Source organism: Lolium perenne, chromosome 3 (assembly GCF_019359855.2).
Source record: "Lolium perenne isolate Kyuss_39 chromosome 3, Kyuss_2.0, whole genome shotgun sequence".
NCBI classification, from domain to species: domain Eukaryota; kingdom Viridiplantae; phylum Streptophyta; class Magnoliopsida; order Poales; family Poaceae; genus Lolium; species Lolium perenne.
In genome coordinates, this window is record NC_067246.2 from 330996192 (window position 1) to 331108165 (window position 111974).

Genomic DNA, 111974 nt, shown 5'->3' on the forward strand with positions numbered 1-111974 from the left:
TCTTGCGCCCATTCGGCCCCAACTTAAGCCATCCCATGGCATCTGCTCATTCGCCACGATGACACCAGTGGAGTTAGGTCGACCGACCCACCTGGTCCGGCTCGACCACCTCACTCCTCTTCCTCTCTCTCTCGCGCGCGTCCGAACCCTAACCCTAATCCCTCTCTGGCGATTCGCGTCGCCACCGCTGTCGCCGCTCGATTCCGGTGAGCTTCGCCGGAACTGGCCCCCGCCATGATGCGCAATCGACGCGCCTCGCGACGGCGGTCATCCTCATCCGCGTCGAACTGGAGCAAGTGCTGCTCCAGTTCGTCCTCGACCTCCTACGCGGCGGCTAGGGTTACGGGATCTGGGCGATCCCGCCGCTCCTGGCGCCCTGGTGCTGTGGCGCCACCGTGGCTTCGCCATCGTGGTGCACGTGGTGCTGTGGTGCCGCCATGGCCTGGCTTGGCCTGGCGCCGCCGCGCTCCGGCGTGTGCCGCCGTGGCCACCATGGCTGCGCCGTCCTGCTCGTCTTCGGGTAAGTGCGCCTCCTTTTCTTTTCCCACCTGTGCCTGACCTTCTTCCTCCTCTAGCTCTACTGCTGTGCTTTGCTTGCCTGCGCAAGAGCTGTTGTGCTCTTCTGCAGCGCCATGTTTGCCTGCTCCTGCTGTGCTATGCTGATGTGCCATGCGTGTGCTACTGTTGCTGTGCTATACGTGTGCTTCTGCTGCTGTGTCATGCGTGTGCTTCTGCTAGGTGTAGCCCTGCCATGCCTTTGTGCAAGAATTTCTAGCCTAAGCACTTGCTGTGCTAGCATTTCTTGTCTAATTCCATCCCTGTGCCTCTGTTCTTGTTGATAAGCTTGCCAGATCCTCAAGTGTATTCATTTCAATTGCTATGACTTGATTACAGTGTGTAATTCTTGTATATTTGCAAGTGCCAGAGCAATTGTGGCTAATTCTTGTGTTCAATTTATGATTATGCTCAATTGAGTATCACTGTGGCTTATCTGTGTTATACAGTGATGAATTTATATGTTTGGTTGGTGTATTGTGATCCAGTGATTCATCAAGCATTTGATGTGCTTCTGGATACAATCATAATTATTTATGTGATTAGCTGTGAAGCAACTGTTGATGAATTGGTGTTGTGTTAGCCAAATTATTCATGATTTGTTGCTAGGTTGGCTCTAGCATGTACTGGCATGCTCGAGCAAGCTTCTGATGATCACATGATCATTAGTTGCTTGTAAATGTTGATGTTTCATATCTGTGCCTCACTATTGCTCTCTCTGTGTGGTGTGTGCATTTAATAGGCTTGGCCTGGTGTGTGCTGGTGCTTGCTTAAGCACCAGTTGATGCTTGCAATGATCCAGTGGATCATCTGCAAAGCTCTGGTTAATCTATTGCTTGTGTATTCGTTTATCTGTGTTGTCTTGCTTGGCTAAGTGGATAAATGATGTGAACTGGTTGCAGTTATGATCATCTTTTTAATTGTGAAAGGCTAGCTGGATGCCAACCCTTGGTTGTGTACCCTAGTCCATTATTTGAACCCTTCTGGTGATGATAAGTGTGCAAGGCTTGTGATTTGGGACTGTTGCAGTGGTTGAGGTGGCCTCAATAGCAGTTCTTGCTGTTCAGGAAGCTCCCACCCCTGTTGGCTGGTTGTGGCTTGATGAATGCATCACTGGACAGTCTCTTATTGGATTTTCAGTGATTTTTGCTGTTGACAAACAGAATGGACATCATTTAGTCTATCTGTCTGATGGTTTAGCTAGCTATGGTTGTGTCTTGTAAATCTGGCTGACTAGACAGGATCCATCAATGATGGATTCCTTTGGTTATACCACTGTATTGATATGACCAATGTTCCCTTGATGAATTCCTTCTAGCTAGGTCACTGGTTTGCTGGCACCAAATGGCTTGGCAGCCATATGATGATACAAACAGGGTTTTCCACCCACTTTGCTTCTGTGATGCAAGTGTATGCTTATTTATGAGCAAATCAGTGTTTTGCTCAGGTTGATTTGCTTTATACCTCACTCCAGCTCCTAGAAAAGTTGTTGGTGTAGAGGTTTAGCTGCTGGTTGATTTCTGGGCTTGCCCTTCTCTTCCTTGTAAGCTTGATGCTTGGTTTATTTCTGGTGATTATGGGATAGGTGAGACAGCTCTGGCTGTTCACCTGTTCTTGCTGTTCTTGGTGTGCTTACCCTTGTGGAGCTGCTGCCGATGAACAACTAGGGTTTGGCTCTGAAAAGTTTATATATGGTTCTCCCCTTGCTCTCCCTGGTCGACAGCACTGGTAATTGCAGTTGGTGACTCCTCTCCGTGCTTGTGTGTTGTTCAGCATGCACACATGCAGTGTGAGCTGCCTGTGTGTATGTGTGTACCTGGTGCCTTGAACTTGGCTGTGAGAGGATCAGCTCGGCAGCTGTTGGTCATATCCTCTCCAATTCCATTTTCCTTCTAACCTGCCAAGTGGCAATGCCACTTGGCATAACTTGTGATTTGCTATGTTGTATGCAGGGATCAAGATGATGATCAAAGTGAAGATCAAGTGGAGTTTAGCTTGTAATTTTAGGATAGATCAACACATTGTACTTTTTTTTCTTTTCTTTTTCTATTTTTCCAATTCTTGTAATGTGTTGTATTATTCCTTTATTTTAATTGTGAATAATGTAAAGACAATGTATATTGTGTGATAATCAATAAAGCTCAAGGTTTTCTCTAATGAGCTTTACTTATTATTTGTATTGTTCATATTGTGTATTATTATAATTCCTTTATTGAATTTCCTCACAATTGAATTATGAGACATTTATTTAATGTTTGAATTTGAAATTCAAATTCAACTTAGGTTTGAATTCAATCATGCAACTTAAATTTGAATTCAATCATGCAACTTAAGTTTGTGATGCAATATCCCTTCTCTCTTCTCCAAAACCCTAGTTTAGTTGAATAAGAGCAAGTTTGTCGCACTCTCGAAACCCTAACCCTGTAAGGTGTCGAGAGCGAAACTTGTCCCCCTTCGATGCAGTTTTGTTTTAAAAGCGCGAAATTTCCCCAGAATTTAAGATGCAATGCACATCCTTTCTAAAATCTACCCCTCGATCGTCTCTAAACCTGGGATATTACAAAAACTTAGAACATCAGAGTGATACATGGTAAGTTTTGCTACATGGTATAATTTTATTTTCTCATTTTCGTGAATTTCAGCAGATGATCATACTCTGTAATGAAAAATTATAAGCATATGTTTGAACTCAATTATATGTGTAGGCATTTTTTTTGGAATTTTAGAAACCTTACCCATACAATTTCTTACTAAGTTTTAGAAGTGATTGTGTCAGATCCTAGATTCATTCGTTTCTTGACCAAAGTCCCTCAAAGGCATTTCATCTAAAAAGCGATGATGTTGTAATGTCGTATCCAAGAGTTAAAATATTGACAATATTTTCATTGCGGTAGGATCACAATAAAGCGTGCAAACAAACGAGCTTGGGTCTGCTGGTTTCAATTTTTAGACTTGACATAGATATTTGCATTAACTGGATTTATTTTAAGATTTAACCGGCGCTATTCTTTCAGTGGTGACGTGTCCGGACGTCTGTGGTGACTTCGTCAACCTCTTGATCTATCGGCTCAGTTCCTCGGAGGTGCTCATAGGGGTAGGGTGTACGTGTGTGCGTTCATAGGGGTGAGTGTACATGCGTGTTTGTGCGCGTCTGCATTGTACCGTGTTCTCAGAGAAGAAACTAAAGCGTGGAAATTGAATTTTGTCCAAAACTTATACTATATCCATTTCCGCACGACGGGCCTATTAGGATGTTGCTGATGCCAAGTTTTGAAGAGCTTTCTTCGAAACCATAAATGAAACGGTTATCAACCATACCTGGGTATTTCTCGGGCCAGACCAGACTTCGAGCTAAGCAAAATAGCCTAACACTAAATACCCAGGCCTGAGCCCAACCTGGCTGTTGGACCTAAGTCTGCGCCCAAGCTCGGCCCGAGCATACCAAATCCCATCGGGGCTTGGGCTAGGCCTCTTCATTAAGTGATCAAAATGTTAAGTCTGGATCGGCTGTCGGGCCTAAGTCTGTGCCCCAAGCTCAGTCCGAGCATACAAAAACCCATCGTCCCTCGGGCCTTTCCTCTTCCTTAAATGACCAAATGTAGAGCTCGACCCAACTATTCGGCTCAAATCTACGACCCAAGCCCAACCTAAACATACAAAAACACATCACCCCACGGACCGGGCCTCTTTCCTTAAATGGCCAAAATGAAAGCCTAGCCCGCCCTAGCTCGGCCATCAAGTCTAAATTTCCAGCCTATGCCCGACCCATGGGTGTTTATCAGGCTGGATTGGGCTGACCGTGCCCAGCTATATTATCAACATATCAGTTAAATAAATATTATTTGGTAAGTAATAAAGTATTTTTGATAAAATTCTCCTCTTAGCGGATCTTTTTCTTCTGAACCGTCATTGGATCCTAATATGCGCCGCATTACTACAAAGATACTTAAACGAAAAGAACTGCCAAAGCTGCACTGAAACTGTCATACGATTATAACTTAGCAGCAAAAAGTGGCCTATTTTGTTTTAGGGTACTAGGGAGTCCTTCTGCTATTCAAGGAATTTAGGGAATCTTCACCCAGTGATTTAAACGATCATGTCGTGTTTGAACTGGTCCGCCTGGATAGGAGGACCGGGCGCGGACGTTCCAGCGACACGTCCTAAACAAACTGACCTATTGATGACGCGTGAATCACACGTCCGTTGGGAACCCCAAGAGAAAGGTGTGATGCGTACAGCAGCAAGTTTTCCCCCAGTAAGAAACCAATGTTATCGAACCAGTAGGAGATGAAGGCCACGTGAAGGTAGTTGGTGAAGGAGTGTAGTGCGGCGCAACACCAGGAATTCCGGCACCAATGTGGAACCTGCACAATACAATCAAAATACTTTGCCCCAACTTAACAGTGAGGTTGTCAATCTCACCGGCTTGTTGTAAACAAAGGATTAAACGTATGGTGTGGAGAATGATGTTTGCTTGCAAAGAACAACAGAGAACAATGATTGCAGTAGGTTGTATTTCAGATGTAAAAGAATGGACCGGGGTCCACAGTTCACTAGTGGTGTCTCTCCAATAAGATAAATAACATGTTCGGTGAACAAATTACAGTTGGGCAATTGACAAATAGAGAGAGCATAGCAATGCACATACATATCATGATGACTAATATGAGATTTACTTAGGGCATTACGACAAAGAACATAGACCGCTATCCAGTATGCATCTATGCCTAAAAAGTCCACCTTCGGGTTAGCATCCGCACCCCTTCCAGTATTAAGTTGCAAACAACAGACAATTGCATTAAGTACTGTGCGTAATGTAAACAATACAAATATCCTTAGACAAAGCATTGATGTTTTATCCCTAGTGGCAAGAGCACATCCACAACCTTAGGGGTTGCTATAACTCCCCCAGATTCAATGGAGACATGAACCCACTATTGAGCATAAATACTCCCTCTTGGAGTTACAAGTATCAACTTGGCTAGAGCCTCTACTAGCAACGGAGAGCATGCAAGATCATAAACTACACATATATGATAGATCGATAATCAACTTGATATAGTATTCCATATTCATCGGATCCTAACAAACACAACATGTAGCATTACAAATAGATGATCTTGATCATGATAGGCAGCTCACAAGATCTAAACATGATAGCACAAGAGGAGAAGACAACCATCTAGCTACTGCTATGGACCCATAGTCCAAGGATGAACTACTCACGCATCAGTCCGGAGGCGGACATAGTGATGTAGAGCCCTCCGGTGATGATTCCCCTCTCCGGCAGGGTGCCGGAGGCGATCTTCAGAACCCCCCGAGATGGGGTTGACGGCGGCGGCGCCTCAGTAACTTTTCTCGTATCGTGGCTCTCGGTACTAGGTTTTTCGCGACGGAAGGATTATATAGGCGAAGGGGCAGAGTCGGAGGACTCCCGAGGGGCCCACCCCATATGGCGGCGCGACCAGGGATGGGGCCGCGCCCCCCTATGGTGTGGCCGCCTCGTGGCCCCTCTTCGTCTCCTCTTCGGTGTTCTGGAAGACTCCGTGGAAAATAAGACCGTGGGCTTTTGTTTCGCCAATTTTGAGAATATTTCCTGTGTAGGATTTCTGAAACCAAAAACAGCAGAAAACAGGAACTGGCGCTTCGGCATCTTGTTAATAGATTAGTGCCAGAAAATGCATAAAAATGATATAAAGTGTATATAAAACATGTGAGTATTGTCATAAAACTATCATGGAACATAAGAAATTATAGATACGTTTGAGACGTATCACCTATCTGATGTGACATATCCGTTCACCAACTTTGGGGAACAGATGTCTGCGTGAACAATGCATGGACCGCGAGAGTGTCCGTCCGTCGGCCGCCGGGCCCTTTTGCAATTGGCACATTGTACCAGATAATTCCATAATTAAGTTCACATGACTAATTACAAAAAGGTCCACATCAAATCGAAAGTAAATAAAGGCCGCCTCTACTTTTGGTTGGCCTATGTCTACTCCTCACTATCACCGAGGCCGCCATTGTTCACGGGTTCGTTCCCATCGATCGCAGCCCATGCAGCCCAAATGGTACGATGCTGGCGGCGTTGCACAACGGCAGAGTGGCGGTAGTCGATCGCCTCGATCTCGGCCGCCCAATGCTTCCTCTCGCCTCCTTCACGACCTACCCCGGGCCGCTAGGCGCACTCTGCAACCGCGACCCATTATTTATCCGTGGGCTACATTTATATTAAAATAGACGGTTTGGGTCATTGTTTTGGGTCACGCTAGTGCGCACATCCTACCCTTATGAGCATGTCTGAGAGACCGAGTCTAAGAAACTGACCTCACCTCCCACTAAAAAATATTCGGCATTTTAACGAGACACCAAAGTGTCAAATTTAAGATTTAAATTCTGATGAGTTGGGAGTGTCACTGCCCTTTTAACCATCCAACCATCATCCAACCATAAGTTGATTCTCAAGGCTGACCAGACTCGATAACTACGATTAACTTTTCACCTCCGTGTACGGCAGGATCTTTCGATCGAAGAGGTCCGTAGGGAGTCCGACGGAAAGGTGAATGCGTCCGGAGGAGATGGAGCAGCGATCGAGGTGTTGGGGAGGCAGGAGACCGCGAGATCACCACACAATCACACGGCCGGGAGAGGTAGACGGGAACGAGAGATTTGTTGTACTGTACTACTGTTCCTGAGGTCAAAGAAAAAAAGTTGATGAGAGGTGTCACCTGTCTGATGACAAGAGATTTGTTTGTTTTACTTTAGAGTTGCAGGAGTACCTTGTATGTGCTGCTCAGTCGCTGACGAACACTGTTGCTGGCCGGTAATCGACAACTATTGTAATCTGCGTGCGTGGAGGTAGTTCTCTTTGCCTCTTGGGTTCTCGACACTTTTGCTTTCCTTCACATGCAAATGATCGAGAGGAGACCTGGCAGTGGAGTGATCTGCTCTCCTCCGTGAGGGCATCTCCAGCGGCACGACGCAAACGGTCGATGAGCGACCGTTTTTGTCCGCCGTGACCGGAAATGCGTCTGGGGCCTGTTCCAGCGGGGCAACGCAAAGTGACCGGACCGTCCGCGGAGACGCAAATCTGGCCCAAATATGCGCCAGGTTTGCGTCTCCGCGGACACTCGGCGGTCGCTCCGAGCATCCTCCATTTCTTACCCGGTCCTGCATGTCAGGGACAGCGAAATCGACCGCTTCGATTTGCTTCTTGTTCCCCTTCTTTCCTGCCCTAGTGCGACGGCACCACCCCCACCCCTAGCGCCGCCGTACGGCCGTAGCGCCGCAGTAGTCGGCGTCGGCTCCGTTCTTGCCGCGCGGGAGAGCAGGAGCGTGCTCCGCCGCGTACGTGCCGGCTGTTTTCGGCCGAAACGCTCCCGGTTGCGCCGCCCTTCCGCGCCGCCCACGACCTGTTCGGTCAATTGCGCCGGTAGGTTTCTACTCGTGTTTTCGGCGCTATTGTGCGCGGCCATTGATCCGCAGTTTGTACCCATGCAGATGGACATGTGGCAGATGTTGGACAAGTTCCGCGCGGAGGTTGTCGACTCCTCTTCCGACGAGGAGTCCGATGAGTCCACGCAGACATTGGCTACTACTGCGGCCTCCATGATCCACGAGTTCACCTCTAACCCGGGGCCGCAACACCGGGGCTCTGTGAAGGGACGCTCCAAAAACCTGCCGCGCAACAGAGTGGAAGGGCAGGCCCGCCTCCACAAGGACTACTTCCACCTCACCAATCCGATCTTCCCGGAAAAAATGTTCCGGCGCCGATACAGGATGTCAAGGGACCTGTTGTTGGTCATTCTACGGGGCGTCAGAAACTACGACCCCTACTTTCAATGCAGGCGCGATGCAACAGGTGCGTTAGGCTTCACCTCGTACCAAAAATGCTCCGCGGCTATTCGCATGCTCTCATATGTAATGGCTGCGGATATATTCGATGAGTATCTTCGAATGGGTGAGAGCACCTGTCTTGAGGCTGTACAGGTTTTGCCGAGCCGTGATTGCCGTGTTCGGAGAGTATTACTGTAGGGAGCCAACTGTTGAGGATACAAGGCGCCTCCTGTCTATCAACGAGTCTAGAGGCTTCCCAGGAATGATTGGCAGCATAGATTGCATGCACTGGCAGTGGAAAAACTGTCCATTTAGATGGCAGGGTGCGTACAGCGGGCATGCGGGGGGAACAACTGTCATTCTTGAAGCTGTCATATCTCAAGATTTATGGATTTGGCATTCATTCTTTGGCATGGCCGGTTCCAACAATGACATCAATGTGTTGCACCGATCACCGGTTTTCAACCGGCTCATGCAAGGCAAAGCTCTCCGGGTGAGCTATGAGATCAATGGAAATGCATATGACAAGCCATATTATCTTGCTGATGGCATCTACCCTGACTGGGCCACATTGGTGAAGACTGTCTGTAATCCAAACTCCAAGAAGACGAGAAGGTTTGCGAAGATGCAAGAGGCTTGCAGGAAAGATGTGGAGCGCGGGTTTGGTGTGCTCCAAGCTCGGTGGGCAATTGTCCGTCACCCGGCAAGAACATGGTCGCTGAAGACCATGCATGAGGTGATGACATGCTGCGTGATCATGCACAACATGATCGTTGAGAACGAGCGTCCTGATGGCCGCAATGAGAACCAATGGGATTTCTAAGGTGAGCTGGTTGCGCCACTTCCTGGAGCTTCATCTTGGCAGGACTATCTACATAGGAATGTAGAAGTCACTGACGAGAACGTCTCCAAATAGCTGCAAACGGATCTGCTTGAGCATCAATGGACATTGGCTGGCCATGCAGATCATGCCTAGAGGAGTACTATCTTATTTGCATGCAGACTTTTTAAAATTTAAATGTAATAACTATGACTCGTTGAATATTATTTTGTTGTTTCGGAACTTCATATTTCATGCAAACGCGGAAATGCGTCGCGCCGCTGGAGCCACCCCAAGATGCAAACGGACGCGCGAACAAAAACGGTCAGTCTCGCGTCCGCCGCGCGACGCAAACGAACATTTCGGACGTCCGTGCGTCGCACCGCTGGAAATGCCCCAAAAAAGCCAAATCAACTCAAAACTTGATAAGGATCAATGCAGAAACAGACAGGTGCATGAACGACGGTTACATTGAATGTGAATCCACGAAACATCCTATAGATTGATTCATATTCGCCCATGTGGAGTGCAATCGCCAGAGGCAAAAAAAAAGAGAGTAGTATTTACGACTATGAGTGACAAACGACTATATTTCGGAAACCGGGTAAGAGTTTGCCCAAATCCGAAAATTCAATTTGGCTCTCAGCTACGTACGTATGCCCCCTCTACAAAAAATTATATTTTGAAGTGTCAAAAGTTTTTGACAAAAAAAATTACATGTACATCTCTATAATATTTGTGCGTTCGCCAGTTTCATGAAAAACTAATATCTTTTTTAGTCTATGGAAAAAAGAGAAAATTTATCTTGTAAAACACATTATTTCTAGCACTGAGTTTTTTGTCTTTTTACACACGTCACATGACAAGTCGATTTTTTATGAAACAACTTTGTGAGCGTGTAGCACGTGAAGATGTACATGCAAAAATTTTGTTTAAATTTTTTAAAATTCAAAATATGTGTAAGATGCAATTCAAAATAGAGGGAGCATATGATTGCATGTTCCAAAACACCACTCCCACCCAAATCATTTTAGTACTATTAAAAATGATCTTTAGCTTTCAATGTAACAGGACAACTCTTCCTTATGATTTCAGCTAAGCACTTCGCTCGTGCAATAACCCAATGTTTTGCCTCCTTTTTGATCTTCAAAAGAATACTATATGCGGTGTGGCATGCTTGCTACCGAAAACCTAGATGTTTCATTCATTTCAAATTCCCCAAATCGTGAGGTGGGTGAGGGAAGACACTGCTTTGTGGTTGTGCGTAGCATCATAGGACATGTTAAACCACCATTTCTTGATTGACTGAGTGTTCGACCAATGATGGAGATTAAGCCCGCGAAAGCTGAGCTAAGCATTCCAAATTTTCCAAAGGCGGGTTGTGAAGCGACAATTCATTAGAAGATGGGTCACCGAGTCGCAACACTTCTTGCAAAGAGGACAAAAACCACACTTTAGCTAACCTTTTTTTACAAAGGGTCCGCCATCCACAACCTAGCCTGGATGGGATGAGATGGGTGTGGTGGTGAACTACATTTGGTTTCCCAATTTGCGTGGGACCCAAATGCAAACAAAGTATAGACTAGTTTTTTTTGTTGAGGAATTGTAGTAGAGACTAGTTTGTTTATTTGAGAATGTGTAGTAGAAACTAGTGGTATCAGAGAAAAAAAAAGTCTGCCATACACACCACTGAGCCGTTTATACATACAGCTGGACCGCTGAGGATGAAGTTCTGATGGGCTTGGAACGCATCTTTACTCGAGAACGGCTCATGGCTTGCTGCTCCTGTCCGGATCAGACAGAATCTTCTGAGCCGGAGCGGATACGTACTGCTACCACTCGATGTTTCACAGACAGGTGGGCCCAAGCTCCACATGTCAGTGACGGTACACGTAGGCAGATCCTCAAGCTCACCACTATGTATGTGGCGGTAATTAATCAGTTTTTTTTTTTTTTTCTGTTCATCGTCGAGAAGACTTTGTCCCCAAACTTGTCACTCCCCTCGACGGCGACGGTGAGCGGCCTACTGCCGCCGGCGTGCTCGATCTCCTCCTCCCTTCGCTCGCCGGTCAGCTTCGTCTGACGGATCGTTCCGTGCTTCGATCAGGCTCTCCTTCTTCCTCCTCCTCGGCGCGCGAGATCGATGACCAGTTCGAATTGAGTACAGACAGAGCGATTCGGATACCTCCGCAATGGCGGTGGCTTCCGCGAGCGGCGCGATGTTCCCTCCCACCAACTCCCCGCACAAGCCCTGGGAGGACCCGTCCTTCTTCCGCTGGAGGAAGCGGGACGCGCACGTGCCGCTGCGCACCCACGACACCCTCCAAGGTAAATCCAAGTCGCTGCATCCCTCGACCAGATCAGGAGGACGCAATCGCTGCGAGAGTAATTCCACACGGTGATTCGTTTGCTGAATCTCTGCTCTCCGTGTTCTGAACTCTTAAACAGGGGCGCTCAAGTACTGGAGTGACCGGAGGAACGTGAGCTACCTGGACGCCGAGCCCGCCGTCTGGAACGACGACGCGGTCCGCGGCGCGCTGGAGAGCGCGGCGTTCTGGTCCCAGGGGCTGCCGTACGCGCGGTCACTGAGCGGGTACTGGAAGTTCCGGCTGGCTCAGTCGCCGGAGAGCGTCCCGGAGAAATTCTACGATGCGCAGTTTAATGACTCAGATTGGGAGGCTCTGCCAGGCACGCTGCTACTCGCTTTTCCAATGAGCTGTTTTTTTTTTTTTAGATGAGAAGTTCTATGATACTCATTGCGTTGGAATGCTGACATGAACGGACATTTGGTTGCAGTTCCTTCCAATTGGCAGATGCATGGGTTTGACCGCCCGATCTACACGAATGTCACTTATCCTTTCCCGATGAACCCGCCGTTCGTGCCGTCTGAAAATCCCACTGGCTGTTACAGGAAGGTTTTTCACATCCCAAAAGAGTGGAAAGGTATGCTATATATATTCTTTCTGCGAAAGCAAAATCTTGCTTATGGAACCAGATCTTCCTCTTCTTTGTGAATGAGTTGGTTGCATTGCATGTAGCATCGATAGCCTTATAATACTAAAGACAATTCTTGATAATAGTGATGATACCTCCAAGGAAGTTAGTTACTTTGTTTGTTCATGCCAATTGTGATGAGAATTACATGGTTAAATGGCTCATGGAATGAAAATGTGTTTCTTCAACAACAAACAACACCTATCGTCTAGCTTCCAAGGTTTTTGTCGTCGTCTAGGATTGTCTTTATTTGACTGTGCAGTTCTTCAAGAGTTTGTCTGGATTATAGTTATTGCCTATCGTCTAGGCGGTTAAATTGGCAGCCCTGGTTTATTGAACTACCTAATAAAATCTTGTGGCAAATCTTGCTGTCATTTTTTGTGTGGTTGTCTAGGATTTGCCAAAGTTGACTGCAGTTCTTCAAGAGTTCTCCTATCTCGTTAATCATACAATCTAATTTGCTTATGGTTTACATGTTTTTCTTGTTCTTACTATGGTAGGCCCGTGCTGTCTCCTGTAATGGTAATTATGACATGTTTGTTCTTTCTCCACATGCATAACACTGTTGTCCCTAATGCTTACATGAATACACCAGTTATTGTGATCACATAGTATGGCCATTCAATTTAAATAATTTTGAACTGATTGTGATAGGTCGGAGGATCTTGTTGCATTTCGAAGCTGTTGATTCAGCGTTTATTGCTTGGGTAAATGGCGTACCGATTGGGTATAGGTATGAGACAAATATTTCCGCTGCTTGGATTTTTTTATCTCCAAAAATGTATGGTGAATTATCAAGTGAATATAGTTCATGTATTTACTTCCCAAGGATCTTGTGAAGCATCGTACTTGAGTTTCCAACTCGTAAGTTTACATGTGCTCCTTAGTAGATAACAACGTGGAGTGTTTGTGGCAGCATTGATTGCTTGAATGCATGATCCACAAAGCATGATTTTTTTTGCATATGACCTTTCACATTAGCAAATATTTTTAGTTGCAAGATGTCTAGATTCCCCATGTTCTTCTAATTAATTAAGATATGCCGTTGTGAAGCGTTATCTATTTGCTCATATGTATGAAACATCTGTTATAACAATCTGTCTGTTGATTTTTATTAAAATGAGCTGGCATTGAACCAATATCTGGCTTTATGTCACTTTGCAAAGATAGCTTATATATAGACTACAGAGTGCTGATCTTCTAGGTAATGGATTGTTCTATGTATTATACTCGTTGTGACCTGTGAGATATCCTTGCAGTATTTAAGTTCTGCATCCTATCTAGCTATTTAACAATTTCCACATGAAGATTTGTTTTTTGGTCATCTATTGAAGTTTGTTATTTGTTGCCCAGAAAATGAACTACATGCTTTTTGTGTTTTTGTAGCCAGGACAGCAGGCTCCCTGCCGAGTTTGAAATCACTGATTGCTGCCATCATTCTGATCCAGACAAGGAAAATGTTCTTGCTGTTCAAGTCATGAGGTGGAGTGATGGTTCTTATCTTGAAGATCAGGACCATTGGTGGTTGTCTGGTATTCACAGGGATGTGCTACTACTGTCAAAACCACAGGTTACTTCTTGAGTTCTGCTCACAAATGGTCCTGCTGCCAGCTATGTCCAGATAGTCAATATAGGAGTACAACTTGGTTATCTTATCTCTTTATACTCACACATGAAATGTCAACTGTAAACTTTTTTCTTATCAACCTGTCCTGTGCACTTTCTTCACTATAGGAAGATTACACGAAAGAAAAATTTGGAGGATGTGATGAAGGAATAGAAAAATATGCGATACTTTCAACCCGAAACTTTATGCTAGTATTATTATTTTTTTCATGTCAACTGCCCTGGCAATTTTGGTTTGTCTTATCTGTCTCCCCGATCAGGGAAAATCAATGGTTAGTGAGTGGTATTCCTTTTCCTTGCAGATCTTTATCACGGATTACTTTTTCAAAGCAACCTTGGACGAGAACTTCCGTGTAGCTGATATTGAGGTAATTGTGCTTGCCATCTGTGCGATGTTAGAAACTTATGCTATATTATGGAGCAAATGCTGCGAGTAAATAGTGAACAGTGGCATATATGGGAATGCCAATAAACTTGAAACATAGTATCATTCATCACTGTAGCAACTATTATCCACAACCACTTGTTCATATTATAGTTGAACTGAACCCAGTAATTTTATTTGAAAGTTGATCCTATATTATGAAGTAAAAAAGACAAAAAAGTTATGTCTTTATAGTCGACTCTGCTTGGATCCCACAATTTGGATTAATAGGGTTTTCCCTTTTAACCCTATAGTGGACAAATCATTTCTACAGTCCAGATGTTATAGCTTCTAAGTTCTGCATTAATTGGATCCCACAATTTAGATTACTATGTTTTTCCCTTTTAACCCCATAGAGGGCAAATCCTTTTCTACAGTCCAGATGTTATAGCCTCTAACTTCTGCATTAATCAAGGGAACACTTATTCTGATGCTGTTCTGTAATTATACTCACTTATAACGTTGTTCTGTATGTTAGGTTGAGGTGGAAATCGATTCAAACAAGCAAGACCGGGAGCATGTCCCAACTTTTTCTATTGAAGCAACAATATTCGATAATTCTGGACCATCTGATGGTTTAAATTCAGATATGTCAGCTGCTAATGTGGTCAATTTGAAGTCAAAGCCGAATCCTAAAGGAGGCCCTTGTCATGGTTTTCATGGTTATGTTCTTGGTGGGAAAATGGAAAATCCAAAGCTTTGGTCTGGTGAAAAAGTAAGAGATCTAATCCTAGGGAAATTTCCATAAAAGGTTACTATTACAATTGAACTGCTATATCTTATAACTATATTTCCTTTCCCAACAGCCGAACTTATACACTCTTGTTGTTCTCCTTAAAGATGCCAATGGGATGCTTATTGAGTGCGAATCATGCCAAGTAGGCATTCGTAAGGTAGTCCTGGCACACAAGCAGATGCTTGTCAATGGATGCCCTGTTGTAATGAGAGGCGTCAATAGACATGAGCATCATCCACGTGTCGGGAAGACCAATATAGAAGCATGCATGATCAAGGTCACTCATTTTCTTTGCAGGTTTTTTTTTTTTGTATTTGATGTCGTTTTTAGCATGCCATTTCTTCAGTTTGATGTTTCTAGTCATTGGCCTCAGGTATTTACTATCTGCTTTTTACAGGATCTAGTTTTGATGAGACAAAACAACATCAATGCTGTTAGAAACTGCCATTACCCCCAACATCCTAGGTGGTACGAGTTATGTGACATTTTTGGTCTTTATGTAATTGATGAAGCCAATATGGAGACACATGGCTTTGATGAATCTAGCCATTTCAAACATCCTACACTAGAACCCATTTGGGCAAATTGTATGCTGGATCGTTTCGTTAGCATGGTGGAGAGGGACAAAAATCATGCGTGCATAATTATTTGGTCCTTGGGAAATGAATCCTCACATGGGCCAAATCACTCTGCTATGTCTGGTAAGCGTTAAATCATTTTCTCCCATCACGGTCCAACTCTTGGTATTTTTTACGATGTTGTGGATCACAATATTGTAGGGTGGATTCGTGGAAGAGACCCGACAAGGCTCATCCATTATGAAGGGGGTGGCTCCAGAACATCGTCCACAGATATTGTATGCCCCATGTACATGCGTGTCTGGGATATTCTTAAGATTGCGAAAGATCCATCTGAAAATAGGCCCCTCATTCTCTGCGAGTATGTTATCTGTGGCGCCACACCTTACTTGATTCTCTTTGTCTTCATCGAAATACCAGAAAGGTTAAATAAACAATATACCTTTTGTTTTCAAGATATTCACATGCTATGGGGAACAGTAATGGTAATATTGATGCATACTGGAAGGCGATAGACAGCACTCTGGGACTCCAAGGAGGTTTTATTTGGGACTGGGTCGATCAGGTTATGAGCGTTTTACTGTCATCTTATCTGGAACGTTCTATTTGCTGAGCATGCCATGCCAAAATTCTGTTTGCGTAGTTATATGTGAGTTCTATGATTATAGTGTACATGGCGGTTATATCGGATCACTGTTTGTCCTTTTTTTTCAAAAATAATATTGACTCACAAAACCATGTTAGGCTAATATAGAATAAAATTGAATGCCAAATTTGGATAACTGACTTTGTTTCTTACAACAAATATAATGTTGGTAAATTTGTTTCTCAACTACTTTTTTTTAAAACTCCTTTTCAGGGTTTAACGAAGGAGGACGCTGATGGATCTAAAGCTTGGGCATATGGGGGTGACTTTGGAGACACTCCAAATGACTTAAATTTTTGCATTAATGGCATTGTGTGGCCTGATCGGACGATTCACCCAGCTGTTAATGGTAAGCAGAAATTTGTGGCTGCTCCTGCTCCATGTGTACTTTAAATCCTATTGTCTTTTTATTCACTAAGTTGTTGCACATAAGATCTTCATCTCCCTAGACACTAGATGTTAAGCTTACAGGATCATTAAATTCTGTTTGCAGAAGTTAAATATCTTTACCAGCCTATCAAAATATCATTGGTGGATAACATTCTTAAGGTAACCTCTGGTCAATATTCATCAAGCTGTTTCGTCATATGGCTAATGGATCTAATAGGTCCATGATTATTATCGTGCAGATTGAAAATTTACATTTTGAGGAGACAACAGCGGCTTTGGACTTCAATTGGGTTCTTCTCGGGGATGGTTGCGTTTTGGGCTCTGGTTCACTCGACGTTGCAAACCTAGCACCACAAAGTAGCCATCTTATCAAGGCAGAATCATCACCTTGGTATCCTCTTTGGACCGCATGTGCAGTAAAAGAAGTTTTTTTGTCTATAAATGTGAAACAGAGGTACCAAACACGATGGGCTAAAGAAGGTCATATCTTGGCTTCAGCACAAGTTTGTTTGCCTCAGACAAATGGCTTTGCCCCTCATGTATGTTTCCTCAGCCTGATCCTGTTTGCTCCTGTATCTTCTTGAATTATCTTACTGCTCACTAGACACTGCCATCTTCAGGTGATAGCATTGACCAAGAGCCCTTTGATCTCTGAACGGGTTGGTGATAGTGTAATTATTGGCAAGAGCAGCGAATGGCAAATCAAAATAAACAGTCGATTGGGAACAATTGACAGTTGGAAGGTATGTTGTGGTCGACTAAAAAGGAAGTTTCATTTGCTTTATCATTTTGGTTAGCATGTTTGAGTATGCGTTCTAAATTCAGGAGGCAACAACCAAATAACCTCATAAGATTGTACACCAGTGATGGCCCAAAATCTTAAAAGGAGTATTTTTTTAGGTTTATTTTAAACAGATAACAGCAAGTCTAGGGCCTCTTTAGTCACAGTTACAGTAGCAGCTGTCGATATTGCAAAATGCAGTTCTGTATGTCTTTAATAGTTGTGATACCTATGTGCTCCTTGTTGGTTCCAAGACCTCTCTATGGCCCTGAATAACATCTGGCTTTGCACAGTGCAAGTTGCGATTTGTGAACAGCGTTCACATGCTACAGATTTTACTATTCCCTCCGATCCATAATAAGCGTCGTTAACTTAGTACAAAAGCTTACTACTAAATCCCCAACACTTATTATGGATCAGAGGGAGTACATCGTATAGATACATAGTCATGATTTGTGACTAGCTCATTGTGTCATGCTTTTTTATGTCTATGCGAATAACTGATCTATCTATCACAGTGTCACTACATATTTGTCCTCTAAATTGGCGGGCTGTCACTTTATTTCTCTTAATGCTTTGATTGTTTGATTTACTGTGCAATGCCTAGAGTTATCTAGAGCTCTTAAAGGTATTCATTTTCCATGCGGTCTGCCTGAGCGCAGATGAGCTCTTCCATCTTTAGTTCCTACAGTTATCTTAGTCTGTGAAACTGAGAACATACTTTTTTGTTCAGCATCACTACTTATTCGTTTATGAAAATCTGGAACTCATGATATTTCTCCGAACAACAGATCAACAACGTCGAGCTTCTGAGCAAGGGTATACTTCCTTGCTTCTGGCGTGCACCAACTGACAATGACAACGGAGGCTTCTACACCAAGTCCTATGGTACAAGATGGAGAGAAGCCTTCCTGGACAACATTTCCTTCCACAGCAGTCAGTTCTCAGTGAAGGAGCTGCCAGACAACACCGTCGAGGTTTCCACCGTATATCACGGTCTACCTGGACACCTGGCAAAACCCGCCGATGACGCCGCTCTTTCAGAAGCTTATGAGTCTGCACTCTTCCGAGTCAACATGCGATGCCGGATCTACGAGTCGGGCGATGTGGTCCTCAAATACGAGGTAAGCCCCAAGAGTGACCTGCCCCCTATCCCCCGGGTGGGCATCGTGTTCAATGCCGAGAAATCCTTGGACCATGTCACGTGGTACGGGCGGGGGCCGTTTGAGTGCTACCCCGACCGCAAGGCCGCCGCACACGTTGGCGTGTACGAGAGCAATGTAGAGGACCTCCATGTGCCCTACATTGTCCCGGGGGAATGCGGTGGCCGCGCGGATGTCAGATGGATGGCGCTCCGGAACGCCGGCGGGTACGGCATCTTCGCTTCGATGCACAGCGAGGAGTCCCCGCTGATGCAGGTGAGCGCCAGCTACTACGGCGCCACGGAGCTCAACCGGGCAACACATAACCACAAGCTGGTCAAGGGAGACGACATCGAGGTTTGTTCTGTTTGCAGCTCAGATTAATTGATGTTCAGAAACTGCTGAGACTGTGATGACGGAGTGATGCTAAAATTGGTTTTGGATTGTGTTGCGCTGCAGGTGCATCTTGATCACAGGCACATGGGGGTGGGCGGGGACGACAGCTGGACGCCGTGCGTGCACGAGCAGTACCTGCTGCCGCCGGTGAGCTACGCCTTCTCGGTGAGGCTGCGGCCCGTGCTGCCATCATCATCGTACCACGACATCTACCGCTCCCAGCTCCCCTGTTGATAGTATCTTTCATCTGCTCTGATGTGCCGCGTCCGAGGCACGTCTCTGGAAGAGAAAAACATTTGGGAGATTGTAAGAATAATAATGCTGTGTCGCTCTCGCTCGTGTAGAAGTAAGACTGAAATTGGACATGTAAACGTCAATAAAGAAGTGATCGTGACGTGCAGCTCTTCAATTAAAATGACGTCGACTTGTGGACCTGTTTGGTTGTTTGTGTGGTACATTACAAAGCATGAAGTCTCCGGCTCTAAATACTTGCCAGTCATTGAATCTGGGACACGTATTTAGGGCCGAAGGAAGTAGTACATATGCATATGACGGCGGCCCTAGCTAGCGGTTGACCGCCAGGGGCTTAGGGAGCGATCTGTTTCTGACAACCCGATTTTGGAAAAACGCGTTTTCCCTTTCCTCGTAAGTTACGTGCGGGAATTCATTAGCATGTACATGTTGTGGACCACACGCAGGTTACGTGTCTAAATAAGAATCTTTTCAAATTTGAAAATTCAAAACGTTTTATCTCACAGACGACAACTCTGATTTAAAATCTGTTTTCATCTATGAGTCGGTTTTGACGAGATCTTTAAAACTAGCACCCATGTTAATATGTTTCGATGATTTTTTTTTCAGGCTAAAATTATCAACCTCTCCATTTGAATAATCAACCCTCCATACTTGAGTGATCAACGGTAAATATATAAAATTATCAACCCTAAAGTTAAATTTTATTTGAAATATTTTGACGGATTTTTTTAGCTTATATGTTATTAGCTTATATTTCCCTTTCTAACAGATGGTTGACAAATTTTTCTATTTATGGAAAAATGTTGCATGCATTTGATACAAGACAAAAAGAATGATGTCAGCGCGAACCTTTCTTAATTCTAAAATTTAAAATATTTTATCTCCTAACTGACAACTTCAATTTAAGATACGTCTTCACTAATGAACTCGTCTCGACGAGATCTTCAAAACTAGCAACCATATTAACATGTTTTGACAACTTTTTTTTCGGGCTAAAAGTTATCAACCCCGAAATACGTGATTTATCAACCGTAAAATTTAAAACTTACCAACCCAAAAAGCTAATTTCATTTCGAATATTTTAGCGACTATTTTTTTAGTTTACAAGCTATCAACCCGGTGCCTCGTTATTTATCAACGGTAAATATAAATAACTACCAAGCTATCAACCCTAAAAATAAATAACTATCAATCCGGTGTCCAGTTATTTATCAACAATAAAAATAAATAACTACCAACTCTGGAAAATATTTCATTTAGCATATTTTAGCCACTATTTTTTAGTTTACAAGCTATCAACCCGGTGCCCCAATATTTATCAGCGGTAATTATAAATAACTATCAACCCTAAAAAATTAATTTTATTTAGAATATTTTAGCGACCATTTTTTACTTTACAAAGCTATCAACCCGGCGTCCCGTTATTTATCAACGGTAAAAATAAATAATTACCAAACCTAAAAAGTATTTCATTTAGAATATTTTAGCGACTTTTTTTTTGTTTACAAGTTATCAACCCGGTGCCCCGTGATTTATGAACATTAAAAATAAATAACTATCAACCCGGTGTCCAGATATTTATCAACAGTAAAAATAAATAACTACCAACCCTGAAAAATATTTCATTTAGCATATTTTAGCCACTCTTTTTTAGTTTACAAGCTATCAACCTGGTGCCCCAATATTTATCAACGGTAATTATAAATACCTATCAACCCTAAAAAGTTAATTTCATTTAAAATATTTTAGCGACCATTTTTTACTTTACAAAGCTATCAACCCGGGTCCTGTTATTTATCAACGGTAAAAATAAATAATTACCAAACCTAAAAAGTATTTCATTTAGAATATTTTAGCGACTCTTTTTTTTAGTTTACATCAACCCGGTGACCTATTATTTATCAATGGTAAATATCAACCCGAAAAATTTAATTTCATTTAGAATATTTTAGCGACTTTTTTGTTTACAAGTTATTAATCCGGTGCCCTGTTATTTATCAATGGTAAATATAAATACCTAGCAACCCTAAAAAGTAAAATTTCATTTACAATTTTTTTAGTAACTTTTGTTAACTTACAACTTAAAACAATACTTAATTTGAGTAGCAAGTGGTAGTTCATTTGAGTTGCAAGTGGATCTCCCCACCCGTTATTTCCCCCCTTAAAAACCACTAGCCCGGAAAAGGGAATTATAAACATGAATTACCGTATGAAAATAAAATCCAAAAGGGAATTGTAAAAAGAGAATTGTCAAAAGGAAATTATTAAAAGTAAGCCCAAAATAATAAAAAATCATCGAAAAGAACATTAATTAGCGTATCAAAATAACCAACTAAAAAGGGAATTGCATAAAAAGAGAAATGAGAGCCTGCCTCGTGCTGAAAAAAAAGTGAGATGCTTTGTGTATGCATGCAACAACTTGTGAGAGCGTGCTGAAAAGTAGGCTAATTAAATGCAAATCCATAAGATGCTCTGTGCATGTGCATGCATGCAGTGTGAACGTTCTTGGCTGCATGCAACTTGTAAAGTAGGAGCACGAGGTGTTAGTTTGAACACGCAAATGCATGCGAACGCAATTAAACACTACGCGATAAAAAGGGAATTGACTCGCTCCGCGAGCGCTTCCGCGCCATGGAAAGTGATTGCTCGAGCGGTCGAATGCTAGGGAGGGAATTCGGCATATGACAGTCGTACTGTATACGCATGAGACCTACTGACAGAGAAATAACATTGTTGAAGTGTCTCAAGTTGGGTGGGTCCAACGTCATGTTTCCCAAGTCGTATGTGCTCACATAATTTGTTTGGACATGTCTACGTCTTTTCTTTTGCGGGGAACAATATATGCCCTTGACATATGAAACATGATAATCAAGTGACTAATTCTCACGTAATTTTTTTACTATTTGAATCATTATTTCTCACTCACAACTAAAAAATCTCAGTTGCAACCTCACCTGCAACACAAAGAAAAATATGAGATGCAATCCTACTTGCAACTCATAGTATGCACTAATCACAATGTAAATCTGATGGTTCTAAGTTGAATGAGCCCTAACTTAATTCAACGAGAATTAGCAAAACCCATTATTCATTCGTGTTCTCACACCAAATTTGAATAATCATTTAGTATAATACCGAGTTTCAAAAACAAGTATAACATACTTACTAATCAAACTCGTCCCACTCAGGGCTCCTCAAACATATCCAACATGAGAGGTAGCCAACATCGAAGCGGGAGTTACCATGGAAACCCGCCTGTTTCACACCTTTGACAGCAACCAACGTCGAAGCGGGAGTTACCCCGAAACTCATGTCCGCAAGGCTACCGCCTTCTTGGAGATCGGCGGCGGCGCTGACGGGCTAGCAAAGGACGCGGAGTTGAAAGTTCACTCCCATCAACTATTGCGCATCAATGGGGGCTATGGGAAATATGAGCCTCCAACTTGGCTATATCCAGATTTCAGAGCTGAATACCTAGCAACCCGGCAAAATTGTCTGGGACCCTTTTTTCAGTTTCTCGAAAAACCAAAAAACTGGCGGTTACTTTTCTAGCTGGGCGGATATCCGGAATTTGCTAGAGTTGCTCTTAGGAAATGAGACACTCCATACATTGTAGCCGTTTATCGCAACAGACACTACCTCACGTACCGGTATTGCCGGCACTTTTCTGGGCGGCACTTTAGAAATATGCCGCTAATGATAGTGATTAGGGGCACTTTCTAATCCATGCCTTAAATTACCATCTAATTTGTGGCATTTTTAGAAAGTGCCATTAATGTTAGATTATTATCGGTATTTTACCATAGTGCCGGTATTTTTTTCTAGGCAGTTTTTCAAAATATGCCTGTAATGTTGCTTATTACCGGCATTTTACCAAGTGCTGCTATTTTTCGTGGCAGTTTTCCAAAAAAATCCATCAATGTTAATGTATACTGGCGTTTGGTAAAAGTGCCGGTAATCCCAGCATTCCCACCCCTCCCAAAAAACTGAAGGGCTTAAATGTACTAGTAAAAGGTACGTGCTTTGCACGTATACAAAAGAGTATGCTATGGCATGCATGTATAGAATAGATACATACCTCTGTTTCTACGTACGAAACTTTTTTTGTTGTTGAGATTTACGTATAAAACATTGATAGGAACATATGGAATAACTTGTAACACCTGCAAAATGTGAGGGAGTAGCTTACTTTATATGGATACATAGAGAAAATTTCAAACTAAGATAAATGAAGGCGATGGTAAACAAAAGGGTACTAACAAAGCTTGAGCAAGAGGGAGGTTGAACCGTTGCTTCTTGTCCTGTTCATGAAGCAGTTGAAATTTAGACAGATAGCAAACCACATGGTATTCAGTGAGAAGCTATGTTTGTTCATCGAACCTTCTCGAGACCAGCAATATCATGCTGGGGGACAGCTCTCCGACCATCCATATCTTGGCCATGGAATTGGGGTTGGAATAATTCGAAATGCAAACTGTACATCTTATTGAGCATTTAGACAGTATTTATTATCCTTATGAAATACTACACCTTGCTACAACTTGTACATAAGTAATAAATAAAAAAGAAATAAGATTACACATAAAACAATCATTGACTATATGTTTTCTTGATGATATGATCAGTTGACAGGAACAGTAGAATATTCAGGTTTACATTCAAGAACTATTTACATTATACTGCTGAATTCTCGCTGATCTTGAGTCATTTGCAGATATCTTTCGCGATCAAGATAACGCTTGCGTTGAGAAGAACCCATATGCACAACACTATTTTCTTCCGCTGGAGAAAAATTCAGCTTTCCTGAGATGACTACTAAACACAAGAACAAGGAAACAAAATTACATCATTTTTATACAGATTGTTATAAACATCTATTATGCATCTTGTTTCCCTAGTGATGATGACAAAGACAGGAATCAACCTTCAAGACATATGTAATATCCATGTAAGGAACTCCGCCATCCATTATATAGGACTTTTTTGCTATATAATTTTTCAGTTTTATATTTTCAGTCATAGATACTTGGTTATGTAACATATAAAAAAAAGAAATGCATAAGCAATCTGCTAATGAAGAATGGCTTTCCATATATATATATTACCAAATGACCTTGTCGGTTAGCACTTAGCACAGGCATCATCTTTCAATCCCCGAACATGCAGCCAATGGCACGTGAAGCTGCGCTATTAAGCAATCAGCTACTGCATTGCTTGTTCTCTTTCAAGAAGGATATTAAGGTGCGTTCTTGACATCATACACATGTTAGCTTTAATCTTGACATTATTGTACACATGCAGGTGTGCATGGTGAGTGTGTTGCATGTCACGTCTGCACTAGTAGTAAGTGTTAGTGTGCATTAGTATTAAGCATGTTAGTTGTGTCATTAGGCCGAGTGATTTGGTCTGCATGCACGATTGAGTGTGCATGTGTGAGTTTGTTAGTTAGTTCCTTGAGAAAAGGTCCTAGAGTTAGATAGATGGCCAGGTCGTGTCCTGCATAGAGTGTTTCTAGGAGGAAGAAGTGGTCAGCTTAGCTAGTGTGCGTGAGTGCAGGGGTTAGTTGAGTTAGTGGCCGGTGTGGTGTAGATGCATGTGTTAGTGGGTGCGTGTGTGAGGCTGCTATATATATGTATATCCAGCATGTTTATTTGAATGAATGAGAAAAGGAGAAAAGATGTAGCAACGCTGGTACCAAGGGAGAGAGAGTCTGAGCAAAGCCTCTTGTTCTTCTTCCTTGGCTGTGTTCGTGAGAGTTCTTGTGAGAGAGAAAATATTGCGAGGAGTAGAGGTAGAAGAAGAGGGAGCTGCGTGTTGCAGCCCCAACATTTGGTATCAGAGCCTCAAGATCCGAGGAGGTGGCGTCGGCTCGGTGGGCTTCAAGCGAGGTGGAGGCCGAGGGCGCAAGAAGGAGGCTGTTGGCGGTGCGATGCCGCTAGCAGCTGGCCGCGGCGTGATGCCGCTAGGAGGTGAAGGTCGCTGGCGGTGTGATGCCGCTAGCAGCCCAGCGCGGTGCGATGCTGCGAGAAGGAGCCGAGGTGTGATGCCTCCACGAGACGATGGCGGCGGCGCGACGCTGCCGTGTGTCACCGGCGGCGGTGTGATGCTGCCACGAGGAGACGACGGTGTGATGCCGTCACGAGGCGGCGGTGGCGCGATGCCACCGGTGCCGGCGGCGACGGTGCGATGCCGTTGCGCTGTGACGACGGTGCGATGCCGTCATTCGAAGGAGAGAGTCGGCGTGATGCCAGCAGCGGTGGCGCGATGCCATCATCACCATGGAGACTTGGTGTGAAGCTTGTGAAGTTGTTGCAAGGTGGTGGTGATCTGTGTTGTGAAGGTGTCGAGCACAACCTGGTGAAGATGCTGCATGTTCGTGGAGTCCATGTCAAGATTAGGAGGGAAAATGTTAGCTTTAATCTTGACATTATTGTACACATGCAGGTGTGCATGGTGAGTGTGTTGCATGTCACGTCTGCACTAGTAGTAAGTGTTAGTGTGCATTAGTATTAAGCATGTTAGTTGTGTCATTAGGCCGAGTGATTTGGTCTGCATGCACGATTGAGTGTGCATGTGTGAGTTTGTTAGTTAGTTCCTTGAGAAAAGGTCCTAGAGTTAGATAGATGGCCAGGTCGTGTCCTGCATAGAGTGTTTCTAGGAGGAAGAAGTGGTCAGCTTAGCTAGTGCGTGAGTGCAGGGGTTAGTTGAGTTAGTGGCCGGTGTGGTGTAGATGCATGTGTTAGTGGGTGCGTGTGTGAGGCTGCTATATATATGTATATCCAGCATGTTTATTTGAATGAATGAGAAAAGGAGAAAAGATGTAGCAACGCTGGTACCAAGGGAGAGAGAGTCTGAGCAAAGCCTCTTGTTCTTCTTCCTTGGCTGTGTTCGTGAGAGTTCTTGTGAGAGAGAAAATATTGCGAGGAGTAGAGGTAGAAGAAGAGGGAGCTGCGTGTTGCAGCCCCAACAACACATATTGACTCGGACAAAAATACAAACACTTGGACTTGGCGTGCAGCAATAGAAATATGCTCCCAGAAACAACAATCAATGCCTATTGTAGGCAAAACAAAATCCGCAATCATCAAAAGCGAAAAGAGACTCACTGGTTGTAGGCTGTAGCAGTGCGGCAGTGCCGATCAGTTAACCCGTGCAAGGAAGCCAAGCACCAAGGCTGCCTAGCTCCAGCGGAAAGGGGGCGGCAAACTCACACAAGATCGACCCTTCAGCCAGGCGGGCGTTAAGGACTCGGAGTCGGGGATAGGGCCAAGCTCCAAGACCAGCTAGCTCTAGCCGGGAGGGGGCGACAGATTCGCACCAGATTTGACCCAGCAGCAATGGGCGTTTTCCTCAGGGTTCAACGCGGTGATGGGGATGTACGGTTGCACAGCAGGACGCAAGTGACTAATATATACAGCTGTGAGAGAACACTGTGACCTGTCGAGAATAATCGCGAAGCGCCTAGCGGAATCCAATCTCGGTCGCGCGCATCCAGCGGACCCTGCGCGCGGGAACACTGTAGAAGCGAATCCCACATACATGGACCGTCAGATCACCACCAATCAACGGCTGGAGCGTGTTTTATAGAAAGAGATTGTGTCGATTCAAAATTTCAAAAAGAGCTCCATTTATATTATATATAGAGTAGTATAGAAAATTTGAATCAACCAACTGTGTCATTCTCCTCTCCCGCACCTACCGCTCTCTCTCGCGCATCCTCGGTTCCCCAATGCGCCGCCACCGCTCGCCGACGTGCAGTCCAACGCCGGCCGCCTCCGCCGCCTCCACGCAAACTTCTTCTTGGTCCCCTCCACCGTATCCCTACCCGCACCCCGCCTTTCCGCCCCTGAGCGCGACGCCGCGCCTAACCCTAGCCGTCGGGTTCGTCACTGTCGCCGCCGCCGCTCCTCCGAGCCCCCGCGGGGGAGGGGGGGTACTAAGCGTGCAGATCGGGGGCGCGGCGGCCGCGGTGCTGCGAGGTGTCATCTCTCCTGAACAACAGCCGAGGATGCCTGGGGCCGGCGCCGGCGTGCAGGCGCCCGAGGCCTCGCCGGGCCGCTACGTGCGCCGCCACGACGAGGTGACGCCAGACGACGACGGCTGCGACGACGTGTTCCGGGTCGCCGTGCGGGGGCCCGGGGACGACCCCTTCGACATCCCAGCCAAGCGGGCGCCCGTCGAGCGGCTGCGCCGATGGAGGGTGAGTACGACGCTTTCCCTACTACTACCCAACTTGCTCGCCTGCTGCGTTCAGCGCTCGCTCCACTACTACGGGGGTTGCAGGGTGCTTTGCTTGCCTGCTTGGTTTCGGGCTACGCTTGGCGGCGCAATGTGTGGTTTAATTTCGCCTAGAATGCCTTTACTTTATTTTAGACGGGTGTTGGTTCTCGATTTTCTGTTGTTGTTACCTTACCATCCGAATATGTTGATGCCTGGTTTGCTGCTGCGTATGTTGTCCAACTTATTCATTGCAGCCAGCTAGTTTCACTTGATTATGCCAAAATTGTGGCTCCAGAATGATTGGGACAAGGATCATGGACCTCACCTGTACTAGAGAGTTGGTCATATCCCTCAATGTTGGTGACCTTTGGCTTGCTGCATCTACAGTAGCGAGTGGTGGGATAAATTAGTAGTTTCAAGTCTCCGCGACCAGTGTTTTTTTGGCTACATACATGCTCATCTATAACCGCCTGGCTTAGTATGCAATTGGGTTTTCAGCGAGACACTGAATTGCAGTGAACCTAGCCATTGATATGTACGCCTGTTTGTTATCATGCTGCCATCTCTTGGTTGTGAGTTTGAAGAATCTCACTGGGGGTCAAATAAGAGCTCATGATTTTAGGTTACTTGGCCATGTACATAAGTCTGCCATGCCAAGTAATACACACACTATACGAGATAAAATTACCATCTATAAATGCATGGACAGTTGGACAGAGTGAAGGGTTAGCAGAGAGTGCCTTGCTTGAGTATGGGATCACTGCTGCTCTTGTCATGTATTTTCTACTGCATTGCTAAGAATATGTTATAACTGAACTGCCTACTAAAAGTTGCGCTGAAACAGTCCGAAAGCGATATTTGTTGATTTCAGTTACGTTTCATGATTTACATTCAGTTGCGCCCCAATACCAGGGCCTGCCTAGCCTGTTGGCGTTATTTATTCCTGTGAAGTAGAGCTTTCGTTGGGGATGGAGCATATGGTTCACATAGCATTAAAAGATGGATTGCTCTGAATTCTAGTCCCTCAAATCTTAATTGTTATTGCATTGTAAAATACTCTCTTCTTGCATAATGTAACCAATGTGATTCTGATTACCTAACTATCCAATTCATGGATGCTTGCGCGCACATCGCTCGCCTTGGAAGTAAAATGCTTTATATGTTCATGCATTGTCTAGCATGCTTCTTAGGGCATTTTGAACTTGTGTATGTATGCCAAATTGGCATCACTACTTCTGCTAGTGCTGCTGCACAGTCAATTATAACTGATAGTATAGTCAGTTCATTAATTTTACACACTGCTGTTATATGTTTGTGCATTGTTTAGAATGTTTCTTAGAGGTCGTTTGGAAGCCAGGCTTTCATTTCGTTTGTAGCATTTGAAAATGAATACATGTATTCATTTCATTTACATTGTAATTTCAGAAATATACACTTGTTTGGTTGCCACAGGAATTGCAAATGACAGCAGAATTCAATATTGAATGTGTAGAGGCTTCCATAGAGAATTGCAAATGACAGGTTTCAGCTTGGAATCATGTTTATCCATGGAGTCATTTTGCTAGAATTCCTAAATGAAATGACAGCACAATTCTGTGGCAACCAAACAGCCCACCTATGGAATTCCAAAATGAATTCCAGGATTCCAGGCCCAAATGATGGATACCAAACGACCTCTTAGGGAATTTTGAACTTGTGTACTTATGCCAAATTTGCATCGCTATTTCTACTAGTGCTGCTGCACATATAATCATAACTAATAGTATAGTCAGTTCCCTAACTTTACACATTGCTGTTATCGTTTTGTTCCATTGGCAGCAAGCTGCACTTGTGCTCAATGCTTCTCGGCGATTCAGATACTCTTGACTTGAAAAAAGAGGAAGAAAAAGAACATATAAGGAGGAAAATTAGGGCTCATGCTCAAGTCATACGAGTATACATCCAAGCTTCTGTTTCTGCAGTATATATGTTTTATCATCATACATCGTTCCTGTTTGATATTTTCGTTTTGAATTCAATCAGGCTGCGTTACTTTTCAAGGAAGCAGGAGAAAAGCAGAATGGCGATAGAGAATTACAAGGTAATTGATCCAAACTCATTTTTGTTTTTGTACACATAGGATACTGTCAGTGTCTTGGTTATATAATTATATTCTGTGTAATTTAGCCCTGTGAGGATCATCTTGTGTCAAGAAATAATTGTCTACTCAATTGAGGACCGCCCCGCACCTTGTTAATAGTTGTTCAAATATGTCTATGTTAATATGTTGTTAATAGTTTTTTGGCAGATGTCTAGTGTCCCCATATCCTAGTCTGTTTAGCTGAGTGATTTCCCATCCTATATTAAGTTATTTGGCAGCATGTTGAAAGTTTCTTGTGTTGGACCAGAGGCAGAAGAAACTTATTTTCTGAGTAAAGTCCCTGAATATGACTTGAGTTATTAATTGGATGTTTTGAACTCTTAATGATTACAAAGTGTAACTAAGGTGGTTTGTGTTCTTGTTGCCTTCGCTATTTATTATTTGTATTATTGTTTCCTTGCTTGAGCTTTGCTAAACGGGATTAAATTTCCGTTTCTGAATCACCTCTCTTTATGAATTTGAGATGATTGACTTGTGTGTGTTATTTCCACCGTGTAGCGAGAAGTTTTATCAACAAGGCCTGGAGGATTAGGCTTGCCATGGACATGGCAGCGATAGTCAACCGCAGCCTTGCATCGATGCACCGGGCTTACTTCTCCGCTTCAGGTATATACAGACAAGGAGGACTACCTAGACTAGAGTTCCTGCAGTAGACCAATTCTTATTCCTTCTTTTGCTCTTCAGATCCAAGTTTCCTTTTACCTTGTGCAATCCAATTGTCACCACTATTCCAGTCCAAAATGTTGTCTAAAATGTTCCAAAATGCTCCAGTCAGCTAACTGCTGGAACAAATGCATTTAATCATTGTTCTAAAATCAAACTGTTCCCAGTTGTAGGTGATGTCACTTTAATTCTTTAGTCCATTTTCATCATATGTTACTGTAAAATGGTTGTTGCTACCCTTGGATATTGAGCTAGTATCCGAAGTATTTGTTCTGTACTCTGTGTCTCTGTTTGCATTCTTTTGAAGGAAAATATTTAAGCAGCCCTACCTACTGGTTCCTCTGTCTTTCTTATCTTTTGAAACTTGAACAATCTGTACTTGTCATTTGAGTAGGACACTACCTATTTGACCGACGTCCACAAGTTCTGAAACAATCAAATTGATTGATTTGTTTTTTTAATTCCTAAACCAACTTATCTGTAATGTTTTCTAGATTTCACGGCACATGGGCAACAGATGACAAGCCGATAAGAATTTCAATGGGGAACCCACCTAGATTGGAACCAGCGGAATAGGTTAGTTTCGTATCAGATCTTTTGTTGATACAGTATGGGTGGGTACGGCAGTGCCAAAAGCACACAAAATATGGAGATCAATGCACGCTTCAGGTTGAGTTAATCGTGAAATTCTTTTATTTACCAGGTTACACCAGTTCTGAGGGCCACTGCTTATAACACCTATCCAGCAAAATGGGCAATGCTCGGTTTTGTTCAAGTAAGTATTTTCCTTGCTATGATCAGATATATCCTGGATGACTTTAAACATTAATGTTAATTTGATGATTTACTGTCAGTTGGCCTCCTATGAAGCCATGGGATATTGTTAGGTCAAAAACAAATATCAATAAGTTCAAAGATTAATTGTGGGCTGCAACTCAACATAAAAATAAACGGCGAACTGATCGACTTAGTAATTAATTGTGGGCTGCAACTCAGCATCAAAATAAATGATGAACTGATGGACTTAGTAATTAAATGTGTCACTGCATTTAGTCAGTGGTTACGTCTATGTTTTTATGTTCAGATTTCATCTGTACTTATATGAGAAAGGGGAAACCCCTATAGGTGAAAATAGGTGTAAGATTTAATGTAAATCAGATACATTGTTAATATATATGGATTGGTTAACATTTAGTTCATGCATATTTAGACTTTTCCCAACAAATATTTGTCTCCCATGTAATGTTAACAAAATTATATAAGGTTTATGACATTACACAAGAGCAATATAATATCCATAAGAATATCTATATCCTCAAATTTCATCATGTTGCATTAACCCGTGCGCTGAAGCTGATATAACTGAGTACTTGATACATCAGGTCAATTTTTGTATTAAGTTATCTACAGGTTAATTTTTTGTTATTGTTAGCTAAGTGTTCTTATTTGATAGGTTCAGAAACTAAGGGGAACATGGTGATTTTTTTCAAAGTAGACGGCCTATCCATGTTACAAATTCAATGTTCATCACATAATTTAAACCTCTGTAATCACCATTGATTTAATCATACTAGAAGGATTAAACGCTGCAGGTTTTCATCTACTGCATCAATAGTGCCGTGGCATTTTCTTATATGGTCTCATTAGAAATCTGATAAGAAAATTATGCCTCCACAGGTCTGATTGAGTCTCCACATACGTATTGAATTAGGTCTGAAGTTGCGTTTTGACGTCTCCTACGCCGCAGTGGTTTTGTACCCCACGTGCGGCACGTCTGCAGCCTCCTCTTTCTGCCCTACAACAACCGTCTACTTTCTGTCTTTCTAAGCCACGGTTATTTTTTTCAGTCACAGTAAGGATTTTGGAGACGGAAAGGATTAGAATTTGTGTGGTTATTTAGGGAACCCACCGTTTTTAAAGTTGTGCACACAATCACGTAAAACCACAGAGCCATTTGGCATTCGGAGAACTGAATAAAATTTCATTTTTAGTTTCTGCTGCATAAGGTTGTTGGACAGATATAGATCTACATGTGTATGGCCAATATTTCGTTAATAAGCATATATTTGACAAAACTTAGCGTATATGGGCATCAAAGCCATACACAACAAATCTCTAAATATTGTTTGCCTATGTGTCCATGAATTACTGTATGTATACTTGCATTATTGGAATCGAAGTGTGTTTGCATTAAAGTGGACTACTTGCTTTACTCTATTTTTTTGTCAGGATAAATTACTGGAACTGCTGGGATTTGGAGTAGATCTGCATCTTCTTGTAGAGGATCATTGTCTTTTCCGGGTGCTGTACAATTTAGGCAAACAATATTCCTCCTGGGCATTGGGCTGCGAGTAGGCTGTGAAGAGACACATGGGATAGAAGCCACAAGCAAATGGAAGCCAGTATGATGTGTGATTGTGTTCCAGATCTGCTTGATGAACCCTGTTGGTTAGACAAGTAAGATGGAAGCCAATTAGATGAACCATGTTAGATGAACCTTGTTGTGTATTTTATCTAATGGTTTCAAACCATGCTGTTCATGATGTGGAGATGAACACTGTTGGTCATGGAAGTTAATTAGATGCCTGGATTGTGAATCCTTGAATGTTCAAAATGTTGGTTTCAAACATTGCTTGACTTCTTGAGTGTGATGTATGCTTGATTGTAGATTACTTGAATGTTTGCAGGCAGTATAGCAACCTTAAAAATGCCTACGAAAATAATCAGCGGCACCAGAATTAAAAGCCCAAAAAAGTAATTGTAGGCATCCTTTAAAAGTGCCGGCAAAAAGTTTAGATGGTATCCCTAGAAAAGTGCCCGTAAAAACATTTCGTGACATTTTTCGAAAAGTGCCGGCAAAAAGATTCTATGGCATTTTTGGAAAGTGCCAGCAAAAAGATTCCATGGCATCTTTCAAAAGTGCCGGCAATACTAACTAGCGGCATTTTTTGAAGTGCCTTAAAATATAATTAACGGCACTTTTCTAAAAATGCCGGCAAAGACCTACCTCGACTGGAATAAACGCAGCACTTTTTTTTGTGCCTTGAAAAATCTTTGCCAGCACTTTTGGTACCTTTGCCGGCACTTTTTTGTGCCGGCAATCTGGGTACCTGGTGTAATGAGATTAGCAGAGTACCATACAAATTAGAAGCCAGATACAAATACACAAATTCAGAAATTAACTTACAGCCTTCTGCGCGTGATACTTCTAGCAATGTATGACACAACAGAATATACTACAGGAATTAGAAGCCAAATAAAGATACGCACAAATCCGGAAATTAATTTACAGCCTTATGCGCTTACAACATCAGGAGCTCATCCCCGACGAACTCCCACTTGTTATATTTCCGTCTCTCCGATATAGCTGTCCAAGCAATTTTGACCTGCAATTCGCCGCAACCCATCTTGCAAGCCTGCACTTCATCAGTCTGCCCCAGCGTGAGCACAAGGGGTTCACTTTCGTCATCCCCAACAAGAGAAAGCACCACCTTTTCATCAAGCGGAACAGCTACTACACGACGCGTTAACGGAACAGTACCACCGTCATTGATTACTATCTGAGTGCCTGCTGCTTTATTTTCATAAAGAATCATGTGATCCTCGCTGTTTTCAGTAGTCCAAGCTTCCACTCTTGAAATATTACATTGCCCCTTCAACAAATTGATTGCAATGGTAGCTTCCATGGGATCTAGAACGTGTGCACATGTCAATTCCACATCACTCAGCCAACTGGTTAGACAACTCGTCCTGGACTGTTCATCCTCACTGAGACAAACACTATTAAAAACCAGAAGTCCTTTGCTAAAATCTTTAATTGCTCCACTATCAGTCTTAATCTTTAGATTGATCTCGAAATAAATTTTATCTGACGCAACAAGCCCTCGACGCGGATCCGTCAAAGCTAACATATCATCCTGCACAACAGTTCACGAAAAAGGAATTAATTGTATGTACAACACACGCTGTATATATAGGTAACTAAAATATCATTTATTAAGGATAAGATTTAAGGAGCCGAGGAGCAAATACATACCGGCGAGGTGATGAACTGGGGATCATCTACTTCACGTCTAAACAGATAAACACATTTATAATCGACTTCATCCCTTGCAATGACAGTACCAAATAAGTTGATCGGGAAGCCTACATCCGATTCACATATCTTCAAGGAAATGACATTGATGGATTCTTCCTCAATTAACTCGTGCCATGGATGAAGGAGCTGCCCACGGCCGATCGTAGCTGTAAATAAAGGCAGAGTCAAAACCAACATATATGATTATATGAACAACCATAAGTAGTAAAGAACAAAACGATCATGAATACACTCACACTCTTCGTCGATGTCAAAGAAGGCCATGTTGAACAAGCATAATCGTGTACACATAAAATCATTGAGTTTGGGGTCATAATCAGTGAACTCTTGGCGACGAACTATGTCAAGAGCCTTTAAAGACTTTTCCTCCAATGTGAGGTCACGGTTCGCATGAGCCTCAAAATCACAATCGTTCAACATAGCCTACATCATGGTAATATATTTCATTGTTAATGTTAACAAAACAAAACATACGATATTTTATCTACATAGATCGGCACAATCATGAGAGAAGAGTGGATTTATCAAGGGACATACCATGGTAGCGCACAATCCATCAACATCTTCTTCATCCTGTTGTAGAGGGGAGCCACTCGTAATATTGAACATCGTACGAATCTCCTGGGGCGATTTCCCCTTGATCTTATTCTTAAGAGTGTGGCTGGCCAGTTCAAGGAGTCCTTGGATGCAAAGGTAGTCCGAAGCCTACAGGTAGTAATAATGCCAAGGTAGTTGGAACTTGGAACCATTCAAATTATAATATAACATTGACATACCACACAAAAAATAGCTTATGCATATGCACAGACCGGACAAAACTACAATTTGTACAATTGCAAAGTTCGTCTAATCGTGCTCAAAATGACAGGAACAAAGTAGAATAATCAATATGATTAGGAACAGGGATAGAATTTTATGGATTATATCACACTTGACATGATACCATGGTGCCACTTCTCAAAATTCAAATTAGCAAGTTTCTTTTTTAAACAATGATGCGTGTTCACAAAATGTGTGTTTATGATCTATATAGAATTTTCAGAACCAAATTCAAAACCCACGCATAGGAAAAAAAATGATATTGTAACTGTCATTTGTCATTTGGCTTGGGAAATTCAAAATTTTTTTTTGACACTATCATGTTAGATTTATCAATTGGTTCTGGAAATTCTAGGTATTGTAAACATGCAACTTTTGAACACTTAGTTATTTTCTTCTAAATTTGCAGGGACTTAATTTGATATTTGAGTAGTGGTATGGTGGTATCATATGATGTTCGGTATCATGTTAATGTTATACTTTCCCCAGAAAGATACATTTGCCAAAACAATTAAAGAACCGATCTTCCCAAACTTCAACTATTTTTTTTATTAAAAAACGTCTTATAAGTCCTAATCAGGATTACCAGAGCCGATTCTATTAAATTTGCATAAATAAAAAGGTGTATATAACTCACAATTATGAAATCGCAGAGGGTCTCGTGGTCGACATCGACGAACTTCACGCCCCAGGTGCCGCCGCCGGAGGCATCAGATTCTAAGTGCTTCTTGATGTATTCAACTGCTTTGGAAAGAATATTGCTTTTGACGCCAAGATGGATGGCCGAGTCTTTGAGGCCGTATGCCTTCTGCCTCTGGAAGACCATGCACTCGATCTGTCTGTGGATTGTCCTGGACTGACTTGCCTCAAGATCGGACACCAGGAACTCCGCTCCGTCGGAGCTCTTCAACAAGAAAGTGTTCTCCGCCTCCTCAACTCCCCCGGCCGCCATGGCTTCTCTGCTCTTGCTCGATGCAGTTTTTTTGTTTGACAATGCTCATGCTCTTACTCGATAGTTTGCTTGGCCTAAGCCTAGCGGAAGTGCGGAACCAACTTATGAGGAAACGGGCGACACCGTAGCGATATAGAATCGGACAAAGTTTGCATCTCGACTCCGTTTAGAGTTCTTCCTGGCTCTCGCGAGTCGGTTTAGACTTTTTCGTGTAAACCAACAAGTTCACTAATTTGAGAGTAAAACCACCAAGTTCACCAGGCAAACACTGGTGCCGACGGAAAGCTAAATATCGGACCGATCTGGTGCCATCCATTTCTATTCCAATTGCACGGTCCGCGTGCATCCGATTCCTAGCGCTCCTCATATTATAAATACAAATTATAGTCACCAACAAATTTAAGGGCGCCTTACATTTCTAGGACGGAGAGAGTAAAAATTGAGTTCGAATTTATCGGGACTTCACGGAGAAATCAAAGAAATCATATACACTACTACCTCCGTTGCTATGAGTAAGATGTACATGCATTTCAAAGTAAACTTTAACCAAACAAACTGGAGAACAATATCTCGATTATATAGTACATAGCCGATATTGCTAGAATTGTATTGAAAAATACCTTTTACTGACAACAATTTTTAATACTTCAAAAATAGCACGTTCTGGAGCATAATAAAGTACTAATAATGCAGTCTTTAGTCACAACCAAACACATCAGAGTATTTAAAACCGTAACATTTAGTCACAACCAAACACATCAAAGTATTTGAAATTGTGATCAACATTGTGGCTGCTGATCAATCTCTTCGATATTGGTGGACGGAAGCAAGACGGAGGCTGCAGAATCAGCGCGACAAGAATTAAAATTCCCTGATCATGCTAACCCTCTGGTCGATCTGGCGAGAAAGGAATGGTCGAGTTTTTGACAGCATCTACAGGTCGCTTCATCAAATAATTGAGCAGATTAAGGTCGACGCCCAGCAGTGGAGCAAAGAAAACAAGGGACGCCTCACCCACCTATAGTTGGGTTGCTCTTATATTATGTTGTAGGTCTGGTTTAGACTGCCCTCGTTTTCAGCCTAGTCTAGTTTGGTGGTTTCACGTTTGATGTATGTGGTCATGTACTTTGCCTATCTGAGGCTTTCTTCTTATTCTTAATCAAGCACATGCAGTCCTTCTGCATGGTTCGAAAAGAAAAAGTATTTAAAATTGTAATATTTTTTTAGAAACTTATCGTCAAAATACTTTGCTATCAAACATACCCTTATCTATTACAATCCGAAAATCAAAAAGTGCTTTTAGCTCTCGAGCTCTAGTGCTCTCGCCATAAAAAATATTTTTGTAGTTACAAAAAAATCTGAAAATAATTCTGGAGTTTGTTAGTGATACATCTCACAATCATGAAAAATCTCAACCGAATTTTTTTTATTTTGTGCTGGAAAAAAGGAAATCTGATATCTTTTAGGGATTTGAAATGTACAACTCAGATCTACAATTTGTTATTTTTTCTGTAGCTGAAAATATGAAGTATTTCAAATTGATTTTTTTCCATGTTTGCCGGATACATCATTAACTACATGCCCATTTTTCCAGAATTTTTTGAAACATAAGAATATTTTTCTGATTTATTTTAAAACGGATAGCACTGGTGCCCATCTGCACCCTCGAAAAAGGCTCTGAATAACTCATATTGTCTGTTGTTTGTTCGACAGTTCGAGATTCCGTGACCCAGCAACCCAACCATGCCCGCCCAGAGAGCTCTCCTCGCCGCCGGCGCCGCGGCGCTCGCCGCCGTCGCCGCCTTCTTCCTCCTGCCCGGCCCCGCTCCCCGCCTCCCATGTACGCGCGCCCCTCCTCCTCCCTCCCTCCCGCTAGCTGTGTTCAACTCTGCCCCTGGGGGAAGCTCAGCTCAGTTCGCTTCCTTCCCACGCAGGGACGCCGCGGGGTCGCTTCGCTGACATGATACTGGCCAACGCCACCATATACACGGCCGACCTCGCCCGCCCTTTCGGCGCCGCCATGGCCGTCCGCGGCGGCCGCGTGCTCCACGTCGGCACCTACGAGTCCGTTAAGGTTTGCTGTACTCCGACCTGCTACCCCCTTTCCCCCAGGCACCAGAGACTAGCTAGTATAATTTGTGTTGCTCGTAATTAATTGCTCGAAACCGCTTGCTGCATCACTCGCTGCAACTGCAATCACATATTTCTGCCACCTCTGTTTCGCTCAAATTTGCAGGAATTCAGGGGTAAGCACACGTTTGAGCTGAATCTTAGCGGGAATGTTGTTTTACCGGGATTTATCGACTCCCATGTGCACCTAATCGACGGTGGCCTGCAGGTAGTGCTGCCTATCTACCTCCCCTTGGAATTCCAATCCCAGTGTTACACTTGTTTTCAGCTTGTGCTGTTTTCTGAACTTTGCTGCAGTTGGCGAGGGTGCCGCTCCGAGGGGTTAGAAGCAAAGACGTCTTCATCAGCAGGGTGAAGGACGCCGTCAGAGGTTTCGATGAGCTTTGCTGTTCTTTGTCCTAGTTTATCCATGCTGCTTTTGATCATCTTGTTGCTTAGTATGAAATGCGGTGCTATGTCAATCCATGGTTTAAATAACAAGGATCGGGGGTTCACGAACCCAACAGGCTTAAAAGGATGTTGTTTTATACTAGTGTATCTGTAGAAGTGTATTTGGGTATTGAAAATTCTTGTGTAGAATGATCTCACTCGGTATTGCACACTGCTGCTGTTCTGAATTTTAATGATTTCGATAATTTTAGTTCTACTTATTACTTCCACAAATATCGTCACTTTCCATATTGTCATATATTCGATTAGTTTTTGTGTATGAAATTGGCTGGTGTTACCAATTGCCAAATCTCTACAATATTACTAGTATCTCTGAAGCTTGTTTCCTAAACAGATAAACATCCTGGTCAGTGGGTGCGAGGAGGAGGCTGGAACAATGATTTTTGGGGTGGTGATTTCCCCATTGCTGCTTGGTTAGATGATATATCTCCTGATAATCCAGTGCGTTTTCAATCTCTCCAGTTTGATCTCCTTCGCGAAGCCATTACACAGGCCAGCTAGTGACTCTTTTTAGTTGCAGGTGTGGCTCACACGCATGGATGGTCATATGGGAGTAGCTAATTCGTTGGCTATCAAGATTGCTGGGATTGACAAAAACACAAATGATCCAGTTGGTGGAACTATTGTAAGAACAACTGAAAGAGGTAAGCTTTGTAATTAAAATAGTCATTAAAATGGACCTTTACCCATTTACTGGCCTTAAAACCAAGATAGGCCTCTTTAGTAACCATGCCAAACGTCTTAGTTTAAACAATATATCCTAACAGCCAAAAAAACACAGAAGAAAACTGTCACGACCAAGGCAGTTTACGGTGAATTATGATGTTAATGTGTACATGTTCAGAAACTTCTGTACATGTTTTTTCAAATTATTCTCATGGTCCCCACACTATTCTATTTTGCGATGGATTTTCCTTCAACTATCAAATATGGATTGTTCTTTCGTGTAATATTTTATATAGTTTGAAGTGCTTGTAGCTTTTGTTAATATTAAGGCAAGGAGTAACAAAATGTCTTACCTATGTCATTGTTTGTAGAGCCCAATGGTCTTCTAGTTGATGCTGCTATGAAGCTTGTATTGGATGTGATTCCAGATGTCTCTTTAACTGAAAGAAGAGAGTCTCTCCTCAGAGCAAGTAGACACGCCCTAATGAGAGGGGTGACTACTGTTGTTGATGTTGGAAGTTACTTCCCTGGAATGTCAGAAAAGCAACCTTGGCAAGATTTTTCAGGTGCATTCTTCCTCTTTTACTTGTGATGTTGCTATTATTAGAAGCTTAAGATTTAGTTAAAGTATCCTACAAATATCTACAGTTAACAACAGAACATGTTTATTTCCAGACATATTGATTATTAGTATGGGCATGTCTGATGTTGATGTCTTGATTTTAACAATATGTGGAATTTTTGTGTCAAAATGGTTCACGCAATTCATAAAGTTCAGAATTATGTTAGTGCAGAAAGCTAATATTATCTGCCATATATGACCATGGGACATTTAGATGATTCGTGGTGAATTTAATTGCGAATATTTGTACCTTTTATTTTGAAAGATCAAGGGGCTGCCTTTGTAGTTTTTCATCTTTAACCTTATTTGTTTTCTGACATGAGTACTGCACTTACATCACAATAGATATCTATGAATGGGCTCAATCCATGGGAAAGATGATGATCAGAGTCTGCTTATTTTTCCCATTGCCCACATGGTCTCGTGTTTCTGTAAGTTATGTATCATGTAGTAGGCCAAGCTCTTCTGTGGTTTGCTTTAGTTTCTGTCAATATGTGCTACGCTTATATACATATTATCTTGTGTAGGATCTAATCCATAAAAAAGGCCGATTGATAAGCGAATGGATTCATGTAGGTGGTGTTAAAGCTTTTCTTGATGGTTCCCTGGGTTCCTCAAGCGCACTATTCTATGAGGTAATACTCATGAGTATTAAACGAGTACTCGCATAGTCACATTCATATTTTGACAGTGTAGGAATGCATTGATGTTCACCATAGCAGTGCTGTGTTTTTGTTGGAGGAACTGGCGGTTACTCTGTTTCGTCATGTAAATAGTACATGGTGGCAGTGCACTATCATGTTATGTTTAGTAAGTGTTTAATGAATGTTTACAGCCTTATAAGGATGACCTCGGCAGTTTTGGTCTCCAGTTGATAGATATGGATGTTCTACTCAACGCAACATTGGAATCGGACAAATCAGGACTTCAGGTACACATGTTCCATCTCTATGCTTGTGCTTAAAACTGTTCACAGTAATTTGTGAAAGTGATAATGTTCCTTTTCAGATTGCCATACATGCAATTGGCGATAAAGCTAACGATATGCTGTTGGATATGCTCGATGAGATTGTTAATTTGAATGGAGTGAGGGACCGCAGGTTCCGGGTATGTTTTCTGATAGCATATCAGAGTACTTTGCCATCATGTCATTTTTTAGTATTTAATAACCTGAATAGCATTTGAACTTGTTGCATGTAAAATCAGGTTGAGCATGCTCAGCATCTGGCCCCAAGTGCGGCAAAGCGCTTTGGAGAACATAATACCATTGCATCCGTGCAGGTCAACCATTCATGTCCATTTCCCTTGCCATATGTTATATAATGCTCTTGTTAATGATTTATGTTCACTACGTAACAAAGGAGTTTGAACTTTGAAGTCTGGCGATGCACTGAAGTCAAAATACTGGACTCATGATAATCCAATACTTCAGTAGTTTTCTGCATAGGTGACAGACTAGAGGATTTCATTTGGGTAATTCCGGTCACGAGTTGAAAAGAAAAAAATTATGTTAATAAATACGATCGTCAAAGTACTATAGCCTAGTTATCTTATGAAGACAACTACTTGTGGCATGGAACATAAGCACAACATGTCATATTTACATTGAAGGAGGATAAAAATAACATGTCAAGCTTTTGATTTCTTTCTCACGGGAAAGCACAATGATGGCACAATAAGTCTTACAGTAAACGAACCATTAGATATATAAATGAAAAATGCGACTTAAAAAATAACATGATAATAAAAACTGTCAATTTTTTCTTGAAACCAAAAAACTTGCCGTGCATTAAACTGGAGATGTTCTCATATGTTATTTGCCATTCATGATACAAACATTTCCTGTTACTACATTTAGTGCACTGGCTTGTTACGTTTTACATTGTATACAATTCCCAATCATTAGAGCATCTCTAGCAGAGCCTGAAAACATGCCAAAACCGAAAAATAACCGCCACTTTACGGGTTCGGTTCGAGAAATGGCGCAGAACAGAGCCTGAAAACGAGGCAAAACTGAAAAAAAAAGTTCAGTCCGAACCGAAAAACCCAACTCGGCCCCTATTTGTAGGGGGCGAAATGCCGAACTGAAGGCAAACCGAACTTTGCGCGCGCTGAAAGTTCATGGCAGTTGCTCTTCATTGTCATCCTTCCACCTGCCGGACCACTGTCAAATTCATCAAACTCCTCCAAATTTCAACTAGTTTTCGCCGGAGATGGACTGTAGCCTACTGAGAGAAGCACATCCTCGCTGGAATTGGCCGCTGGTCGCCGGAATCGGTCGTTGTTCGCGCGACGGCGGACTGCCCTGGCTGGGCATTGCGTGCAGGCGGGCACGAGCCGCCATGGCAGGGGGCGGAGGCGGGACGGGCCGGAGGTGGCCGGGCATGGGGCGGCGCTGGGAGGGCACGGGCGGAGGCGGCCGGGCACGGGGCGGCGCGGGAGGGCACGGGCGGAGGCGGCCGGGCACGGGGCGGCGCCGGGAGGGCACGGGACGGAGGCGGCCGGGCACGGGGCGGCGCGGGAGGGCACGGGCGGAGGCGGCCGGGCACGGGGCGGAGGCGGCCGAGCATGAGGCGGAGTCGGCCGGGCACGGGGCGGCGCGGGAGGGCACGGGCACGGGAAGAAGATGAGGAAAAAAGAGAAAAAAAAAGATATTCTCAGAAGATGCCTTTTTACCGTTTGGCTTTTCAGTTTCTGTTCTGCGCCAGTCATTTTTCGATCTGTAAACACGAGTTCAGTGACCTGAACTCGAGTTTTTCAGTTCCAGTTTTTACAGGCTCTGTTAGAGATGCTCTTACTCAGAATTCTCCTAGATACTCCAGTTCTATATGATAAATGTGGATTCCAAATCTCTATCTTCTGAAAGATATGCTTGTTTGCCAGCCAGATCATTTGTTGGATGATGCAGACTCTGCTGGGAAGAAGATCGGGGTAGAACGAGCTGAGCGGAGTTCTTATTTGTTTCGATCACTGTCAGCTGGTGGTGCACATCTGGCTTTTGGCTCCGACTGGCCTGTATGTATTTCCCAAAATTTATGCAGCGTCTGAAGTTTTTTTTACTATTATAGCCATTTTGTTTCATTGGAAAATTATATTGGGTGTTAACTGTATGTGTGGCTGTTTTCCAGGTTTCAGATATCAATCCATTACAAGCCATTAAAACTGCAATGTTCCGTAAGCCACCTGGATGGGAGGTACCTTGGATGTCGGCAGAATGCTTGCCCCTAGATGACTCCTTGAAAGCGTGAGTCTCTTTGAAGTTTCGTTCTGTTTAGTTGTATGCTGTTGCAAAAAGAAAATGCCACCGAATATTCTCACTGATATATCTATAGTCCATAGGCCCGGTATCAGCTCACATCTGATGTCGAGATCTCTATATTGCAGGCTTCCCAAATAGAAAATCTTGCATGACAACACTGAATGTTTAGCCTTTGTTTCGCAACATACATTTTCCTTTGTGGTTTCTGTACTAATTTTTTGACCGGAGTTTTGTGAGTAATAAGGATGGAGTTCTCTCGCATGCAGGCATACCATATCTGCTGCCCACGCCTGCTTCCTCGACCCTGTTCTGGGCAGCCTCGCCGAAGGGAAATATGCCGATTTCGTGGTCCTGCCGTCTACCTCGTGGAAGGAGTTTGCCGATGATATACCGGGGCATGTCCTGGCGACGTACGTGAACGGCAAAAAAGCATATCCGTGATCCCGTTTGAGACGACATATGGTGCTCGATCTGGGTCCAGGGCCAGGGCCCAGGGCAGATTCAGATAATATGTTGAAAAGGTCAGGAAATGCGCATGCACAGAGACATATAGAAGTAGAAAATTTATTGTTCTGGAACACTGATGGTGACAAATCTATCAGTGTCTAGTGCTGTCATTTTCATGCAAGGAATCGATTGAATAGTAGTTGTGCACGGTTAATCGAAAACTTGTGGCTAGCAGACTGGTGCGACGGTCTGATCCACGCTCGATTTATGTACCGTTGAACACTTTTTCCAGCTAATTTCAGCCAGTCCACAGCACTTTTGGCCCGGTTTGAATTGTTCTTGGTAAGAATGGTAGTTTTGGATGGACTCGGCTCGATCGAGTCGACTGTCACGACCGCCGCATGCAGCCGAAACTACCCTGCGAAACCACTCACTCTCACTTGGTTTGCAGCCTGCACGTGCTGCATGATGACATTTTACGTGTCACTGTCGGCCACTTTTTTTACTTGACCTGTTACAAAGTACGGAGTATATCCTTCTCCGCAAAATGAAATGTGCACCCATTAATTTAGTTGGCTAGTTTTGAAATCTCACGTACTCACACGTATAAACATTTCTATGAACACGCGGAAAAGATACCTGAGAACCCGGAAAGTGGACCGGATCTTGATACTGATGAACTGGCGTCTCACAATCAACATAAACTTTATCTCCCACTAAAAAAATAGAGTGTTAAATCTACTTGTAAGCTCGGGTACAACTACTACACCTAGCCATCCGTCCACGTTGATTTCTAGCCTAGAAGAATTTTATCAGTACGTGTGACGTCATGTAAAAAACATAGCCTAATAATAGTTTATAGGCGCTCAAATCAGTGAACAAGGCTGCACGCCCATAGGTTTACCTCTGCTGACAATAGGTGCCGACTGTTGAGGAAAATGGATATGTTCAAAGAGAACAGTCAGCAGCAAGATTTGTCTTCTGAGCGGCAAGTCGGTAGCAAGCTTTGACTGACGAGAAAACGGACATTGGTCAGAGTAGTTGGTCATACCAGTCCCGTGGCAGTCTATGGTGGTGGTTAACCATGCCGGCTATGTGAAACAGTGTGCGGCACGCATATTACGCATATAATTACGGACAACGCATGGAATGTTTAATTAGTCTCTAAGTTGTTTATTTTTAGCTACTACCACATGTGAGTATATACACTAATGACACCATGTGGACAACAGTAAAATCACAACATGTAATCTGTTTGTAAATCCCATCTATTGTACTATTTTTATTCTAGAAAGACTCTTACTCCATCTCATTTTTTCTTTGCTCCACATCGCCAAAGTTTCTATGCGATATTCTTACATAAAGCTGACGGCACACTGGGGGCACATGCGGTTCTGTAGTGTGCAAGTCTTCCAGCTACCTTTGTATTAGGGCATCTCCAACGTCTAAATTATCCGCACGCGTCCGTTTGCATCTGCTCGTGGATGCGAAAATATCCGTTTACACAAACTAGAAGTTGGAAAATGAGGAACCTAAATAGTGTTGGTTTCGTATGTTCGCCGCCAAGAAAGAACACTCTCGGGCACACTCAATCACCCAAACTGGAAAATCCAGCTGACAATGATAACCCTGTTGTTCCCACCAAGGAAGGACATACAAAAACCGCCACTACTGGCTTCAATTGGCTCGTGGCCATATTCGCTGCAAAGAAAGAACACTCTAACAGTTTAACATGTCGGTGTCCGACCTGGACTCGCCGGTGTAGTAGTGCCCGCGGCAGGATGTGTCGTCGAACACCTTGACGATCATCTCGCCGTCCCCCTCGTAGAGGAATGTGAGCTGGCAGCCGGGCTCGAGTGCGAGGTCGCGGGCGAACTTGTCCCACCTCGTGTGCAAGTACATCTTGCCCTGCCCGTCGAACAAGACGTCGATAGGCCACCGGCAGAAGTTACAGCTAGCGTCCCGTAGCTACAACTGGGCCGGCTCGATGACATTGACGAACTCGGTGAACTTGTCCGGGAGCAGCTTGATGCCGAGGGGGTCGTCGTCGATGCGGAGGAGGAACTCGAAGCAGCGCTCCTCCTGTGAAGACGACGACGGCTCAGGCGATGGCGACCGTGGGCCCGTAGCTGCTCCACCTCGGCGGCCCCGTCCCCGGGGGCGCCTAGGCCCGCGGCCTTGACCGCCTCGCCGGTCACCTGGACCCGCCATGGACTTCCTCGCGGGGCTGGCTGTGTCGCAGGAAGAGCTAGGCGGCGCTACGGTGGAGCTTGTGGCGGCTAGGATTTGTGTGGACGAGTGGATGAGGAAGAAGAGCGCACCCTCTTTATATAGGCCGGAGGCAGGCAACGGGCGCGGGACGGGTGGCATCACCGTTACTGCGTTGGCGAAGGTGGGCGGCGGCCGCTCGGCAGGCGAGGCATCTCCATTAACGTGGCGCATACAGCCGAAGCGATGCAGCGGAGCCAGGCGCTGGCGCGCCTGAGAAGACGCGTCGAGCCAGGGTCGCTGCCAGTCGGGCCCGACGAAACGTCCGCCAGACGCGAGCAGACACTTTGCGCGTCCACAGAGATGCATCCGAGGTGCATATTTGGGCCAGATTTGCGTCGCCGCGGACGGCGCGGTCACTTTGCGTCGCTCCGTTGGAGCAGGACCCCGACGCATTTTTCAACCCTGCAGACATAAACGGTCGCTCAGCGTCCATTTGCCTCGTCCCATTGGATATGCCCTTCTGGCTTGCTCTCAACCGATTGGGATTCCTTCTTTGCCAATTTTGGGTGGGTTCTATCAGTTGAGGTGATGCAGTGGAGTTCGTTTTTTGTACACTCTGTCGACGTGTGGCGACTTTGTTCATTCAAAGTATTTTTTAGTCCATTTTTTCTTCTGATTTTAAGTATGAAAGGGAATTACTAGTTCATGATTTCGATTAGAGAAACCAAAACTTGGTTCTGCCAAACGCACCACGCCACCGTAAGTTTTACAATTTGTGTCGCCGCAAAAGCTACTAAGGAACAATCTACATAAGCTTTGAGCTAGTTTGAGTAGATGAAACACAAAAGAAGCAGTCTTTATCCATTCGAGGAGAGAAAATATTAAACGGTCAGCCACAGGTCACTCCACCAGCCTTGGATTCCATGGTATCCATCTAGGATGTGTTCGGTTTGGGGATGGGTGGAACGGAATGGAACCGTTCCGTATCCAGAGTCCGTTCCTGCGTTCGGTTGCAAACTGGAATAGAATGAAGTGGTTCCTCCAAATAGAATATTCTCTCTAGATCCGGAATGAAGTGGTTCCTCCGATTCGGTCGGACGAGGTGGAACAGGTGACTGTCACACGCTGATTAATTAAGTTTAGCAATAATTAACCAAGTTTAGCAATAATTAATCAAGTTTAGCAAATAATTAATCGAGTTTAGAATAATTAATCGGGTGATTATCTCACCCATTCCATTCTATTCTCATCACATTCCAAAACCGAACACAAGGATGGAACCGTTCCGTGACAAAAAAAATTGTCCAAACCGAACACAGGGATGAAACGGTTCCGTGCTAGTGGAATGGACCATTCCATTCCACCCCATTCACAAACCGAACACACACCTAATTGAAAACATTCTGTAACTACTTTTGCAAGGTAAAGTAATATTCACGATTTCTACATATAGAATCCACAAGCCCTCGTGATCTTTTAGCAAATGAACTTGTTCCTAGTTTACTAAGTGGTGTTTATGTTAACGTTTATCTTCACTCCAAAGGAACTTTGACCTGATACATCCTTTTTTTTTTTCTAATTTCCACATGAATCCATAGAAATGTAAATTATACATGGTTCCTTTTGAGATAGGAAATTCTTTTCTGTAAGGTTTTTTTTTTTGAAACAAATATGGTCTCTTTTATTGCCGGAGACGCAACGCGAGCCTATGCATGCTGGATGCCGCCGACTGGATGCGGTGGCACGGGCTATATACAACCAGGATGGCTGGCGTCCTTTTAAACGACTTTCGGATGTATAAGCGAGTCTCTCTTATTTTTCTTTGGCTAGTTTTTGTGTACACGCTTTGTGATTCGTGATTTGTAAAACTAAAAATTATGTTATCTGGGTAATAAAAGAGGGCTGCGTGCATCAATTGATGCAGAGGCCGGGGTCAGCCCCCATTTCGAAAAAAAAATGATTTTCTTTTTAAGATAAGAAGAACCCAAATCTACGTCATCGTGGATTTGAACCTGGGTGGCTACATTGTACATCCACTTCTCTAACCAAACAAGTAAGGCGCACTTCTTATTTATGAGGGGTTGAAAGTGGAGATTTTTTTTAGCGTCACAACTAAACTTGTGCAGGTTGTAATTGGAATTATATATTATGCGATAAAACAGGATGGATGACTTAGCCTAGATCAACGAGCTGAAGTAGATGGATGACTTATAACATATTGTATGTTGTAATTATGTTTGTTTTGCACTTATGTTAGATAATTATTTTGCATATGATTGCACTATGTTTTATTGTTTAAAATTGTCATTTTGAAATTTGTTGCCTTTTGCTTTGCCTTAGAAATTCAGTTAGAAACCTTTCTGAGCTCTATTTGTTTGGTTAAGTTATCCATTTTTCTTCCAAATTTAAGCATTTTTATGGGTCCAAATAAATTTTCATAAAAAATAGTCCTACTCAGCTCTTCAAATTTAATCATCGGGGCTGTAATCTGTTCAATAACCTAGTCTTTTCCAATTAATAGTGTGCCACGTCAATATTCGTAGCATACCAATATGTGTGTGTTGTACTCCAACATTAGTCAACCAGCTTCCTTATGAACATAGTTAAGTACGTGTTCTAGCAAGCACAAATTCTGTGCTAATTAACCATAGAAATTCCATGTATCAACACATGTCACAATACCGAATAATAATAATAATATCAAGAAATTTGAATAAAGTTACAGGATAAATTATTTCCTTCAGTTAACTAAATCCCCCTTACAGAAAAGAATATTTTCCACATTTCCCTACCCTATGAATAAGACCATCCCTCGTTTTTGCGTATTTCCTTAAAATCGGGCAGATTTTGTTTTATCCTTCTAGAGAAATTATTATTTTGAAAATTTGTTGCCTTTTCCACTGTTACAAAAATTACAGTAGAAACCATTTAAAGATAGAAATATTTTTTTGGGTGATTTTTTATTTTTTTAAATTTAGTCATTTTTATGAGTCTAAATAAATTGTTTTAAAAACTCAGTCCTTCTTCAAACATGTTTACTTACTAAATAACGATGAGCTAGAAGTTATTTTGCATAGAGTCGGCACAAGCAATTTGTGTCCCGCATTTGAGGCTAATATAATAGTTCTCACTCATTTATATCAAACTATTTTACTATGATCTTTAATTAGTACATCTTTTTGATATTTTTTGTTTCAAAAAAAGTTGACATACAATGGTGTTGCTAAATTTATGTTCTTTTACAAATTATTGCCTAATGTTAAAAATATTGTACTAAATTATAATTGTAACAGACAAGAAAATTAAGTTCGTGTTATCCATTAAATATATAGGTAAACTAACTGGTGCACCGTAGTGTCTGGGCACCACAAATCATATATATATACTTATAGAGAGAGCGCGCTAAGCAATTTTTTTGTTGAACTAAAAATCCCTAGATGTAAGATAAAATGTAAAGACAAGATCACATTTCTTACTGGATTACTATTTACCAATTGATTGATACACTATAGTGTACACTAGTTAGCCATATGTGTCTATGTTAGTATATATAAATATTTTTGGTAGAAAGTTCTAGCGAGTAAACTATTAGTTACAATGATCCGCCTAGCAACATATAAAGTCCTACTTTGCCAGCGGTCTTTATCGTTTTCTCATGTACTAGATTCTTTTTTTTTCGAGGTTGACCGGGGGGGGGGGGGGGGGGGGGGAAACCCACCGCTTGTTGCATTCCACGAAAGTAACCTGGTAGACCCAAGTTCTTACAACCAGATTAGAGAATATACAAGGGGTTACAAGGGAGTAGAAGACAAATAAGAACAACAAAGGCAAACTAGAAGCAAGGGAACACAAAAAGGCAGAGGGATGTTAGCATCACAAGCCAACCAAACCCCCCGGGAGGCTAGCACCTCAAGTGACAACCAGCACAACCTGGAAGGGTGAGCGACGGGCGGCGACGAAGGACCTGCAGAACCGAGACCAAACACAGTCGAAGGGCGTCGGATAGCCGAGACTGGGGCGACGACACCGGTGTGCCGACCCATTGGCCGAAGGGCGATGCAGAGTCGAGTCACGCCACAAGCACGAACCGGAGCAGAGTCATAACCAGCAAGCCAACTCGAGGACCTCAAGCCGGCCGCCAGGAGGATCTCCGGTGAGAACCTCAACGCCAGAGGCAAGCAGCCCAACGAAACATGTAGCTGAATACGTGGAGACCAGACATGAGCACATCGAGAAGCGTCACTGGCACGATCGAAGGGCGTCGGATAGCCGAGACCGTGCGACGACACCGGTGTGCCGTCGGCGAACCCGAAGGGCATTGTGCCGCTGAGACCAAGCACAGACGAAAGGCGTCGGATAGCCGAGTGTGGGGCGATGTCACCTGTGTGCCACCCCCGTGGTCGAAGAGCAACGCAAGCCAAGGCCACCCCAGGACGTCCAGGCAGCAAAGTCTGGGCCACCATGACAACAACCTAGCCCTAGAAGGATACGAGCCAAGGGTCGGCGAGAAGACGAGAGGCATAGCTATCCGACACGTGCAAAGCTCCAGGGCGGTGCCTCCAAGGAGGAAGAACGACGGAGAGAGCGCCGCCACCGCCGGATCCGGCCAGGCCAGGATCGGAGATTTCTCTCGGAGCTTGACACGGAGTGTTGAGACAGGCTAACCTCTTCCACTCAGCGGAAACCACGGCCGGAGGGTGGACACGGGCCACCGGGGTAGGGAGCCGCCGAAGAGCTGAGTGGTCCAACCTGTGCGGGCAGCAGGCTGGTCCAGCCCCCGCGGTACGCTCCAGGGCCAGATCTTCCGGGCGAGATCTGGCCCAGCGTGGAGCAACACCAGCAGGGAAGGGGAGCAGCCGTCATCCACACGGCCAGGGGCGCGGGGCGTCGCACAGACCAGCGCCGGCGCGAGCAGCCGCCGCGGGGAGGAGGCCGGCGCTGCACAGAAGCAGAGCACAAAGGCGAAAGGAGTAGACCGAGGCGTTGGAGGCCGAGCAGCTCCACGCCGGCACACGGACGAGCACCGGCGCTCAAATCAGTGAACAAGGCTGCACGCCCATAGGTTTACCTCTGCTGACAATAGGTGCCGACTGTCGAGTAAATGGATATGTTCAAAGAGAACAGTCAGCAGCAAGATTTGTCTTCTGAGCGGCAAGTCGGTTGCAGGATTTGATCGACGAGAAAACGGACATTGGTCATAGTAGTTGGTCATACCAGTCCCGTGGCAGTCTATGGTGGTGGTTAACCATGTCGGCTATGTGAAACAGTGTGCGGCACGCATATTACGCATATCATTACGAACAATGAATAAAATGTTTAATTCGTCTCTAAGCTGTTTATTTTTAGCTACTACCACATGTGAGTATGTATATAGATTAATGACATCACGTGTACAATCGTAAAATCACAACATGTAACAGGTTTGTAAATCCCACCTACTGTACTATTTTTATTCTAGAAAGACTCTTACTCCATCTCATTTTTCTTTCCTCCACGTCACCAAAGTTTTCTATGCGGTTCTATAGTGCGCAATCTATGGTCCGATCCGGTGAAGAGTCTTCCAGTTACCTTTGTATTATGGCTTGCTCTCAACGGATTGGGATTCCTTCTATGCCAATTTTGGGCGGGTTCTATCAGTTGAGGTGATGTAGTGGTGTTCGTTTTATGCACACCCTGCTGACATGTGGAGACTTTGTTCACTCGAACTGCTCTCTCTGTCCATAAATAGATGGTTTATATTTATTTAAATTTAGATACATCTAAATTTTAATAAATTTTAAACATCCATGTATGAAAAAGTTAGTATTTTTTAATCCACTTTTCTTTCTTATTTTAAGTATGAAAGGGAATTAGTAGTACATGATTTCGATTAGAGAAACCAAGATTGGTTCCGCCAAACGCACCACCACTGTAAGTTTTTTCAGATAAAAGGCCAAAGGCCCAACGTTAAACTAATAACTTCCTTAACGGTGAAACAGATACAATATGCCTAACCTAGCTTACAAGGCAGAACTTCAAACACACACACAACTAGGGCCACACAGGGTAACAACCACCGGAAACATGAACAACTGGCACAACTATTACAGCCTACGGAGAGAAAGAGTAGACGAAGGGCAGGATACGTTGTCGAGCCGGTGCTCACCCTGCACAGGCAAACGACAACCACTGCAACCGACGAGACAACACCACCAACGCAGACGCCACCAGAGGCCGACCACCACTAGGAATCAACTGGCACAGCTCACAAATCGACGAGTGTCACCGAGGACAAGCCCAACAAGAAACACCGCGGGTGCAGCACACGAAGCAAGCTTTGCCGAGGAGGGGTGGGGGGGGGGGGGGTGGGGAGGGGGGGCACAAGGGGGACCTCCGCCACCTGAAGAACGGGTAGGTGCACGGCGTGGTAACTTCAAGGTGGCATCTTCAAGAAGATCAAAACCACTGTAAGTTTTACAATTAGCGAATGAAAGCACATCGAAAAGCAAAAGCTACTAAGAACAAGCTACATAAGTGTTGAGCTAGTTTGAGTAGATGAAACACAAAAGAATTAGAGTCTTTATCCATTCGAGGAGACAAATTATTACACGGCCAGCCACAGGTCACTCCACCAACCTTGGATTCAATGGTATCCTTCTAATACAAATGATTCTATAACTACTTTTGCAGGTAAAGTAATATTCACGATTTCTACATACAGAATCCACAAGCCCTTGTGACCTTTTGGCAAATGAACTTGTTCCTAGATCCCCATTCAGACGTTTTTTGTTTAAAATTGGGCAGATTTTCTTTTATTATTGAGACATATTATCCTGCTAGAGAAATTGTTATTTTGAAAATTGGTTGGCTTGTGCACTGCCTTCAATAATTATGGTAGAAATCATTCAAAGTTCTAAATATTTTTGGGTTAGTTTATCCATTTTCAAATTTAGCAATTTTTATGAGTCCAAATAAATTGTCATAAAAATAGAGTCCTTATGTGAAAACTGTTTACTTACCAAATAACGACGAGCTAGAAGTTTTTTCACAAAGATTTGGCACCCAGCCGGGTAAAAGTAATTTGTGGCCCGCATTTGAGGCTAATATAATAGTTCTCACTCATTTATATCAAACTCTTTTACTATGATCTTTAATAGCACATATCTATGTTATTTTTCCCGTTTCAATTTTTTGACATACAATGGTGTTGCTAAATTTATGTTTTTTACAAATCATTGCGTAATGTTGAAAATATTGTACTAAACTAAAATTATAATTTACAAAAATATTATGTCCATGCTATCCATTATATATATATATTGAGAGAGAGAGAGAGAGAGAGAGAGAGAGAGAGAGAGAGAGAGAGAGAGAGAGAGAGAGAGAGAGAGAGAGAGAGAGAGAGAGAGTGCGCACGCTAAGCAAACCTTTTGTTGAACTAAATATCCATAGATATAAGATAAAATGTAAAGATAAGATTGCATTTCTTGCTAGATTAATATTTACCAATCGATACACTATAGTGTATACTAATTAGCCATGTGTGTCTATGTTAGTATATATAAATATTTTTGGTACTACCTTCGATTCATATTAGTTGCCACTAATATAGAGGTATCTAGATATGTTTTAGTTCTAGCTACATCCATACTAGCTAGTGGCAAATAATATGGATCAGAGGGAGTAGAAAGTTCTAGCGAGTAAACTATTAATGACAATGATCCTTGTAGGAACATATAAAGTTCTACTTTGCAAGTGGTCAGCCTCTTTCTAGATTTATTGCCCAGTGCTATCTGGTAACTATTTTTATCCTTTTCTCATGTACTGGATTTTCAAGATATTTCATAGGTAAAGCCCCTTTTCCTGAAGTAAAAAATCTGTTTAAACCGAATAGATCTTTCCTTGGCCTGCCCTAAGCAGTAGATTTCACTTTTGTGAAAGTTAAATCTCAACGTGGGACATATATTTAAATAGACAAATTATAAAATATATAAATTTATAGCTCGCTCTACATTATTCCGCAGAAGGAAGACAGTGCCATCCTGAGAGCATCTCCAACAAATGCGCTATATAGGCCGCGCGGTATAAACACGTCCGATATAGCGCGCGCGGGAGGGAACGCGGCGCTCCAGCAGGCGCGGTAAACGGCGCGGCGCTGTAAAAAATTTAGGGCGCGCGGCGTTTTGCACAAAAGGGAGCGGCATATCTGGCGCGTCGGCTACAGCGCGCGGCAACGCTCGTCCAAGCGCGAAAAGCCAACGGCTGGAAAATTCCTCCTCCCCGCGCCCGCGCCCTCATTTCCCCACCTACCGCCGGCGCGAAATCCAGCCGCCGCCGGTCGATTCCGCGGCCGCCACGCCGTAGATCCGCGTCGCCCGCACCTCCTCCTGCCAGCAGCGGGCGCTCCGCCGCCCTGTGCCGCTCGCGCCGCCGCCAGCGACAAGTTGTGCTCGGTGCTCCTTCTCCGCGGCGCGCCGCCGTCGCGTTCTCCTCCGCGCAGGCGTCGCCATGTCGTCCTCGTCGTCCTCGAGCTTGCTAGCAACATGGCGCGCCCATGGTGCTCGTCCAATTGCTCGCAAGGTATGAACCTCCGCCGGCCGGCCGGCCTCCATTTGCTCACAATAGTTCATAGTGAAGTAATTTTATACATATGTTTGTAGAGTTCGTCATATGATTCATCGGATGACGAGTTCGACCAAGAAGAAGAGGAGAACATATCTATACTATTAGCATACCGCGCCGTTAAGAGGCCAAAATTTGGTGGATCGGTGTTCGGTAGACAGAAGTTGTGGAGAGAAAGGATTGAAGGGCATGAGAAGTTGATGCGGTCGTATTTCAATGAGAATCCGATTTTCCCCGAAAGCTATTTTCGGCGGAGTTTCCGGATGAGTCTCAACTTGTTCAAGCACATTGCAACGGAGGTCACCAAATATGATCGCTTCTTTGAGCAAAGGAGGAATGCCGCCAGAGAACTTGGTCATAGCACATATCAAAAGGTGACCGCCGCCTTGCGTATGTTGGCATATGGTATACCGGCGGATCTTATTGATGATCATTTGGCCATGGGAGAGAGCACTTCTATCTTGTGTGTGAAGCGCTTTGTCGTTGCAATTGTCAATGTCTTTGGCTCCATATACTTGAGAACCCCCAATGCTCAAGACACGGCAAGACTTTTGGAGATCAACGCCAACAGGGGGTTTCCCGGTATGCTTGGTTCTATTGATTGCATGCATTGGAGTTGGAAGAATTGTCCAGCGGCATGGCATGGACAATTCAAAGGCTACAAGAAGGATGCCACTATATTACTTGAAGCGGTGGCCGACCAAGAGACTTGGATATGGCATGCTTTCTTTGGAATGCCCGGATCTTGCAATGACCTCAATGTTCTTCAACGGTCACCACTAATGACAAGACTTGCAATGCGGGAAGGTCCGTTGGTGGAGTTTGAAGCAAATGGCCACAAGTACAACTATGGCTACTTACTCGCCGACGGCATATATCCAAGGTGGCAAACATTTGTGAAGCCAATTATTCAACCAAGAGGTAAGAAGCAAACCCAATTTCACAATGCACAAGCGGCGGCTAGGAAAGATGTAGAGAGAGCATTTGGGATTTTGCAAGCCCAATTTGCCATTGTTAGAGGACCGGCTAGATTTTGGGATCAAGAATGCCTTTGGTATATCATGACCGCGTGTGTAATCATGCACAACATGATTATAGAGGATGATCGCGGAAAAGATGTGGATCATACCCACTACGACTTGATGGGGGTTCCCGTGCAAGTGAGGAGATCCGCACATAGGATTGCCCGATTCATTGCCTCATACCATGCCATTCGGTGCAACGACACACATGATGAGCTTCAAAAAGATCTCATGGAAGAATGGTGGAATTGGAATGGACAACAATAGTTGCATATTTGTTGTATTTGTTTGTAAACTACGTGTTGTATTGTCTAAAAACCATGTTGTAGTGTTGTATTTGGTGTGAAGTATTGTTGTCAACAATGTATTGTATTTGGATGGTACAATTTATTTGTGAATTTTTATATATTGTTTGATCTTGTTGGATGCATACTTGTGGGTGTTTGTTGTTTGCGCCGCGCCCGCGCGCTGCAAAATGGCGCGTCCGGCGGAGGTGACATTTTACCGCGCCAACGCGCGCTGCAAAATGGCGCACCCGGCGGGGGAGAAATCGCTCCGGCGTGCGGCATCGGTTTACAGCGCGCATAATCGGAGGTTTAGCGCGCCGCGATATAGCGCGCCTGCTGGAGATGCTCTGATACTGCAAGATAGATGCTCATACCAGGCGAGGAGCTGTACCGGTGATCAAACCCCACCCACCGTTCTACTGACCACGACAATTTTCGTAACCTAGTCATTCCAAATAGATTCGGAGACTTTTCATCTCTAAGACTTGCAGCAGAAAGGTTTATTTGATTTTACTTTTTTTCTGACTGACTGGCCAACTCTTGTCGTCATAAAATAATTAAGACACTACTAAGACATTTATTTTTGACTTGGAGTGCGTAATAATTTGCCATATTCAGGAACTCGAGACTTTTGGAGCCAGCGTGGCTTTCTAGTTCTCTCTGGCCCACATGTCATAGTTCTATCCTTGGATGACCATGTGATGGCGCACGTCGGCGCTGGATGGCACGTCGGCGCCGGAGCAGTAGCCGACTGAATTAGTATCTGGAAGAAGAGAATTTAAAATTACTAGTAGCAGATCTGGGTGGATCCAGCCCAACAACAACGCCAAACGCCATACACGCGCACCACCGCCCCTCTGACCCGAGAACAATTCCAACCTTCCCGCCATCCGCTGCCCAATCACGTCCCGCCACGTCGACACTTCCATCTCCATCGCCTTTGACCGCTGACCCAGACGGGACCCGCCCGCCGTAAAAATGATAAACAAGCACGTGCACATGGAACGCCAGTTCAGCTCCGTTGAATCTTCCATGGTCAACCCGCTCCAACTCTGCTCGTACATATACTCCTCTTCCTCCAATACACATGCCGCAATTCTTGTGCTGACTACTAGCTCCTCCGTCTCCTCCTCCATCCGAGTCTAGAAGCTTCTGGAAGACAGTTCCCAAGTTCTCTTCTCGCGCCATGGGCAACGGCCTCTCCCCGTGCTTGACCATCCCGGCCACGCCCCCCGCGGCGGCGAGGCTGGTGTACTGGGGCGGGCGGACGCGGGTGCTGCTCGTCAACGACGAGGAGGACGACTGCCTCGATGGCGCGGGGTGCTCCACGGCGGGGGACGTGGCGGCCGAGCTGCTCCCGCCCGGCGGCCACGTCGTGTGCCCGTCCGACAGCTTCTTCGTCGGCCTCCCTATCCCGATCACGCCGCCTGGCGAGCGGCTCCTGCCGGGGCGCACCTACTTCGTGCTCCCCTCCGCGCGCTTTCCCTCCTCCGACGGCAAGGCGCCGGTGCTCACCGCCGCCACGCTCGCCTCGCTGTCGGCCACGCCGGGGAGCAAGAAGCGGGTGTCGCTCGCCGGCCCCGGCGAGTGCCCGTTCGAGTACGTCAAAGGCGGCGAGGACGGCACCGCGCCGCTCATCAGGGTCCTCCCCGAGTTCATCGAGAAGGTGATCGCCTGCGACGGTGCCGCTGACGGCGGCGCTGTCCGGCGCGGCAAGTGCGGCGTCGCGGGTGTAGCGTCGGCCACGGAGCTGTGCAGCACGCCGGAGCTCAAGAGGCACTACGCGCAGCTCGTGGGGCCGAGGGGCCGGCCGTGGTCGCCCAGGCTGGAGACCATATCGGAGCGCAGCAAGAGGCGGGTGTTCCCGTCGCCGGCCAGACTGCTGCTGTTGGCTTCGCACTAGCCGGCGATTCTTCGAGAGCCACCACTAATTAATTGACGTGCATAGATGTCCATTCAGATTAACGCTAGGTAGAGAGCTAAGAAGAGGTCAATAAATAGTTAGAAAGGATCAGGGATACATTCCAAACACAAATGTACAGAGATTTTCTGAAACTGAGGTAACTACATATAGTAATGTGGCAGTATATTCTTCAGTACGAAACGTCTGAACTTTGGTCTGCTTTTCGTGTAGATGAACAAATTCAGCTGTGAAATTCTTCCACTCAAAATCAACAAACTCAGTTCATCAATAGTAATATAACAAATGCATGGTGCTTTCTCTCTGAGTGATGTTGCAGCTCTCTGCGCGCGCTGTTTGTTTCCCCTTCTAGCTGTATCTCCGTTTGTTAATCTCTGAACTTGATGTATATGCTGATCTCTCCAACTGCACTGTCCCGCAGGAGGAAATTTTCTTCAGAGCAACACCTCATTGTCAAGCCGCTCGGGGGCTCCTATACGCCATAGGGTGCACCTATATATCGTAGAGAGCTCAGTGTATCGCATGCTGATTACAACTAGGCAGAGGAGAGAGGACTGTCTGGAGAAGCGGCCAACTTGTTCAAATACTGTGGCTGAGATTGGCCACGGGTGTTCTTGTGGAGATTGGCCCATCAATCGCTCCCAACGGGGCATGTCCCTCCCGTGGGTCTTGCCAAGATCAATGTCGATGCTGCAACGTCGATGACGGGCGCAGAAGGGGCAATAGCAGTGGTCTGCCAAAGTGATTCGGGCGCCTTCCTAGCTAGCTCTATACTAAGAGCATCTCTAACAGAGTGAAAACAGGCCAAAACCGAAAAATAACCGCCAGTTTACGGGTTCGGTGCGAAAAATGACGCAGATCAGAGCCTGAAAACGAGGCAAAACCGAAAAATAAAGTTCAGTCCGAACTGAAAAACCAAACTCGGCCCCTATTTGTAGGGGGCGAAATGCTGAACCGAAGCGAAACCGAACGTTTACACACGCTGAAAGTTCATGGCAGTTGCTCTTCATTGTCGTCCTTCCGCCCGCCAGGCCACTATCAAATTCACAAAATTCTTCCAAATTTCGACTAGTTTCCGCCGGAGATGAACTATAGGCGCTGGAGAGAAGCACATCCTCGCTGGAATTGGCTGCTGGTCGCCGGAATCGGTGGCCGCGCGCGACGGCGGACTGCCCTGGCGGGGCTCGAGCGGCCATGGCATGGGTGGCGTCGGAAGGGCACGGCGGTGCGGGTCGGGGCCAGGCGGGCGCGCAACGGCGGACTGCCTGCGGGGCTCGAGCGGCCATGGCATGGGTGGCGTCGGAAGGGCACGGCGGTGCGGGTCGGGGCGGGTGGGCGCGCGGCGGCGCATGGTCGGGAGGGCACGCGGCAGCTGGGTGCGAGGCGAGCACGTGGCGGCGCGGGCGAGCGGGCGCGGAGGCGGGGCCGTGCGGGCGCGGTACGGGCGGAGCTAGGCGGGCAGCGGCGGCGCAGGGCAGCGCAGAGCCAGGCGGGCGAGCGGCGGCGAGGGGCAGCGCAGGGCAGGGCGACGGGGCCGGCCAGGACAGCTCGGGAGGAGCTTGGGGAAGAAGAAGGAAAAATAGGGAAAAAAGAAAAAAAATAGCTGACGGGTGGGCCTTAATAGCTGTTCTACGCTAGCGATTTTTCAACCCGTAAACACGAGTTCGGTGAACTGAACTCCGAATTTTCAGTTCGAGTTTTTACAGACTCTGTTAGAGATGCTCTAACGCTAACAGGTGGTTTGAGCTCAACAACACTTGAAGCCCTGGCCTACCGCGAAACTCTAGCGCTTGCACATGATCTTGACATCAAACGCCTTTGCATTGCGTCGGATTGTCTGGAACTCTAGATGTGATCAACAACCTGAAAAGAACCTACAATGGTGAATACAATATGGTTGTCGATGAGATCAAGGAGACGCCCTCTCTCTTTGATGCGACAACTTCTAGACATGAAAAGACAGGTTCCAGGTAAGCCTCTTCTCCCGGTTTCTTTTTAGTTGAAAAAATTTCAAACTTTGAAATTTTGTTTTTACCAGAAAAATGTTCAGACTAGAAAATGTTTTAGAAAATTTGGTCAAATTTTTTTGTTCAAAAATTTGCTCAAATGTTTTGCTCAATTTTTTTTTTCAATATTTATTTTGTCAAAAAAGTTCAAAAAAGAAATTTGTTCAATTTTTTTGTTCAGAAAAATAAAATATTTATATTAAAAAATTCAAAATTTTGAAAAAAATTAAAAAATCAACCAGAGAAAGAAGAAATAATAGAAAAGGAAAAAAACTGAAAACTGAAGAAAACTGTAAGAAAACTAACCAAAATCGAAGAACCAGAAAAAACCGCACAAACAAACTGGAAACTTCTAGAAAAGTTCCTAAAACAGGAAACTTCTAGAACAATTCAAACCTTCCCGCCAGCCGCTGCCCAATAACGTCCCGCCACGTAAGCACTTCCATCTTTGCCAAGGCCATCGCCTTTGACCGCTGACCCGCCGTAAAAATGATAAACAAGCACGTGCACCCGCTGAATCTTCCATGCATGGTCACCCACCTCCAACTCTGCTCGTATATAGACTCCTCTTCCTCAAACACACATGCCGCAATCTTGTGCTGACCAGCTCTCCTCCGTCTCTTCCTCCATCCGAGTCTAGAAGCTTCTGGAAGACAGTTGGCAAGTTCTCTTCTCGCGCCATGGGCAACGGCCTCTCCCCGTGCTTGAGAATCCCGACCACGGCCCCCGCGGCGGTGAGGCTGGTGTACTGGGGCGGGCGGACGCGGGTGCTGCTCGTCAACGAGGAGGCGGACGACAGCCTCGACGGCGAGGGGTGCTCCACGGCGGGGAACGTGGCGGCCGAGCTGCTCCCGCCCGGCGGCCACGTCGTGTGCCCGTCCGACAGCTTCTTCGTCGGCCTGCCCATCCCGATCACGCCGCCAGCCGAGCGGCTCCTGCCGGGGCGCACCTACTTCGTGCTCCCCGCTGCGCGCCTCTCCCCCGGCTGCCCGTCCGACAAGGCGCCGCCGGTGCTCACCGCCGCCACGCTCGCCGCGTTGTCGGGGGGCAAGAAGCGGTTGTCCCTCGCCGGCCCCGCCGACTGCCCCTTCGAGTACGTCAAGGGCGGCGCGGCCCCGCTCATCCGGGTCCTCCCGGAGTTCATCGAGAAGGTGATCACCTGCGACGGTGCCAGTGACGGCGCTGTCCGGCGCGGCAAGTGCGGCGTCGCGGCTGCCACGGCATCGGCGACGGAGCTGTGCAGCACGCCCGAACTCAAGAGCCACTACGCGCAGCTCGTCGGGCCGAGGACCCGGTCCTGGTCGCCCAGGCTGGAGACCATATCGGAGCGCGGCAAGAGGCCGGTGTTCCCGTCGCCGGCCAGACTGCTGCTGCTGGCTTCGCAATAGCCGGCCGCCGGCGCTTCTTCGACCACCAACTGATTCAATGACGTGCGTAGATGTTCATTCAGATTAACTAGTATAGGTAGAGAGCTAAGAGGTCAATAAATAGTTAGCGAGGATCAGGGATGCATTCGAAGCACAAATGTACAGAGATTTCTGAAACTGAGATTATGATGATACAGAAATTAATGTGGCAGTCAGTACGAAACGTCTCAACTTTGGTCCGCTTTTCGTCTAGATGAACAAATTCAGCTGTGAGATTCTTCCGTTCAGAATCAACAAACTCAGTTCATCGGTAGTACTTACTATGACAAATGCATGGCGCGTTCTCTCTGAGGGATGTTGCAGCTCTCTGCGCTGTCTGTTTCCCCTTCTAGCTGTATCTCCGTTTGTTGATCTCTCCTCAACTATTTGTTTTTTTGGACCTTTTTAATCTCTGAACTTGCTGTCTGCCGATCTCTCCAACTGCACTGTCCCCCCAGGAAGAAATTTTCTCTAGAGCAACGGTTCATTGTCACTCGGCCCGGGATCCATTGGGCTGTCCTCCACAAACTGGGCGGCCACAAATTGGTCAATGCGGATTTGAAACGGCGCCAAGTCCAGCCCCTCCGTGGGCTCCTATACACCATCCGGTGGGATGCCGATCCAGCCCGACACACACTTGTTTCCATTTATGGCAGGCCAAACTATCGTAGCCGTTTTTCTGTCCGAAAGATAAACTTTTTTTGTCCGAGCATTTTTCAAAAGTTAAAAAATTGTAATTTTTTCAAAATATACATAAAAAATTTAAAATTTGAATATTTTCAAATCTAAGAAATTTTCAAAATAATTTGAATTTTGAACAATTTTGAGAATTATAATTTTTCCGAAATCTGAATTTTTTTTACATCTAAACAATTTTAAAATTTGGAAAATTTCATAAATCTATTTTTTTTCGAAAATCCGAACACTACCTAGGCCCGGCTCAAACCTGCTCGGGAGGTGTACGGTGGTTATACCTAGCCATGGGCAGCCCAGCTCGAAGCCCAGCCCGAAAATCCCGCAACTGGGCCTAGATTTGTTGGCCCGATGGTAGGGCCAGGCCTGGGTAGCTCGAAGATGCCATTTAACGAAACGACCCGACATGCTTTCCCTATTTTTGTCCGGGCCTAGCCCGACAGATGCCCAGGTATAGCGGTGGTTGGTAACCACCGACCTTGCCGACATATTAAGATTTGCTAGCCCCAACGGCTTGCTATTGACCTAGGAATGGATGATGTGTTTTTTTTTTTAAAAAATAGGAGTAGATCCGTACCTGCAGGTTATGGGCAGAGGTAAATCGACCGTACCATCTCCAATCTTACATGTCATTCGTACCTACACCTAGCTTTTTATACGCGTCCCAAGTGAGGGTAAATTGGTATCCACATGTAAAAATACCCGCATTTACAACACATCAAATTGCCAAAAAATAGTCGTAAATAAGAACATGTAACCATAATTTATAAACAACAACACATTACAAAAACATCAACACATAATTATAAACAAGAGCACGTTATAAACAATAACACATGCTCATAAACAACGACACTTGCCCGTAAACAATAACACGTCAAGATGTGATCATGTAAAGATGATATAGACCGCGAAAATCACGTGATATGATGTGAAGCAGTCTTAGCTAGGGATCTAATTCTAAGTAACCTACTAAAGACTGGAAGGTGAGAAACGTGAGATTCAGCTTAGCAACGTAAATGCGTGATTAAATGAAAAAAATAAGTATGTTAGAAATATTATGGCTTCCCACTTGGTAAATTTTAGACAGGTAAATATGTATGCGGGTATGGGTTCTACGATTCCAGTCATACCCGCTCTACCCGATGGGTATCATGTTTTTCTATTTACATATACATGGGTATTTTCTTTTAGTTTCATAACCGTACACCTAATGGATGCTCTCGCGGCGAGGACGTGCGTAATGGGTAACCATTTCCATCCCTAAGTGGACGAGTTTATCATATTCTCTACTCACTCGAACATGGTGATAGGTATCTGGAAGAGAGTACGTAGGAGAAACCTTAACTCTGCATTTCGAGATTACAACCTGGCGGCAGCATGGATGGATGCAGGATTTTAACGACCAATATTCGTAATGAAAAAAGTTCGACATATGAAGCTTCAGAAGAATTATTACATAAGGAACTCAAAATGTTCAGAAATTTCTTATCATAAGGGCGGAATGTTGATTTATAAAGATATTACAAAATAATATACAAATAACTATAGCCTAACTTTATGATTCACCGTATGTATAAGCCTGATAAGATGGCATCATCAATCAAATAAACCAATTTATTCACCAATCAATCAATAACTATCAAAGGTGTAAAACATACTGATGTTCATCTTGGAGATGGGAACAAATCGATGTCCATGCTCGCATCTTGCATTCCTGCATGGGTGCAGTCCTGTTGCAGGCGGCCAACAATGAGGTTGCCAAGGTGCACGTTTTGTAAAGAATCATGAATTCCTATTATGTCGCTCGCTGGACACTTGGAAGAGGTGGAGCTAGATGTAGCCGTGTCCGGTTCAAATGAACTATGGGTCGTTGTATGGAAGGCAAAGTGATGGGCCAAATGGGCTCTCACGCTATTGAAGGCCACTCGTGCTGGCAAATAAAAATAAAGTAATTATCGAGTAACTAACTTACAAATATATACAATATATAAAAATATTTATGCCAAAAAATTATGGGTATTATCTGAGTACCCTTGAATTAAACTAGGCGCATCCATGGGATGTAGAATTTTGCCTCCTTGTTAGTCATACATGAGGGGAGATCTTCAAATGTCCACTGCGTGTTAGCTTTAGATATAGTGGCCATCAAATATGGCCTTCAATTTCTCATCAACTAGCTATTGTTACTATGTTAGTCCATATATGCAATAGAAGTGCCAGCAAATAGACAAAGGAAACAATCAGGTACAAAACAAAGGGCCCATGTGATCACCCTAGCCACTAGAGCTTCGTTTTCTCACCTGTGTTTTCTGTTAGTTACCCTCATCTCGGATAGGCACACAACGACCAATAGGTGAGGGAACAACAGATCAACGTCGGGGTGAAGAATTTTCTTCAATTTATGTGTTCATGATAGCGGCGCCTCAAAGGTGGATGCGACATATCATGCGAAGAGAAGTCACACTCTATCCTCGTAATGGTCCTATTGTGTCTGACCTCGAACACTTCAGGAGAATTTACATAATTTCTCTTGCGAACCATCGTTCAAGGTGATGATGATGTCATATGTGATGTTGACTTATGTTTGCTCAATTGTTCTCTTTCTATTGCTAACAATCCTCTTCCTAACAATAGAAGGGCAAAGAAGCTGTTTGTCAGCCTGGCTAGGAAGGATGGTCTTGTAAGTCGCAGTGCTTCAACGATCTTAGGTTCTCAACCGTTGAGGTGAATGACCTAGCTATGTGGTTTTCCAACTGATGACTACAATCCGATTTCTGCAAATTCGACCCTATTGTAGTTTCTTCACCGGATTCTCAGAAAATAGTCGAGCTGATGCAATGCCAGAGCTAGAACCTAGAAGCAACGACTTCTTGTTGGTGAGATATAATGACCACTAGCCTGCAATGAAATTCGACAATAGCTTACCGGTAGCTATGCACCAGAAATATAAACACAAGCACATACAAAGCGACACATGAATTCACATGGAAAATCATCTCAACGCGAGGAGGGAAAATTCGAGTGTAGACCAACTGGTAAACACAAGTTTCCACTATGTGCAACCAGTACAAAGTCTTCTCTAGAGATTATAACACACTTGAGATTGTTTTCCAGCAGAAACAACAACAACCAATAGCTAGAGGCTTGATTAAAACAAAGTCGAGATATCATAGTTTCTTTCCCCTTCGATAATCAGCAGGCTGCTCTTAAACCATATGCAAACAACACAAAACTTGTTTAGAAAGATGACACATGTCTTCTCAACATACTCACAAAAAATCACCTCAACCGAACACTGTTAGCTAGTTAAAACTATTCGCCTACCAAAACATGCGGAAACTACCGAGTTCCAAACTAGCAAATCCGCTCTCAGATCTGATGATCCACTCACCCAAATCTGAAACCAGCTAACTTACTTTTTTTAAAATGGCGATTAATACCCCGGCTTCTGCATCATGATGATGCACACGACCTTTTATTAATAAGCTAAGAGTACAAAGTTTAAAACATCTCACACATCGCCCCGAATTGATACAAGAATCAACTAGCGAAAAACAGAAAATAAAGTATGACTACACATCAACGTAGCCGCCTATTATGCCGCCAGCCAGCCTGTCACAAGATATCCTGAGCGACCATCTGGAGTCGTGTGCATCCAGAAGCCATAACATCCCGCTGCTCCTCCGGTGACAGTAGAGCCCACAGCTGAACCCAATGTGACACCATATGGATGACCTGCAAAAAGTGAAAAGATTGTTTTTTGTTAAAGATAATATCATTCCTCACTTTCCATATAGACCAGCATAAGGAAGATACCCCAATACAGATAAAAGCCTTAGATTGTCTATCAACTCCATTTAACCAATTACCAAACATATTCGTAATATTGGTTGGAGGTGGAAGATCATACGTGAAATTAACCGTCCGCCATAGAAGTTTAGCTAAAGGGAAATTTTATGAAGATGTGTTCAATAGTCTCCTGCTCTCCACAAAAAACATATTTCGTACATCCATTCCATTGTCGTTTAGCTAAATTATCTTTGGTAAGAAAAACCTTATTACTCAGAAACCATATAAATATTTTAATCTTGAGAGGAACTTTAACTTTCCATAGATACTTTCTCAAAAAAGGTGTGTGGTCATTCATAAGATCCTCATACATAGATTTTACCGTAAACAGACCATTGGTTGTCAAACTCCAAACAAAACGATCTTCCTCTCCATTTAAATTAACCATCATAAGTTTTTGGCATAACTGTAACCATAAAGTCCATTTGATACCTATCAACAACCGTCTGAAACTGATATTCAGAGGTGTTTGAGCTAACACATGGGCTACCATTACATTCTTGTGATGCACAATATTATATAACAATGGATATTGCTGAGCTAACGAAATTCTGCCTAACCAATTGTCTTCCCAAAAAGGAGTAGTTGCTCCATTACCAACTTTGAAACAACCTCTAGTAAAAAATTGTCCTTAACCCCATTCAATCCCTTCCAAAAGGGAGAATCCGTAGGTTTAGCCTTGATACGTCTCCGACGTATCGATAATTTCTTATGTTCCATGCCACATTATTGATGATATCTACATGTTTTATGCATACTTTATGTCATACTTATGCATTTTCCGGCACTAACCTATTAACGAGATGTCGAAGAGCCAGTTGCTGTTTTCTGCTATTTTTGGTTTCAGAAATCCTAGTAAGGAAATATTCTTGGAATTGGACGAAATCAACGCCCAGGGGCCTATTTTCACACGAAGCTTCCAGAAGACCGAAGGGAAGACGAAGTGGAGCCACGGGGCGCCGCCACACTAGGGCAGCGCGGCCCAAGGGGGGCCCGCGCGGCCCTAGCATGTGGGGCCCCCGTGACGCCTCCTGACCTGCCCTTCCGCCTACATATAGTCTTCATCGCGAAACCCCCAGTACCGAGAGCCACGATACGGAAAACCTTCCAGAGACGCCGCCGCCGCCAATCCCATCTCGGGGGATTCAGGAGATCGCCTCCGGCACCCTGCCGGAGAGGGGAATCATCTCCCGGAGGACTCTTCACCGCCATGGTCATCTCCGGAGTGATGAGTGAGTAGTTCACCCCTGGACTATGGGTCCATAGCAGTAGCTAGATGGTTGTCTTCTCCTCATTATGCTTCATTGTCGGGTCTTGTGAGCTGCCTAACATGATCAAGATCATCTATCTGTAATGCTATATGTTGTGTTTGTTGGGATCCGATGGATATAGAATACTATGTTATGTTGATTATCAATCTATTACCTATGTGTTGTTTACGATCTTGCATGCTCTCCGTTATTAGTAGAGGCTCTGGCCAAGTTTTGGGACAGTGACAGAAAGTTCTAAGGTTGTGGATGTGCTGTTGCCACTAGGGATAAAACATCGATGCTATGTCCGAGGATGTAGTTAGTGATTACATTACGCACCATACTTAATGCAATTGTCTGTTGTTTGCAACTTAATACTGGAAGGGGTTCGGATGATAACCTGAAGGTGGACTTTTTAGGCATAGATGCATGCTGGATAGCGGTCTATGTACTTTGTCGTAATGCCCAATTAAATCTCACTATACTCATCATATCATGTATGTGCATTGTCATGCCCTCTCTATTTATCAATTGCCCAACTGTAATTTGTTCACCCAACATGCTATTTATCTTATGGGAGAGACACCACTAGTGAACTGTGGACCCCGGTCCATTCCTTTACATTGAATACAATCTACTGCAATACTTGTTCTACTGTTTTCTGCAAACAATCATCATCCACACTATACATCTAATCCTTTGTTACAGCAAGCCGGTGAGATTGACAACCTCGCTGTTACGTTGGGGCAAAGTATTTTGGTTGTGTTGTGCAGGTTCCACGTTGGCGCCGGAATCCCTGGTGTTGCGCCGCACTACATCTCGCCGCCATCAACCTTCAACGTGCTTCTTGGCTCCTACTGGTTCGATAAACCTTGGTTTCTTACTAAGGAAAAACTTACTGCTGTACGCATCACACCTTCCTCTTGGGGTTCCCAACGGACGCGTGTTGAACGGAAAGACATACGTCAATTACGCGCAGCAAGTAGATTTTCTGGCGCCGTTGCCGGGGAGATCAAGACACGCTGCAAGGGGAGTCTCCACAATCCAATCTCTTTACTTTGTTTTTGTCTTGCTTTATTTTATTTACTACTTTGTTTGCTGCACTAAATCAAAACACAAAAAAATTAGTTGCTAGTTTTACTTTACTTACTGTCTTGTTTGCATACTCTATATTAAAAACACAAAAAAATTATTTACTTGCATATTACTTTTGTTACCATGTCTAGTTCTGCACTTGTTACTTCTTCACCTGAAGAATTAGTCTTCACTTTTAAACAAGGGGATGAGGAGAGTTTTAAAGATGCTTGATCCAGAATTTTTACTTCTTATCGTAAAGCTGAACCTCAAATGACTCTAAGTTTGCTCCTTAGTAACTTTTATTTTGGTCTTATGATTCGCTATAGATATGCCTTGGATGCTTTAGTGGGAGGAGATTTCCTTCATTGCAATGGGGATCAAGCTTTTAATGCCATAAAGAAGTTGGTTGCATCACATGATTTAGCTAATAACTTTGATTCAGCCCTTATTAGCATTTATAATAGATTAAACACTCTTGAGACAAGTGCATCTCGCTTGAATGACAACTATCGCTATGTTCGTAACCGTCTTGAACAAGTTTTAGTGAACTCTGAACCTTCATTATGGGATCCTACTATTAAAATTGTTATCGGTGATCAAACTCTTCATGCCAATTGTGATATTATGTCTGAATTTTGCCTTATGCCTAAGAGTATTCATGATTACTCTATTATAATCCCTAAGGGAATAGCCGCAGGTGTGCATACAACCATTCTTGGAAGAACAATATCCATTGATTATCTTGTTATTGAATGTGTAGGAATAGGACAAATCACACTCGGAAGATCCCTGCTGAAACTATTGGGAGCAGTCATAGATATGGGAGAAGACACCCTGAAATTCACCTCTACACCGGGGGGAAGACATGTATTCCCTAAATCAAAGGGTAAGAAAAAGAACAAGAAAGGTAAGGGCAAAACCCAAGGTAATGTTGATACACCATCTCTTGATAATACTTGATACACACTTTCTGCGCCTAGCTGAAAGGCGTTAAAGAAAAGCGTTTATGGGAGACAACCCATGTTTTTACTTCTGCACCTTTATTTTATATTTGAGTCTTGGAAGTTGTTACTACTGTAGCAACCTCTCCTTATCTTAGTTTTGTTGCATTGTTGTGCCAAGTAAAGTCTTTGATAGTAAGGTTCATACTAGATTTGGATTACTGCGCAGAAACAGATTTCTTGCTGTCACGAATCTGGGCCTAATTCTCTGTAGGTAACTCAGAAAATTATGCCAATTTACGTGAGTGATCCTCAGATATGTACGCAACTTTCATTCAATTTGAGAATTTTCATTTGAGCAAGTCTGGTGCCTCAATAAAATTCGTCTTTACGAACTGTTCTGTTTTGACAGATTCTGCCTTTTATTTCGCATTGCCTGTTTTGCTAAGCTTGATGGATTTTTTGATTCCATCGACTTTCAGTAGCTTTGTGCAATGTCCGGAAGTGTTAAGAATGATTATGTCACCTCTGAACATGTAAATTTTGATTGTGCACTAACCCTCTAATGAGTTGTTTTGAGTTTGGTGTGGAGGAAGTTTTCAAGGATCAAGAGAGGGAGATGATACAATATGATCAAGGAGAGTGAAAGCTCTAAGCTTGGGGATGCCCCGGTGGTTCACCCCTGCATATATCAAGAAGACTCAAGCGTCTAAGCTTGGGGATGCCCAAGGCATCCCCTTCTTCATCGACAACATTATCAGGTTCCTCTAGTGAAACTATATTTTTATTCCATCACATCTTATGTACTTTGCTTGGAGCGTTGGTTTGTTTTTGTTTTTGTTTTTGTTTGAATAAAATGGATCCTAGCATTCTTTGTGTGGGAGAGAGACACGCTCCGCAGTTGCGTATGGACAAATATGTCCTTAGGCTTTACTCATAGTATTCATGGCGAAGGTTGAATCTTCTTCGTTAAATTGTTATATGGTTGGAATTGGAAAATGATACATGTAGTAATTGCTAAAATGTCTTGGATAATGTGATACTTGGCAATTGTTGTGCTCATGTTTAAGCTCTTGCATCATATACTTTGCACCTATTAATGAAGAAATACATAGAGCTTGCTAAAATTTGGTTTGCATAATTGGTCTCTCTAAGGTCTAGATAATTTCTAGTATTGAGTTTGAACAACAAGGAAGACGGTGTAGAGTCTTATAATGTTTACAATATGACTTTTATGTGAGTTTTGCTGCACCGGTTCATCCTTGTGTTTGTTTCAAATAACCTTGCTAGCCTAAACCTGGTATCGAGAGGGAATACTTCTCATGCATCCAAAATCCTTGAGCCAACCACTATGCCATTTGTGTCCACCATACCTACCTACTACATGGTATTTCTCCGCCATTCCAAGTAAATTGCTTGAGTGCTACCTTTAAATTTCTATCCTCTACCTTTGCAATATATAGCTCATGGGACAAATAGCCTAAAAAACTATTGTGGTATTGAATATGTACTTATGCACTTTATCTCTTATTAAGTTGCTTGTTGTGCGATAACCATGTTCCTGGGGACGCCATCAACTACTCTTTGTTGAATATCATGTGAGTTGCTATGCATGTCCGTCTTGTCTGAAGTAAGGGAGATTTACCACTCATTTAATGGTTAGAGCATGCATAATGTTAGAGAAGAACATTGGGCCGCTAACTAAAGCCATGATCCATGGTGGAAGTTTCAGTTTTGGACAAATATCCTCAATCTCATATGAGAAAATTAACTGTTGTTGAATGCTTATGCATTAAAGAGGAGTCCATTATCTGTTGTCTATGTTGTCCCGGTATGGATGTCTAAGTTGAGAATAATCAATAGCGAGAAATCCAATGCGAGCTTTCTCCTTAGACCTTTGTACAGGCGGCATAGAGGTACCCCTTTGTGACACTTGGTTAAAACATATGTATTGCGATGATAATCCCGGTAATCCGAGCTAATTAGGACAAGGTGCGGGCACTATTAGTATACTATGCATGACGCTTGCAACTTGTAAGATATAATTTACATAACACATATGCTTTATTATTACCGTTGACAAAATTGTTTCTTGTTTTCAAAACCAAAGCTCTAGCACAAATATAGCAATCAATGCTTCCCTCTGCGAAGGGCCATTCTTTTACTTTTATGTTGAGTCAGTTCACCTATTTCTCTCCATCTCAAGAAGCAAACACTTGTGTGAACTGTGCATTGATTCCTACATACTTGCATATTGCACTTGTTATATTACTTTACATTGACAATATCCATGAGATATACATGTTATAAGTTGAAAGCAACCGCTGAAACTTCATCTTCCTTTGTGTTGCTTCAATACCTCTACTTTGAATTATTGCTTTATGAGTTAACTCTTATGTAAGACTTATTGATGCTTGTCTTGAAGTACTATTCATGAAAAGTCTTTGCTTTATGATTCATTAGTTTACTCATGTCATTTACATTGTTTTGATCGCTGCATTCATTACATATGCTTACAATAGTATGATCAAGGTTATGATGGCATGTCACTCCAGAAATTATCTTTGTTATCGTTTACCTGCTCGGGACGAGCAGAAACTAAGCTTGGGGATGCTGATACGTCTCTGACGTATCGATAATTTCTTATGTTCCATGCCACATTATTGATGATATCTACATGTTTTATGCATACTTTATGTCATATTTATGCATTTTCCGGCACTAACCTATTAACGAGATGCCGAAGAGCCAGTTGCTATTTTCTGCTGTTTTTGGTTTCAGAAATCCTAGTAAGGAAATATTCTCGGAATTGGACGAAATCAACGCCCAGGGGCCTATTTTCACACGAAGCTTCCAGAAGACCGAAGGGAATACGAAGTGGAGCCACGGGGTGCCGCCACACTAGGGCGGCGCGGCCCAAGGGGGGCCCGCGCGGCCCTAGCATGTGGGGCCCCCGTGACGCCTCCTGACCTGCCCTTCCGCCTACATATAGTCTTCGTCGCGAAACCCCCAGTACCGAGAGCCACGATACGGAAAACCTTCCAGAGATGCCGCCGCCGCCAATCCCATCTCGGGGGATTCAGGAGATCGCCTTCGGCACCCTGCCGGAGAGGGGAATCATCTCCTGGAGGACCCTTCACCGCCATGGTCGCCCCCGGAGTGATGAATGAGTAGTTCACCCCTGGACTATGGGTCCATAGCAGTAGCTAGATGGTTGTCTTCTCCTCATTATGCTTCATTGTCGGGTCTTGTGAGCTGCCTAACATGATCAAGATCATCTATCTGTAATGCTATATGTTGTGTTTGTTGGGATCCGATGGATAGAGAATACTATGTTATGTTGATTATCAATCTATTACCTATGTGTTGTTTATGATCTTGCATGCTCTCCGTTATTAGTAGAGGCTCTGGCCAAGTTTTTACTCTTAACTCCAAGAGGGAGTATTTATGCTCGATAGTGGGTTCATGCCTCCATTAAATCTGGGACAGTGACAGAAAGTTCTAAGGTTGTGGATGTGCTGTTGCCACTAGGGATAAAACATCGATGCTATGTCCGAGGATGTAATTATTGATTACATTACGCACCATACTTAATGCAATTGTCTGTTGTTTGCAACTTAATACTGGAAGGGGTTCGGATGATAACCTGAAGGTGGACTTTTTAGGCATAGATGCATGCTGGATAGCGGTCTATGTACTTTGTCGTAATGCCCAATTAAATCTCACTATACTCATCATATCATGTATGTGCATTGTCATGCCCTCTCTATTTGTCAATTGCCCAACTGTAATTTGTTCACCCAACATGCTATTTATCTTATGGGAGAGACACCAACCCCGGTCCATTCCTTTACATTGAATACAATCTACTGCAATACTTGTTCTACTGTTTTCTGCAAACAATCATCATCCACACTATACATCTAATCCTTTGTTACAGCAAGCCGGTGAGATTGACAACCTCGCTGTTACGTTGGGGCAAAGTATTTTGGTTGTGTTGTGCAGGTTCCACGTTGGCGCCGGAATCCCTGGTGTTGCGCCACACTACATCTCGCCGCCATCAACCTTCAACGTGCTTCTTGGCTCCTACTGGTTCGATAAACCTTGGTTTCTTACTGAGGGAAAACTTACTGCTGTATGCACCACACCTTCCTCTTGGGGTTCCCAACGGACGCGTGTTGAACGGAAAGACATAAGTCAACTACGCGCAGCAAGCCTTCACCTCAGATAAGGTCTGTTGTCTTAGATATTTATTTTGTAGCAATTTTTGCCACATCCCATCCTCATTAAGAAGTTTATAAAGCCACTTACTCAATAAACATCTATTTTTGAGTTCAAGAACCTCAATACCTAAGCCCCCTTGATCTTTGGGTCGGCAGACTATATTCCATTTTGTGAGTCTATATTTTTGATTCTTTTCATCGGACTGCCAAAAGAATCTAGACTTATAGAAATCCAGTCTTTTCCTTACTCCAACAGGTATCTCCAGAAAAGACAACATAAACATAGGTAAGCTTGTTAAAACTGAATTGATAAAGACAACATAAACCAGCTAACTAAGTGGAATTACTTAAAGTAAGGAACAAGCTCCGAAAGTGTGGAGCCAATACAAACACATTGCAGCCTATGAACACCACCAGCCTGAAGACATACCCTCCAGATCTCAAAAATCTAAAAATAAATCACCTCCTTTTATTCTTCCTTTCTTGTCACTAGTTTTTCAATGATATTTGCCAGCGGTAACCAGCTTACTTCGACGGTAGTTTTTTGGGCGCAAACCTTCAACACATCAACAACAATTTCCTAATGGTAATTATTGAGAAGTAGTTTTCAAACAATGCGTAATTCTCCGACGGTAGTTTCTCAAATATTTAACTCCAACGGCAATTACCCGACAATAATTATCTAGTAGTAATTCTGCAATGATATGTAATTTTTTGGCAGTATATTCCAACAGTACTAGGCATACTTCGATGGTAAGTTCTTCGACAATTTTGTTTTCTAAGCAGCAGCCCTGTACATCGTTGACCAATAAATTTTCATTTGTATTTATTCTTCCAGTAATTTCCCTGATGCCAATCTTTAACTTCAAAGGGCGTGGCGTTTGGCCGCGTCAACCTTCCCTGTTTGCATATATGCCTAGAGCCTAAATATTTTATGTAAATACACAATGGTATGTATGGGGGAAATCATTATTATTTCTAACCCCAGTCTCTTCTTTGATGCGCACCGTCTTTAATTTAGAAGTTCAATATCTAAGTTACAACAAATCATGTATCACGTATATAAAGTCAAAACACGATGTCCGGACCTTGAGAACCAGGGTACCCACGAGCCCGGCAAGTGCAGGCCCCTTCGTTGACAGCAGCACCTCAAATAGGGAAGTGAGGGATCGAGCAAGACATACGTCCATGATCTCGGGGCCAAGCCTTGGTGGGGGCTCCACTGCCCCGCCAACCAGAAGACCCTGGGGACTAAAACTTAACAGCCACAGCTTTCTGCGGGAAGAATCAACAGATCCCGTTCTCCACCTGTCATCCTACCTCTGTTTTGCTAGTGCGTTTTTCGTGGATGGCGCAGGAAGAATGGGACTGATTGACCGTCCCGTCATGTCAATCTGACATGAAACACTTCGCGACCACGTCTACCGTCACGTACCGGAGCTGGCACGACGACGGCTGGCATGCGCCACGCCATAGGCTGCGCACACGTGGAAGTACGAGTGTAGGAATATTTGTGTAGCCTTGTGGCAACCCTTTGTTGATATAAAAGGAGGTCCAATGCTACTGGAGAAGGGCTTTCAAATGTTGGGGATCTAGCTAAGGAAGTGAGTCTTCACAACCAAATTAGCTAGTCTTCACAACCAACCTGCTTGCTCTGCCTAGAGCAAAGAGAAAGTCCGCGGAGCCTCCCTGGTAAGTTGAATTAGTCCTTGTACACACTTGATACATGCCCACCATAATTCAAACGTGCACGACATAGGGTCGTTAGCTCACAAGAGCTGTGTAAACCTGCGTACATTTTTCATGTGTTTGTAGTGTTTCTGGAGATCGTCCGGAGCGTATTAATGCCCCATACCAAACCTAAAGGGGCGTTCTCATCCCGGTGTCCGGGAATGCATCTGCGGCTCGTGAATCTGTGAATCAGATATGGGCATGGCTAGTCTGATTCTTGGCCAATCCTGTACTTTTCTTTTCCATACAAACATATGGACTAGTTTGACTAACAGAAATATATTATCAGAAGAAAGTCGTACAATCACTCGAAATCATGAGGTACCTAAGTATACCAAGTGCATAGTTTGATACACACAGAGAAATATATAGAATCCCAACATGTATATATATGTGGAACACGCTATTCATTATGGCATTTTTTTATAATAGGCGCTTTATTACTCATAAAATCATAAAAAACAATTACACTCGACCTCTACATAGCTAAGATGCACACAGCCGTTTAAAAAGTCTCAAAAGTCTGGAGTGCTAAAAAAGGAGAATTACATATCAGACATGAGCAAATGTAAAACGCCTAAGGTGAAGACGGAGGCCCAATCCGTAGATTATGCTGTCACCCATGTAGGGAAACAGTATCCCTCGCCGTGTCCTTCAACCGTGTACAGACCTCCGTAAACAGATCGTAGATTATGACATGCATGCATCAATACTATCTAGTGCATGCATTGTGATTCATGGTAGTTAAATACAACAACACACATCGTTACTAGTGCTGTAGATATAGTCCTGCTTTCTTCTTGATGGCATTCTCCAGTTCATGACAGAATGCCGGACAATCCTTTCCCATTGTTTGTTGGGTTCTCTGTTTCATTACAAAAAAAGATAGAATTGTAAGTTCACCGGTATATATTAAATCCCATTCTGATGCTGTAAGGTTAGTATTTACTAGACACATGCACTATCTCTTAGTTGTAAAGTGCCCTTTATAAGCGCTTAGTTATAATTTAAAAATTCTACATCTTTATGGTGTGGTTGCTGAATTTGTCAAATATACATGATAATTTATATTAGTCTTCATATCGGTGTAAATAAAATAATCATCCAACCATCGATTTTCCCATCAAAACTTTGTTGACCTTTCTTCTTGATGAGATTCATCAAGTTGGCATGTTGTCTTTGTGATGGGGACGATCCTTGTTTGTTAGTTACAATTAGACTTTTAGACTTGTCCAGTAAACTCTGTTGTAGAAGGAGTCCCATGCGTAAATGAGTCATCTGCAACCACGACACGATCTAAAGTGTGTTGTTGTTTCATGAAGCATGTATGTTATGAATCTATTTGTTGTGCTTTGACAAGACCCCATATATCAGTTCCATTGGCACGATGACTCAACCTTTAAGTTCAGGTAGATATATGAGATATAAGAAACCTCATACACGAGTCACCAAAGTGCTCACGGCCGACCATGCCCATGAAGTTAAACAATGGAACTCAGTCCTTTCCACCGACCCGGAAATTGGTTACTGACAAAAGTAGACATCCTTGAAGTCCAGGCCACCCGGAGCCTGGAAGTTGGACCCTTATCAACCTAGATCGACAATTATCTCTAAATATGTACTAATCCTAGAGGGAAAATGTTAGCTTGGCCAATCCCCAATTCTTGCACTATAAAGAGCCACTATAGCAGTAGCTAGTCGGGAATGCCCCTTATTTTCTTCTTCAAAAAGGGTACCCCGAACACAGAACGGTACAACAATTGATGCACACAAACGGCGAAAACCCATTATAACTTGTTTGATATGACATTCGTCCATGACATGTTGGAGTCTACCATTTTCTCTACTCACCGTCCTCAACCACATGGGTGTGTTTTAATATCCACCACTGATCATCTGTGGTCATGCTTATTGGGTTTGGGAGGCAAGAGGAGTTGTGTACCCAAACAAACTCACTCCAAATTATAGTGAAGTAGTTAGTTGATCTGTATTTTTCTCCATCATTCCCCTAGCCTCCTTACCCAACCCCCCCCAACCCTAGCCACCTCCCCAACCCTCCCGCCGCCGCCGGCAGCACCGCCGGGGCAAAGACCTCGGGGCGTGGCGGCGGCGGGGGCCTTCCCTCGTGACGCGACGGGGACGACGGCCAGGGAGTTTCTCACGCGCGGCGGTGGCCCTCCCGCCTCCTGGGGGGTGGCGGTCTGACGAGGATGGAGGGGCGATGGCGGCCCTCCCGCCTCCCGCATGGATGAACGGGGACGGTGGCCAGAGCCCGTGCTGCGGCCTCCCCACCTCCCATCGGCGGCACGCCGGTGGTGGCTGATGGTGGCGGACAGCGCCATTCCCTCCGCCTCTCGCCGGTGAGGGGCGATGATCTTGGGCTTCTCCCGCGGTACGAGGTTGCCCGGGGCAGCAGCCTTGGGTTCGACGGTGGAGGCGGCCTTCTTCTTCACCGGAGGAGGTCAGCTGGTTACTGGGGTGGAGGATCACGAGATCCCTCTACCCCGGCGATGAAGATCTAGCCGACGACGAGCGAGCGGTGAAGGGGTCACCGGTGAAGACCGAGCCTTGACTTCGTTCTTGTTGGATGATGGCGGCGGCTTTTGGCGTCCTTCCCCTGTAACGACATCATCTTTGCTGGCCTCTCCGTTTGCTCTCGCCGAGTTGGGAACTCACGGCTGTCGGTGAAAACCGTGTCAAGATTGGCGGGCGATGGCGGCGTTAAGCGTCTCTTCCCTCTTGAAGGCATCGTCGTCGCAGTCCGCGGGAACGCACTCGTGCTGCTCCGGGGGAACCTTAGATCCAGCCAGGATCGGACGATGACGGCACTTCCTGCATCGTGTTACCTCTTGAGGCATAGTTTTTGGAGCAGCGGCTGGATGGAGGTGTTTTTTGGTGGAGTGATGTTCATCTACCACGTTATAGTCGATGATTCTCAGCGGCGTGGAGCTACGGGGTATCGAAGATGGGCGAGGATTGCTGGACGCGGGCAGGATGGTGGAGCTGTTTGATGTTATGGTGACATCGACGGCAGGCCTGCCACGGTTAATACGTTGATCTCGCTTGGAGTTGGGTTCGAGATAGATGGCGGTTGCGAACTCTGCGACATGTGCAATGGCACACCCTCAGAGTTTTTCTTTTCGGATGATGTGTGTTGGTGTACCGTCAGGAAGTATGGCCTTGTTCATGCCCCCCCCCCCCCTTCATCGTAGGTATAGCGAGTTGTCGCTAGGAAGGAGGCTTCGAGATTGATCTTTGTATTCCCCTTGTAAGGCATTGCGGATAATTTAATAAAGAAGAAAGATGTGTGCATCATTTGGATGCAGAGGCTGGGGCTATGCTCCTTGATCGAAAAAAGTTGATTTGTATTTGATCTAGCCAAGATTTTATCCTGATATACAACGTTAGCGGTTCCTATAATGGGGAGCGGTGTTTTGGAACATGGGTCCATATGCTCTCTATATTTCAAAATGCATCTTACATATATTTTAAAATTTTAAAATATTGAAACTAAAAGTTCGCACGTATATCTTCACGTGCTACGTGCTCACAAAGTCGTTTCATAAAAAATTGACTTATCATGTGACGTGTGTAAAAAAGACAAAATTCAGTGCTAAAAATAATGCTTTTCACAAGAAAAACTTTCTCTTTTTTATATAGACCACACAAAATATTGGTTTTTCGTGAAACTTGACGAACACACATATATTATGAAGATGTACATGTAGAATTTTTTGTCCAAATTTTTTGACATTTCGAAATATAATTTTTTAGTAGAGGGAGCATACGCACCCGGGAGCCGAATTGAATTTCCGTTCCTATAAACATAGTTTTAATTTTGTAGCGGATAGCTGGCTAAAAGCTGCCCATAATAGGCCTGACATGAATACATGATCCAATTTGAACACATATTCACTAAATCTATTTAAATTACTATATTCTTTAGAGAAATGTCTATCATTTTATTTGGATCCTCCATTTTTATGAGGGTTCCCCTTGGACTTATACCTATCTATTATATTACAAATACTAAAATAAATATACAGGGTTTTTAAAAGGCAACACATTAAGCCACATCATCAAAATACTTTTTTGGCTATTAGATCTAAAATTTATGGTTAGAACTTTACAAGAGGATTCATGAGAGTTTTTTCGTTTGACAAGCTAATGTCTATAATCAAGCCACATTTTATCCTTGTAGGTTTCAGGACAAATAGCTCATGTAAATCAAGTAAATAAAGTTCCTCACGCATACCAGTATAATTATTTTACGTGAATTCCACTTCTTACTTGTGCATTTTTGATACATATATTAACCAATCTGGTGGAGATTTGATAAAAATATACTATTTATGAGATTTTGAGTTAAACCCCAATTTAGTATTTTGCTTGTGATTGATAAGTAGATCTGGTACGACAAAATGTGTAAATACTGGAGGGCGTCATCGATAATTATGTCTAGACTTATTTTATACACTTTTTCATTCCACACAATCATCTTAATAATTTTGAATTCCAATCATCACATGACACCTTGCCCAATGGACACACATGGTCCAATCTTTCTAAAAGGGTTAATCCACACGAATTTTCACTATACGGGTAATTAGTATCACAAACCCATAACCAGATGGTAAAAAGCCGAATTCACGCAATTATTTTTCCTGGGGCCTCCTCCCACGAAGAATAGTTTATATTGTTGGTAAACATGTACGTACTATAAAATGTAAAATTAACCTTAATACTTCACGTTAAGGGCAACATGCAAACATTTTACTTCATAATTTCCCACATGATTACTTCATAATTTCAAACATTTTAACAATATATATCTGGGCTTGGCATATATAGTTAGATTTTATGTCTCACATTCATTACTTTACCATAGATGGTTCCATATCTTATTATGATTTATTGATCAAATCACAATTTTAAATACCACAAATATTACTTGATACCGTAGTTTTCCGAAAACAAGGGATACAATATGATTACTTCATAATTTCAAAATATTTAACAATATATATCTGGGCTTGGCATATGTAGTTAGATTTTATGTCTCACATTCATTACTTTATCATAAATGGTTCCACATCTTATTATGATTTATTGATCAAATCACAATTTTAAATACCACAAATATTACTTGATAATTTTTCTCTCCAGATAAGACTTAGGAAAGGTAATATTATCTGGGTTTATATCACATAATTGGTAGCTTAGGACGAGGTGAAAATACTAATTTCGAATTACTCTCTCTCTACTTCACCTTAGATGCCTCTTGACTCAGGAGTAATACACTTCAAAATTTGTATCCATGGAGGAAAATTCATGGCATATTTATGTCCTTAAATTATTCAAGAAGTTTATCAATTTAAATATTTTAAGGACCTTAAATGCCACAAATTTCAGTTGCATATGTTCAACATTTTAAGTGTAAATCAATATGCAAGATCACTAATTAACCATTCCCATGAATATACCTCACTATAGAGAAATTAAAATATTTCTTTATTGATTAAAGATTCAATTGTGGTTTTCTGAATTGAAGGACTTGTCATGATTAAATTTAAACTCAAATGAATTTTCAAATTAAGTTCTTTCGATCAGCACTATACATATATTACTCAAATTAACGTGCTAAAATTATTAAAGCAAAAAAATCTTAATGACATTACAATGTATGTGCACATATAAAATCAGAAACAAAAATTAAATAAAACAACGATTAAGGATGTTCTCGAAGTGTGAAATGTATCATACTTCTATTTTCTTAATAATTAGAAACACAACAATATACAAAATTTGAGTAAATGTAACACATTTAGAGATGTACTATATCCATGTGTAAAATGTTGTGTATTTTTTTTTCAAATATAGGGCAAGTATGTGAAAGGAAAAAAAATGCCTACACAAGGTAAACATACATACTTAATAATTTTCATGTTAAATATGATGCCCCATATTGCAAGAGCCGCTGTGCTAGTTATCCTCATAATTATGGAACAAGGAAAGTGCCATTGGTTGAGATCAACTAAGCACACATCAATAGGAAATGCAGATACCTGGAGATGGAGGCTATATAACGTCCTGCTCTGAAAGGGGGAGGTCGACGAACTGATGAGGCGAAGCCCTTCGTTCTCAAGCACTTTGATGCACTTGGACATTGGCAGAGCACCGACCATGTTGCTCAGCAGGCTGACCTGGACCATGATGTCCCTGTCGTCTAGGCAGGTTGCGGAGACGATTGGAGCTGTGTTCTCCTTCATGGTGAGCACGCCCGGATTGCAGCTCGCTCGGGTCAGCTTCTCTTTCTTCTTCTCCAGAGTGTCCACCTGCTTCTGCAGCTCCGGGATGTACTCCAGCACCTTCGTCACTGTGATCGGAACGCTCAGCTTCTTCTGTGAATCGAAGAGACTCATCGATCAATCAGTATTCAACTATTCATCAAAGATCTGAAGGAGAATTAAACGATCAATGGGCGTATTGGGTTTGAGAAATTGTTATTCCGTACGGTGTGATCGGTGTCAGGGAGGAGGGAGCGGAGGGAGGAGTAGAGCCCGTTGATCTGCTTCCGGCGGTCGCGCTCGTACGCGTTGTGGCTGATCTTACGGTGGGATCCCGAGCCGCCGGAGGAGGTACCGGCCTTGTTCGCCGACGGGGCCGTCGCCGGGATGCTGTAGTCCCCGTCGAGGTCGAGGTCGAGGTCGACGTCAAGTTCCGGCCACTGCTGGTGTCCCCCGGCACCAGAGAAGATATCTGCCTCCAGCGTGGAGATGCTGCTGGCGAAGGGGTCGTCGAAGAGCTGGTGCTGGTGCCCCATTGCTGGCCGGGAGCTCCAAGGTTGATTAGGGATTGATGGATGATGAGAGAGGGAACCTAGCTAGGTAACCACCGAGCCAAGCTAGCTAATTAACATCATTATTCTGAGACCCTAGCTAGAAGTATCCTTCCTGCTACTAGTTGTAAAGTTTTTAGAGGAGATGTGATTAGCATTAACTACTATTTTTCATGGAGTACTATGTGGAGTCAGCTTGAGCTAGTTCCATAGTTGTGATTTCCCATTTATATAGGGGCCGGTGATGAGGGGGATGTCAGTGTCACATAGGACTTTCCAGATAACTAAGTTTGCTACCTAACAAATAATGGATGTGTCAAAGTCTCCAGGGTAACAACAGAGCCCACATACGAGAAACTAGATCGCGTGTTGATGGATACCGAATGGGAAAGTAAATACCCTATGGTGTCAGTCCGTGCACTAGAACGTATTGAAAAACTGTCTGACCACGCTCCCATCCTTCTAACCACTGGAAATCCCAGACCCGTTTGTAAACGGCCGTTCAAATTTGAACTTGGCTGGATATATCGAGAGGGATTTCATGATATGGTTAAAAGGGTTTGAGAAAGACCGGTCGGGGGAAGTACACCTATCTTGAGATGGAATAATAAAATGCGGTCTATGCGCAAACATCTCTCTGGTTGGGCTGCCCATACGACTGGTATTCTTAAAAAAGAAAAGACTCGCTTATCAAATGTGATTGATGAGCTTGAGGCTGTTGCGGAGATTAGACCACTGTCTACACATGAGATTGAACTTAAAAATCAATCCAATGAACAGATGGCCGGTCTTCTCCGCGAAGAGGAACTCAAATGGTATCAACGATCCAAGGCTCAATTCATCTTGGAAGGAGACTCAAATACGAGGTATTTCCATGGCTTAGCCAATGGGAGACACCGGAAAAAACGTATTCACTCTCTTATTCAAGATGAAGGGTTGATTGAAGGCCATGAGCAACTCAAGTCTTACATTACTAACTATTATAAGGGTCTGTTTGGTCCTCCGGAGGAAAGTAATTTTACTCTTAACGAGGACCTAACGGATGATATACCCCAAGTTTCTTTGGAAAAAAACGGCTTGCTAACCGCACCTTATACTGAGGAAGAGGTTAAGAAGGCTGTTTTCCAAATGGAATGCAATAAAGCACCGGGTCCAGATGGTTTTCCAGCAGAGTTTTATCAAACCTTCTGGGATACTATTAAATCGGACCTTCTAGATTTGTTTAGTGATTTACACATTGGACAACTAGAATTATTTCGTCTAAATTTTGGTGAAGTTATCTTGTTACCGAAAATTAATGAGGCAGAAAGGATCCAACAATATAGACCCATTTGCCTATTAAATGTAAGTTTCAAGATTTTCACTAAAGTGGCCACCATTAGACTTAATACGGTTGCGGATCATGTGGTTTTACCATCGCAAACAGCCTTTATGCAAGGACGGAATATCCTTGATGGAGTGGCGGTTTTGCATGAGACGGTACCTGAGATGCATTCTAAGAAATTAAATGGGGTTATTTTAAAGCTTGATTTTGAGAAGGCGTATGATAAAGTTAAATGGTCTTTCCTTCAACAGACACTCAGGATGAAAGGCTTTTCGCCTGAGTGGCCAGCTCTAATTAATGATTTTGTGTATGGTGGTACTGTGGCTATACGGGTCAATGATGACACCGGACACTACTTCCAAACGCGAAAAGGGTTACGCCAAGGGGATCCGTTATCTCCGATGTTGTTTAACATCGTAGAGGATATGTTGGCGATACTCATAGAGCGGGCCAAGTCTGATGGTCAAATTGAAGGGGGTGATTCCACATCTAGTTGATGGTGGCTTATCTATCCTTCAATACGCCGATGACACAATTCTTTTTATGGATCATGATCTTGAAAAAGCTCGAAATCTGAAATTAATTTTAGCAGCTTTTGAGCAATTATCGGGATTGAAAATTAACTTCCATAAAAGTGAATTGTTCTGCTTCGGTGATGCCCAAGACGATGTAGCTCTGTATACAGAGTTATTTGGTTGCGGGCAAGGCCAATTTCCGATTCGCTATTTGGGTATTCCGATTTACTATCGGAGACTTACAATTGCGGAATGGAAATTAGTGGAAGAAAGATTACAAAAACGCCCCAGTAGTTGGAAAGGTAAACTGTTGTCCCTGGGTGGAAGATTGGTACTCATTAATTCAGTACTAACTAATATGGTACTGTATATGTTATCATTCTTCATCTTACCCAAAGGAATTCTGCACAAACTCGATTATTATCGATCCAGATTCTTTTGGCAAGGGGACAATGAGAAAAAGAAATATCGACTGGTTAAATGGATCAAGGAGGGTTTTCCTACTAGTGGGAGTATAGTTTGTAGTCCCAACGATCAAGGAGGGCTTGGAGTTCATGACCTGGAGGTCAAGAACTCAGCGCTACTGGGTAAATGACTTTTTAAGCTACTTACTGAGGATGGGATTTGGCAAACTATACTTCGGAGAAAGTACATCGGCTCGAAGACATTATCTCAAGTGGTTTGGAAACCTGGGGATTCACACTTCTGGGCTGGTCTTATGGCGACAAAAAATGTCTTTTTTCGACATGGGACTATCTCCATTAAGAATGGTGCACAGATACGGTTCTGGGAAGATGCTTGGCTCGACAATGCACCCCTATGTGAACAGTATCCCGCTTTGTATAGAATTGCGCGTCGCCAAGGTGATACCATTGCAACTGTAATGACTACCTCACCCCCGAATGTGACGTTCAGACGGGTTTTACTAGGACAAAGGCTCGTGGCATGGAACAACCTAATTCTGCGGCTTGGAGATATTCAATTATCGCCAGAGCCAGATGAATTTCGATGGAACCTCCACGTAGATGGTTCCTTTTCTGTAAAATCTTTCTACAATGCGATGCTGCTCTCTGATTTACCAGTTGATAATAATAAGAAAATTTGGAAGATGAAGATACCATTAAAAATTAAATTTTTTGGATGGTATCTTCATCGAGGGGTTATTCTCACCAAAGATAATCTTGTTAAGCGGAATTGGCACGGAAGTACACGATGTGTCTTCTGTCATCATGACGAAACGATCAATCATTTATTCTTTCAGTGCCAGTTTGCGAGATCTATATGGTCAGTCATCCAAGTAGCGTCTACCTTGTATCCCCCGACTAGTGTCGCTAATGTCTTTGGCAATTGGCTTCATGGTATCAACTCAAGGTTTAAAATGCTTCTTAGGATGGGGGCGCTAGCGATTATCAGGCGCTCTGGCTATGTAGAAACGACAAGATCTTTAATGACAAAAATTGCTCTTTGTTGCAGGTTATCTACAGATGCACAGGTATTCTCCGTTCGTGGTTACCTCTTCAGCGGGAGGAGAAACGAGACCTGTTTACGGAGGTCTGTACACGGTTGGAGGATATGGCGAGGGATACTTTTTCCCTACATGGGTGGCAGCATAGTCTACGGATAGAAGCTCCACCTAGCTCTTAGGCGTTATATGATTCATCGTTCCGACATGTATTTCACCTTTTTTGTTTTATGTAACTTTGGTCACTTGAGACAACAAACGGCTGTGTGCATCCTGGTTATGCAGAGGCTGGATATAATTGCTTCTTGAAGTAATAAAGCATCCTTTATCGAAAAAAAAGGTAACAACAGAGACCGTGGCACCTAGGGGTTTTGACCTTCTGCATTAAGATTGATTTTACTCGATTTTGATTGCGCATTTCTAGTGTTTATCTTAGGAGTACTGTAGTATATAAATAAATAAGGGTCTCAACTAATCGTATGAATTGAGAAATGTGGATAGAAAGGGATGGAAATCTACCCGCTGTCACTCCTAGTGAGATGGCTCGGGGAACCTAGCTGCCGCCCCTGTCTCTCCCCTCCTACTACCACCCGCCGCAGCCAGATGGTCGATGGGTACTCTTCTCATTGCCTCTTCCCGCGGCGGGAGACCTTCGGTCGGAGCGTGGCTGACCGTCAGCCTTGGACATCGGACATGCATGGCAAAGCACATACTACAGGGTGGCAATCTTTGGATTGATGGTGGACAATATTTGTTTCCATTGCCTGATGGCGGCGATGGAGACAAATCTTCCCAGCTCTTGGCCGGTGGTACATTTCGTATGGACCGTAAGATTGGTGGGTTTCGGCCTCATATGGAGGTTCCTATCGGCATGCTCAAGTGAGTGGTGCTCCCCCGCTCAATGCTTGATTGGATTGCTCGACACAGCCTGTGAAGTCCTACAACGTCAGATTTTGTGACTCTACTTTGCTTGATGTGTGGGTTCAGACTGCGGACCCTCGACGCTAGGGGATCGATATTCATGTCAAGAGTCCCTAGGCGCTATTCGGCGATATGTTGTGTGTGTGCTCAATGTTTCAGTTGCGTGGATAAATCCCCTTAGGCTAGTGCATGTGCAGTTGTTCGATGGTGGATCAACATGTGGTGGCAGCACATTGCGACTTTGTTGTGGTGGCATTCTTTTCGTCTGGGGTCTCGAGTTCCGAGGGTGGAAGCTCTTTGGCCGATCTTTATAGGTTGAACCTGGCAATTATGGTCTTTACACTCAGTTCCCTTGTTGAAGGCATTGCCCCGAGCTTGCTCAGCCTTCTCTTCGAGTGAAATTAATGATCTAACCTATGTGGCTGGATCCAGCAACAAGGGTGAAATGCGCTGATTTCTTCTTGAAGGCGTCGTGGTTGCTCACCTGTCCTACTACCCATGTTGTTAGCATTAGTGGTTGATGCAAGTGTTTGCTACAACTATTTTGTCAGACATTTTTTCTATGCCTTTTTCATAATTTGACTCTATGTTTTCTTGATGTGTTGACGAGCTCTTGATACTGCCTTGATGCAGAGACCAGGTGTAATCGATATGACCTTAATATTAAAATTTTCCATTTATCAAAAAAGGGAGAGGTAGAGAGAAAGTGTATTGGCCTTCTTATATGAAGAAAATGATGTTTGAGACCAAATTAATTAGGATCATATTTTAGAAACACAATACAAATGCACACCCACACACACACACACACACGCACATGCACACGCACACGCACACACACACACGCATTCTACCCCAATGAACAAGTCCAAAAGACCGAGTCAACAAATCAGGTCTTGAGATTAGCGAAGTCACCATAGACACCTCACTAACAACGCTAACATCACCTCTCACTGAAAGAATATTGTGTGTTTGTAATTTACATGATATGCATGGTCATTATAATGGATTTTTGACTTAGAAATAGTTATTTCTCATCCAACCGGTGATAGCTAGCACATAATTATTTTCTCGTATTCTTTTGTTTTTGCATTGCTCAAATTCCGAAATTTGATTGGACGGTTCTAGACTATGACTTGAAATGATCATGTTTTAGTGTCCTGGGAAATAAGGAAACTGATAGGAAAAATTCATTATTTGTCAATCATGGGCTATCTTCTTTTATTCACATGAATCCAAAACCATGGATATATGCAAAAATATACATGATTGCTATGTTATGTTCATGTACTTGTCCTACATGACTGTGTTTTTTTGGACCAAACTTTATTTGATTGAACCATAGTAAAATGGAATATATCGAGGAGATTTGTGTTGATGAAAACTTAGTGCGCAAAGACTTCATAGTAAAAATTCCTATTAAGTGAACCAAGCCATAATTTTTTTAAGGATTCAAATACTCCAAAGTACATGAGGAAATCCTTTTGAGTCAGAGAGGCGTCACGTGAATTTGCATACAGGGGCACTTTGTGGCAACATGTTTGGGCAGATGGAACGACTTCTCCCAAATGAAGTGCAAAATGTTTATCACAGTGATGTTTCAATCGTGTGTATGAAATAACAGACGCCTATAGTCATATAGTAGTAGTAGTAGCAGTAGCATTATAAATTTATAATAGGTGGTGTTAGGCTTAGGTCAGAATGACCGTACCAGTAGTGTACTACTACTTGACTAAATTAACGAAAGCCATTGCATGCCATTTACTCGGGGCGCGGTCACCACATGTGCACTGGTTGCATATAGAGAGGCAGATCGATGATGAATGGTTTAAGAGCATGTCTAGTAGAGCCCCTAAACCCTTAAATCTGTAAAAATAACCGCTTTTTTACAGTTTTTGACGAAAAAATCGCAAAGACTAGAGCCCCTAAAACTGTAAAACTGTAAAAAAATTCCCAGGTCGGACCTGGGAATCCCTTCTTGGCCTGTAGAAACGAGGGTTGGGCAATCCAACCCGTCCCCGACCTGTAAACGTCTGGGACACGCGCGGGAGGGACATTTCAGCTCCCTCTTCCTCCCTCCCCCGATCCCGCCGCCGCCGCCGCCCTCCAGCCCCGCTGCGGCCCGCCTCCGCCGCGCCCGGCCTCCTCCGCCCCGCCTCCGCCGCGGCCCGCCTCCGCCCGCCTCCGCCCCGCCCCGGCCTCCTCCCGCCCGGCCTCGCCTCCGCCGCGCCCCCGCGCACCGGCCGCCCGTCGCCCGCTTCGCCCCCGCGCACCGGCCGCCGCCGCCATGGACGCCTCCCGCCCCGCCCGTGCCGCCCGTGGCCGCGCCGCCCGCCCCGCCGCCCGCCCCGCCGCGCCGCCGCCCGGCGCCCGTCGCTCCCGCCCCACCCCCGCACCGGCCGCCCACCCGCACGTCGCCGCCGTGGTCGCTGCGACCCACGTCGGCGCGGGCGGCGGCGTGCGGGGCATCACCTCGTGCCGGCCGTCGGCCCCGCACCGGCCGTCGCTCCCGCCCCGCCCCGCACCGGCCGCACCACCCGCACCTCCCGGGCACGGGCGAAGGTGCCCTCCGGTGGTCCTCGTGCTGCCAAGGCCAAGGCGGCCTCCTCCCCGGCGCCGAGGAAGGCCGTGGCCAAGAGGAGGGCCCCGGCGAAGCTGCCAGTGGCCGCCGCCGTGCCGCCCGCCCCGGCCGCCCCGGAGGTGCCGCCCGCCACGGCCGCCGTCGTGCCGCCCGCCCCGGCCGCCGTGCCGCCCGCCCCGGCCGCCGTGTCCTTCATGGACATGCTCAATGAGGTGGAGGTGGACATCAACGCTCCACCGCTTGATCCCTATAGGGATGATGATTTGGAGGGAGGAGAGGATGCGGAGGGAGGAGATGAGGAGGAGGAGGATGATGATGATGAAGACATCACAGAGATACAAGAGGAGGCGTTCACCCGCGTCCGCTCGTCGAACTACACCGACGCGGAAGATATACTCTTGGTTCGAGCTTGGGCGTCGGTGGGGTTGGATGCGGGCACCGGTACCGACCAAACCGGTAAACGGTATTGGCAGCGCATCGAGGACGCCTACCTTAAGATGAAGCCGAAGAGGAGTGGGTTCGCCTCTCGCTCATTCTGGTCGCTTCAAGGCCGGTGGGACTTGATGAAGCCGGCATGTGCGCGTTGGAGTGCCGCCATGGACCAAGTGATGGATGCGCCGCCGAGTGGCACCGTGGAGAGTGACTATGTAAGTTTGCAAACCTCACATCGTATGGTTTCTCTCATGTGTGTTGTATGGTTTCTCTCATGTGTGTTGTGTGTGTTGCTTGGTTTGTAGGAGAAGATTGCCGGCTTGAGGTACAAGGAGATGGCCGGCTCCAAGGGCAAAGAATTCCCATTCAAGCATGTTTGGTCAATTCTTCAAACATATGACAAGTGGAAGTTGAGAGATGATGAAACCGCACCGAAGAAGTCCGCAATGCTTGACATGGATGATCCGGAAGTTGAGGAGAGGAACTTGAACAAGCCCGAGGGAACCAAGAAGGCCAAGCTTAGGGTGAAGATGGAAGGAGAGGCGGCTAGCCTAAGGGAGAAGATGGATCATATGATGAAGGCAAGAGAGGCTTTGGCAACCAAGACGTTGGAGACAAAGCTTCTCATCACCGAGCAAAAGAAGGTGGTCAAGCTTGCACACATTGAAGCAAAGCGTGAGGAGGCAGCCCGCAAGGCCGACTTGGAGGAGAGGATGCTCAAGGTGAAAGAAGCAAAGGTATGGAAAGAACTCATGGTGGAAGAGAAGGAGCACATGATGATGTGCAAGAAAGACATGGATGAAGAGCAATTGCAATGGTGGAAGGAGTACAAGGAGGACATCGCCGAGAGGAAGAGGATGTTCCGAGGGTCCTCCTCTACCTTTGTAGTTGACACTACCATGAGCGATGGCGGTGTCGACAACTCGCATGATGGTGGGGTTTGATGGTGGTGGAGTGGCCTAGCATATGGCACCGACGTGTAATTTTTTGGTGATGGTGCCAATGAGATGGGCAAGATGATGATTATGTGATGTAAAAACTACTAAACCATGCATCCATGATTATTACTTTTGTAGTATGTTTGATGATTCATTGTGTTTTTGTGTCATATTGTGATGAATATGTGACAGGTTTAGAGGTTGGGGTTGAGGCAAAGAATAGAACCCCTAAACCCTCAAACCCCTAAAACGGAATATTCTGTTACACGGGTTGGGTTTAGGGGTTCTATTCTTTGCCCCTGTTTTTCAACCTGTAAATGTGTCCAAAACTTGCAAATCTCGGCCTGTAAATCCTAGAAAACTTTTACAGTTTTAAGGATTCTACTAGACATGCTCTAACAAGTGCAGTCTCAGGGGGAGCTACGGAGTATGCTAAGGTTTATCCTAATCGCAGGACGCTTATGTTAATCGATCGGCGACAGATGCCAAGGGAAGGATTCGCGTCAACGTCGCTCCACGCGCGCTGTGCCCGTGCCGGAGCGCGGCCGGCGCGTGCCCGCCCGTGCCCTGGAGCGGGTTCCTGCCCTGATCCCTGATCTCGTCCAACGCATGCAGGAGTCTAACGATAGCTTCTCTTAGCGCAGGGAACGTCGATCTGCCCTTGATCCGGGAAGTATGTATGGCGGTCTCAGCAGCGAAGAGAGAAGGCCTTGTGGCAATTGCAGATTGGCTGATATGAGCTCAATCGTCGGGATGAAGACGTGAGCCCGAGGGAGGAGAGAGGGGCTGCGCGTGCCCGCTCGTGCTGCCGACGGGGTTACCCATCGTCCAACACGTACACGCGCAGGCCTGGTTATATGCCCACGTTCTATCTGCTTGCTCGGAGCATCTCTATGGATAGATCATAGATGTGTCCCTTACTATCGATCCTAAATTCTCTCTCTCCATGCCTGAATGATGCCTCTCCAATCGACATATGACTTTTGTTCCGAGAAATGGCATTATCCCACTCCGCACCCGTCGATGCACATAATCACTTTTATTGCATCATTATTCTCTGAAGTAGTACAGTTTAGGGATCACATAGAGTGTATACAAAATCAACCCCTGAAATAAATCGAACACAAATCGCCTATGCATTACCTAGTCTATTATTAGTGCGCAACCAGCCACCCTGGGTGATGATATCGCGCACAACCACATTCAAATGGCTGAACCCTACTCAGCTGGATGTTTTGAATGGAACATTTAACTATCCTGTGACTGATTGCTTGAAAACACCACATAGAAAAGTTTTAAGTCTCAAATAGTTGTTGTCACCACCCAAAATTCATTGGAAGCGGAAAGATGCCTTTTCAATGTTTTTATCACACTTCCCTCCCAACTCAATAAGCACATCCCTGGTTCAAATGCTCTTCGTCAGAATCAGATAGAGAAAAGGTGAAAGTGCATGGAGCCCCCATGTGTGGTTTTGGTAATTAATGTCAATCCATATGGACTACTGATTGCATTGAGTTGTATTTATATGCTTTGTTCATATGAAATGTTTGAACCATATGTTGGCTTGAAGGTTGCAAGAAGGAGCAAATGAACCATATCAAGTGACAAGTATGTCTTAAATAAGAAGATTAAGTGAGATCTCATGTGTATCTTCAGTACATCGACATAATAAAGAAAGAAGAAATGTGGTGCAAGTTCAAGATGAGCCAACTCGAAGACATCATTTGATTGAAGATTGCCATTCATATGGTGTTCGCCGATATGTGAAGATGCACCGAAGAAGAAGCTCTCCCATAGTGGAGTATGGGGAGCAATCTGCAAGACTGCATAAAGTAAGCACAATCAAGAAAGTCATTCCATCTTGTTGCGGTCAAGATTGTAATCATCAAGCACAAATGGAATGCGCAAGGTTAAGGTTTTCTCTTGATGGGATTTCTTTCTTACTGGTCTCGTGGTTTAGTTGGGACACCGGTTTATAGGATAGTGGCCGTACTATCAAGAGGACTCTCGAGTGATTAACTCAATCGTATCCTTCGGAGAGAGCTCAAACTTTTGCATCATTGCATCATATTTCTTAGTTCTTATTTGGTTATTATCCATGAGATAACTTAGAGCTTGTGTTAATCTCCATGACAAGCTCTAGTTCATCGAGAACGGATTTTGCACGGAAAATTTGTTATATTTTCAAGGTTGAAGGTTTTACCAGTTTGTCTTTTTTAGTTAGCTTAAAACTCTCATCATTTGTTTCTATCCTCCATTGATGAAATATGATGGTTCCCTGCATGAAGTTGTAGAGCTTTTTACTAGGTTCGAAACGAGCCAAGACCATCAAAATCGGAGGATGCTCAAGTTATATTCGTTCTCATTTTGTTGCCACAGTCAGTTTTCAGGGGGGGATTATCCGCCCCTACAGGGGGTGGGGGTGGATAATCCGGACCGAATTATCCGGGGCGGATTATTTGGAAATATCCGGCCATGGAAAATGGCTAAGGACTTAAGCGAAATGCTCCCAATATACCCCCGAATTATTTACAGGATATTTGAACTTGGGGGGGGGGGGGGGGGATAATCCGGCCTGAGAGAAACCAAATGGTCATATTTCGTTTGGAGGGGGTACTTAAGACCCCCTTCTTCCTCCTTGGGCTGGGGGCTCTTTTCTATCTCTCCCCTCTATTGTTGACCTTCAATTCTCGCCCTAGTTTTGATTCCTCCTATGATTCTTGCATATTCTTGAGGGAAAAGAGAGAGGAGATCTAGATCTACATTTCCACCAATGAATATCCTCGCTAAGTTAGGGGAACATACCAGATCTAGATCTTGGAGTTCTTGGTGGATTTCCTTTTTATTCTTCCTCTCTTATCCCCAATAGCTTTAGTAGTTTTGTTGGAATTTGAGAGTGAATGATTTGAGCATCTTTGTGGTGTTTTAGCCATTGCATTTGGTGCATCGATTTGACTTCTGCGAGGTGATGCGTGGATGTGAAAGTTTGTGAGATATTTACTTCGAGAGCTTGTTCCCGGAGCTTTTTCCTCTTGGATCTTTGGATCCTAGATGAATTAGTGGTATTTGTGGTGTTCTTGTGTGAAAGGATCGTATGCCGCACCTAGAGGGAGGAGGGGGGGTGAATAGGTGCTAACCAATTTTTAGTTCTTTTTCAATTTAGGTTTGACACAAAAGGTAAATTCTCTAGATATGCAACTAAGTGAATTTACCTATATGACAAGGCTAACAACTAAGCAAGATATAGCTAAGCAATATAAGAGATAGAATAGGATAGAGGTAACCGAGAGTGGAGCACGCGATGACACGGAGATGATTCCCGTAGTTTCCTTCCTTTGCAAGAAGGTACGTCTACGTTTGGAGGAATGTGGTTGCTACGAAAGCCAAACCAACAGCCACGAAGGCTTCACTCAGATCTCCGGTGAGCAACGCCACGAAGGCCTAGCCCACTTCCACTAAGGGATTTCCTCGAGGCGGAAACCGGGCCTTTACAAGGTTCTTGGAGCACACATCCACAACCAAATTGGAGGCTCCCAAATCTGTTACAACACAACAATCAACAACAATACATCAACACAAATCAACTAGGGAACCAAATAGGAACACTAGCATGAGATCCCTCAAACAAGAGAGGGGGAAATGAAGAACGCTTCGGTGAGGATGTAGATCGGTGTCTTCTCCTTCGAATCTCCAAAGATCAAGAGCTTTGGTTGGGGGAGGAAGGAGATCTTGCAAATCTTGAGTTTCTTGAGGTGGCTCTAATGGAGGTGGCTTGGCAGATTTCTTGTGCAATGATTGAGCAAGCAACCAAGGTAGAAGAAGGGGGGGCAGATATTCCGGCCTAAGTAAGGGCCGGATAATCCCCCCCCCCCCCGGATAATCCGGCCTTCGGGACAAAACCATGACATTATCCGGCCAAATGTCCGGCCCTATGCCAGACTTGTTTTTCTTCTAGTCCTTAGCCAAATTCGAGGGGCCCGGATATTTCCAAAATATCCGGCCCGGATATTCCGGCCCTGGTACAATACCGGGACAATATCCGGGCAAATGTCCGGCCCCTATACTGCGCTGCTTTTCCTCATTTGACTTAGCCGAAAACTGGGGGCCGGATATTTCAACAATATCCGGCCCGGATTATCCGGCCTGACCAACTTTGCTGTTTTTCTTTTGACAGACCGACCATATCCAACACACAAGAATATGTATCTATGTAATCCTGATGCGTGTAGTTGACACGTCCGTTGGGAACCCCAAGAGGAAGGTGTGATGCGCACTGCGGCAAGTTTCCCTCAGTAAGAAACCAAGGTTTTATCGAACCAGTAGGAGTCAAGAAGCACGTTGAAGGTTGATGGCGGCGGGATGTAGTGCGGCGCAACACCAGAGATTCCGGCGCCAACGTGGAACCTGCACAACACAACCAAAGTACTTTGCCCCAACGAAACAGTGAGGTTGTCAATCTCACCGGCTTGCTGTAACAAAGGATTAACCGTATTGTGTGGAAGATGATTGTTTGCGTAAAACAAGAAAACAAGATTGCAAAGAGATTGTATTTCAGTATAGAGAATTGGACCGGGGTCCACAGTTCACTAGAGGTGTCTCTCCCATAAGATAAACAGCATGTTGGGTGAACAAATTACAGTTGGGCAATTGACAAATAAAGAGGGCATGACCATGCACATACATATTATGATGAGTATAGTGAGATTTAATTGGGCATTACGACAAAGTACATAGACCGCTATCCAGCATGCATCTATGCCTAAAAAGTCCACCTTCAGGTTATCATCCGAACCCCCACCAGTATTAAGTTGCTAACAACAGACAATTGCATTAAGTATTACGCGTAATGTAATCAGTGACTACATCCTTGAACATAGCACCAATGTTTTATCCCTAGTGGCAACAGCACATCCATAACCTTAGAGGTTCTTGTCACCCCTCCAGATTCACGGAGACATGAACCCACTATCGAGCATAAATACTCCCTCTTGGAGTTACTAGCATCAACTTGGCCAGAGCATCTACTAATAACGGAGAGCATGCAAGATCATAAACAACACATAGACATAACTTTGATAATCAACATAACAAGTATTCTCTATTCATCGGATCCCAACAAACGCAACATATAGAATTACAGATAGATGATCTTGATCATGTTAGGCAGCTCACAAGATCCGATAATGAAGCACAATGGGGAGAAGACAACCATCTAGCTACTGCTATGGACCCATAGTCCAGGGGTAGACTACTCACACATCACTCCGGAGGCGACCATGGCGGCGTAGAGTCCTCCGGGAGATGATTCCCCTCTCCGGCAGGGTGCCGGAGGCGATCTCCTGAATCCCCCGAGATGGGATTGGCGGCGGCGGCGTCTCTGGAAGGTTTTCCGTATCGTGGCTCTCGCACCGGGGGTTTCGCGACGGAGGCTTTAAGTAGGCGGAAGGGCAGGTCAGGAGGCGGCACGAGGGGCCCACACCACAGGGCCGCGCGGCCAAGGGGGGGGCCGCGCCGCCCTAGGGTGTGGCCACCTCGTGGCCCCACTTCGTCTCCTCTTCGGTCTTCTGGAAGCTTCGTGGCAAAATAGGACCCTGGGCGTTGATTTCGTCCAATTTCGAGAATATTTCGTTACTAGGATTTCTGAAACCAAAAACAGCAGAAAACAAAGAATCGGCACTTCGGCATCTTGTTAATAGGTTAGTTCCAGAAAATGCACGAATATGACATAAAGTGTGCATAAAACATGTAGATAACATCAATAATGTGGCATGGAACATAAGAAATTATCGATACGTTGGAGACGTATCAAATCCCTGTACCACTTAAACAAACATTAGTGTATCACATATATTGACATCAAACACACAAAACATAATGTGAGAGATGTTCTTTCAATCTCCCCCTTTTTGGTGTTTGATGACAATATACGGATTTGCAAGAGAATCACTATAGAGACAAGCATGATGACAAAACATAGAGGCACTCCCCCTACATGTGTGCATATAAGTAATTTGCATTTGAATACAAATACACAACACATAGGAGTGAGGTGCCTCAACACAAGAGATATCCAACATGAGCTCTAACAATAGACATCGACAAATATGAAGTTGAGATAGGATGCAAGAAATCATACCCATGTGTAGATATATAATACAGAGATATAGCATCACACATAATGTAATATCCTTGATCTCAACAAATAGAAATCCGAAAACCATAACAATGTCTCACACCACATAGCACATAGTTTTGAACGGCACACAAACAAACCAAATAGTTCAAATAAGAGGGAACACAAGCAATATAAAAATGATAAACGCATATGCTTGTGCCCAAACCATGCAAATCCCCGAGAGTCCTAATAGAACACTTCTCCCCCTTTGGCATCGAGACGCCAAAAAGGGGACAAGCGCGATGCTACACGTCCCATGGGAATCACTCGGAGGCATCTTCATCATCGGACTGGTATGCCGCTTCCTCATCTTCATCTTCAGTGTCAGGAGCATCCGGAGAGCGGCGAGAGATGTTGGACCTTTGAAGGCAATCATCAAGATCACTCCATGGAACCTGTGCAGAATGCCATCAACTGTAACCTTGGTGAGCTGGAGGCTGAGGCGGGGGTCCTTGATCACCACTGAGCTTGTGTAGAATAACCGCCTGAGTATGCTTTATCTCAGAACGCTCTCGGCTAGCCGCATAGTTCTCCTTATGGATCTCAATCTTCATGCAAAGGATGTGACGCTGAAACCAACTAAGCAGGCTCACTTGCTTCCTCATAGCTGGGACATCAGGATGGCGAGCAGGAGCAAAACCACTAGAACGAGCATCACCCATGAAAGTGTCAGGTGCAGGTACAGCAGAAGAGACTGGCTTAAGCCTGTAGGCCTTCTTGACATTGTGCTTCACCAAAGGATACCCACTCAAGTCTTCACCACCCAAAGCCACAGAGTTGTTGATGAGAAGCTGGATGTAGGGTGCATATGGTATGGTGGTCCGGGAGACCATGGCATCATGGATCTCATGGAATATGAAGTCCATGACATCAAGAGTGAAATCCCGTTCCTCATCAACATCACGAGCACACCTATAGCTGAGGTGCATAAGATCCACAAGGGCTCCCTTAGAGCATCATTGTTACCACCACTTGGGCAAATGGTTGCCCGAAAGAACCGAAGCAACTGACTGTAGATTGGAAGTAGTCCCTTGGCAGAACCAACTGTGCCCGCTGAGGTATAGAGATGAACCAGTGCATTCTTATCTGTCTTCTGTGGTCCATGAAGGCGACGACCACCTTCTGCGGGAAGTCCAAGAAAACCAGCAAATCGGCGTAGAGTGGCACTACAGTGAGTGGAGCCCGTCATCCATTCCATAGTATGGTCATCATCTTTCTTGATTGCCAATGTGGCAAAGAATTGCTTCACCAACTCTGGGCTATAGTCACATTGGATCTTCATGATATCCTTCAGGCCCATCCTGCCAGCTACCCAGATAGCATCTTCAAAGTGATTGTTGACTGCCAGAAGGTCCACATCAATAGACTGCATGGGTCTCAGATTCTTCATGGGCTCATAGACGTCCTTGTAGATGAACTCCTGCTCCATGCACCAGTATCTCCTGCCCTCTATCTCTTCATCCCTTGGGACATCTTCATACCAGTTCTTCATACGGATAGCGGAATAAGAGATTGGATCCATGGCCTTGTAGTTTTCCCTCACTTCCTTGTTCTTCCGCCTTGAGGTGACAGACTTGCGAGGTGCATTGGATGCAAACTCATCACTTGAGCGATCATGCCTAGAGCGTCTCCGACCACCCCGAGAAGCACCACCTGTGAGAAGCAAAGGCGGGTAGCAAAGAGAAGGTAATGCTCATAAGTCATGTAAGATACAGTAATATACTCGAGAAACATACTATAAGTCGGTACAAATCTAGACATGATAGATTGAAGCAAAAACTGCAGCGGCGATGAAGCTCCAGGCCGGATAATCCGGTGTCCCCTGGGGGTGGATAATCCGGCCTGCGCGGGGGGGGGGGGGGGGGCGGATAATCCGGCCCTGCGAAACTTGCAGTTTTCCAATCAAAAACTTGTCTAAGACTAGATCGGCCTCATAGCATGCAAGAGGAGTACACTACACTTGATTTGGAACAACTAGACACCAATTCCACCAAGAAAAGAGCACATATAAAACACAACATCTAGGGTTAGAGATTGTGAATCATACCCACATCCATTGTGGAAACCGCTTGGAGGAGAAGGTAGCTAGGGAGGAGATGCACCCGATCCACCCAAGAACTCCGAGAGGGGGCGGACGGAGCGTCTCCGGCGAGGAGGAGGAAGTCCGGCGAACTTGAGAGGATAAAGAGGAGAGAGAGGCGTGTGGGGGGTGGTGTGAACCGATTGCCCCCCCCCCCCCGCGGCCTCGTCCTCAACACTTTCAAGATCTGCCCAGGCCGGATAATCCGGCCCTAGCTTAGGGCGGATAATCCGGCCGGGTCGGATTTTCCGGGGTGTCCTGGGGCCGGATTATCCGGGGTTCTGGAAAATTCCAGAATCACCGGGAATCCGGCCCATCTTTCGTTGGTTATTTGCATGACCCATATGCGATGCAATAATGTATCACGTCACATATAAGGTGCAAATTTACCAATAAGATGGAGCAACCTAGATCATCCGACCGAAAAACCTCAAACTCCAAGTTTTTACCAAACATGACAAATGAGCAAGATGGAAATGGCTTATAGGAGAGAGTAGGCTTAGGTTTTAGAAGATACAAACTGTTAATGGTACATGGTCACTCAAGTTTGCAAGATATGAGCAAATAAGGCCAAACTAGAGTGATTTCCCATAAGAACATGGAGTTGTCAAATAAAAGGCGATAAGATCCAAATAACTCCAACTCTTCACAAAGAAGAGTGTGGTGGCCTAGACCACCATATATGAGTGTTGTGGCATGGCACCGCGAAGATATATCTTGGGTCCAAGCCACTACTCATCATTGAGGCTCACATATCAACATATGATATAAAGAGAATGATTTCTTAATGTTGGCATTATGGGGGGAGTGATAGCTTAATAATTTAAACCGCACTCCCCCTATTTCCATGCCCACATCTAAACCAAATAAAGTTTTGAGATGAAGGTGTGTTTACAAGATGGTCAAGCTATACTCCTTGAATCAATGATATTTAGCTCATTCCTCAAATAAGTGAATCTTGCTTCATCAAGAGGCTTCGTGAATATATCGGCAAGTTGATCTTTGGTAGGAACATAGATAAGCTCAATATCACCCCGGGCAACATGATCCCTAATGAAATGATTCCGGATCTCAATATGCTTCGTTCTTGAATGTTGCACCGGATTATAGGCAATCTTGATAGCACTTTCATTGTCACATAATAGAGGCACTTTGTCACAAATGACACCGTATTCCTTTAAAGTTTGCCTCATCCATAACAATTGAGTGCATCCACTTGCGGCGGCAACATATTCGGCTTCGGCGGTGGAGAGAGATATACAATTTTGCTTCTTAGATGACCAACACACCAAGGACCTACCAAGAAATTGGCAAGACCCGGAGGTTGATTTCCTATCATCCTTGTCTCCCGCCCAATCCGCATCGGTGTATCAATTGACAATAAAACTTGAGCCTTTGGGGTACCAAATACCATATCCTGGGGTATCAACCAAATATCGAAAGATTCTCTTGAGAGCTATCATGTGGCTCTCCTTAGGAGAAGCTTGATACCTTGCACACACACCAACACTCAACACTATGTCCGGTCTAGATGCACAAAGGTAAAGCAAGGATCCAATCATGGAGCGATATACCTTTTGATCCACCTCTTTACCATTGGGATCAAGTGCAAGATGACATTTGGTAACCATAGGAGTGGCAACACCTTTCATCTCGGTCATCTTGAACCTCTTGAGCATGTCTTGGAGATATTTTGCTTGGTTGATGAAGGTTCCTCCTCTCAATTGCTTGATCTCAAAACCAAGGAAGAACTTCATCTCTCCCATCATAGACATCTCAAACCTACCGGTCATAAGCTTGGAGAATTCATCATTGAAAGCTTTGTTAGTAGAGCCAAAGATAATATCATCAACATATAATTGGCAAACGAAAAGCTCCCCATCGACCCTCTTAGTAAAAAGAGTGGGATCGATTAGCCCAATATCAAACCCACGGTCTACCAATAATTCCTTAAGGTGCTCATACCAAGCTCTAGGAGCTTGTTTGAGACCATAAAGAGCTTTATCGAGCTTGTAGACATGGCTAGGGAAGTTGAGATCCTCGAACCCCGGGGGTTGCTTAACATAAACCTCTTCATGCAAAGGACCATTAAGAAATGCACTTTTCACATCCATTTGTTGTAACTTAAAGTTATGATGCGATGCATAAGAAAGAAGGATACGGATGGACTCAAGGCGAGCCACGGGAACATAGGTTTCTCCAAAGTCAATTCCGTCAACTTGAGAGAACCCTTGAGCCACCAATCTTGTCTTGTTCCTCACAACATTGCCAAACTCATATTGCTTGTTCTTGAATATCCATTTAGTGCCAATAACATTGCGGCACCCCTTTGGCTTCTCTACTAAGGTCCACACTTTGTTGCGCTTGAAGTTGTTGAGTTCTTCGTGCATAGCTTCCAACCAATCCGAATCTTCAAGGGCTTCAAAAAATTTCTTGGGTTCCACTAAGGAGATATAAGCATGATGGTTGCTAAAATTAGCCAATTGCCTTCTTGTGGAAACCTTTGCCCTTATATCACCAAGAACCTTATCATGAGTGTGATCACGAAGCTCAAGGTTCCTTTCTCTTCTTGCTAGACGACGGGCCTCAATCTCCTCCTTGGTTCTTTTTGGCCTTGGAGGTATCACTTGATCAACTTGATCTTTTGGGTCCACGTGTTGACCTTCAACTTGAGCAACAACAATTTCTTGTGGGTGCTCAACATCATGTGCTTGATCTTGGACATCATTTGGTGCGGAGCAAATATCAAATGGATACTCGTCGGAACCATCATGAATTCTTGGTTGATCTTGGCCTTGATCTTGTCCTTGATCTTGTCCTTGATCTTGCCCTTGATCTTGTCCTTGATCTTGCACACAAGAGGGAGGGTTTTGTTCTTGTTCTTGGGTTGGTGCATCATTTGCTTCACTTGATGAGGTTTGTTGATGTTGAGAAGATGAGGGCTCCACCGTGGTAGAGCATAGTCCTTCCCGAGACGCCACACCGTGTCCCTCAATGGGGCGGAAAAATCCCACACCCATTCTTACTATGGCATCTTGAGGTATTTCATCACCTGCACATACATCAACTTGCCCCACTTGGGAGCCATCATTTTCTTCGAACCTCACACTACAAGATTCAATGATAATCCCGGAGGCTATATCAAAGATTCTATAAGTGTGAGACTCGGCACCGTAACCAACAAATATACCCTCCAAAGCTTTAGGAGCGAATTTAGATAAACGAACCCCTTTGATTTTGTAGAAACACTTACACCCGAACACCTTGAAGTATGAGATATTAGGCTTGTTCCCGGTGAGTATTTCATATGGAGTCTTGTTCAAGCCCTTGCGTAGATAGAGCCGGTTGGAGGAGTGACAAGCGGTGGAGATGGCTTCGGCCCAAAAGTTATAGCGGGATTTATACTCCGCCATCATAGACCTTGCCATATCCATAAGAGTCCGGTTCTTCCTCTCCGCAACACCATTTTGTTGAGGGGTGTAAGCAGCGGAATATTGATGACGAATCCCCTCATCACTAAGAAAATCATTGAGTGTGTAGTTCTTGAACTCGGAGCCGTTGTCACTTCTTATTGCCATAATGAGGAGGTTGTGTTGGCGTTGCACCTCGGTAGCAAAGTCAATGAATATTTGTTGAGTCTCATCTTTCGTCTTGAGAAAGTAGACCCAAGTGTATCTTGAGTAGTCATCGACAATCACCAAGCAATGTTTCTTCGCACCAAGACTTGCATGAGTAACGGGACCAAAGAGATCCACATGAAGGAGCTCCAAGATCCTCTTGGAAGAGATGATGGTCTTGCTTGGATGCGGAGAGTCATGCATTTTTCCTTCAACACAAGCCCTACAAACACGATCTTTGGCAAAAGACACATTTTCTATTAGTCCCACAATATGGTTCCCCTTGTGAAGACTTTGCAAAGTTCTCATGTTGACATGGGCTAGGCGGCGATGCCACAACCAACCCACGTCCGCCTTTCCGAATAGGAACATCGCACTTGTCGTGGTGGTACCCGAAAAGTCCACCACATACAAGTTGTGTTCGCGATACCCAACGAATGCGACTTTTAGAGTCTTGCTCCACAAGAGGACCACAATATCATTATCAATAAAGACGGCGAAACCCATCTTGCCTAGGGCGGAAACAGAAAGCAAATTGTAACCAAGGGTTTTGACAAGCATGACATCCACAAGAGTAATGTTGTGTGCAACCACAACCTTGCCAAAACCCAATACCTCGGATGTAGAATTATCGCCAAAGGAGACGGTGATATGGTTTATGTTGGGCCTCAACTCCTTGACGAGGTTCTTGCCGCCGGTCATATGACTTGTACATCCACTATCAAGTACCCATTTTGAACCTCCGGCGGCATAGTCCTACATGAGATCAATTCTTGGATTTAGGTACCCATTTTTCAATGGGTCCTCTTTTGTTAGCAACAAGGGTCTTTGGGACCCAAATAGACCAAGCAACATAACCATCATATGGACCAACATATTTAGCATAAACATCACCATAATAATCTTTAAAGAGAACATAGTGAGGGTTATCTATTCCCGCACCATCATCATTAATGGTTTTGCCCTTTCGGGTTTCACCATTAGCTTTCTCATGTGCGGGCTTAGCCTTTTTCTTGTTTGCATTCTTAGCCTTGGTATTAAAACCAAGTCCCTCCTTCCCATTGTTTGACCTTTTCTTACTCAAAAGATCATCCAAGGAAAGTTTACTTTGGGGAGAGGAGGCCTTAGCAAGTTCATCTTTCAACCTAGCATTTTCCTCAATAATATTTGCATGATCACATGAAGGAGTAGAGGTACTAGGTATGTCATATGAAGCAAGCCTAATTTGAAGTTGCTCATAAGACTCGGAGAGGAGAGAGTATTCACTCTTCAAGGCTTTGTGAGCCTTGTCTAGTTCATCTAGATCCTTCACAAGTTTCTCATGATCAACACCAAATTTGGCCTTTTCCTTTATAAGCACTTTAGTCTTAGCTATAGCAAGATCTCTAGCTTTAGTGAGCTTGTTAAGTTTATCTTGAGGTTCTTCAAGACTTTCTAGCTTCTCTTCAAGAGATGCTATAGTTTCTTGACATTCCTCAAGAGCATTTTTAAGAGCATGTATTTCTAGAGAGTCTTCTCTCTCTATTTGGCACTTTTTCTCAAGAGTATCATTTAGTTGAGCCATACGAACCATGAGACTTGAAACATGCTTCTTAGTGTTACCTTGTAGGTTACTAATGAAATCATAAAACTCTAGCATTTCTTGTTTCACTTTTAGACTAGCGGGATCAACCCCTAGATCATTAGCAATGTTAGGCATAGAGGGGTTAGGAGATGATACCTCAGAAGATTTAGCCATGAGGCAACTTTCTTCCTCCACATGAATGACCTCATTGGGAGATTCACTTGTTGATGAAGAGTTAGTAGCGAGGGAGGCAAGGGCAACCAATCCATTTGAGATTGCATCTTCTTCATCATCAACATCTTCATCTCCGGAGGTATACTCTTCTTGAGTTGATAGCACAATAGATGTGTCCAAGGTGGACCTTGCCATGAAGCAATGTGCATTCTTGCGTTGAGGGTTCTCATTGGGTGAATCAAAGAGAGATGAAGAGGGAATGTTGGTGGTGACAATGGCGGCCACTTCTCTTGAGCTTTCCTCTTGATCATCACTAGCACTTGCAATCTCATCGGAAGAGTATTCTTCATTAGCCACTGGCACAATCCTTGAGGGCCTCTTGCCCTTCTTGTTCTTGTTATAGAATTTCTTATTGGGGGGCTTTGAATATTTGCCCTTTGAGTCTTTGCTCTTGTCCTTGGGGATGAGCCTTCCACCATTAGTCTCCCTATTCTCATAGGGACATTCGGAAATGAAATGGCGCTTGTCATTGCAATTGTAGCAAGATCTTGTTCTTGGGCCCGAGCTTGAGGGACCCCTTGAGTTGTTTCTCTTGATGTTGTCCTCCTTGGCCTTGGACGGATCAATCCAAAAGGTGTTTGCATGGAATGCCATGTGGTCATGGTAGTGGTGTTCCAAGTCTTCCGGGTAGGTCATGCTCCAAGATGCCCTATAAGATTCTTGAGGAATCACTTCTTGCACGGGGTTGACCACCAAGGCAAGGTTGGACCCTTTTGTCATCCCAATGGCACGATTGCGGGAATCATGAGAGTTTTGCTCAAGGACCTTGAGAGCTTGCATCTCGTGCACGGCTTGTTGAGAGGTGAGAGAGGCATAGCATTCTCTTCCGACAAGAGTCTTGACATCAATAGGCTCGAACGGCATCATGCACTCAATGTACTTCTCCTTGATCCAAGAGTCATTAATGTGAGAGGCACCAACAATCCGGAAGGCGTCGGCAATGGTGAGAAGTCTTCCATTCATGTCTTCATGATCTTCATCCGGAAGCCTCATGAATCCTTCGGCTTTATTCCGAAGAGCATTATACTTGTTCCTTCTTGTGCTCTCGCTTCCAATGCAACCCGAGGCCAAAGCATCCCAAGCATCCTTGGCGGTGGTGAAATGCCGAACACGAGACAACTCCTTTGTCCCCACGGCGGTTTGAATCATGTGCAAGGCGGTGTTGTTGAGTTGACTATCAACCGCTTCTCTTCTAGTCAACTTCTTGGGGTTGTAAGGATTGAAGCCTTCCTCGATGATTCTCCAAAGTTCATTGGAGGCACTGCGAACATGAGAGCTAAACTCAAATTGCCAAGTATCGTAATCATTAACGGAAAACTTAGGTGGGTCGCCCCGGATGTTTATATGAGTATGGGGAACCGGTATATCGGGTGATTAGAAAGGTGGAGGTATTCGATTGTAGCTCTCACTTCCACTAGTTCCCTTGGGAGATGCAATGGGGGGTTTGATAGTGTTTGAGTTATCACCATCCATGGGTGTGGTAGTGGAAGGTAATACCGAAGTATCACCCTCTACAACCGCATCCGTGATATTAACCTCTATGGTGGGAGCCACGGGACGGGGAGGAGCCAAAAGCTCGGAAATCATTTTTCTCATGCTTTCCATTTGAGCATCCATGGACGACTTCAACGAATTGATATCCTCCATGGTAACCGGCCTAGTCTCCCCTTCCGAAGGTCCATCGTCCGGCATACACTTAGGCGGTTAAGCCCGAAATAAGAGCCGAGGCTCTGATACCAATTGAAAGGATCGTATGCCGCACCTAGAGGGGGGGGGGGGTGAATAGGTGCTAACCAATTTTTAGTTCTTTTTCAATTTAGGCTTGACACAAAAGGTAAATTCTCTAGATATGCAACTAAGTGAATTTACCTATATGACAAGGCTAACAACTAAGCAAGATATAGCTAAGCAATATAAGAGATAGAATAGGATAGAGGTAACCGAGAGTGGAGCACGCGATGACACGGAGATGATTCCCGTAGTTCCCTTCCTTTGCAAGAAGGTACGTCTACGTTTGGAGGAGTGTGGTTGCTACGAAAGCCAAACCAACAGCCACGAAGGCTTCACTCAGATCTCCGGTGAGCAACGCCACGAAGGCCTAGCCCACTTCCACTAAGGGATTTCCTCGAGGCGGAAACCGGGCCTTTACAAGGTTCTTGGGGCACACATCCACAACCAAATTGGAGGCTCCCAAATCTGTTACAACACAACAATCAACAACAATACATCAACACAAATCAACTAGGGAACCAAATAGGAACACTAGCATGAGATCCCTCAAACAAGAGAGGGGGAAATGAAGAACGCTTCGGTGAGGATGTAGATCGGTGTCTTCTCCTTCGAATCTCCAAAGATCAAGAGCTTTGGTTGGGGGAGGAAGGAGATCTTGCAAATCTTGAGTTTCTTGAGGTGGCTCTAATGGAGGTGGCTTGGCAGATTTCTTGTGCAATGATTGAGCAAGCAACCAAGGCAAATCTTGGTAATTATACCCCCCCACAAAAATGAGCCGTTGCAGCTTCCAGGGGGCCGGAAATTCCGGCCTAAGTAAGGGCCGGATAATCCGCCCCCCCCCCCGGATAATCCGGCCTTCGGGACAAAACCATGACATTATCCGGCCAAATGTCCGGCCCTATGCCAGACTTGTTTTTCTTCCAGTCCTTAGCCAAATTCGAGGGGGCCGGATATTTCCAAAATATCCGGCCCGGATATTCCGGCCCTGGTACAATACCGGGACAATATCCGGGCAAATGTCCGGCCCCTATATTGCGCTGCTTTTCCTCATTTGACTTAGCCGAAAACAGGGGGCCGTATATTTCAACAATATCCGGCCCGGATTATCCGGCCTGACCAACTTTGCTGTTTTTCTTTTGACAGACCGACCATATCCAACACACAAGAATATGTATCTATGTAATCCCTGTACCACTTAAACAAACATTAGTGTATCACATATATTGACATCAAACACACAAAACATAATGTGAGAGATGTTCTTTCATTGTGGCCTCCAATTAAATTATGGAGATTCCTTATATGTGAGGCTTTTGTGGAGGTATATTGGAATCCTCCAATTAAGTTGTGGAGATAGCCCGACACTTTGTGCGGGTTTGGTGACCACCCTTAAGGTCCCATAGTGGATTGAAGACTTCCCTTTTGGTGGGAAGGCTTGAAAAGAATATGGTGAGACCTTTGTGGAGTTTGGAGTGCTTTGGCCTCCGCACCGCTCCAAAAGAGAGTAGACTCGTCGCAAGAGTGTGAACCTGGGATACATCATCATCTTCGCGTCACCTCGGTTATTCCTATACCCGAGCTCTCTACTTATGTACTTTACTTTGTGATAGCTTTCATGCTTGAAGTTATATATATTACTATCACATAGTTGTTTTTCTTGCTTAGCATAAGTAACACAAGTTATATATGTTTTGTGCTGGACAAATTAAACGCTAGTTTTAGTCCGCATTTGTTATGCCTTAATTGTAAATGTTTGAAACCACATATCCCCCCCTCTAGGCGGCATCCACGTCCTTTCAAAAGGTTAGACTCTTAGAGGTATCTTAACCAGCCAAACAATTTATAAGGTGATTTTCCATGATTCTGCACTAACAGAATAATAAGGTCCAACTCTAAAAACTCTTGATGTGTTCAATTCCTATAAAATCTTGTTAATTTCATAATTTCAACTAATACAACTAAATTTTTTGTAAGTTATTGCTATTGTTTAAATATTTCCATCACTAAGGCCCCTTTAAATTAAAGCTGATGTAATACCCGCTCGAATAACTCATTGATGGTTGCAATCTGATCAAGAGAAGTGGCAAAGAGCATAGGGAATAAATTTCAATAAGAAGAGAAAAGTTTCTTGATCTTCTAGAAGCCTCATTCTTATAAATGACTACATATGACTTGCAAGTCCCATTTCTAATTGAAAAGAATGCATAACCATTTTGAAAGTAAAGCAAAATTCATGATTTCTAAGTTCAGAATCCTCAAGCCCTCAGGATCTTTGGCTAATTCTTCCCAGTTTCTAAGTAGTATTCTTGTTTATGTTTATAAGAATGAGGCCTCTAGAGAAATTGAGACATATTTGTATTCCCTTCTAATTTTGACCTGATATATTCATACTCCCTTCTAATTCTCACATGAATCCCCGTATACATGGTTAGCTTTCCAAACAAGGGTTTGTGATTCGGGCCAAAGGGCCAAAAGTTTGGTCATATTTAGCCTACCTGAGAGTATAAACAATGAATTGGTCAATCCAATTCGTACATTTTCACTTTTGTTTTTTTGGCCCTGCCCATGATCTATACAAGACCAACTACAATCTTCTTGATATAAACAGAATGTTGCCTCATGAACCCAAGGTTTAATTTTTTTTCCTTCATGCTCTGTCCTTGTGTGGTGGTTGTGGGTATGATGGGCAAGCAGAGACTTGTGATAAGCAAGTTCATGCCCCCATTCCAGATAGCCGGCAGGAGAAGTGATGAGTGGAAAAAACACTCATATTTATCACTGTTTAAATCATGTACCTTCCATCATTATGTAAGAAACTTAATCCTAATTACTGAAAAGTACATAAAAGTAAACAATAATTTTCATTTTTATTGATTCCCATTTGGTACATCTGATGTTCCTTATATAGGAGGACTTACTTGACCCTATGTGAGTTTCAAGACATGAGTCAATGTTTTTCCTATTGTTTTGCTAAGTATACATGTATTTGTTCCTTAAAGTTTAGATATCATATGTTCGGCTCTGTAAAAAACCTCAATTCCTAGTGTTTGTATGAACTTTTACGTATGCATGTTAGACTAATTTTATAGCTTTGTGATAATTTTATTGACCATTCTATCGATTAGTTGATTAGATTTTTTATTTCCTATTAGATGGACCATCTAGCTAACTAAAGGATTTTGGTATTTACTCTGTGGAGTCGTTCGGATCCTATATTGGCTATTTCGTATCTAGGTTCCCTTTTTTATTTCCTTTTGTGTGGACACCACTATGAATTGTGACCTATTTCGAACGCAGAGGGTAACAATCGGCATGACACCAAGGTGAGTAAGCCTACAAAATTTCAAGAAAGTACATAGCAGGATTCAGTATATGCTTGACTGGCAGCCGCTTGAGTACTGAACAAAGTATTTTTGTATCTCCACTCCCATACATACATCACGAGAATATTAGAAACAACAGATATGGAAGTACGTAGGTGCATTAGCATATTGTGAAGGAAGATTGTAATTTATCTACTCTTATAATTTTGATGCTCGGGATGTTATTCCAATAATAAATATTTTTTCCACAAAATGCATTCATATCTTATTATCACTTTATCAGTGTGTTCTTGTACACTTCAAGTGTTTTGCAATGTCACATGTGAACTCTATGTTCTCTCACCGACAAAGAAATCTACCTTCTCCCAGATCAATTGTCCTATCATCTATTTCACATTTTTTTTTGTAAATATAACATTCAATACGAATAGCTTGTCTCTACCAACGCATACAACAGTTGATTGAAATATGTAGCTATTTTGTAACGGTTATCCTAGTGGTTACCAACGAAGTTTTATGCGTTGCATTGTATCCTAGCAACACCCAAAAATGCAACACATTATTATCCGTTGGTAGAGTTGCTAGCAACTCCTATATGAAAATTTAGATATGCATAAGTGCGTAGCTGTTGAAGGGATTTTCTATAGTGAGCTTGGTATGACCCTACAACCTCTATGGGGGCTTCGATTTCTTTCTTTCCGGTTTTGAACCTCCACGGCGTGACCCCTTCTTCTGCTCGGCGCCAGCAAGATTTTTTTGAAGGCAACTAATGATATACAAATGCTCTCGGTCGTCGGCCATGAAAGTGCCCTCATCCTCAGCAATTTGTTGGGTCATCTCGTCGTCTCTATTTATGTCTACAAGGAAAAGGAAATCATTAGAAATCTGCGGCCATAAGGGAGGCAAGAAAGACACAGTAATAGGCAAACAACTATAGGCCTAGGCATACCGCCAGCGCACCATAAAAATTGCATGCCGGTGCTATTTGCCGCCGGCGTACAAAACTTTAGGGGCACCGGCAGTTCCCAAGTACCGCCGGCGCAGCGAAAGAGTGGAGATTTGAAAGATGGTGCTAGTAAAGAATAACTATGAAGGAGTTAGTGATTTGTTTTTTAAGGTCTTTGATGGAGCTTGGTTGTCTCAGAGATATTTTTTTGTTCGTGTGTGTTTTAATATACTTAACCTGATGTAACTTCTTAGTTAATGGATAAATCGGTTCTTTTATACAAAAATTGCAAACGAATCTCCACATAATTGTTTTTGCAAGTGGAACCTCTCTAAAAAGTGCCAAAGGAACCTGAATGAGCTGTCCAAAAAAACAAAGTGTCCACCTGAACGAGTGAGAAGTACAGGCTATAGTACACTAGTACGACAGAATGTACTGCGACTCTAAGCAAGTACAATCAACTCCCCGTCTTGGAAGCACAAACGCAATGCTGTGCTGATTGAAGGATGCAATTTGCCATGTGCTCAGTTTGCTACACTACACGATGAGTCCGTTTCAAAAACAAAACAAAAAACTAGAGGATGTCCACATAATGACACTATGATATCATACAGTATTAGCTATTGTATTAGTTAAACATATCGCTCGCTGGGGTGTAGCCATAGCCAATGCGCTCACTGGCACCAATTATGCAAGTAGTAAGTTAGCTCTTTACTAGCTATGTCGACATTAGCATATGCATGCCTACCTGGTTAGTTCATGTAAAAACACGGTGCGGAGGCAAATTGATCTTTATTTCATATTAATTATCTGCGAACATCATTACACAAGTTTTTTTTCGATAAAGGATGCTTTATTATTTTGATAAGCAATTACATCCAACCTCTGCATGACTAGGATGCACACAGCCGTTTATAGGTCCAAGTGATAAGTCTGATAAAACAAAACTAGGCGAAATACATATCGAAACGATGAAATATAAAACGCCTAAGGTGTGGATGGAGCTTCAATCCGTAGACTATGCTGCTACCCATGTAGGGAAAAAGTATCCCTCGCCGTAGCCTTCAACCGTGTACAGACCTCCGTAAACAGGTCTCGGTTCTCCACTTGCTGAAGAGGTAACCACGAACGGAGAATAGCTGTGCATCTGTATATAACCTGCAAAAGGGAGCAATTTTTGTCGTTAATTTTTTTGTCATTTCTACTTAGCCAAAGCGCCCAGATAATTGCTAGCGCCCCCACCCTAAGAAGCAACTTGAACCTTGGATGGACACCATGTAGCCAATTTCCGAAGACATTGGCCACACTAGTCGAGGGAAACAGGGTAGACGTTACTTGGATGACTGACCATATAGATTTTGCAAATTAGCACTTGAAGAAAAGGTGTTTAATCGTTTCGTCCTGTTGATAGAAAACACACCGTGTATTTCCATGCTAGGTCCAATTTCTGATATGTATGAACCAGTGTATGAGACATGGACATGACCTGTCTTTTATCTGAATGCATGCAATTGCTCCCAGGCCAGTACTTCAACTTCTTTTTCCCTACGACCTCTATACTGGACAGGTTCCACTATCAAATATGACCAAACAGAACAAAGTTCAAAACATTCGAAAACATGAAGCACCAGAGAATAATGAGGGACTGGTTGGACAAAGGGATATCTACACCTAATAATAAAGAGAAAAGTGTTTCCGTGGTTTCGTCCGTCTACTTTATGTTTTCGTCCGTCCAAAAAGGTGCCTTCGTTCGTTGTCGCGCTGTCCGTGGCTCTCCCTTTTGCCTTGGCCCGCGCTGACTCTTCCTAATCAGAACATTGTCAGGCCTTTGGCTTGTCCCGCGCTGGCTCGAATCTGTGTACAACTCGATTGATCCTGCTCTTTATATATCGACATATCGTTGCGTACAGGAGCTAAGAAATCCTTCTGGCAAACACAAAAAAATATGCATCGATCTGTTTTAAGCCGCCACAGTCCTGTGGTAGCCGGTCGACCTTGCCGCCGATCCCGTGGCCGATCGGCAGCTGGACTCCCGCCGTCCTAGATAGACCGGGCCGCGCGACTCCCGCCATCAGAGATCGACCGGAGGTGCTAGGATTGCAGAGCATGCAGAGGCTCCGCCGTGGCCAACGCTGGTTGTACGGAGGCGGCAGCAGGTCAGGCGGTCGATCTCCGCGTCGATCCTCACCACAGGAACAGGAACGAGCCGAGCTGGGTGTTTCTAGATCAAGAGTGCGATTTGAAGTTTTGACTGATTGCCTCTCTTGGGAAACAAGGGGATAACGACAAGCGATTGCTGGAAAGAAGAAAATAATGGGCTTCAATGTTTCTCAGCTGCATCTGCATGCCGCCCAGCGCTCACACTGCTGCCGCAAGAGCCCCCTCCGCTACCTCTCCTATGTCGCATGTGAATTCGCCGGTTGGCG

The 111974-nt window shown here is 44.1% G+C and overlaps 8 protein-coding genes across 14 annotated transcripts; 6 read left to right on the top strand and 2 right to left on the bottom strand.

The window, feature by feature from the left end:
* The first annotated feature begins 11162 nt into the window (after positions 1–11162).
* On the top strand, positions 11163–19361 carry LOC127345818 (uncharacterized). The gene is made up of 17 exons (XM_051372351.1): positions 11163–11542; positions 11663–11902; positions 12011–12157; positions 12863–12941; positions 13595–13778; positions 14137–14202; positions 14737–14973; positions 15065–15271; positions 15392–15695; positions 15774–15933; positions 16029–16137; positions 16432–16567; positions 16712–16767; positions 16848–17147; positions 17229–17351; positions 18181–18888; positions 18991–19361. Exons 1-17 carry the CDS (start codon positions 11407–11409, stop codon positions 19159–19161), a joined length of 3363 nt encoding a protein of 1120 aa, XP_051228311.1. The 5' UTR covers positions 11163–11406; the 3' UTR covers positions 19162–19361.
* A 7515-nt stretch (positions 19362–26876) lies between these two features.
* On the top strand, positions 26877–32834 carry LOC127345819 (uncharacterized). Of its 7 annotated transcripts, XM_071828700.1 has the most exons (7): positions 26877–27382; positions 29221–29335; positions 29425–29482; positions 30041–30148; positions 30700–30781; positions 30909–30980; positions 32435–32834. In XM_071828700.1, the coding sequence occupies exons 1-2, from the start codon at positions 26912–26914 to the stop codon at positions 29266–29268; spliced, it is 519 nt and encodes a 172-aa protein (XP_071684801.1). In that variant the 5' UTR covers positions 26877–26911; the 3' UTR covers positions 29269–29335; positions 29425–29482; positions 30041–30148; positions 30700–30781; positions 30909–30980; positions 32435–32834. The 7 variants fall into 7 exon arrangements, with proteins under 7 accessions (XP_071684801.1, XP_051228315.2, XP_071684798.1 ...); XM_051372355.2 differs by lacking the exons at positions 30700–30781; positions 30909–30980; XM_071828697.1 differs by lacking the exons at positions 29221–29335; positions 29425–29482 and having other exon boundaries at positions 31060–32834.
* A 623-nt stretch (positions 32835–33457) lies between these two features.
* Positions 33458–36075, bottom strand: LOC127340434 (uncharacterized). Its single transcript, XM_051366183.2, has 5 exons — positions 35761–36075; positions 34842–35009; positions 34541–34727; positions 34242–34450; positions 33458–34122 (listed from the first exon to the last, which is right to left on the bottom strand). Exons 1-5 carry the CDS (start codon positions 36073–36075, stop codon positions 33508–33510), a joined length of 1494 nt encoding a protein of 497 aa, XP_051222143.1. The 3' UTR covers positions 33458–33507.
* A 1704-nt stretch (positions 36076–37779) lies between these two features.
* On the top strand, positions 37780–43982 carry LOC127345820 (protein LONG AFTER FAR-RED 3). The gene is made up of 15 exons (XM_051372356.1): positions 37780–37915; positions 38010–38149; positions 38312–38413; positions 38503–38575; positions 38990–39096; positions 39176–39299; positions 39693–39887; positions 40289–40374; positions 40471–40578; positions 40779–40874; positions 40952–41050; positions 41150–41224; positions 42827–42958; positions 43072–43187; positions 43469–43982. Exons 1-15 carry the CDS (start codon positions 37819–37821, stop codon positions 43641–43643), a joined length of 1725 nt encoding a protein of 574 aa, XP_051228316.1. The 5' UTR covers positions 37780–37818; the 3' UTR covers positions 43644–43982.
* A 12858-nt stretch (positions 43983–56840) lies between these two features.
* Positions 56841–57918, top strand: LOC127345822 (uncharacterized). Its single transcript, XM_051372358.2, has one exon. It carries the CDS (start codon positions 56954–56956, stop codon positions 57668–57670), a length of 717 nt encoding a protein of 238 aa, XP_051228318.1. The 5' UTR covers positions 56841–56953; the 3' UTR covers positions 57671–57918.
* A 2378-nt stretch (positions 57919–60296) lies between these two features.
* LOC127345821 (uncharacterized) lies at positions 60297–61276 on the top strand. The gene has a single exon (XM_051372357.2). It carries the CDS (start codon positions 60375–60377, stop codon positions 61080–61082), a length of 708 nt encoding a protein of 235 aa, XP_051228317.1. The 5' UTR covers positions 60297–60374; the 3' UTR covers positions 61083–61276.
* A 14015-nt stretch (positions 61277–75291) lies between these two features.
* On the bottom strand, positions 75292–81890 carry LOC127345823 (protein IRON-RELATED TRANSCRIPTION FACTOR 2). The gene is made up of 3 exons (XM_051372359.2): positions 81382–81890; positions 80933–81268; positions 75292–75732 (listed from the first exon to the last, which is right to left on the bottom strand). The coding sequence occupies exons 1-3, from the start codon at positions 81688–81690 to the stop codon at positions 75637–75639; spliced, it is 741 nt and encodes a 246-aa protein (XP_051228319.1). The 5' UTR covers positions 81691–81890; the 3' UTR covers positions 75292–75636.
* A 5586-nt stretch (positions 81891–87476) lies between these two features.
* On the top strand, positions 87477–90214 carry LOC127340435 (uncharacterized). Its single transcript, XM_071827678.1, has 3 exons — positions 87477–87533; positions 87917–89155; positions 89246–90214. Exons 1-3 carry the CDS (start codon positions 87477–87479, stop codon positions 89882–89884), a joined length of 1935 nt encoding a protein of 644 aa, XP_071683779.1. The 3' UTR covers positions 89885–90214.
* Positions 90215–111974: the final 21760 nt, after the last annotated feature.

Coding starts and splice junctions, on each gene's coding strand:
- LOC127345818 (XM_051372351.1), top strand. CDS start 11,407: ATGGCGGTGGCTTCCGCGAGCGGCGCGATGTTCCCTCCCACCAACTCC. Junction 16,568..16,711: donor GATTCACCCAGCTGTTAATG/GTAAGCAGAAAT, acceptor TTCTGTTTGCAG/AAGTTAAATATCTTTACCAG. Junction 17,148..17,228: donor CAAATGGCTTTGCCCCTCAT/GTATGTTTCCTC, acceptor TGCCATCTTCAG/GTGATAGCATTGACCAAGAG.
- LOC127345819 (XM_071828697.1), top strand. CDS start 26,912: ATGCGCCGCCACCGCTCGCCGACGTGCAGTCCAACGCCGGCCGCCTCC. Junction 27,383..30,040: donor AGCGGCTGCGCCGATGGAGG/GTGAGTACGACG, acceptor TCCACCGTGTAG/CGAGAAGTTTTATCAACAAG.
- LOC127340434 (XM_051366183.2), bottom strand. CDS start 36,075: ATGGCGGCCGGGGGAGTTGAGGAGGCGGAGAACACTTTCTTGTTGAAG. Junction 34,728..34,841: donor ATGGATTGTGCGCTACCATG/GTATGTCCCTTG, acceptor ACCATGATGTAG/GCTATGTTGAACGATTGTGA. Junction 34,451..34,540: donor CTTTGACATCGACGAAGAGT/GTGAGTGTATTC, acceptor CTTTATTTACAG/CTACGATCGGCCGTGGGCAG.
- LOC127345820 (XM_051372356.1), top strand. CDS start 37,819: ATGCCCGCCCAGAGAGCTCTCCTCGCCGCCGGCGCCGCGGCGCTCGCC. Junction 39,888..40,288: donor ACCTTGGCAAGATTTTTCAG/GTGCATTCTTCC, acceptor ACATCACAATAG/ATATCTATGAATGGGCTCAA. Junction 41,051..41,149: donor TGAGGGACCGCAGGTTCCGG/GTATGTTTTCTG, acceptor ATGTAAAATCAG/GTTGAGCATGCTCAGCATCT.
- LOC127345822 (XM_051372358.2), top strand. CDS start 56,954: ATGGGCAACGGCCTCTCCCCGTGCTTGACCATCCCGGCCACGCCCCCC.
- LOC127345821 (XM_051372357.2), top strand. CDS start 60,375: ATGGGCAACGGCCTCTCCCCGTGCTTGAGAATCCCGACCACGGCCCCC.
- LOC127345823 (XM_051372359.2), bottom strand. CDS start 81,690: ATGGGGCACCAGCACCAGCTCTTCGACGACCCCTTCGCCAGCAGCATC. Junction 81,269..81,381: donor TCCCTGACACCGATCACACC/GTACGGAATAAC, acceptor TTCGATTCACAG/AAGAAGCTGAGCGTTCCGAT. Junction 75,733..80,932: donor TATATAGCCTCCATCTCCAG/GTATCTGCATTT, acceptor GTAATGAAACAG/AGAACCCAACAAACAATGGG.
- LOC127340435 (XM_071827678.1), top strand. CDS start 87,477: ATGGAACGACTTCTCCCAAATGAAGTGCAAAATGTTTATCACAGTGAT. Junction 87,534..87,916: donor ATCACAGTGATGTTTCAATC/GTGTGTATGAAA, acceptor CTTGGCCTGTAG/AAACGAGGGTTGGGCAATCC. Junction 89,156..89,245: donor GCACCGTGGAGAGTGACTAT/GTAAGTTTGCAA, acceptor CTTGGTTTGTAG/GAGAAGATTGCCGGCTTGAG.